General features: G+C 40.8%; 10 pseudogenes and 1 gene segment (V, D, J or C); 5 read left to right on the top strand and 6 right to left on the bottom strand.

Annotated features, from left to right (window-relative positions):
- Positions 1 to 486: 486 nt before the first annotated feature.
- Positions 487 to 4,506, bottom strand: LOC146363550 (Ig kappa-b4 chain C region pseudogene; annotated as a pseudogene). Its single transcript, XR_014799214.1, has 3 exons — positions 4,482 to 4,506; positions 1,662 to 1,769; positions 487 to 972 (listed from the first exon to the last, which is right to left on the bottom strand). The product of XR_014799214.1 is annotated as an Ig kappa-b4 chain C region pseudogene (transcript).
- A 2,372-nt stretch (positions 4,507 to 6,878) lies between these two features.
- Positions 6,879 to 7,862, top strand: LOC146363549 (Ig kappa chain V region K-25 pseudogene; annotated as a pseudogene).
- Positions 7,863 to 9,582: 1,720 nt separating this feature from the next.
- Positions 9,583 to 12,006, top strand: LOC146363548 (Ig kappa chain V region 120 pseudogene; annotated as a pseudogene).
- A 6,316-nt stretch (positions 12,007 to 18,322) lies between these two features.
- Positions 18,323 to 23,570, bottom strand: LOC146363547 (Ig kappa-b4 chain C region pseudogene; annotated as a pseudogene). The gene is made up of 3 exons (XR_014799213.1): positions 23,555 to 23,570; positions 20,408 to 20,515; positions 18,323 to 18,808 (listed from the first exon to the last, which is right to left on the bottom strand). The product of XR_014799213.1 is annotated as an Ig kappa-b4 chain C region pseudogene (transcript).
- A 3,818-nt stretch (positions 23,571 to 27,388) lies between these two features.
- LOC146363546 (Ig kappa-b4 chain C region pseudogene) lies at positions 27,389 to 28,987 on the bottom strand (annotated as a pseudogene). The gene is made up of 3 exons (XR_014799212.1): positions 28,931 to 28,987; positions 28,559 to 28,664; positions 27,389 to 27,874 (listed from the first exon to the last, which is right to left on the bottom strand). The product of XR_014799212.1 is annotated as an Ig kappa-b4 chain C region pseudogene (transcript).
- Positions 28,988 to 42,860: 13,873 nt separating this feature from the next.
- Positions 42,861 to 45,778, bottom strand: LOC146363545 (Ig kappa-b4 chain C region-like). The segment is given in 2 exon segments: positions 42,861 to 43,313; positions 44,211 to 45,778. Coding segments are annotated over 2 exon segments (462 nt in total).
- A 623-nt stretch (positions 45,779 to 46,401) lies between these two features.
- Positions 46,402 to 47,137, top strand: LOC146363544 (Ig kappa chain V region K-25 pseudogene; annotated as a pseudogene).
- Positions 47,138 to 62,695: 15,558 nt separating this feature from the next.
- On the top strand, positions 62,696 to 63,196 carry LOC146363543 (Ig kappa chain V region 2717 pseudogene; annotated as a pseudogene).
- Positions 63,197 to 67,595: 4,399 nt separating this feature from the next.
- On the bottom strand, positions 67,596 to 74,189 carry LOC146363542 (Ig kappa-b4 chain C region pseudogene; annotated as a pseudogene). Its single transcript, XR_014799210.1, has 3 exons — positions 74,161 to 74,189; positions 69,338 to 69,459; positions 67,596 to 68,068 (listed from the first exon to the last, which is right to left on the bottom strand). The product of XR_014799210.1 is annotated as an Ig kappa-b4 chain C region pseudogene (transcript).
- A 20,429-nt stretch (positions 74,190 to 94,618) lies between these two features.
- LOC146363541 (Ig kappa chain V region 3368 pseudogene) lies at positions 94,619 to 95,205 on the top strand (annotated as a pseudogene).
- A 1,687-nt stretch (positions 95,206 to 96,892) lies between these two features.
- On the bottom strand, positions 96,893 to 98,213 carry LOC146363540 (Ig kappa-b4 chain C region pseudogene; annotated as a pseudogene). Its single transcript, XR_014799250.1, has 2 exons — positions 98,130 to 98,213; positions 96,893 to 97,438 (listed from the first exon to the last, which is right to left on the bottom strand). The product of XR_014799250.1 is annotated as an Ig kappa-b4 chain C region pseudogene (transcript).
- Positions 98,214 to 118,673: the final 20,460 nt, after the last annotated feature.

Genomic DNA, 118,673 nt, shown 5'->3' with positions numbered 1-118,673 from the left:
TTCTCCTTGTTCGTCAATGAAATTAAAACTTTGTTCTTCAGATTCTTTCTAATCACTCCTTGCATTCGTTGACTCTCCTGTCTGTGAGTTCTCCTCAGAACAAACAGCTCATTAGAGACACTAAAGACTCTTTCTTCTTTAGACTTGCTTTGTAGTCTGGTGAGACTGTTTCCGTGGTAACCAGGTCCCAGCATTGCTTCATGAACCAGTCTGTCTGGTACAGGTGAGCAACACCACCAACAACCTACCACACACATTTAAATAAACATAAAAATAACCTGAACAATTTTAAAACTCCTTTTTCAGCTTTTGCCTAAATGCAGATCTCCTTAATGGTTCTTTCAGCCTGTGTTTTATTTTACCAGTGTAAAATAAAGACATCATGTTGGAGCGCAGAGTTGGTCTAAATTCTTCTAAATGAAAAATATATTCATCAAGTGCAGGTTTGTAGATTTGAATAAAATTAAATGTCTGTTTCAACCAAAATTCACTTTGCAAAACATCTTTATTACCTAAAACATGAATGTTGTCATTATGAGAAAGAAAATAACAGTTTTAGTCTTTATTTGTTCTTAAAAAAGAAAGATGGAGAGACAGTTACAGAGTTGAGAATGAGAGCATTAAACCAGTATCAGGTTGAGTCAGGTCAGGACTGGGGACACTGGTCTCTCCTCAGTGGCTCTGAGACCAGAGTCTGGCAGCCCTGGGTGGCCTCACAGGTCACAGAGCCCACCTTCATCCAGCGGTCTGCAGGGAGCCTCAGGGTGCTGCTCCAGCTGTAGTGGCCGTCATTCTGCAGCACCACGGGGCTCCTGCTCTCCTCCCAGCTGATGCTGCCACTGCCATCCACCTTCCAGGACAGCGTCCAGTCTGAGGGGAAGCCCTTGTTGGCCAGACATGTGATTGTTGCAGTCCCCTGCTGTAGCTCCTCACTGGAGGGGGGCAACACTGTCAGGACGGGACGGGTATCACCTAGGAGACACCAATCAGCTTAGAGCACAGGGAGCACACAGCTGTCAATCAAACCACAGACAGTGGGACACCTTTACTGTAAGAGCTGATTTTCTCCGTTAAGAAGTTTCTGTCAGGTGTTTTTTCTGCTCCACCAGTCATTCACTCACACATTGTTTCACTTCCCTTTAAGAAACCTCTCATGCATATCAGCACAGAGAGAATCATCACACAGTTTGACCTGAAATATGTTCAAACTACACTGGAAATAAAAGAAGCAGATGTGGAAACATTTACAAAACAAGTTTAAAATCATCAATATTGTACATGACTTACATTAATATTAACTGGAAACAAATAAATAGAATAAATTAATTAATTCAGCGAAACAAAATGCTCTTCATGTATATCTAAAGCAGTTTTTAAAGTTTACACAAACAAACTAATTTCAAACAATACTTGACAGTTCTTATTCTTTATATTATTGCTTGATTTTTTTTTTCAGTTTTAATTTGACTGAAATGTAGACATAATATTTTGACAGAGCAGATCTGAATTATCCTCCACGACATAAGAGGATAATTAAAAATTCCTTCATCAAACTTGTTGCAGAGTTACGTGCTTTTCTCTCATTCAAAAATCAGAAATCAAATTGTTAAATGAACTTTAATATAAAGACAGTATTTGATAGTAAACCAGAATAAACTTACGTCCAACATCCAGTCTGGTTCCTCCACCAAAAGTCCACCAGAGTGATACAAACTCATTGAGCCGCCGTACAAAAACCTCTGACTGTAGAGAGACACGGCTCTCTGACTCTGAAACAAACAAACTCAACAAAATAATTCACTGTTTGCACAGCAGCAATGACTCAGCTGATATGACTTCTTCAAATAACATCATACAATGTTAGTTTAAATGCAGTTACACTTGGAGTGGCTGTAGCTCAGAAGCATCAGTCTAATGTATCCATTTGAGTCTGAATGTTTGTGAATGTTATATAGAAAGCATAGAAAAAAGTTCTTGCATTTCTCTGTGGGTGAATGAGACATGTTGTGTAAAGGTTAAAGTGCTTGTGCAAAGCACACAGCTGCTTGTGTGCAGCCCAAACTCAGATAGAGATTTGAGTGCTCAGATAGGCTACAATAGAAAAGCATATAAAAGTATAAAGTATAAAAGAACCAGCCCTTTTCCCTCCCAAAGAGTCTTTTAGACTCATCAGTGGGCTCCATAGTTTGTACATCAGAAGAAGACTTAAAGATCCCGAATGAATAAAAAAATAAAAAAATAAAAATGCTTGAAATTGGGAATTGAATCATAGACCAAAAAAAAAAATAAAAAAATAAAAAATCAATTTTTCTCAAAACATGTTGGCCGGTTGAAATGACACCTGTGAATTCATTGTGATGACTGCATATGTAATCCTGTTGGTGTCAGAGTGAAAATTCAAACAAAGGGATGAACTGAAATTAATCAGAGAGAATCAGAAAGTAAAAGTGCAGGACAGACAGAAAGATAACATCTCAGGTGGTATACACTACTACAAACCAGCAACAGAAGGAGTATTTTCTGTTTGTGGTACCAGGAATACTACATATGAAGAGTTCCCAGCTGGTACAGTTGCCACATGTTTGACTCCTGTAAAGCACTTTTCATTTAGTTTAATGAGTGAACCGTTTGGTCCGTTTGGCTCAACACCACGGAACAGAGGCTACAATAACCGAGCTAACACTAATAGTTCAGTGGATCCTGCTTATGCCGTGATATTCGGTACTGAAAACCAAGGCGGCATTCACACCCTCTCTACATTTCAGCTTCTTCTGTTTGTGGATATATTACTGACTTGAATTATCCATAAAATCGTCACATTCTCTGTAAGTTTAAAGTCAACTATTGAACGGCGTATGTTTTAAAGTAAAGGCTTTAAAACCAAGTAGAACCTGAAACGTGTTAATTACTAACATCACTAATGTCACATAACTTTGCCAACATGTGGCCAACAGTAATGTTTTAATGTTCTTTGTTATTAAACATTTGTATCGCTCAAGGGCGTAGATTTGGTTTTGGCATTGGTGGGGACGGATGATTCAACCACCGAACCCTGCCCTGTTTCTTTTTTTTCCCTTTTTGTCTTTGCTTCTTGATAAAAGGAGAAATATACTTGCCTACATATTCTACATGCTTTTAAACCATTTAAAATTACAATTCATAGTTTTATATGTGAATTATATAATGTTAAATTACTATTAAACAAATGACTGACTAAGTATTTTAGACTTTAGTTTACTTGGGGGTTACAATGTTTATTTATCGGATAAAATAAGTTAAATGTCACCGTTATTATTGTCCGACCAGAAACAGGCCGGGGGTGTCCAAATTCAGAGGCTGCGTCTTCCTGAGGACTAGGTGTTGTGCCAAAAACTCATTTGCTGTATTTGCCAAAAACCGATTGCTTGTATTTACACTTCTATAAATAACTTGTTGGTCTATAATATGTGAAACATAAGTCAAATGTATCCCTCATGAATGATATCAAGTCATCTTGAGCAACAAACAACATTCCTGTAACAAGGTAGAAGCTGCATTCAGTTTTTGGCAGTGACTTTTATGTATCCTTTATTTATGCAGTTAAAAAAATTCTTGTTGACTTTAAAAATGTCTCTCTTAAGAGTAATCTGGCCAAGATACTGAAATTGCAACTAATGCAAAAATAGTTCTGTAAACATATTTTAAGTGGACAAAAGGGAGCTGATTGATTATAAGTACAATAACAGACATTTGAAGTTTACTCAGCTACATTCTCGCCTGAAAATATGTTAAAAGTTTATTTTGCGACCCAGAAAGAGTAATAAGAGTAATATTTAAACTAAGTAGCCATTGTTGGAAACTGGAATTGGCTGGGCCAATCTGGGATATGGTTTTTCAGTTTTGTTTTTCAATTCCGGGTGGAAAATTGGGAGAAAGTCGGGAAAATGGTGGCTCCGGGAGATTTTCGGGAGGGGCACTGAAATTCAGGATTCTCCCGGAAAAATCGGGAGGGTTGGCATGCATGGCCTAGCATAGCCTGTAACGTTATTATGACGGACACATTTTATGAGTGAGCTTGACTGTAAGTGACTTACAGGTTTCTTTGAAAAATACTTTCTTATATCCAGGTTCTTCCTTTTTGCTGCCGTCCTCCTCTCCTCCTCGCAGCGCAGGTTTGCCGCTGCTAAAACTAAACAGAGCTCGCTGAAAAGCACAGCCAATCACATTGGTCATATTTGTCACATGACGTAGGACTCCAGTAGATAACGTAATTTAACTCTTTCTGCACCGCTGGGTGAATGAGACGTTGACAGCTCCTTTTTTCCCCTTTCTATCGGGTTTGTTTTTCTTTACTCGAAGAGATCAAATTATTGGTGGGGACAATTCAATAATCGCTGGATATTGGTGGGGACGTGTCCCTTCCGTCCATGCCAAATCTACGCCCTTGGTATCGCTGCATAAACAAGTGACATGAAACTCTATACTTACATTTAAAAGTTTACTCTTCAGCCGCACCGCTTCAGCCATCTGCCATTTTTGCCGAAAAAATTATCCACAGCCACCGCTGTGCTATGAATCCTGGGATAGGTTGGGCCACAAAGGGTACACTGACCCATCCTTCAAATCTGGTGAAAAGGAGGCCGCATTTGGAGCAGCCTTCAAGCAGGGACAGCCTTCGCTGCCTGGCTGTGATGTAATCGGCTTTCAAATGCGGCCCCCGAAAGATGCGGCCTATGAATTGAGACACAGCTAGAGGGACCATGACAGTCTGCATGGAAAATCTACACCTGGTTTTACTTTCAAAGTAAAACAAGAACTAACCAAATATTTATTTAGAAAAGTGAGAGGAATACACTACAATCCATCTCATTGCAGGGCCAATTTAGTGTTCAAGTAGTACAAAAACCCAACCAAACAAGAAAACACCCACAAATATTTCCGAAAATGTAGTGTTTTGTTTGTTTTTTTTAACTTCAAATATTGCATAACAAGACAAAACTGTAAATGTGAACGTAAATTTGTCTTTCTCAATTTAACTAACTGAAGCCTTTCATTGAACGACCAAATAAACACATTGGTCCTCTCTTTCTGACCAGACACGTGGCAGCACTTCTGATATACCTTTGATCATATTTAACAAAATAAACATGCAGACAGAAGTGTACACATTAGTTTTTGACTCTCTCACTGAATTAACACAGCCAATCCCTCAACATGTTTGTACTCTCTGCTCATATCGCCTTCATATTAACCTCCTAGGACCTGGCGTCCACATATGTGGACATCATTATGGTGTTCCACAGGGTTCGGTGCTAGGACCAATTCTGTTTACATTATACATGCTTCCCTTAGGCAGCATCATTAGAAGACATAACATACATTTACACTGCTATGCAGATGACACCCAGCTCCCAGATGGCATTACCTTGGCCTCCAGTAACACTGTGAGGAACCTTGGAGTCATTTTTGACCAGGACATGTCCTTCAACGCACATATTAAACAAATATGTAAGACTGCTTTCTTCCATTTGCACAACATCTCTAAAGTTAGAAATATCCTGTCTCAGAGTGACGCTGAAAAACCAGTTCATGCATTTATTACTTCCAGGCTGGACGACTGTAATTCATTATTATCAGGATGTCCAAAAAACTCACTGAAAAGCCTTCAGCTAATCCAAAATGCTGCAGCAAGAGTCCTGACAGGGACTAGAAAGAGAGAGCAGATTTCTCCTGTTTTGGCTTCCCTTTATTGGCTTCCTGTTAAATCCAGAATTCAAAATCCTGCTCCTCACATACAAGGTCTTAAATAATCAGGCCCCATCTTATCTTAATGACCTTGTAGTACCATATCACCCTATTAGAGCACTTCGCTCTCGCTCTGCAGGCCTACTTGTTGTTCCTAGAGTATTTAAAAGTAGAATGGGAGGCAGAGCCTTCAGTTTTCAGGCCCCTCTTCTGTGGAACCAGCTTCCAGTTTGGATTCGGGAGACAGACACTATCTCTACTTTTAAGATTAGGCTTAAAACTTTCCTTTTTGCTAAAGCATATAGTTAGGGCTGGACCAGGTGACCCTGAATCCTCCCTTAGTTATGCTGCAATAGACGTAGGCTGCCGGGGGATTCCCATGATGCATTGAGTTTTTCCTTTCCAGTCACCTTTCTCACTCACTATGTATTAATAGACCTCCCTGCATTGAATCATATCTGTTATTAACCTCTGTCTCTCTTCCACAGCATGTCTTTATCCTGTCTTCCTTCTCTCACCCCAACCAATCACAGCAGATGGCCGCCCCTCCCTGAGCCTGGTTCTGCCGGAGGTTTCTTCCTGTTAAAAGGGAGTTTTTCCTTCCCACTGTCGCCAAAGTGCTTGCTCATAGGGGGTCATATGATTGTTGGGTTTTTCTCTGTATCTATGAAGCGCCTTGAGGCGACTTTTGTTGTGATTTGGCGTTATATAAATAAAATTGAATTGAATTGAATTGAACTGAACATCATCATTTGGGTTGTCTAGACCAAAATACAAAATTTTGCTCTACAAGGGCGTGATATCCACCCATGAGGACATTATACTGCCACTGTTGTATTGAAATTTAAATCGAATGCCCTCATATGTGGATCTCATTTTTCTCAGAAACAAAAATCAGGTTAAAAAAAAATCTGGTAATTCTTTGTTTTTACATTCATCAGGTCCCACTCAGCCCAAATAGCAAAGAGAAACAAAAAATCCATGCCATGGAAGAGTTTGGGTCTTAGGAGGTTAAATCATTTTTTGCCTTTTAAAGAACTTATTTTAACATTTCACTGAACAACAAAAAAACCCTCCCTAACAAAAAAGGCAACTTGAAGGGCCACATTGCACTTTATTTCTTAATGTCAATATACTGGCCACAAGTAGGGCTGATGTGGCCCCCAGGTTAGAGACCCCTGGTTTAAACCATCATCTGATGAAGAATTAAAGGTTATTTTGTGTTTAGTTCTACTCCACTTTTAAATGCAAAAGAATTCAAGGGTCCTTTGCAAATTCATTAAAAATGATAACAAAATCTTCTTTGTACCTGAAAAATGCATCACCGACCAAGAATTATTACGTTTTTTGATTAAATATGTTCAAGGATCTGTTTTCACAGTCATGATAGGGCTCTATTCTGTTTATTTGTACTGAAAAGCTAAACCTTTTCATTTCAGATGCTGATAATTATGAAAGCCAAACAGTGCATAAAACAAATAATTACAAGTCCTTGATTCAGAGCATTTCCATAGAGAGGCACTTTGCATCAGCAGCACCATGCTCCAGTGCTCTGGGAGAGTTTATAGTCCTGAGAGTTGAACACTGGATGACTGACAGCTGTCCTTCATCACAACAGAAGCCACAGAAATCCTCCTCATCAAAAACATGACTTTGATCTGCGTCCTCATCTGGACTCTCCTCTGCTGCTGCTTCACAGGTAAAGTCCAGAGAATCAAACTCCTCTCCTCTATCAACATCTGTCCCTCTGAAATGAAGCCCACAAAACCATGAAGCTGCTTTATGTTTTTGTCTCTGTATCCTCAGAGTCCAGAGGACAGATCACAGTGACTCAGCCTGGAGCAGTGAGCTCTGCTGTGGGAGGAACTGTGAGCATCAAGTGTAGGACCAGTCAGAATGTTTATGTTCATAGCAACTACCATATTTTAGCCTGGTACCAACAGGGTGATGGAGACGTTCCCAAACTGCTCATTAAGCGTGCCTATGAGCGAATATCAGGGATTCCAGCTCGTTTTACAGGCAGTGGATCAAACTCTGACTTCACTCTGACCATCAGTGGAGTCCAGGCTGAAGATGCAGCAGTTTATTACTGTCAGAGTTTTCACTATCCTAACAGTCAGGATGTGTTCACACAGTGAAAAACAGTCGTACAAAAACCTCCCTCAGTCAGACTGAACAGAAACTGAACTGAGTGCTGCAGCTGGAAGATACTGCAGAGACTGATACAGTTCACTGAGGACACACACACACACACACACACACAAATAAATGCTTTTTATACCTTAGTGAGGACATCTAGTTGACATAATGCTTTCCCCAGCCTCTTACCCTAACCTTAAAAATGAATCCTGAACTCTAACACCTAGCTTAAATCTTAAATTAACTGTATCCCTGACACTAAACCACATTTTGAGCCTTGTGGCTATTTAATAATAGGAGACCAAAAAAAGGTGACTTGACCATTTCTTCACCTGAGAAAGTCTTGGGTTGTCAGTGTTCTTTGGGTCATTATCTATTTGCACTGTGAAGTGCTGTCCAATGACTTTCCAACTGCTCCAATGAGTAACATTGGCTCCAACATCTTTGACAGATGATGTGATATGCTTCAGATCAGTTTTCCTTCTTCATCATTTTCTTTTCCAATTATGCTGATAAAACTTCATCTTGGAACTGTTCCTGATTTTTCTGTGTTTTTCTGGCAAAGTCTAATCCAGTCTTCCAGTTCTTGAGTGTAACCAGCAGTTTGTAACTGGCAAGAGTTTCCTTTCATGAAGATGACTCTTGATCTCTTGGTGGTAGACTTTGACTATGATACAGCCACCTGGGGCTACTGTAGCTCAGAAGCATCCATCCAATGCATCCATCTCAGTCTAAATGTGTTTGAATGTTGTATAGAAAGCATTGCAGTAGGAAAAGCATACAAAAATGTTCTTGTATTTCTTTATGGGTGAATGAGCAGTAAAGCACTATAGAAAAACCAGTCCATTTCCCCCTTAGAGAGTATTTTAGACTAATGAATATGACGTGTAAAGTACTCAAAATTAATCTGTGGTAGAGGTTTTTTCCTTAAACTATGAATTCTGTCCTCATTCGTTTCAGATTTCTTCTGTGGTCTTTTAGGCCTTATTTGTGTTGTGCTGGCCAACACAATCATTCCTTTTAAAAATGAACCAGGTTGTTGATTTTGATAGTTCATTTGACCTCATATGCAGGGATCTAATTAACAACCAATAACTGCAATCAGATAATTTGAAATCAACTCATCTGTTTAATTTGTCTTAGAAAAATGACGGGACAGGCTTTATCTGTTGATGAAATGGCTTGAAGACAATTGCTCAGTTATTTTTGAGCCTCTGAAAAAAATAATTAAAAACAGGAGTATCCTTGTGGCAAAGACGTCCACATGTTATCTGCTCCAATACAGGACCAAATTTAGAGAACTTACTTTGAATTTCAGTAAAATGTTAATTTGATTGATCCATTACGAAACAGCATTATTAGACTGATCCAAGTCTGTGCTGACTTAGAGCCACAGCAACCAAAACAAAACTAGACCAGGGGATGTTAAAATATACTTTTCTGAATAAATGTGAATCATATCATTTAGATGTTTTTACAAATGTCTCTCAAACCATGTTGACTGATCGAAATGACACCTGTGAATTCACATTGTGATGACTGCTTGTGATGTAATCCTGTTGAAGTCAGTCAGATGATTTCCATAGAGAGGCACTTTGCATCAGCAGCACCATGCTCCAGTGCTCTGGGAGAGTTTATAGTCCTGAGAGTTGAACACTGGATGACTGACAGCTGTCCTTCATCACAACAGAAGCCACAGAAATCCTCCTCATCAAAAACATGACTTTGATCTGCGTCCTCATCTGGACTCTCCTCTGCTGCTGCTTCACAGGTAAAGTCCAGAGAAGCAAACTCCTCTCCTCTATCAACATCTGTCCCTCTGAAATGAAGCCCACAAAACCATGAAGCTGCTTTATGTTTTTGTCTCTGTATCCTCAGAGTCCAGAGGACAGATCACAGTGACTCAGCCTGGAGCAGTGAGCTCTGCTGTGGGAGGATCTGTGAACATCAAGTGTAGGACCAGTCAGAATGTTGGTGTTTGGAACAACAACCATCTTTTAGCCTGGTACCAACAGAAAGATGGAGGAGTTCCTAAACTGCTCGTTTACTTTGCTAGCACTCAATATTCAGGGATTCCAGCTCGTTTTACAGGCAGTGGATCAAACTCTGACTTCACTCTGACCATCAGTGGAGTCCAGGCTGAAGATGCAGCAGTTTATTACTGTAAGAGTTTTCACTATCCTTACAGTCAGCGTGTGTTCACACAGTGAAAAACAGTCGTACAAAAACCTCCCTCAGTCAGACTGAACAGAAACTGAACTGACTGCTGCAGCTGGAAGATACTGCAGAGACTGATACAGTTCACTGAGGACACACACACACACACACGCACACACACACACACACACACACACACACAAAATAAAGTGATTCATCACAAATTTGTGTCCTACTGCTATCGCATGCATGTTGTGTTCAACTTTCAAATATATATTTAACTAAAGAACAAACGTGGGCCATTAACAGATACCAGGATAAGTCTTGTTCATGACCTTTGACCTTAGAAGTGGAACAAATCCACTGAATCTATATCAAGATAAAATAATCTGAATCCAAAAATCTGAAAATGTTCCTGATCAGTGAGGCTCAAAATAAAAACAACACACCTGTGAATTTAAGTGTAAACATATTGTTCTGTCCTCACTAGATGTGGGCGTGATTTAGCTTATCCAGTTTGACAGACAGTGAACAGAATGAGAAGAAGAGAATGCTTTGAACTGAGATTCTTCTTTACTTCGATCTGCATCTCCAGTTTACAGGCCATGTTACTGAGGCTTCTTATACATGGTATCCCTTATCCATTTTCATTTCTCTCCTTTCTCTTTTCTTTTTGTAAAACTAAATAAACACAAAACAGATAATTCCCTTCTCATTCACTGAACATACATAATGTACTAATTTAAACTTAGTTTTCATGACAACCAGCAAAAAACATAAATCTTAAGGTTGCCTAAATTAAACATAAACATCACCTTCAGTTAACTAGCATTATTGATCATAGCAAGTTAGCAAACACATGCTAATATACAGTCGCTAGCACACAAGTAGCTTTACAAATGAGTAATGACCACACAGCTGAAATAGTAACTCAGTATATGCACATTACACATGCATCACAAATCAGATAGTTAAGGTTATAGTATGTAATGAAAACTTACAGGCATGCGTGGGCAAAGGTTTCACCTCCACTGAGCACTTGTAGCAAACTAGCTGGGCATAACAACTTCCCAAGTACCAACTGTGGCCACAAGAGGGTGCCAAATCATACAAACAAAAGCATATTACCACATTAAAGTTATACCAACACACTCCCCGCCTGGTATAAATTATTTTATACCACTACTTCTTTTACTTTACTGTTTAGTTTCCTGTATACTTCAGTCTTTCTTTATAGTTTCCTTGGGGAACAGAAGGATGAGCTGAGAAACTGGACGTAGGTAAATCCGTGGAGCACCTTGTTTCACAACCCTAACCTCCACCTTTCTGATTTTATTATCTTGACTAGGGATGTTCTTAACAATGAGACCAATAGGCCATTCATTTCGCTTGGTTTGGTCATCCTTCAGTAAGACAATGTCTCCGACTTGCATGTCCCTTTTGTCATTGATCCACTTCTTTCTGGACTGCAGTGTTGTCAAATATTCTTGTCGCCATCGTTTCCAAAAGATGTCGGCTAGACATTGGACATGTCGCCACTGTTTCCTGTATAGGGTCTTTCAAGTCAAACACCCCTTTGGGAGCAGACACAACATTTGCCTTCTGAGTAAGAAGCATTGCTGGTGTCAAGACTGTCGGTGACTCTGGATCTGTACTCACCGGAACCAATGGACGAGCATTCATAATTGCCATCACTTCTGCCATCAAGGTGACAAGGACTTCATGAGAAAGACGGGTAGGCCCAGACTGCAGCAGCATGGCATCTAAGATCCGACGAGCAACACCAATCATTCTTTCCCATGAGCCTCCCATATGGGATGAGTGTGGTGCATTAAAGGTCCATGAGCAGCCTTCATTACTAAGGTAATTTTGGACCTCTGAGTCATCTGTAAAGATCCTTAACTCTCTACAGGCACCGACGAAGTTGGTTCCACGGTCAGACCTGAGAACCTCGGAAGGTCCTCGTATGGCAAAAAACCTTCTTAAGGCGTTAATAAAGCTTGAGGTGGACATGGATTCAATCACCTCTATATGCACTGCTCGTGTTCCTAGGCACGTAAACAACACTGCCCATCGCTTGTTTTCTGCTGTGCCTCCTCTTGTTCGTCATGACACTACACTCCATGGTCCAAAGACATCTAGACCAACTCTGGTGAACGGGGGTTCTATGGAAAGCCTATCCTCAGGCAAGTCAGACATCTTTTGCTCTTGAGGCTTTCCTCTGAGTTTGCGGCATATGACACATCCATAGATCAAGCTAGAAACCAACTTTCTTGCGCCAGTTATCCACAAACCGGCTGAGCGAAGTGCCCGCTCAGTTAAGTGGCGACCTTGGTGGGCAACTTCCTGGTGATGATGTCTCACTAACAAAGTTGTCACATGGTGTCTCTTTGGGAGTATGACTGGGTGTTTTTCATCATATGGAAGGTCAGCTGAAGAGAGCCGTCCACCTACTCTAAGCACTCCATCCTGATCGATAAAGGAGTTCAACCTCCACAGAGGACTTGCTTCGGAAATTTGTTTCCCTCTCTCCAATTGTCTCACTTCTTCCGTGAATACTAACTGTTGAACACTCCAGATCACTCTAAATTTTGCCTGTGTTTGTGGATTTTGAGGGACTTGTTTTGAAAGCCTGGACCTGTATCTTGCCACGCTGATGAGCTTCGCCATTCCATTTATCAGAATTTTCCATGAGGAGAACCGTTCAAATCTCTGTGGACTGAGAGGTCTATCAGTAGCCTTAGTTGTCAGGGTGCTGACTTCTGGGTGAATCTCTGCATCGTGCTGTGGTTCAACAAGGTCAAACTTACTTAATGTCACTGATGGGGATACCTGTTGTTGGGCCTGCTTTAGGAACTGAGGACCAGTGAACCAGCTTGTTTTGTGCAGGAGACTTGCTGCAATCGGCCTTGTTGCGATGTCAGCTGGGTTGTTCTCTGTTGCAACATAATTCCACTGCGTGCATGTAGTGGACTTCCTAATTCTGGAGACTCTGTTGGACACATAGATGTAAAACCTTCGCGAAGCATTATAGATGTAGCCTAGCACAATTTTGCTGTCTGTGTAATATCTTACGGCATGCAGCTCAAGGTCCATCTCCTGACAAATGAGCTCTGCCACCTCTACAGCAAGAACTGCAGCACACAGCTCCAATCGGGGGATGGTATGTGCAGGCTTGGGTGCTAGCTTGGATTTACCCATGACAAACCCGATGAAGCACTGTCCTTGTTTATCAATAGCTCGTATGTAGGCAACTGCTGCAATAGCCATTGACGAGGCATCTGAGAAGACACAAAGCTCTTGGTGCTGCATGGAGGACAGAGAAGACGGAATATAAGGCCTGGGTATGTGCAGAAGCTCTACCTCTGACAGGGAGTCTTTCCATGCATTCCATTGTCTTTCTTTGGCAGGTGGAAGAGGATCATCCCATTCACATGGTTCTGTGGTAAGTTCTCTGATGAGGGCTTTGCTTTGGACAGTGATGGGAGCAATAAAACCTAACGGGTCATACAAGCTGTTGACTGTAGAGAGTATGCCTCGCTTAGTGAAGGGTCTTTCTTCCTTGGAAACTTGGAAGGTGAAAGAATCTGATTCAAGACTCCAGCTCAGTCCAAGGCTACGCTGAACAGGAAGAGGATCTGTCCCTAGGTCTAGGTTTTTCAGGTCCTTGGCCAGATCATCAGCTGGAAATGCATCCATTACCTTGCTACTGTTTGAGGCAATTTTGTGTAGCCGTAAATTGGACTCAGCTAACATCTTCTGTGTTCCTTGAAGAAGACTGATGGCTTCTGTTTCTGTAGGGAGTGAAGTCAGACCGTCGTCGACATAAAAGTTTCTGGTAACAAACTCCCTTGCATCTTTGCCGTGCTCTGCCTCTCCTGCTTGAGCTGCTTTTCTCAGCCCATAGATCGCCACAGCTGGTGAGGGGCTATTGCCAAACACATGCACTGTCATGCGGAACTCTGTCACATCTTCTGTGAGGTCATTGTCTCGGTACCAGAGAAAACGTAGGTAGTTCCGGTGATCTTCCCTTACAGTAAAGCAGTAGAACATCTGTTCCACATCTGCAGTTATTGCTATAAGCTCTTTTCAAAACCGCAGTAGCACTCCAACCAAAGTGTTGTTCAAGTCTGGACCACTTAAAAGGACATCATTCAATGACACCCCCTCGTGTTTGGCGCTTGAGTCAAAAACTACCCATATTTGTCCAGGCTTTTGCGGATGGTATACTCCAAACAATGGAAGATACCAGCACTCTTCCTCAGGCTTCAAAGCAGGTGCTAACTCTGCTTGCTGACTGTCAAACATCTTCTGCATGAACTTAACAAAGTGATCTCTCATGTCTGCCTTCCTGTCGAGACTCCGCTTGAGAGTATGCAGTCGTTTGAGAGCCTGCTGGCGGTTGTTTGGCAGTCGCTGCCTATGTGTTACAAAGGGCAGAGGCGCGACCCAACTATTAGAGTTGTCTTGGTACATCTCGCTTTGCATGATCTTGAGGAAACGTTCATCTTCCAGTGAAGGTCCTGGTCTCTCATCGTCTTCGCTCTTGATGAACACTGTATCACCGAGGTTGTCTGTTTTGACCCCGTGATAAGTATCCATGTGGCTTTGAGTAGTGCATCTCTGCTGGACTGCTAACAGCTTTTCCTTTGCATTCATACTGTTGAAGCACGGGCTGAGATATGATGGTCTCCCATTGAGCAGCACGTTAGTTTTATAGGTTCTCACAGCAGAGCTCGGCTTATGTGTGCGCCCCAAACAGACATCTCCTATGACTACCCAGCCAAGGTCGAGCCGTTGAGCAAATGGAGCATCTGCTGGTCCATTGTGTTGTTCTCTCACTTTATGCAAATTCAACACATCCCTTCCTAGGAGCAGAAGGATTTGTGCGTCTAAATTGATGGGAGGGATTTTGTGTGCAATGTCCTTCAAGTGAGGAAAATGTTGTGCAACTTCAGGAGAGGGTATCTCAGACCAGTCCTCTGGAATCATATCACATTCCAGCAATGGAGGTAGAGGTACCTTGGTGTTGCCATCAATCGACTCTATGATGAAGTGTTTGGCTTGCTTTCCACTCATTTCCATTATGCCTGAGCACGTCTTGAGTGTGTATGTCTCTGTGTTCCCGTCCACCTCGAAGATGTCGAAAAACATGGATCGTGCGAGACAGCGGTTGCTCTGATCATCTAAGACTGCATATAGTTTGATTGCTTTCTCTCTCTTGCCAGAAGGATAAACCAGAGCTAGACAGATTTTGGCACAAGACCTAGGGCTATGCCAATCTCCACAGACTTCAGTGCACATGGCTTTAGCTGAGGTTGACACTGGCATGGCTTGAGGCTCCCCGCCATGCTTTCCTGTCTCTAGTGGCAGTCTGAAGTCGTGAGGGGGTGGGCCTGGATGCAAAGCCGAGATGTGCTTGTCGCTTTCACATTCCTTACAAGTAATTTTGGCTGTGCAGTTCTTTGCTAGATGCTTGGTGGATCCACAACATCTAAAGCATATGTTCTTCTCCTTTAGGTAAGCTTTTCTTTCTTCAAGAGACTTACTACGAAAACTGCGACATTTCCTAAGAGGGTGTGGTTTCCTATGGAGAGGACACTGCTTGTCTGGGTCATCCCACTTATCCAATTCACTTACCCCCAGTTCACATGACACATCTGTCTTTCTTACTGATATCTGTGTTCTGTTGTACCTTATAGGTCGTTCAGCTTTCCCTACGCCTGTTGAGAGAAAAAAGAAGCTGGGATCATTCCTGATTCTCGCTTGTTCTCGTACAAACTGGGAAAAGACAGCGAAAGGTGGGAAGGCAACGTTGTGGTTTGTTTTGAACTTGGATGCACATGAAATCCACTTCTCTTGCAATGTGTGTGGTAGTTTCTCTACAATAGGATTGACACCACGTGCTGTGTCGAGGAAAGCGAGCCCAGGTGAGTGCCCTTCTGCTTTGGCGAGTTCCAGTTCAAGTAAGAGGTCACCAAGTTCCCTCAGCCTGCTATTGTCTTTGGCAGATATTTTTGCAAAGTCTTCTATTTTCTTAAAGAGGGCATGTTCAATCACCTCTGGAACTCCATATGACTCCTCCAAGCGCTGCCAAACCATTTCAAGGCTTGCAGCAACATTATAAATTTGCACAGCGCTGACTCCTTGCTTGCTCAGACGACTGTGGTCCTAACCATTTTATAAGGAGGTCAAGTTCCTCTCTAGGTGACAAAGACAAGTCCTTGATTACATTTAAGAAGGAGGATTTCCATGTACGGTAGTTTTGGGGTTCATCATCAAATTTCTGTATAGTAGTTGACACAAGCTCTCGTCTCATTAAATATTTAGCCACATCTGTTATAGCAGATGAGTTATTGTGGGTAGGTGGTATTGGCGTGAGTGGTTCAAACTGATGTGCTGGACTTGTGTATGTCCCATGATCGTGGTGATCGCTGGGTGGATGTTGCTGTCTCAGCTCCTGATGTGTGAGGTCCTCCTCTTTCCACAAGGGTTCTTTGGGTAGAGCCACAGATGAGCTTGGATATCCTTTTTTAAGGTATGGTGATGACTGTGTGTTATCTTCAGCAGGAGTATTTTCTTGAATATTTTGCACATATGACTGACTGCCAATGTAATCTTGAACTCTTTGCTTACAGTCTGCAGGGGTGACTGGGAGTTGCCCACTTTTCTGGGAATTTTGTTCCTCAAGCTGAACAGCTGCCTCTAAGACCTGTGCTTCAGCTGATGCAGCAGCAGCCATTTTCTTCACCTGTAGAATATGCAGCTGTGCTTGGATTTGAGCTTGTTGTTTCATAACTTCCGCTTCTTGTTCCGCATAAGCCAACTGCGCTTGTGCAGCCTCTGCTTTGGCACGTGCCCTGAGCGCTGCAACGCTTGCTGTTGACCTGTTGGAAAGTTTTGAGCTGGAACAGTATGATCTTGTCTCCAGAGATCCAAGTGTCTCTACCTGCTGGGCTTGGTTAGCTGATGGCTCAGACATTGTGAATACAGTAGCCGCCTTGAATGGTGAAATCTGCTGAATTGTATGCCTTTTTACTGTTCTGTCCTCACTAGATGTGGGCGTGATTTAGCTTATCCAGTTTGACAGACAGTGAACAGAATGAGAAGAAGAGAATGCTTTGAACTGAGATTCTTCTTTACTTCGATCTGCATCTCCAGTTTACAGGCCATGTTACTGAGGCTTCTTATACATGGTATCCCTTATCTATTTTCATTTCTCTCCTTTCTCTTTTCTTTTTGTAAAACTAAATAAACACAAAACTGATAATTCCCTTCTCATTCACTGAACATACATAATGTACTAATTTAAACTTAGTTTTCATGACAACCAGCAAAAAACGCAAATCTTAAGGTTGCCTAAATTAAACATAAACATCACCTTCAGTTAACTAGCATTATTGATCATAGCAAGTTAGCAAACACATGCTAATATACAGTCGCTAGCACACAAGTAGCTTTACAAATGAGTAATGACCACACAGATGCAATAGTAACTCAGTATATGCACATTACACATGCATCACAAATCAGTTAGTTAAGGTTATAGTATGTAATGAAAACTTACAGGCATGCGTGGGCAAAGGTTTCACCTCCACTGAGCACTTGTAGCAAACTAGCTGGGCATAACAACTTCCCAAGTACCAACTGTGGCCACAAGAGGGTGCCAAATCATACAAACAAAAGCATATTACCACATTAAAGTTATACCAACACACATATCATCAAACATGAACGTGAGTGAAAAAACTGTTATTGAACTGAAGGTGTTTTTTTCATTTTTTGAGTATTTGTTCATGTCATCATTCATTTAATCTTCTCCTTGTTCGTCAATTAAATTAAAACTTTGTACTTCAGATTCTTTCTAATCACTCCTTGCATTCGTTGACTCTCCTGTCTGTGAGTTCTCCTCAGAACAAACAGCTCATTAGAGACACTAAAGACTCTTTCTTCTTTAGACTTGCTTTGTAGTCTGGTGAGACTGTTTCCGTGGTAACCAGGTCCCAGCATTGCTTCATGAACCAGTCTGTCTGGTACAGGTGAGCAACACCACCAACAACCTACCACACACATTTAAATAAACACAAAAATAACCTGAACAATTTTAAAACTCCTTTTTCAGCTTTTGCCAAAATGCAGATCTCCTTAATGGTTCTTTCAGCCTGTGTTTTATTTTACCAGTGTAAAATAAAGACATCATGTTGGAGCGCAGAGTTGGTCTAAATTCTTCTAAATGAAAAATATATTCATCAAGTGCAGGTTTGTAGATTTGAATAAAATTAAATGTCTGATTCAACCAAAATTCACTTTGCAAAACATCTTTATTACCTAAAACATGAATGTTGTCATTATGAGAAAGAAAATAACAGTTTTAGTCTTTATTTGTTCTTAAAAAAGAAAGATGGAGAGACAGTTACAGAGTTGAGAATGAGAGCATTAAACCAGTATCAGGTTGAGTTAGGTCAGGACTGGGAACACTGGTCTCTCCTCAGTGGCTCTGAGACCAGAGCCTGGCAGCCCTGGGTGGCCTCACAGGTCACAGAGCCCACCTTCATCCAGCGGTCTGCAGGGAGCCTCAGGGTGCTGCTCCAGCTGTAGAGGCCGTCATTCTGCAGCACCACGGGGCTCCTGCTCTCCTCCCAGCTGATGCTGCCACTGCCATCCACCTTCCAGGACAGCGTCCAGTCTGAGGGGAAGCCCTTGTTGGCCAGACATGTGATTGTTGCAGTCCCCTGCTGTAGCTCCTCACTGGAGGGGGGCAACACTGTCAGGACGGGACGGGTATCACCTAGGAGACACCAATCAGCTTAGAGCACAGGGAGCACACAGCTGTCAATCAAACCACAGACAGTGGGACACCTTTACTGTAAGAGCTGATTTTCTCCGTTAAGAAGTTTCTGTCAGGTGTTTTTTCTGCTCCACCAGTCATTCACTCACACATTGTTTCACTTCCCTTTAAGAAACCTCTCATGCATATCAGCACAGAGAGAATCATCACACAGTTTGAGCTGAAATATGTTCAAACTACACTGGAAATAAAAGAAGCAGATGTGGAAACATTTGCAAAACAAGTTTAAAATCATCAATATTGTACATGACTTACATTAATATTAACTGGAAACAAATAAATAGAATAAATTAATTAATTCAGCGAAACGAAATGCTCTTCATGTATATCTAAAACAATTTTTAAAATTCACACAAACTCAAACTAATTTCAAACAATACTTGAAAGTTCTTCTTCTTTATATTATTGTTAGATTTTTTTTTTCAGTTTAATTTGACTGAAATGTAGACATAATATTTTGACAGAGCAGATCTGAATTATCCTCCATGACACAAGAGGATAATTAAAAATTCCAGCATCAAACTTATTGTAAAGCTATGTGCTTTTCTCTTAAAATCAGAAGAGAAATTGTTAAATGCACTTTAACCCTTTAAAGCCAGTTGGAGCGGGCACGCTCCATTTTGCGTAACTATTTTTAAATCCCGGTAGCACTGCAACCACGTAAGCTAGCGCAATAATTTTTTTTGCATATGAAACCAGAGGAGTTGTACTTACATCTTATGCCATCAGCTTGTCCTAAGTCACGGTTTCCTTCCACATATAGCTTTGCAAAAACTGCATAAAAAGCACTTGCAGCAACAAAAACATAATATTCCAGAAACACGCTTTGCCGATCCGATCAGCTGTTCATAACACTTCCTACGTCCATCAGCACGAACTATCGCATGTCCGCCATGTCCTGCCCGAAACCGGAAGTGACGTCATTTTGCAGAAATGTAGTTTTTTACTATCAGGGCCTCATGAGCCTATACTGGTGTTTTTAAAAGTTATGTTTGACTTTATGACTTTCTGTGTCGTTTCTGGGATGCTTAGGACTCATATTGCACTGCTGGAAATAGTTTACTTTGATGCATATGCTGTTTTTTTTGCAAATTTGCATTATAATATGTATTTTCGTTTTTCCTGCAGTATATAAAAATTGGTGTATCTCAAAAATAAAACTATGAAGACACTCAAAATAAATTTCCTGTGGTGGGAAACTATTTTGTGCAACTTTTTTGTATTTACAGTTTTGAGGGATAACCCTCTTAAATTTCTCTAACTAGAAATATATGTTAAAAAAACAAAAACGATTTTCAATTTTTTTGTAGTTTATTGCACTTTTTCGCAATTAATGTAGTTACTATGGACTTAATGCAGACATATTATTAAGATTTGGGCTGTAACAGTTGTATTGATGTATATCAACTTGAAATGCTCCCAAAAATGGCTCTACAAAATGTAAAAATATAATATAAGCTCTGGCGGACTTGGTTCTATGGTAGGTCTTAAAGGGTTAATAAAAAGACAGTATTTGATAGTAAACCAGAATAAACTTACGTCCAACATCCAGTCTGGTTCCTCCACCAAAAGTCCACCACAGTGATACAAACTCATTGAGGCGCCGTATAAAAACCTCTGACTGTAGAGAGACACGGCTCTCTGACTCTGAAACAAACAAACTCAACAAAATAATTCACTGTTTGCACAGCAGCAATGACTCAGCTGATATGACTTCTTCAAATACCATCATACAATGTTAGTTTAAATACAGTTCAATCCATGAGCTTTTGGACGATCACATTTTTTTGTCCTGTCCCGTTCGGCACTGAAGCAATCAGAATTATTGTCTGAAGGCCAAGAAAAGTTCTCAACAGACTTATTTTCTCAAGTGTATCATTATGGCTTTGCCATACTGGTCCACTTGATTGATCTTCATTATTTTTTGATATTTATTTTTTTTTAAATGATTACAATTGGAACAGATATAACCGGGGGATCGTAAAGAGAAAGACAGATAAGAGAAGTTTAAGAAAAGGAGAGGGAAAGAAAAACAGAGGGGAAGAGGGACAGTGAGAAAAGACAATGAAAACCCATGAGATCACTTGCTGGAAGAAAAAGAAGAAAAAGAAGAAAACAAGCAGAAAGAGAACAACACAGTAGGGAGACCACAGCAACAACCTAGATAAGCATAAGTAAGAGTAAATAATAAATACTGAATGCTACTGAGCAGCACAAAAGACCGACAGCAGACGATATGCTTAGAGGCAGCATCCAAGGAAGATAGTGAGTGTCTGTGCACACCTGTGTGCGTGAGTGCGCTTGTTTTCAAAAGGTTTCTCCATGTAACCATCTAATAGTAATTGCGGGGAGCCATAGCACTGTCCCCCAGGACATGAAGCAAGCACGGAGGACATCCAGGACCCAGACATCTAGATTCCCCCCAGAGCACAAGCGCCCAAGCAGGACCACTGGAGGGACAGCCGCCTCCCTCCTAGAAACAAGCTGGGGAATAATGAGGTGGGAGGTCAATTCCTTGATCATTAACATGCAAATTCTCATGACCATTAATCAACAGACACTGATTAATGGTCATGAGTAAGACACATGGTCTGGTGCAAAGATTCAGTATAAGTTCTGACGATGTGCTGCTTATGTTTTTATGCTGTAATCTTTATAGTGTAGTACAGAGCAAGATGAAGAAATGATGATTTTTCTTCATGCAAATATTTACCATCTGTATTACCAGATTTTAAGTATGTCACAGAATAGCCTGCCCAATCCTCACAACCAAAGCTTGCTCAGCATAAGATGCACAATGTAAAACTTTAAAAAAATACTTTTAAAAATAATCAACAAAACACAAATTGCTGATTTTATGAATAACTCAATGGATTAATTAAAAAGAGAAAGAGGAAAAAAAGATGTAATTACAGCAGACAGAAATACCAAATCACTGATTCTTGAACACAGAGTAAACCTTTTATAATGGACAAGGGCATTTCCATGATTTCCATAGAGAGGCACTTTGCATCAGCAGCACCATGCTCCAGTGCTCTGGGAGAGTTTATAGTCCTGAGAGTTGAACACTGGATGACTGACAGCTGTCCTTCATCACAACAGAAGCCACAGAAATCCTCCTCATCAACAACATGACTTTGATCTGCGTCCTCATCTGGACTCTCCTCTGCTGCTGCTTCACAGGTAAAGTCCAGAGAATCAAACTCCTCTCCTCTATCAACATCTGTCCCTCTGAAATGAAGCCCACAAAACCATGAAGCTGCTTTATGTTTTTGTCTCTGTATCCTCAGAGTCCAGAGGACAGATCACAGTGACTCAGCCTGGAGCAGTGAGCTCTGCTGTGGGAGGAACTGTGAGCATCAAGTGTAGGACCAGTCAGAATGTTCATGTTCATAGCAACTCTCATTGTTTAGCCTGGTACCAACAGAAAGATGGAGGAGTTCCTAAATTGCTAATTTACTTTGCTAGCACTCGATATTCAGGGATTCCAGCTCGTTTTACAGGCAGTGGATCAAACTCTGACTTCACTCTGACCATCAGTGGAGTCCAGGCTGAAGATGCAGCAGTTTATTACTGTCAGAGTCAGCACTATCCTAACAGTCAGTGGGTGTTCACACAGTGAAAAACAGTCGTACAAAAACCTCCCTCAGTCAGACTGAACAGAAACTGAACTGACTGCTGCAGCTGGAAGATACTGCAGAGACTGATACAGTTCACTGAGGACACACACACACACACACACACACACACACACACACACACACACACACACTGAACCAATCTTGTGGCGGTTTAGTTGGGATCATTGAGAATAAATAATTAATTTTTGGTAAGACCATCATTTTTATAGCGGCAACCCTTCCCACGAGTGATATGAGTAGACATTTCCATCTAGCCAGATCACCTTCTACTTTCTTTAAAAGTGGGATATGGTTTAATTTAGTTAGATCTGCAAGCTTGGGAGAAACAATAATACCTAAATTTGTTATATTTCCCGATTGCAGTGGTGTAGAGGAAGAATTATGGAAAGAGCAATTAATCGGTAGGACTGTAGATTTTGACCAGTTAATTGAGTAATCTGATATTCTTGCAAAAGAGTTTATCAATGCAATTACCCCAGAGAGATTGCTTTGTGTGAGTTTTGGAGAAAAGTAACACATCATCCGCATAAAGGATGATTTTATGTTCCACGTTCTTGCATTTTATGCCCTTAATTACTGAATTCTGTCTAATTGCTGCTGCTAGTGGTTCAATAAAAATTGCAAACAGTGAAGGGTAGAGTGGGCATCCCTGCCTGGTGCCCCTCAGGAGACAGAAGCTGGGGGATATTTGGACATTTGTTTTGATACAAGCTGTTGGGGAATTATATAATATTTTTAACCAGTTAATGAAAGAGGATCCAAAGCCGAATTTGTGTAAAGTTGCAAATAGAAATGTCCAGTTAACTCTGTCAAACACAGGGAACACAGGTTTCAACAACAAAGGCTCGCCGCTATGAGGCTGCTGCAGTGTTCAACATATACCGTCAGAGAAAGGGTTACCTAATTTACAAGTGTCCCAAAAAAGATCATTTTGTTTCTTTGGATGGGCCACTTTTAGTTGGAGAAATGTTTTTTTACTCATCCAAGTGATGAAACTTTCTCTCACTAAAAACACTACGGACAGAATTTTGGGGGATTTCCTCACCTGGATGGTTGAGCATGCATCAAGATATTTACAACTATTTACAAAGACCTCAGCCAGCACTCATAACACCAGACACACACATTTACTCACACTCACTACTGAAGGTTTCGACTCAGGATTTCACACAGAACACAAAGCTACCATCAGAAACACAGGCTGTTTGTTGGGGGTGGAAGCCAGGAGAGAGGGGTGAGGTGGCTGTCAGTCATCAGGTGGTCAAGACTGCTGCTCAATACTATGATGAATGAATGATTCTGTCACAGTTAGCGAGGCAACCGTGTGGACAGAAGAGAGAACGGACACAAGTGTAGGCACTGACGTGAGTGAGTTTATTTAAGGAAAAGACAAAATGCAAACAAAAGGAGAACATGGTGGGACTCAAACTATCAAAACCTAAACTGGGATAAACTAACAAAAGAACATGAGGAAAGAAGAAAACGTTACAAAAACCTGAACACTGGGGAAAAGGAGCCTGAGACATAAACATGAGATGAGACACAAGATGAGAAACAGCAGATTAAACGTAGACAAACCAGCAACAAACAGAAGGAGACACATGGCTTAAATACACAGAGGGATAAAGAGGGAATGAGACACAGAAGGAGAGACTGCTGGGAGAAATCTGAAATAATGAGACACGGGGAAGTAAAACTCACTACACTGAACACAGGATACAGACTGTCAAAGTAAAACAGGACACAACACAGACGTGCACTTGACAGGGGAGACGGAGCAAATATGGAACACAGAGAGAGAAACCAAAAATGCTAAGACCTCTAAATATCAGAATCAGAATCAGAATCAGAATCAGAAAGGGTTTTATTGCCAAATGTTGAGCAGGTTTACAACATTAGGAAATTGCTGCGGTGCTTAGTGCAAACATACTGTCATAAATTACGCTTAAATAGACATGAAAATAAAAATAAGAATAAGAATTAAAAGTGCTAAGTAGATAGATATATACATGATATATACATGAGTGCAGGTGGTGATCAGTGCCAAACATGGAATGATGCAGTGAACACAGCGCAGGGTCATGTGTTAGTGGTGGGAACGGTCATACGGTTATTGTTCATGAGTCCAACAGCAGAGGGGAAGAAACTGTTCTTATGGCGAGAGGTTCTGGTGCGAATGGACCGGAGCCTCCTGCCTGAGGGGAGCAGGTCAAACAGACTGTGTCCAGGGTGAGAAGGGTCAGCTGAGATCCGAGCTGCACGCCCCAGTGTCCTGGAGGTGTACAGGTCCTGCAGAGATGGGAGTCTGCAGCCAATCACCTTCTCAGCAGAGCGCACAACACGCTGCAGTCTCTGTTTGTCCCTGATAGTGGCTCCAGCGTACCACACGGTGATGGAGGAGGTGAGGATGGACTCGATGATTGCGGTGTAGAATTGCATCATCGTCTGTGTTGGCAGGTTGAATTTCTTCAGCTGCGTCAGGAAGTACATCCTCTGCTGGGCTTTCTTAATGACGGAGGTGATGGTGGGCTCCCACTTCAGGTCCTGGGTGATGGTGGTACCCAGGAAGCGGAATGAGTCCACAGAGGTGATGGGGGTGTCAGTCAGGATGATGGGGGGGAGTGGGGCTGTGTGCTTCCTGAAGTCCACAATAATCTCCACTGTCTTCTGGGCATTCAGCACCAGGTTGTTGTGGCTGCACCAGGACACCAGACGTTCAACCTCCCTCCTGTAGGCAGACTCATCCCCGTCCGAGATGAGTCCAATAACGGTGGTTATTTTTCTTTTCAGAAGAGTGACCTTGTGTTAAGATGGACACTACAGATAATATTCATTACAGCTGATCAATTACTATTGACATTAATAAATAAATTCTCATTCTGTTAAACACTGAATGACTGACAGCTGATCATTCAGTTATCATATTTAGTCACCTATATAATTTCCTAAATTGGCCGTTGGGCCAACAAATTTATATATAAAAAAAAGCATCAAATCAAAGTAATAAAAAAAAATTATGATGCCAAACTTTCTATTTCAATCTGCGATCTTATCTGACAGGGTTCTAGGGAGGCTGGAGCTTTACCCACCTGTCATAGGGTAAAGGGCAGGTTACACATTAACTTCATCATCCATATGGAAATTGCAAATTACATTTTGAGTAATTTTAAATATTGATTAACAAAAAAATAAGCAAAAACAGAAAAGACATTAATTCAGACAAAAATTTCAGACAGAAAAAGCACGAAGGATTTCATTGTGCCAGTCAGATGATTTCCATAGAGAGGCACTTTGCATCAGCAGCACCATGCTCCAGTGCTCTGGGAGAGTTTATAGTCCTGAGAGTTGAACACTGGATGACTGACAGCTGTCCTTCATCACAACAGAAGCCACAGAAATCCTCCTCATCAAAAACATGACTTTGATCTGCGTCCTCATCTGGACTCTCCTCTGCTGCTGCTTCACAGGTAAAGTCCAGAGAATCAAACTCCTCTCCTCTATCAACATCTGTCCCTCTGAAATGAAGCCCACAAAACCATGAAGCTGCTTTATGTTTTTGTCTCTGTATCCTCAGAGTCCAGAGGACAATATACAGTGACTCAGCCTGGAGCAGTGAGCTCTGCTGTGGGAGGAACTGTGAGCATCAAGTGTAGGACCAGTCAGGATGTTCATAACAACAACCTTATGTTCTGGTTCGAAAAGAAAGATGGTGGAGTTCCTAAACCTTTAATAAAGTTTGCTAATGAGCGATTATCAGGGATTCCAGCTCGTTTTACAGGCAGTGGATCAAAGTCTGACTTCACTCTGACCATCAGTGGAGTCCAGGCTGAAGATGCAGCAGTTTATTACTGTATGTGTTGGCATTATCCTAACAGTCAGTGGGTGAGCACACAGTGAAAAACAGTCGTACAAAAACCTCCCTCAGTCAGACTGAACAGAAACTGAAGTGACTGCTGCAGCTGGAAGATACTGCAGAGACTGATACAGTTCACTGAGGACACACACACACACACACACACACACACACACACACACACACACACACACACACACACACACACAATAAAGTGATTAAAGCGATTGCTATCTCATGAATGTTGTGTTCAATTTTCAAACATATATTTAACCAAAGAACAAACGTGGGCCATTAACAGATACCAGGATAAGTCTTGTTCATGACCTTTGACCTTAGAGCAAACACTGAATCTATATCAAGATAAAATAATCTGAATCCAAAAATCTGAAAATGTTCCTGATCAGTGAGGGTCAAAATTAAAACAACACACCTGTGAATGTAAGTTTTACTGTAAACATATCATCAAACATGAACATGAGTGAAAAAGCTGTTATTGAACTGAAGGTGTTTTTTCATATTTTGTTCATGTCATCATTCATTTAATCTTCTCCTTGTTCGTCAATGAAATTAAAACTTTGTACTTCAGATTCTTTCTAATCACTCCTTGCATTCGTTGACTCTCCTGTCTGTGAGTTCTCCTCAGAACAAACAGCTCATTAGAGACACTAAAGACTCTTTCTTCTTTAGACTTGCTTTGTAGTCTGGTGAGACTGTTTCCGTGGTAACCAGGTCCCAGCATTGCTTCATGAACCAGTCTGTCTGGTGCAGGTGAGCAACACCACCAACAACCTACCACACACATTTAAATAAACATAAAAATAACCTGAACAATTTTAAAACTCCTTTTTGCTAAAATGCAGATCTCCTTAATGGTTCTTTCAGCCTGTGTTTTATTTTACCAGTGTAAAATAAAGACATCATGTTGGAGTAAAGAGTTGGTCTAAATTCTTCTAAATGAAAAATATATTCATCAAGTGCAGGTTTGTAGATTTGAATAAAATAAAATGTCTGATTCAACCAAAATTCACTTTGCAAAACATCTTTATTACCTAAAACATGAATGTTGTCATTATGAGAAAGAAAATAACAGTTTTAGTCTTTATTTGTTCTTAAAAAAGAAAGATGGAGAGACAGTTACAGAGTTGAGAATGAGAGCATTAAACCAGTATCAGGTTGAGTCAGGTCAGGACTGGGAACACTGGTCTCTCCTCAGTGGCTCTGAGACCAGAGTCTGGCAGCCCTGGGTGGCCTCACAGGTCACAGAGCCCACCTTCATCCAGCGGTCTGCAGGGAGCCTCAGGGTGCTGCTCCAGCTGTAGTGGCCGTCATTCTGCAGCACCACGGGGCTCCTGCTCTCCTCCCAGCTGATGCTGCCACTGCCATCCACCTTCCAGGACAGCGTCCAGTCTGAGGGGAAGCCCTTGTTGGCCAGACATGTGATTGTTGCAGTCCCCTGCTGTAGCTCCTCACTGGAGGGGGGCAACACTGTCAGGACGGGACGGGTATCACCTAGGAGACACCAATCAGCTTAGAGCACAGGGAGCACACAGCTGTCAATCAAACCACAGACAGTGGGACACCTTTACTGTAAGAGCTGATTTTCTCCGTTAAGAAGTTTCTGTCAGGTGTTTTTTCTGCTCCACCAGTCATTCACTCACACATTGTTTCACTTCCCTTTAAGAAACCTCTCATGCATATCAGCACAGAGAGAATCATCACACAGTTTGAGCTGAAATATGTTCAAACTACACTGGAAATAAAAGAAGCAGATGTGGAAACATTTACAAAACAAGTTTAAAATCATCAATATTGTACATGAGTTACATTAATATTAGCTGGAAACAAATAAATAGAATAAATTAATTAATTCAGCGAAACGAAATGCTCTTCATGTATATCTAAAACAATTTTTAAAATTCACACAAACTCAAAGTAATTTCAAACAATTCTTGAAAGTTCTTCTTCTTTATATTATTGTTAGATTTTTTTTTCAGTTTAATTTGACTGAAATGTAGACATAATATTTTGACAGAGCAGATCTGAATTATCCTCCATGACACAAGAGGATGATAAATAATTCCAGCATCAAAGTTATTGTAAAGCTACGTGCTTTTCTCTTAAAATCAGAAGAGAAATTGTTAAATGCACTTTAATAAAAAGACAGTATTTGATAGTAAACCAGAATAAACTTACGTCCAACATTCAGTCTGGTTCCTCCACCGAACGTGTACCACAGTGATACAAACTCATTGAGGCGCCGTACAAAAACCTCTGACTGTAGAGAGACACGGCTCTCTGACTGTCAGACTGAACTAAAACTACAAAACCTCAAAATTTAGCCATTCAAACTGTTAATTAAGAGAAATCATCCTGTGGATTATTGTAATGTTTTAAATGATTCAAATGTAAGTTTCATATACATTTATAAAGCACACTGTATTCCACTGTGACTACAGTAAATCTTCACAATTATATTTAACAAATTAAAATTTCACACCCAGACAAGTAAAACAAAATTAGGAGGAAACAGCTAGTAAAAAAAAAACAGGTTTAAATGTGACTTACGTCCAACATCCAGTCTAGTTCCTCCACCAAAAGTCCACCACAGTGATACAAACTCATTGAGGCGCCGTACAAAAACCTCTGACTGTAGAGAGACACGGCTCTCTGACTCTGAAACAAACAAACTCAACAAAATCATTCACTGTTTGCACAGCAGCAATGACTCAGCTGATATGACTTCTTCAAATACCATCATACAATGTTAGTTTAAATACAGTTCAATCCATGAGCTTTTGGACGATCACATTTTTTTGTCCTGTCCCGTTCGGCACTGAAGCAATCAGAATTATTGTCTGAAGGCCAAGAAAAATTCTCAACAGACTTATTTTCTCAAGTGTATCATTATGGCTTTGCCATACTGGTCCACTTGATTGATCTTCATTATTTTTTTATATTTATTTTTTTTAAATGATTACAATTGGAACAGATATAACCGGGGGATCGTAAAGAGAAAGACAGATAAGAGAAGTTTAAGAAAAGGAGAGGGAAAGAAAAACAGAGGGGAAGAGGGACAGTGAGAAAAGACAATGAAAACCCATGAGATCACTTGCTGGAAAAAAAAGAAGAAAACAAGCAGAAAGAGAACAACACAGTAGGGAGACCACAGCAACAACCTAGATAAGCATAAGTAAGAGTAAATAATAAATACTGAATGCTACTGAGCAGCACAAAAGACCGACAGCAGACGATATGCTTAGAGGCAGCATCCAAGGAAGATAGTGAGTGTCTGTGCACACCTGTGTGCGTGAGTGCGCTTGTTTTCAAAAGGTTTCTCCATGTAACTATCTAATAGTAATTGCGGGGAGCCATAGCACTGTCCCCCAGGACATGAAGCAAGCACGGAGGACATCCAGGACCCAGACATCTAGATTCCCCCCAGAGCACAAGTGCCCAAGCAGGACCACTGGAGGGACAGCCGCCTCCCTCCTAGAAACAAGCTGGGGAGAGCCCCAGACGGGTGTGTGTGGGGGGCGGTGAGATGGAGTCTAAGACCCAACCAGACATGTAAACATAGACAAAGCTCTTCATAAAACATGCCTCATTCACAGACATTCATATAAACACTAAATTCTATGCCTGAGTGCTTTCTATCTAGCATTGAGACAAATGTTCAGCATTTTACTCTCACCAGTCAGAGAGTCTAAAATATTTGAAACTGTAGCCTTTTGTGTTTGTCACTGATCAATATCTGAGTAATATTATTCATAATTAGGCACTAACGCACATGGTGTCTTGATGCACGCTCAATCATCCAGGTAAGTAAAACCCACAAGGTTGATTCTGTTCATCTGGACGCAGCGTTTTCAGGGGGAGAAATGTTTCGTCACTAATCCAGGTGACTTCTTCAGTCTCAGCTGACTGCAGGTTTCTCCAACCTTAGAATCAGTACATTTGTGTAATAACTGAAACCAGCCCACTGAAGGAACGATGGGCTGGGAGGTCAGTTCCTTGATCATTAATATGCAAATTCTCATGACCATTAATCAACAGACACTGATCAATGGCCATGAGTAAGACACATGGTCTGGTGCAAAGATTCAGTATAAGTTCTGACGATGTGCTGCTTATGTTTTTATGTTGTAATCTTTATAGTGTAGTACAGAGCAAGATGAAGAAATGATGACTTTTCTTCATGCAAATATTTACCATCTGTATTACCAGATTTTAAGTATGTCACAGAATAGCCTGCCCAATCCTCACAACCAAAGCTTGCTCAGCATAAGATGCACAATGTAAAACTTAAAAAAAATGCTTTTAAAAATAATCAACAAAACACAAATTGCTGATTTTATGAATAACTCAATGGATTAATTAAAAAGAGAAAGAGGAAAAAAAGATGTAATTACAGCAGACAGAAATACCAAATCACTGATTCTTGAACACAGAGTAAACCTTTTATAATGGACAAGGGCATTTCCATGATTTCCATAGAGAGGCACTTTGCATCAGCAGCACCATGCTCCAGTGCTCTGGGAGAGTTTATAGTCCTGAGAGTTGAACACTGGATGACTGACAGCTGTCCTTCATCACAACAGAAGCCACAGAAATCCTCCTCATCAAAAACATGACTTTGATCTGCGTCCTCATCTGGACTCTCCTCTGCTGCTGCTTCACAGGTAAAGTCCAGAGAATCAAACTCCTCTCCTCTATCAACATCTGTCCCTCTGAAATGAAGCCCACAAAACCATGAAGCTGCTTTATGTTTTTGTCTCTGTATCCTCAGAGTCCAGAGGACAATATACAGTGACTCAGCCTGGAGCAGTGAGCTCTGCTGTGGGAGGAACTGTGAGCATCAAGTGTAGGACCAGTCAGAATGTTCATGCTTATAGCAACTACCACTGTTTAGCCTGGTACCAACAGAGAGATGGACAACCTCCTAAACGTCTCATTCACTCTGCTAGCACTCGACAATCAGGGATTCCAGCTCGTTTTACAGGCAGTGGATCAAAGTCTGACTTCACTCTGACCATCAGTGGAGTCCAGGCTGAAGATGCAGCAGTTTATTACTGTCAGAGTCAGCACTATCCTAACAGTCAGTATGTGTTCACACAGTGAAAAACAGTCGTACAAAAACCTCCCTCAGTCAGACTGAACAGAAACTGAAGTGACTGCTGCAGCTGGAAGATACTGCAGAGACTGATACAGTTCACTGAGGACACACACACACACACACACACACACACACACACACACACACACACACACACACACACACACACACACACGCACACACACACACACACAGATTTTCTCTCAGCGACATTCAGCAGAAATTTGTGCTTAATTAACTAAAGAAAAAGAAGGTGGCCCAGTAACAGAAACCAAGGTCAATCTTAGTCATGACCTTTGACCTTAGCAGTGGAGCAAAGGCACAACATCTATAACAAGCAACAAAAATCTGAAAATGTTTATTATCAGCGAGGGTGAAAATAAAAACAATACACCTGCGAATTTAAGATTCTACTGTAAACATATCATCAAACATGAACATGAGTGAAAAAGCTGTTATTGAAACTTTGTACTTCAGATTCTTTCTAATCACTCCTTGCATTCGTTGACTCTCCTGTCTGTGAGTTCTCCTCAGAACAAACAGCTCATTAGAGACACTAAAGACTCTTTCTTCTTTAGACTTGCTTTGTAGTTTGGTGAGACTGTTTCCGTGGCAACCAGGTCCCAGCATTGCTTCATGAACCAGTCTGTCTGGTACAGGTGAGCAACACCACCAACAACCTGCCACACACATTCATGTAAATTTAAATAAACATAAAAATAACCTGTACAACTTTAAAACTCCTTTTTCAGCTTTTACCAAAATGCAGATCTCCTTAATGGTTCTTTCAGCCTGTGTTTTATTTTACCAGTGTAAAATAAAGACATCATGTTGGAGCGCAGAGTTGGTCTAAATTCTTTAAAATTTAAATTAAAAATATATTCATCGAGTGTATGCAGGTTTAGCTAAACGAACTTTACAAAACAAGTTTCCCCGACAGTCGAGTGCTCATCATAACTAGCTAAGTTTCAGGACCTAGCTAAGAACGTTAGTTATGGATTAGGTTACAAACACGTTTTACTTACCGAAAAAGAACGGCGGGGCCTCGGGTCCTTCTGTCGGGTAGTTCAGTTTACTGAAGAATACCTCAGTGTGTCAGGTTAAAACAGTCGGTTGTCGTTTTGTAATGTAAACGCTGGCCCGCCTCTCAGAGCCTACGCTCTATCTGCTATTCCCGAACAGAGATACGCAAGTTTCTCCGTGACTGCAGCTGCCAGTCAAAGCTGCTATGATGATGTTTCACCCCAGTTTAACATCACTGTGGTAGGAATTAGAATCAAACTTATGGGAAAGGAGACCCCTTGGACATAAATCAGCGTGATGAGAACTATTGATAATAAAAGAAAGAATCTTTGGAAAAAATTTATCTGAGGAGAATTAATTTATTTTAGTCTGACCCCAGTTCCATGGAGGAGGCGGGGTTTATGACCTATACTGCGGCCAGACACCAGGGGGCGATAGAGACATTTTGGCTTCATTTTAGGGGAGCTGTCGCGTCGTCCATGTTTTCTACAGTCATTGCTTCGTACATAGCAATCAAGTTGAACTGGAGTGAAACTAGAAAAAACACATAAAAAAGTCTTATTGGATAATCATTTAATCAGCAGGTAAGTATAGTTAGGCACTAACATAGGAGACTACAAAATAAGTATCCTGTAGATATAGGGCTTTGGAGTTGATGCAACGCTGCAATGCATTGTGGGAGCACTGCACCATTTTATCAGGCCATGAATCAAAACAAACACACTATGTTGGAAGGGCGATTATTAGAACCATGCTTAGAATCAGCTCAAAAGACAAAGGACTGTACTTGGAAAAAATAGCGTGCGTGGGTAATGTGGACCCGTATGAAATACAGCAGTGGAGTACAAACCCTGAAGACCTACCACCATTGTCGTACCCTGATACCTTCTCATGCCTTGTCTGTGGAGTCAGTGCATACACGGCGAATCATTTTTGGAATTATAAATCCCTGAAGGCGCACATCCAATTCACAAATGGTTGGGGACAAGATTTGGCCGTTTTTAAGCCTCCACGTTGTGAGTATGTTGTCGTTCAGACAAACATAAGTCAGCTTGAGATTATACATTCATAAATGAACTGCAGAATCTCCTTAACATACTGTGTGTCACTTAAAGTCTAACATTATGCTGACCCCGTTTTTATATCGAGTCTGGATTTGTTTCATCCATTTCATAGGCTGGTTTACCTGCGATAATGCCAAATAATAAGGTACTCCATAAACAGAACGCACTTCACACATTAGGATGTTTGTTCTATTTTTCTATGACCTCAGTGCATTGAAAATAAAACTAAAAGCCTATTAAGAGCAATATGAATTTGTTTAGAACTTACCGGAATAAAAATGTTGGGAGCACACCAACAGAAATCTGGGGATGGTAGAGAACTCAACATCATCTCGTCTCACCGCCGCCATCCAGGCCTGACGTCTTCGTTTGGTAATAGCAGATACATGAGCTCCCTCATTTTGCTTCCAGGAGGGGAAACGATAAAAAGAGAGCCAATTTTCCAGATCGTGCGATCTAACATTACAACCGACAAGTATGAACCGTGGCTGACATTATCCGTGTGCTTTCGCCCTTTGTTTGGCCTGCTAAAATGGCACCTCGACCTAAAATCCTGGCCACGCCCCTCCTGTGACATCACGCTTCAAAGCCCTGTACAATCTGATATCAATACAACAAAAAACAAGCAGTTAGTGGGTGAGTGTACAATTGTATCATTAGCTCAGAGGCTACGACCTATAACTACTACACTTCAAAGAAGGTACAAAATAATGTCACAAAAAACACCATCATTAATTGCCTAATATTAGAAAGAACTGACAGAACTTACACCATTGCTTTCTGAAGGACTCCTCTGAAAGATTGTTCTGGATTCAACACAAATGACTTCAAAGGTGTAGCCTTGCTTTTGCCACTGTTCTCTGCACTTCCTGCTTCCTGTTGTCATGTAATTAATATATTCTTAGTGCTTATTTTCTTATTATATTGTTTTATGTATGCTAGTAATAAAAGCTTGTAAAGCAAGGCCACTTTTGACTCATAAACTAAGGGCTCAGCCAGACTGTTAACAGGAAGTTAGTGTAGAGCTATACAAGCATATAAATAAAAACAGGAACCCAGACAAAAAGAGGAACTAGTAACATGAAACTATGTGTGACGTGTACAGGACCAAAATAACACCTATATGAGACACATTTTTAAATTCTAATGTTAGAGTTTCTGCAACTGGCTTTTGGGGCTGTGCAGGGCTCTCTCTTCCGGAAGATGATTGAATAAAGAAATATAAATGTTTTGACCACTCTGAGTCGGGTTTTCTCGGTTCTATCATGGGGATCAAAGAATCGGGTTTTAATACTGTCTATGCACATGTCAAAATAAAGGCTTTCCTGTCTATCCAGATGTCAAAATGAAAGCTTCACAATTTTCTGATGTATAACAATCAAAATACAATGTTCATGGCTACTTATTTGTCCCATTAGCATATAAATATATTCAAGACAGAAAAACGGTTTAATTTTGTATCAGCGGTTTAGGAATCACAGCCATATTTAGACATTTTCCCTCATTTTATGAGGTACACATGTAATTGAACAAACAAAGATATTTGTGAATATTTATTTTCAATACTTGGACCTAAATCCTTTGTAGACAATGACTGCCTAAAGGCTAGAACAGGGGTGGGCAATCTCAGTCCACGAGGGCCGGTGTCTCCTCAGGTTTTAGATCTCACCTTGGGTCAACACACTTGAATCACACGATTAGTTTGTTACCAGGCCTCTGGAGAACTTCAGGACATGTTGAGGAGCTAATTTAGCCATTTAAATCAGCTGTTTTGGTTCGAGGACACATCTAAAACCTGCAGGGACACCGGCCCTCGTGGACTGAGATTGCCCACCCCTGGGCTAGAATCAACGGAGAACCAATGGAGAAAATGGAGTTTTTCTTCCCTTGGGATGTTCTAATAGGGCTTTACTGAAGCCAGATTCAGTTTCTGCTTGCTTGTGTGTCTGTCTGCATTCACTTTAGTATTTAATAACAGGAAAGCATGCTCTGGTGAGGTGAAATAAGGTGACTTGACCATTCAAGGATATCCTATTTCTTTGCCTGAGGAAGTCTTGGGTTGTCAGTTTTCTTTGGGTCATTATCCATTTGCACGGTGAAGTGCTGTCGAATGAGTTTTGTGGCACTTGGTTAAATGTGAGCAGAGAGTATAGTGTTACGTGCCCCAGGAATGTTGCCACAAAAACAAAGATGAAAGCCCTTGAAATACAGGTAAAGTTCAAGAGCAATGAAGACACAGTGCACTTGGTTTGCCTTCCAGATTGCATCTGACTCGGGCGGAAGTCCACCCCACCAAAGCAACTGTGGTGCACCCGCCTTGAAATCAATAGTTCCACCTGGGGTGTCGCCCAATTTTTCTGTCCTTCTGTACAGTCCATGTCACAATATAATATACTACAGAAATTAGTCATGTTTCCAAAATCATTTTGAGTCACAGAAAATAACAAAAAAAATAAAAAAATAAATTAAATTAAATGATTAACACAAAAATGGACACACATTTTGGGTGTGCCACAACAGCTGTGTATACTTTGTATACACATATACAGTGTATATGTTTGCCAGAATCTTTTTCCATGGCCCTGTGAACTCCTCCCCCTTTTTGCTTCAGCCACTACTCGAGCTGCATTCTGCTTGGCCTGTTGGTACCTATCAGCTGCCTCTGGAGTCCCATGGGCTAACTAAGCCAGACAGGACTCCTTGTTCAGCCTGGTGGCTCCCTTGACCTCTCGTACTGGCAATTACTGAATTAGTGAAAACCTCCTGAGTAGTTTTTTTCAGTGCAGGTACATTTATAAAGGTTTTACGGACTTTATTCATGGTTATATTACAAGAAAGATTAGTAATATTATTCACTTTCTAAATTCGGGAGCTATATTAAAAATTAGTTTACACATATTTGCCATAAGTAGTCAAATAATCTGATTGTTTTGTCAACCATGTAACAACATAATAAACGCCTGAACTGAGTTAGTATAAATGCCAGAGGTTTTAAAACAATTTCCCTTAATACTGTAAAAATGATTGATCTACTGATAAAGACACAAATTATCCAAGTCCCAGTTGGATTCAGAGCATTTCCATAGAGAGTCTGTACATTAGTAGCACCAGAGTCCTGGTCACCACGACTCAGTCTGGAGCAGTGAGCTCTGCTCTGGGGGACACTGTCTTCATCAAACAGACCAGTCATAAGGTCTAATTATCAGACTGTTTAGCCTAGCCTCAACAGAGGGATTGAATATCCTCCTAAACTTTCCATTTATTACACTAGCACTAAAACATCAGGGATTCCAGCTCGTTTTACATCAAACTCTGACTTCACTCTGACTGTCAGTGGAGTCCGGGCTGAAGAGGAAGCAATGGTAAATGGTACATGGACTGGTTCTTATATAACACTTTTCTACTCTGCTTGAGCAATCAAATTCAGCATTTTACTCTCACCAGTCAGAGAGTCTAAAATATTTGAAACTGTAGCCTTTTGTGTTTGTCACTGATCAATATCTGAGTAATATTATTCATAATTAGGCACTAACACACATGGTGTCTTGATGCACGCTCAATCATCCAGGTAAGTAAAACCCACAAAGTAGTGTTGGACGTGATGTTTTCAGGGGGAGAAATGTTTCGTCACTAATCCAGGTGACTTCTTCAGCCTCAGCTGACTGCAGGTTTCTCCAACCTTAGAATCAGTACATTTGTGTAATAACTGAAACCAGCCCACTGAAGGAACAATGAGGTGGGAGGTCAGTTCCTTGATCATTAATATGCAAATTCTCATGACCATTAATCAACAGACACTGATTAATGGCCATGAGTAAGACACATGGTCTGGTGCAAAGATTCAGTATAAGTTCTGACGATGTGCTGCTTATGTTTTTATGCTGTAATCTTTATAGTGTAGTACAGAGCAAGATGAAGAAATGATGATTTTTCTTCATGCAAATATTTACCATCTGTATTACCAGATTTTAAGTATGTCACAGAATAGCCTGCCCAATCCTCACAACCAAAGCTTGCTCAGCATAAGATGCACAATGTAAAACTTTAAAAAAATGCTTTTAAAAATAATCAACAAAACACAAATTGCTGATTTTATGAATAACTCAATGGATTAATTAAAAAGAGAAAGAGGAAAAAAAGATGTAATTACAGCAGACAGAAATACCAAATCACTGATTCTTGAACACAGAGTAAACCTTTTATAATGGACAAGGGCATTTCCATGATTTCCATAGAGAGGCACTTTGCATCAGCAGCACCATGCTCCAGTGCTCTGGGAGAGTTTATAGTCCTGAGAGTTGAACACTGGATGACTGACAGCTGTCCTTCATCACAACAGAAGCCACAGAAATCCTCCTCATCAAAAACATGACTTTGATCTGCGTCCTCATCTGGACTCTCCTCTGCTGCTGCTTCACAGGTAAAGTCCAGAGAATCAAACTCCTCTCCTCTATCAACATCTGTCCCTCTGAAATGAAGCCCACAAAACCATGAAGCTGCTTTATGTTTTTGTCTCTGTATCCTCAGAGTCCAGAGGACAGATCACAGTGACTCAGCCTGGAGCAGTGAGCTCTGCTGTGGGAGGATCTGTGAGCATCAAGTGTACGACCAGTCAGAATGTTTATATACATGGGGGACTGCACCGTTTAGCCTGGCACCAACAGAAAGGTATAGGGGTTCCTAACCTGCTCTTTACAAGTGCTTCTCATAAAGTATCAGGGATTCCAGCTCATTTTACAGGCAGTGGATCAAACTCTGACTTCACTCTGACCATCAGTGGAGTCCAGGCTGAAGATGCAGCAGTTTATTACTGTCAGAGTGAACACTACATTAACAGTCAGTGGGTTGTCACACAGTGAAAAACAGTCGTACAAAAACCTCCCTCAGTCAGACTGAACAGAAACTGAAGTGACTGCTGCAGCTGGAAGATACTGCAGAGACTGATACAGTTCACTGAGGACACACACACACACACACACACACACACACACACACACACACACACACACACACAGTGATAGAGTGAAAATGTTATTGTTGCTAAACAAAAAAGAAGTTGGAAATCTATCTGTATTTCAGTCAATCAAATTTTGACCTTTGACCTCTGCTTCATAGCAGCTCAAATACATGTGAACCAATTCCTGAATATTGCTCATTATGAAAACATTTCTTAAAGAAAGAGAAAAAAACACAAGTAAATCACCAAAATCAGTGAGTCACAATTGTCTGCATAACTTATATAAATACTTCCAATAGAAACTTTAAGTCCAATTTTCTCAGGTTTGTAGATTTTTTTCTTTTTTGCTGTTCAATACTAGTCTGATAACTTTGTCTTTGACATTATGTTACAAATACCTATCTATATTACACCTGGCAAAATAGCACAATTAATATACAATGTGAAAACTACCACAGTACATACCAAAGTTCACTATCAGTCCATTTACTGCACTCTTCATGTAATAATGCAAATATTTATTGTGATGCTTTCAGCAATAAGGGAGAAACAAGTTAAACGTGACAGACAGTTTATGTTATGATTACAGTTGATTTGATTTATATTAGGATTACAGTTGATGATTACAGATGATTACAGTTTATAATATTTACACATCACCTTGTTTTCATTTCAGTTTGACAGAAATATTAATATAAAATTTAAAATTTATGCAAAACTGGTTTAGTAAGTTTCCACTGGGAATATTCATATTTTAAAGTTTTTTTGTTTTTTTTAAAGTTTATTTATTAAGCGCTTTTCATAGACAGGTAGTCACAAAGCGCTGCACACAGAGATTAAAATAAACAGTACGATAAATAGCAAAATGCACGATATACACAATATAGAGTTTAAATGTAAATTAAAAATATAAAAATGTAAAATGCATTGGTCAACAGAAAGCTTGTTTAAACAGTAAAGTTTTTAACTGTTTTTTAAAGGATTCCACAGAGTCAACCAAACGTAGTTGTAGAGGTAGACTGTTCCACAGCCTTGGTGCCACAGACTGAAAGGCTCCGCCCCCTTTCGTCTTCAGACGTGTTCTGGGAGCAACCAACAAACTCTGAGTCTGTGAGCGGAGACGGCGAGCAGTAGTGTATTTTGTGAGAAGCTTGGATAAATAATCTGGGGCCATTTAGTGCTCTGTACGTTAAAACAATAATTTTAAAACGAATTCTAAAATCTATTGGGAGCCGATGTAAAGAACATAAAATAGGAGTGATGTGAGCTCGCTTGCTAGAGCGAGTTAGTAGTCTGGCTTCTGCGTTTTGTATAGCTTGGAGGCGAGAAAGAGATGATTTATCCAAGCTGGTAAACAGAGAATTACAATAATCTAAACGCGATGACACAAATGCATGGACAATTTTTTCCAGTTCAGCTGAGGAGACCATATGTCGCAGTTTAGAAATATTGCTTAAATGAAAGAAACAGGAACGAGACAGAGATTTTACGGGTGAGTCAAGGCCCAGAGAAGAGTAAAATATTACTCCAAGATTTCGAATATTTGGCTTAGCAGAAGAACAGAAAGGGGCAAGAACCCGACTGATTTTAGAATATAGATCAGGAGGAGCTATGATCATGGTCTCTGTCTTGTTCATGTTTAAAACAAGGTAATTGTTAGAAAGCCAATCAGAGATTTGAGTTAAAGCCTGGACTAGGGTGGACAGCCTATCCAGCTGATGGGGCTTAAAGGACATATACAGCTGAATGTCATCGGCATAGAAATGATAAGACAGGTCACTAAAAGACTGAATAATGCCAGCAAAAGGAAGCATATAAAAAGAAAATAATAATGGACCCAAAACTGAACCCTGTGGAACCCCGCAGGTTAGGGCAGCAGTGTTAGAGGAGAACCTGTCAGTCCTAACAGAAAAAGTCCTGTCTGATAAGTAGGAAGAAAACCAGTCTAAGGCGGTGCCAGATACACCAGCCAGAACCTTCAGCCTGTTGAGTAGGATTTTGTGGTCGATGGTATGGAAGGCTGCGCTAAGATCTAGCAAAATGATCACGGAACAATTTCCTGCATCAGATGCCATTAGTAGATCATTATAGACCCTTAAGAGAGCGGTCTCCGTAGAGTGCTGCTTTTGAAAGCCAGACTGAAAAGGGTCAAAAATCTGCAATCAGCATAGTAAGGACCTGAACTGATTTTCTACAATCTTTTCTAGTAATTTACTTATAAATGGCAATCTTGAAATAGGACGATAACTACTAGGGGAGGTAGGATCTAGATTCTGTGTTTTTTAACAGAGGGGTTACCTCAGCATGTTTAAAATAGGACGGGACACAGCCTTGCCTCAGTGAATTGTTGATGATGGATAGTAATGTGGGACCAATGCTGGTGAGAGTCCCAGACAGGACAGAGGGAGGTAATATATCTAAGGAGCATGATGAGGATTTCATTTTACCTATTACTGCAATTAAGCCATTGAGTGTGATTGGAGGAAAAGAAGTAAATGACCCGGGACAACAAGGGGCATCTTCATAAGGGGAGGCACTTGAGGAGATTTTGGATCTCAAGTCCATCACCTTATTTACAAAGTAATTGAGGAAAGTGCTACAGTATTACTATATGAATACAACATCTTTGTGATGTTAACATTCACCCTTATACATATTTAATTTTTACAATCAGTGTAAATGTAATTTCAAATTCCAGTCTGTTTCCTCCACCAATTATGTTGGTTACAGTGCTCCAGTACAAACAGTAACAAAATCAGAAAACACAAAAAGTAAGAAATAGCACAATACATATAATCTATACATATATATAAGTCACCTACTATATATGTAAGTCATGATCACTATTTACTCACTATTGTTTTGAACAAATAGTTCCATTATTTAACTGTAACACTGCAGCATATATTAAGAGGTACTTATTAAAGCACAAAGTAACTAAACATTATGCCGGTAACACGATTTCGATTGCTTGCAAGGTTCTGCACAGACAGCATGCTAATGCTAAGCTAATCAAGAATCCAGGGGGATGTTAAGCTAAGTGAATGCTGGCTCCAGCCCAGCAGCCAGACCCTGAACTTCAACAGGTAACAAATGCATGAGCAGTCAGGCTGCAGCCTCTGTTTCTACCTGTTTGTGGTTTAACAGCAGAATCACTGTGATGATCACTTTGAATTCTCTTTGTGCTGGTTTTAATCTTTACTTTGTGTTTTTGGCTTTGCATTCATATACCTAAATGCCAAGAGAAAGAAGACACAGTTGCTTGCAAAAGTATTCGGCCCCTTGAACTTTTCCACATTTTGTCACATTACAGCCACAAACATGAATCAATTTCATTGGAATTCCAGGTGAAAGACCAACACAAAGTGGTGCACACGTGAGAAGTGGAACGAAAATCATACATGAATCCAAACATTTTTTACAAATAAATAACTGCAAAGTGGGGTGTGTGTAATTATTCAGCGAGTCAATACTTTGTAGAAGCACCTTTTGCTGCAATTCCAGCTGCCAGTCTTTTAGGGTCTGTCTCTACCAGCTTTGCACATCTACAGACTGAAATCTTTGCCCATTCTTCTTTGCAAAACAGCTCCAGCTCAGTCAGATTAGATGGACAGCGTTTGTGAACAGCAGTTTGTGTGCACCACTTTGTTTTGGTCTTTCACGTGGAATTCCAATAAAATTGATTCATGTTTGTGGCTGTAATGTGACAAAATGTGGGAAAGTTCAAGGGGGCCGAATTCTTTTGCAAGCCACTGTATGTGTGTCCTCATTAGGATAGGGATTTATATTGGCGTGAGGGACTGTAGCCTATAAGTTCTTATTGTTAAATGATAGTTATGAGATGGTGTGTTTCAGGTGATTTTACAGAAAAACACCAAAATAATGTACTGCATTACTTTAAAAAAGTACTCTGCATAATAGAATACTTTAAGATACCTACCTCAACACTGATCATTTGACTCATTCTTATATTGCGCTTTTCTACTCCACCTGAGAACTCAAATTGCTTCATATAACAAGCTACAACATGCTGAAACATTCATTAAACAGCATGCAATGACTTTGCATGAATAACGGCGGTGTCGCTCAATATTCTCAGTAATAAAATCATAATCTCTAAGTTCTTATCAATTCCCCTTCGCACTTATTCTTTAACATAAACTTCGCTTAACTTCATGTATTCAAAGTGACTTAATTCTACTGACTCATATTGACTTTCTACAGATAGCACACTGGTTTCCAATAAGAATCCTGGAAATCATTATTTAGAGTTTAATATTGACATCACCACAAAAGTAAGACAAACACTCGATTCTTATTTAATGTAGATTTTTTTTATTCTTTAAAACTTTAAACAAACTTTAAACTTTAAACAAAGCAATGAAAAATGAGAGAAGAAATTAGAAAAAAAAAAAGCTCCAGAATGCAGTGTGAAAGTAAGACCAGCATAAAAGTCACATATAGTTCAGGACTGGGGACACTGGTCTCTCATCAGTGGCTCTGAGACCAGAGTGTGGGAGCCCTGGGTGGCCTCACAGGTCACAGAGCCCACCTTCATCCAGTGGTCTGCAGGGAGCCTCAGGGTGCTGCTCCAGCTGTAGAGGCCGTCGTTCTCCTGCACCACGGGGCTCCTGCTCTCCTCCCAGCTGATGCTGCCACTGCCATCCACCTTCCAGGACAGACTCCAGTCTGAGGGGAAGCCCTTGTTGGCCAGACACATGAGCGTGGCCTTCCCCTGTTTCAGCTCCTCACTGGAGGGACCCAGCACCTTCAGGGCGGGGCGGGTATCACCTAGGAAACACCAATCAGCTTAGAGCACAGGGAGCACAATTTGAATTTCTCTGTTAAGAAGTTTCTGTCAGGTGTTTTTTCTGCTCCACCAGTCATTAACTCACACATTGTTTCACTTCCCTTTAAGAAACCTCTCATGCATATCAGCACAGAGAGAATCATCACACAGTTTGAGCTGAAATATGTTCAAACTACACTGGAAATAAAAGAAGCAGATGTGGAAACATTTACAAAAACAATTTTAGCTTCAAAATCATCAGTTATCTATAACACATCACTTGTTGGAGATAAGAAACTTAATAGCACTACTTGAATGATGTGGATTTTTTTTTTTTACTGCTTACATGATTTTAATGACATTTGAAATGATATCTGCTACAACAGAAACACCAGACGTGCTGCACACTGTCAAATGCCCATCTTTAACTTCTGGAAATAAAATAAGCAGATATGGCAACAATTATACAAGATGTTAAGCTTCAAAAACCTCCGTTCTGTATAATACACAAGTTTTCTACTTACCTCATGTGAATTTCAGTCATTTATTGTAGTGCTTTTATGATTTCTAAGTGAATTCTACATTTTTACTGATTAAGTAAAACACCAGAAATCTTTATCTTCACTCTGTTTAACTTGAGGACAGTTACCTTTAATTCATCTTAGAAACAGTGACTGTGATTTAAAACGAGAAAATAATCACAGGCTGATGACAGTTTATATTATTTACACAATGCATTGTCTTTATGTCAGAAATGTCGACATAAAATCGAATTAAAGCTGATGGAGTCAGCCTCCAGTGTATAATGGTTATAATATTACCTCTACATGAATACTTCATTGTTATAAAGCTAACATTTAAACCTCGATATAGTTTCTTTAAAAACATTATAATCTTACTTCCAACATCCAGTCTGGTTCCTCCACCAAAAGTCCACCACAGTGATACAAACTCACTGAGCCGCCGTACAAAAACCTCTGACTGTAGAGAGACACGGCTCTCTGACTCTGAAACAAACAAACTCAACAAAATCATTCACTGTTTGCACAGCAGCAATGACTCAGCTGATATGACTTCTTCAAATACCATCATAATAACATCGTACAACACTAGTTTAAATATAGTTTGATCCATAAGTTTTTGGACAATGACACATTTTCACAATTTTACTGTGTACACCAACACAGTGGAATCTGACTCAAAGAACTAGGATGTGACTGAAGTGCAGACCTTCAAGGCCCTCAAAATGCTCTGCTCTGGTTTAGATTTTGCCTTTCATTGTTAATAAACTTGCTCACAGCTACGCTGTCGTCCGTGCTTGCGTTTGGGTCCAAATCCTCCTCCAGACGATCTGCCTCCCAGATTGTGACATGCTACCTCTATCAGCAGTAACATTATCAATAAATACTAGTGGCCCAGCTACACTTACAGCCAAAACCATCAGTGCCATAACTTTGTCTCCACCATCTTTGACAGATGTTGTGATTTGCGTCAGATCAGTTTTTCTCCTTTGTAATTTTCTCTTCCAGTCATGCTGAAAAAACTTCATCTTTTAACTGTTTTTGACCTTTTAAATGTTTTACTGGCAAAGTCTAATCCAGTCTTCCAGTTCTTGAGTGTAACTTGACAGTAATAAAGTTTTTTTTCTCTATGTTTGATTTAGTTTTTCAGCTGATTGATGATTTTATTCTATTTTATTTCCTTACTTTGAGTACATTTCAGAGACTGTACTTTTTTACTTCTGCTTGAGTAAAGAAGTTGAATGAGTACGTCAGCTTCTATTGAAGTATTTTTTAACAGTAGTATCTGTACTTTTGCCACCTCTGGTTACATCTGAGCTTCAAACTCAGGGAGGCCTTGGATGTCGTTTCTGTTCTCCAGGGAGTGCTTTCTCCTGCCAGTGAAAAACAAATAAGAACTAAAAAAAAAATCATCTTTATCCTTAATGTCGCTTCAATGGCTTTAAATTTTACAAATAAATTTGAAGTCCCAGTGGTAGACTGTGTGTTGCAATACAGTATGATTAGCTCCAGGTGACGTGATGACAGCTCCGCCCCGGGAGAGGAACAGGAGAACATGGACTCAGTGGAATTTTCCAGTAGCCAACCCGGACTGTGACAGTATCCAATGTACACCATAAGCTGTTTAAATATTATAGAAACAGAAAGAAAAAAAGACTGAGATACAATTTCCAGCAAAGTTGATCTCATCCTCTGTGATATAAAAGCAGAAAGACCAACAGAGAACAAAAAGGAATCTATGCACATCCTCCTCATCCTGTGGGGAAGGTTTAGGTTTAGAGCCAGAAACATGAGACAAAGAAAAACGAATACAGGATTCCCACACTGCAGAACTCCAAATTCATTATTTATCACACCTATTGATGTTTCAAGCACACCTGCTCTTTATCACACAATGAAACACCAAGCAGGGCCTTCTTAAATGACCTGTGAATGGTCACATGACCAGTAACATTTTTCAGTAACATGACCAGAAAAACGGTGCATGTTTCCTGGAAACAAATGACTGTAGATAAAGAAGAAATAAATAAACAAATAAATAAAAAAATAGAAAAAATGCACACAAGCCACAAGAAAAATAGAAATGAAAAACAAACCACACAGAAAAATAAAAACAAGACAGTTCACCAACCCACTCACCTAGTCAACCACAACACATCCTATATACTGTCTGTAGTGTACAAAGTATTAAAACGTACATATACAATGTACAGTATCAAAAAACCTTTAATAGATCTTACACTGCCATCAGGTATTTCCACCATAAAGTGTAAAACAATCCCCCCTAATCATAAATACAATATACCCTCAAGTTAAAACGCAGGAGTCTATATTAAAGGTAAGGAAAAACTCAAAATTATACACGGAGTTATGAAAAGGATGAGTGCCCATTTCTAGTTGTAAAGAGGTAAAGATTAAGATAAAATTTCCAGCAAAGCTGATCTCATCCTGCCTGATATGAGAAAGAGAAACCATAAATATTAAACGTTTACAATACGAGATATTCATTTGTATTTAAATTAGTAAAAAAAAATGCAATAGATTTTACAATATTGTTTTTAGTTTTTGAAAACTACAAAAATTAAATAAATAATGCTGCTTATAGTCATTGTACACAGCATAAATTCCAAACATACCATTTGATCCATTGATAAACAGCTAAAGTCTGATCATTTCCATAGAGAGGCACTTTGCATCAGCAGCACCATGCTCCAGTGCTCTGGGAGAGTTTATAGTCCTGAGAGTTGAACACTGGATGACTGACAGCTGTCCTTCATCACAACAGAAGCCACAGAAATCCTCCTCATCAAAAACATGACTTTGATCTGCGTCCTCATCTGGACTCTCCTCTGCTGCTGCTTCACAGGTAAAGTCCAGAGAATCAAACTCCTCTCCTCTATCAACATCTGTCCCTCTGAAATGAAGCCCACAAAACCATGAAGCTGCTTTATGTTTTTGTCTCTGTATCCTCAGAGTCCAGAGGACAGATCACAGTGACTCAGCCTGGAGCAGTGAGCTCTGCTGTGGGAGGAACTGTGAGCATCAAGTGTACGACCAGTCAGAATGTTCATGTTTATAACAACTACCATCTTTTAGCCTGGTACCAACAGAAAGATGGAGGAGTTCCTAAACTGCTCATCTATGTTGCTAGCAGTCGACAATCAGGGATTCCAGCTCGTTTTACAGGCAGTGGATCAAACTCTGACTTCACTCTGACCATCAGTGGAGTCCAGGCTGAAGATGCAGCAGTTTATTACTGTCAGAGTTATCACTATATCAACAGTCAAGGTTTGTTCACACAGTGAAAAACAGTCGTACAAAAACCTCCCTCAGTCAGACTGAACAGAAACTGAAGTGACTGCTGCAGCTGGAAGATACTGCAGAGACTGATACAGTTCACTGAGGACACACACACACACACACACACACACACACGAAAATAAATTTTCTCTCAAAGACATTTAGCACAAATTTGTGCTTAATTAACTAAAGAACAAAAGTGGTCCAGTAACAGAAACCAAGATCAGTCTCAGTAATGACCTTTTCCCTTCAAAGTGGAAAAAAGACACTAAATCTATATCAAGCCATAAGAATCTGAAGACAAGAATCTGGAAATGTTTTCTGTTTTGCTTCTTTTTCTTTTTTCTTTCTTTCGTTCTTTTTTCTTCTTTCATTCCTTTTGTGTGGATATTTTAGTTAAATGGTAAATGGCCTGTATTTGTATAGCGCTTTATAGTCCCTAAGGACCCCAAAGCGCTTTACACAACCAGTCATCCACCCATTCACACACAGGTGATGGCAGCTACATTGTAGCCACAGCCACCCTGGGGCGCACTGACAGAGGGGAGGCTGCCGGACACTGGCGCCACCGGGCCCTCTGACCAATGACCAATTGTTTAAATACAGAAAAAAGGAAAAATACAAGTTGTTGAAGTTGATGGTATTGTACAGTGATTCCCAAATGTCAATTAAAAACAAAAAAATAAATAAATAAAAAGAAATGTTCCTGATCAGCGAGGATCAAAATAAAACACCTGTGAATTTAAGATTTTACTGTAAACATATCATCAAACATGAACATGAGAAGGTGTTTTCATTTTTTGACTATTTGTTCATGTCATCATTCATTTAATCTTCTCCTTGTTCGTCAATGAAATTAAAACTTTGTTCTTCAGATTCTTTCTAATCACTCCTTGCATTCGTTGACTCTCCTGTCTGTGAGTTCTCCTCAGAACAAACAGCTCATTAGAGACACTAAAGACTCTTTCTTCTTTAGACTTGCTTTGTAGTCTGGTGAGACTGTTTCCGTGGTAACCAGGTCCCAGCATTGATTCATGAACCAGTCTGTCTGGTGCAGGTGAGCAACACCACCAACAACCTACCAAACTTTAAACAAAAAATAACCTGAACAATTTTAAAACTTTTTTCAGCTTTTGCCAAAATGCAGATCTCCTTAATGGTTCTTTCAGCCTGTGTTTTATTTTACCAGTGTAAAATAAAGACATCATGTTGGAGCGCAGAGTTGGTCTAAATTCTTCTAAATGAAAAATATATTCACCAAGTTCATGAAGGTTTGTAGATTTGAATAAAATAAAATGTCTGATTTCAACTAAAATTCACTTTGCAAAACATCTTTATTACCTAAAACATGAATGTTGTCATTATGAGAAAGAAAATAACAGTTTTAGTCTTTATTTGTTCTTAAAAAAAAAAAAAAAAAAGACAGATGGAGAGACAGTTACAGAGTTGAGAATGAAATCATTGAACCAGTATCAGGTTGAGTCAGGTCAGGACTGGGAACACTGTCTGCTTGATGTTTATTCAGCGGTGTAAAAACTATAACTTTAATCTCAGCCAAACCGATTTACCTAGGAACAAATAAATGCTGCAAAAAGCCAAACAATAACAGTTATCTAAGTGACTTATATATCATGTTTAACCTGAGTAGTGAAGGACGGCGGTGGGTTTCAAAACGATTTGCCGGGAGTCCGGTGTTCTCACGGCTCTAGTGAGCCTTGAACCCCGGCTAGCTATCGAGCTGGTGGGTAACAGATGTCTCCGAAAACGTCGGAGTGCTTTTGAAAATATGTGGTGTTCTGATAAACTGAGCAGATATTTAAAGTTTACACAGCTACATTCTTGCCTGAAAATATGTTTATTTGTGACCCAGAAAGAATAATAAGAGTAATATTAAAACTAACTAGCTGCCGCCATTGTTGGAAACTGAGCAGGGCCGCGCTGTGAATTCTGGGATAGGTTGGGCCACGAAGTATACACCCGACCCATCATTCAAGTCTGGGGAAATGAAAGCCACATTTTTCGGAGTCTTCGAATTTGGACAGTCTTCGTCGTGTCGCTGTAACGCAATCGGCCTACAAATGCGGGCAAAGGAGGATGCGGTTCCTGAATTTGGACACAGTTATGATACTGGACACTGCTGCTTCTTCTTCGGGTTTAACGGCAGCTGGCATCCTTGTACATGCAGTGCTGCCATCTTCTGTTTCAGTCTGTTATTACACTATTAAATCCTACTACTTATTCCTGCGTCTTTTGGGATCTTACAAGGCTTCCAACGACGTGTTGACTATTAAATTAGTCGTCGACGATTTTGATAGTCGGCGTAATTGTGACTAGTTGACTAATCGTGGCAGCCCTAATTGGTATGGCGAGAAACCTTCAGTAATAGTAATAAATCACACAGCAATAGTATTCAGAATATGTTACTGCAATAGTAACGGAACACGTTACAAAACACATTTTGGGGCATGTAATCTGTAATGGAATACATTTTAAAAGTAACCTTCCCAACACTGCGCACACACACACACACACACACACAGGGACAAGCAGAGAGGCGCAAGAGAAAGGCAGCTTTTATGGAAATGCTTTGTTTTTGGGGAGATAAGGAGCTGAAGTAGAGACAGGCCCTGTTGAATCCTGCTCCACTGCACACATGCATGCAAGCCTACTAACACACAAATGCAATGAAGATCAGCTTACACTCATGAACATGCCCATAGCTCACATCAATGTTAAAATAGTGTAAATTTAGCAGACGCTTGTTATCAAATGCTGAGTTTATCCACTGCTGACAATTACCTCTCCAGGTTGCAGGACAATAGGTTAACTTTTGTGAAAGAAAAAAAGAGAGATTCTGGTTTTGTTTTATTTTGAAGAAAAAAGGGAGAAAAGCCAAATGAAATGATTGGGTCTGGATCAAAATGAGTGCAACAGTACAGACCTGGAGAAGAAACTCACATTCCAGTGATGAAACATTGCCATGAAGCGTTAATGCTGAACATTAGTGTTGTGTGAACTGTGCACCTGGTAATAAAAAAGGGGAAAAATTCTCTGTGTATTTAGCAGGTGGAACTAGGTCAGAGGACCCCAGACTTTCCAGAATTGTGTAATATTCTGGAGCACTTGTGGGCAACCAGTAAATATGATGTGGGGAAAATGAACAGAGGTAGTGACTCTTAAATCTGACTTCAGACCATCAGTACGTCATTAAAGCCAGAAGAATGTCACGGCACCTGAAGCTCTAATCCCTACAACATATTGTTCTACCAGGAAGCAAAACCTTCTCTGTGATTTATCTTGCAAATTTTTTGTTTTTTAGTGCTAGGCTGATCATGCCAGTTAGTTTTGGGTTTGTTTGTTTTTCCTTTCTAAGAGAAAGACAGTTTTAATGTTTGGAGTTCTTGAAATTGGCCTGATATTTTTTGTAACAGTGCACTTAGAAAAAAACTGCCAGGTATCATCCCTCTGGGAGTGATATTTTGTGTGTTGATGATTTAATAATCAGCTCTTTTAAGCAGGCCTGCAAGACTGAAAGTTAGAAGTACTATAAATATGTCTGTTGCGGCTCCTCCAACCAACGGCCGCGGCAGGCTAAACATGAGGACACAGATGACGCGCAGCAATGAACACATAACATACACTTCTGTACCATTTGCTCCTTTTATTCCACATGCAACTGTCCAATATACAAATCAGTGCGTGGGATTAACTATTAAACAAATGCACAGACTGCACAAACAAATAACTGCAACTCACCAATAACTGCACTAACTACTATGCCAAATTACAACTTGGTCTATGGCATCAATTAGTGCACAAATATACAAAAACCATCAAGTTACAGTCAAAATACATCAAAATCATTCAAGCTGCGGTCAACAGAAAGTTTTGCCTCATGCTCACCCTACCTTTCTGCTCATCAACATCAGGTGCAGTGAACAGGTGAGTGCAACCACATTTATCATCTACCACACCCATGAGACACGCCCCACACCCGTGCACCAATACCGTGAGTCCATTTAAACCAACCCACTTAGTCAAAAAAGGAACAACTCATATGGCTCCTACAATGTCATTGAGAGCAAATACAAGGTGAGCTTCTCCAGAGTGCAATGGGCTTGAGGGGAAATTCACCTACCTGAGACACTGACCATATTAGACTGTAAGTCCTGTGTCTAAAAGGATTCAATCCATTTCAAAATCAGAATTGCTTTTTATTTGTTTTGAAATGACATCAGAATCAGAATCAGAATACTTTATTAATCCCGAAGGAAATTAGGGTTACAGCAGGCAGCACACTAATGGCGCATGCGCACTTACAAAGGAACCTTCTGACCAAACTTACACAAACAACACATTGGGAAGACATGTCAGAGAGGTAGGGTGATAGGAAAAAAAACAACGAAAATACATAACATGAGGTGAGAGGAGGAGAAAAAAAAACTCCACTCAGACTGAGCTCCTAATGGGAGAACAGTTTGATAACAGAAAAAAACACCTCAGCACAAAAAGTACATGACCATCAATACACCATAGAAACGCAAGACAAGCAACAGGGGCGGGTAAAGGGTGAGAGAGAGCCGGTGTAGACAGCGCATCTGGTCCTGCAGCATGTCTGCGCTGGTCCAGTCGACCACCATCTTCCCCGAGAGGGGACAAGCATCGAAGGCATTTGGAAAGGGAGGGGGGGTGAGTGTGTATCAGTGTATGTGTGTATGTGTGTGTGTCCAGAGTTCAGCTGAGACAGTGTCCTTCGCCCTGCTAGGCTAAGTAAACAGTCTTCCAGCCAACCCAGGTGGCCTTGCGTAGGATAGGGAAGAACAGTCTAAGCACAGTCTGTTATCAGGGTGTTTTTGATCACAGCTGGCGCCGAAGTGGTATCCGCATGAAGTGATGGTGGTTTTTACTTTAGTACGAACAACTCATGTGAATTTCAAAGCTGTTCTAACAGTCCGACACTGGTCTCTCAATCTCCCGTTGGAGAGCCGTGAGCTTCTCCATGATGTTATCAAACTTACGCTCCGTGATGTTGTCCTTCTTGTGCTCAAAGAGCAGATTCTGAACTCAGTATGAACTCACGACCACAGTGAGCTTCTCCAAGATGTAATCAATTTTCGCTCAGAGGTCTTATTCTGAGTGTTCACGGCAGCCGCAAGCTTCTCCAAGATCTTATCCGTGCTGCACTCAATGAGCCCATATTGAGAACTCACGCCTCGTCCCATCGTTTCAATCCCAGCGGGCAGCCTTGTGGGGGTTTTGAACAGCCGATTCCGCTTTCTTTAATCTCCGATACGCCAGGGCCAAGCCAGCTCCGATCAGCAAGAACCCTGTTATCACGGTTCCGAATAGTTAGATATCTTCAACACTCAGGCTCACCCGAGCCCAGACTTCTCGTTGAGAAAAGGGTGTCAATTGCATTCAAGGACCAGTTGATCAAATCCATAATTCCTCTTTTAGGTTTTAGAGAACAGACTGTGGGAGAGTGTTCCAGGGAAAAGTAATACAAAAATACACGAGACTAGACAAGGACACAAGAGGCTCAAGATGATCAAGGAGAAAGCCAGGACGTGTCTGATCTGTGGGAGGCACAATCCAAAACCAGTAATTAAGCCAGAGGCAGGAAAATTTCCCATCCCAGAGAGACCAGGAGAAGAGATTGTGATCGACTTCACTGACATGATTGATCCAGGGCCAGGAGGAGTTCGATATCTACTGGTAAGTGTAGATGCTCTGACGGGATGGCCCGAAGCGTGGCCAACAAAGAGGGAGGATGCAAAAAGTGTGATTAAGTGTTTAATCAATCATTACATCCCCCGGCATGGTTTTCCTAAGAGAATTAGGTCAGACAATGGGACTCATTTCAAAAACAAAGATTTGGCAGAGGTAGAACAGAAGCTGGGGTTGCAACACAGATTTGGCACTGTATATCATCCCCAGTCGCAGGGGAAAGTAGAAAGAATGAATCTAAACCTGAAAAATAAAATCGCTAAAATTTCTGCTCAGACGGGGCTAAATTGGGTGGCAGCCCTGCCAATTGCATTGATGATAATAAGATGTTGTGTTAATCAATCCACAGGTTTCACACCATATGAGCTGTTGACAGGACGACAGTTTCCAGGTCCTTGGACAACAGTCCCGGCGGAAGAAAGTATAAAAAGTAACAGAAACCATACTGAATGTTGGAAAGAATTAAAAGCTCTTGTGTCTAGTTTCACACAACAGGTTGGAGAGGGGGTGAATGCGGAGGACAGGTCCGTACCCGACGCCAAGGCGGTGTGGCTGAAGGTCATTAAGCGAAAGTGGAGAGATCCAAGGTGGACGGGGCCATTTGAGGTGACGGCTCGCACTACCAGTGCGGTTCGGCTGAAGGGAAAGGGTGAGACCTGGTTCCATTGGTCTCAATGTGCCGTGGCCGATGAGAGCTTACTCGAGATAAGCTCCACCCCAAGTAACACAGGGGGGAACATAGAGGCAGAATAATCCTCTCCCCCTGTGCCGCGGTTCTCCCCAGCAGTCTACCTGGGGAGACGAAGAAAGAAGAGGAGCGTCACATGCCAAGCATTAATTCGTTCCAGGCTCCTAATAGGCTAGGGCTCTAGTCTAAAGTATTTGATAGTTTAAAGGAATCGTAATAGTTTTGTACGATAATCGCATACTTTTATACTCATAACGTTATACTCTTATCACGAAGTTTAAAGTAAAAGTAAAAAGAGCCTGGGAACAGTGATCATGAAATTGTGGGAAAATTGGAAAATAACGGGGATGTTGGGGTTAATAAGTGTTATAATGTGTTTGTTTGTTTATTGGCAGACAGGTGAATTGCCCAGACGCAGAGGTCTATCCGCTCCAGAGTCCAAACCGATCGAGTCGTCGAGGAAATTCAAGCGCGAGGTTGGCTCAGGTGGGAACAATTAGGTCCGACGTCTTTAATGGGAGTCCAAAATCGAATGGCTCTGGACATGTTGTTGGCTGAGAAAGGTGGGGTATGTGCAATGTTTGGTGACATGTGCTGCACCTTTATTCCCAACAATACTGCTCCGGACGGAACGGTCACTCGGGCGCTTGAGAATCTGAAAACGTTATCTAGAACCATGCATGAGCAATCAGGCGTGAACACGGGGCTGGGAGACTGGATCACGTCTGTCTTTGGGCAATGGAAGGGTGTGTTTATGTCTGCCATGTTTTCTCTTATAGTTTTTCTAGGTATATTGATGATCGGGTGTTGTCTCATTCCTCTGGTAAGGCGAGTGTTGGTAAAACTGGTAAGCAGGGCCCTAGACTCTGGTTCAGCTGGTTCAGCTGGTCCGGGGTATATGATGCCGTTGCGAGAAGCCGCCTGGACGGAGGAGTGAAACAAATTCGGGTAAAGGTTGGCCGATGGCCAAAGAGGAGGAGTGTGGACAAGAGATATTTTATTTTGTATTCTTATGGTGACAATTTATAATCAGAACTATCATTGATCAATCATTCATCATTGTCGAATCTGCTGACAGAATAATCTCTGAATTATATCTATGGTAATCTGATCACTTTAATTAGTCTATTTTTGTTCTCTATCATTCTTTCTATCTGCTTAAGCTATTGCAAATGGTATCCATATCATTGTATTCACACCTCTCGAAGCTGTGGGTCCAGTAGGGCCTTCTACATTCACTTACACACATATTCAGGCCTACACCAACATGCACATAGAGAGTCATGGAAAACACGCACGTTCACACCCGCACGTATTAAGAACAGGGAGGTCGTCTCAGGACAGTCTCTCGGATGGACACACAGTCTCACAAAATTGCACAACATATCACACACTTGTTTGTCTCTAAAGTAGCCTCGGATGTCTATATAAGGAGAACTTTTTGAACTGTTATCATTTCCAGTAAGATCTAACTGTGATGTCATCAGGGTAATATAAGGATGGGGAGCGGTCTGCTCGTTGAAGATTGTAAGATTGTTGTTGCAAGTTTCTTCCCACACTCTGCGCAAGTGTGTAAATAAAGATCACTATTTTTGGCCACCTACCTGGATTCAGTCTGCTTACTTCTCTTACCCAAATCGAACAAGTTTCAACAAGGCTAAGCAGGGAAGATAAGGGGGAGAGGAGAGGAGAAAAAGTGCGACCGCCTTCGCCAAGAGCCAAAGAGAGAAAAAATCACATTGCTGTTAATGGATATTTAAATTAGTGCGCAGGTTTCCACTATCAGCAATGATTGGTATGAATGCATGTGACTGGACTGTGATGGACTGATGATGTGGACTAAGTGTGACTGACTTGAAATTGAGATTAAAGACTGTAACTATTTTAGGATTAGTCACTTCTAATGCCTAATCCACCCAAACAGTAAAAAAAAGGTGGTGTGTTTTTTTGTTTGTTTGTTTGTTTGCTTGTTTTTGCAGGAGCAGGAGGATGACAGAGTCCAGAGGAGGGGGAGACTGTAGGTTCACACGAGTGTGTGTTGGCCCTGCAGACTTAACCCTTTAGCTGCCACTTTTCTGTGTTACTACTTTTTGTGTGAAGGAAACTGTGGTTTTACTGGCTGCTTGTTGGTTATAGTATCACACTGTATTGTTGGAAAATGTTAAACGCTACAGTGGGAAAGTGTGCATACAATGTGGACAATATACTGCATTGAAACCAGTGTTCACAGCATCAGATTGTTAACTACATGATTTACAGCAGCACCTCTGGAATCTGTTGATCCAGACCTGACCTCCAGGACGCTCCACTGCTAATGTTTTTTTTTTCTCTCTGAGGGTCTTTGTGCAGGATTTGGCATCACACAGACCGACATGAGTGAAATGAAGCAGGATGTGCTGTGATTACAGAACATCTTAGTGCTGGGCTCATTATCATATCACTATTTATCTCAAGCTACTGAGCTCATAGTGTTAAAACAAGTGAGTGACATTACTTAAGAACAGTCACTGATTACAGTAGTTTTGCATAAACACATGAGATGATCCATGATTTGGGCGAATTATGGCAACAGTAGTGTTTTTAATGATATGAAAAAATAAACTGCACATGGCACACTTGTGTCTGTGGGGCTGGATGCCTTGTTACTCTTTTGACCTACAGTTGTTTGCAAATGTGAAGTTTATATTAACTCACAAAGTTTGTTTTCTAGGCAATAATAGCGTGGATGCAGGCTCCAGGCAGAGCCAGGAGTTCAACAGGCTTAACAACCACATCTTTTAACACAGGTTTACATGGCTGGAGTGAAGCTACTCCGGAGGACAAGCCCTGATATTGCCTGAGAAATGATCTAATTAACCTTTTCCTTTTGTTATTCTCCTAGTTCTGATGAGTTGACTCATGGGAGGGACCATGTGTCAAAAGGAGAGATTCCAGATTTAACATGAAACAGTTTAACATGAAACAATGTTTTCTATGTTTTCCATGATTTTTACTGGGATTTGTGGGATTAACAGTTCATGTACAGGTATTAAACCTCTACGGGGGTACATCCATGTTGAGATAAGGTTTTGATGACCTATAAGTAAAGTTCATTCAACTGAAAGGAAAATGTGGTTTGATGATGGTTGATCTGTTTTCCAAATGGTTAAAAGTTTTTCCTTCTCGTAAGGAGATACAAGTGCAGTAGCCAGGTTATTACTGGAAGAAATCATCCCAAGGGGGGGGAATCTCCACACTGAGACTGGGTCAAAAATCGTCAGAGAACTAACGAGAAGCAGGGACCAGTCCTGGCATAGCTGACAGCCCAGGCAGTGGTTGAGGTCAAGGGTCGTGCCTTTTAGGGTCCTGCTAGTCCTCATTAGAAGATTCCAGAAGCACAGCAATAACCATAAAGGTTAAGAGAGATCTCTGCGTTAGATGCTGAGGGAAGACAACAAGGGTTTACGACGTACTTTCCCTTTAAACCTACAGCTACGTTGGAATGAGAGAGTGAGGGGTGAAAAGAGCGCCCTCCTCCAACAAGAGCGTGCCAAACTCCAACAAGGGCGTGCAGAGCAGGCTCTGTGTCATCCACGAGGGATCAGCGAATGAACGCAGTCAACACCTGATTAAAAAGTCAGGCAGTTTTGCCTGAAAAAGTTCTGTGGGTTTTTAAGTTAAGGTGGTCGTTGGTGTGACGTTTCTAATCATTTTACAAATAATATATATTTACATGACTCCAAACATAAAGTCTTCTGACTTTATTGAAGCCATCTTCAATTTCTGCGTGTTTGTGGGTCTCTCTGTATCCAGTTTAGTATGTAATAACAAGAAAGCATGCTCTTTTGAGTTGAAATAAGGTGACTTGACTATTGAGGAATATAATGTTTCTTTGCTTGAGAAAGTCTTGGGTGGTTTTTAAATTTTTGGGGGGTCATTATCCATTTGCACTGTGAAGGGTTGTCCAGTGAGTGTTGCAGCACTTGGTTGAATCTGAGCAGAGAGTATTGCTGTGTACACTTCACATTTCTCACTGATACCTCTATCAGCAGTAACATTATCAATAAACACTAGTGGCCCAGCTACACTGGCAGCCAAAAACATCAGTGCCATAACTTTGGTTTGCTTCAGATCAGTTTTGAATAATTCACTAATTTTGTGATTAAAAAATACATCATGAACAAATAGTGAACATTTTTATACTTGGTCTGCCCCACAGTCATTCTATAAATAAATGACTGTGATCATAAAGCTACTGAAAGAGGTTTTATAGGTAGTGCTATCAGCATGAACAGGTCTGATAACAGCCCCGTTCAAAATATATTTAAAATAGATCAAAAATGAATCATAAAACAAAACATTTAATTACACAATTTGAAATATCATATATGGTGAAGAAAAAGCTTAGATTCTTCCTAAAACTTTAAAATGTCTCAGTTCAATGTCATGATGAATTCGCTGATTCACTAATAAACAGCACCATGAGCCTGATGCAGGTCTTTGGTGGAGTCAACAAATTTCCATAGAGAGGCACTTTGCATCAGCAGCACCATGCTCCAGTGCTCTGGGAGAGTTTATAGTCCTGAGAGTTGAACACTGGATGACTGACAGCTGTCCTTCATCACAACAGAAGCCACAGAAATCCTCCTCATCAAAAACATGACTTTGATCTGCGTCCTCATCTGGACTCTCCTCTGCTGCTGCTTCACAGGTAAAGTCCAGAGAATCAAACTCCTCTCCTCTATCAACATCTGTCCCTCTGAAATGAAGCCCACAAAACCATGAAGCTGCTTTATGTTTTTGTCTCTGTCTCCTCAGAGTCCAGAGGACAGATCACAGTGACTCAGCCTGGAGCAGTGAGCTCTGCTGTGGGAGGAACTGTGAACATCAAGTGTAAGACCAGTCCTAATGTTAATTTTTGGAACAACAACCATCTTTTAGCCTGGTACCAACAGAAAGATGGCGGAGTTCCTAAACTGCTCATTTATCATGCTACCACTCGAGTATCAGGGATTCCAGCTCGTTTTACAGGCAGTGGATCAAACTCTGACTTCACTCTGACCATCAGTGGAGTCCAGGCTGAAGATGCAGCAGTTTATTACTGTCAGAGTGAACACTGGCTGAACAGTCAAGCTGTGTTCACACAGTGAAAAACAGTCGTACAAAAACCTCCCCCAGTCAGACTGAACAGAAACTGAAGTGACTGCTGCAGCTGGAAGATACTGCAGAGACTGATACAGTTCACTGAGGACACACACACAAAATAAAGCCCTTCAACACAAATATGTGCTATCTCATGCATGTTGTTTTCAACTTGCAAATATATAATTAACTAAAGAACAAACGTGGGCCAGTAACAGATACCAAGATGAATCTTAGTCATGACCTTTGATAACCGCAGTGGAACAAAGCCATAACATCTAATCAAGTGTCAGGGCTGTCGCCAGAGTGTGGAGTGAACCCAAGACAGCCTCCGAGCTGTGGTGTGGACAATGACTTTATTTACAATGATGTAGAAACACAACAGTAGTGAATAAAATGTGATTTGGAGCAAAAGAAGTGTAACATAAACTATTACCCACACAGTAAAATTGTTATGGCCCTGATCTGGCCCACACAATGTGCTTACACATGGCCCACATACCGCAAAGAATGACGGCCCTTTGGTGGCCCAGATCAGGTTTGCCAGAGGTGGCCCACACATGGGCCAGCACAAGGCCAGCTGCAGATACAATGGTGGTCCTGTGCTGGCCCAGAACAGTTTCAGCTCTGGCCCCAGATGTCAGCCTAATGTTTACCTTAATCAACCCATGTAATAACAACATGTGCCGGAACATAATAGTGCAAAAATAACATGATGAAACTCTGTTCAGACCCTTACAAGTACGCATATTGAGACAGGCCCCATGTGAAGCAGCAAATGCTATACAGGGCTTCACAGTTCTTGCATGGCCTTCAGAATTCACTAATACTCTCCAAGTACTTTCACCAAAAAGGCTTTTACTATCCAGATAGCTTCTTTCTCCTTCCATCTGTATCTCTAGCGTAGCTGATTGGTACATGAAGGCACACACAGGTGTCCGAGCAGCGCACACAGATTGGGGGAGGGTCAGTCCTGCCTCCACACCATTTATCCACATATTGATTAAACTTATGTTTACATGCTTTTTATCAGCATTCATTATATTTAATTGCTTTTTATCAATATTTATTCCCATTGTGAAATGAGTATTTTAATCAAAAGAGTATCAATATTTATGCTTTTAATCCCGTTTTTAACACTGGGTTACAATTTCATTAGCAATAAATTTAATAACCCTCTATATTAACAGTTACACACTATATAGAACAACTTTATAGAATTATATTTGTTTGCAGATGTTAGCAGCTATCAGTGAATAGTTATCAGCTATTTTGAAACAAAACTGTAGAGAGACACGGCTCTCTAACTCTGAAACAAACAAACTCAACAACATAATTCTCCACTAGGCCTTTACTGAATCCAAATTCAGTTTCTGCTCGTTTGTGGGCCTTTCTTCATTCAGTTTAGTATTTAATAACAGGAATGCATGCTCTGTTGAGGTGAAAGAAGGTGACTTAAAAATGGAAGAATATCCTATTTCTTTGCCTCTGAAAGTCTTGGGTGGTTTTTAAAGTTTAGTATATTAGCTGATTGACGATTTCCTGAACCTTATGCTAACTTTGAACTGAAAATACTTCATCTTTTTAATTTATCTTTGAATAATGAGGAAACAAGTCTTATATCTCCATGAAATGGGTTGTAGTAGACAGTTGTTCAATTACTTTTGAGTGTCTGGCGAAAAAATCCTTGTGGGAAAAATCTACACACCTTTTCAATTCAAATACAATCAGAAAGTTAGACAACCGACTTTGTGATCTTGATTATATTCATGTGATTGATCTATTACTAAACAGCTGTCAGGGGTTGCTGTGTGGATGTGAAGAAGAGGGGACCCAAACACAGGACTCGTGGTGAGGATTAAGGGTGTTTAATGCAATGGCAGGATGAACGGATGAACAGCACATGGAAGAAGACTGGCTGACTGACTGAACTGAAGTGAAAGGCAAACAAGCAGAGTAGACAGCAGTGACAACATCAATGACAAGACAGTGAGCGAGTGGAAACTGAGGACTTAAATTTCCAAAAAGAAACTGTTGTGGTGGGCGACCACGTGGCCAGCGGCTGAGCCAAAACAGGTCCGGTGGGAAGACAGCGGCGGCCACTGAGCAGGTCCGAAGGCCGGCGGCGAGGAAGTCCAGTCAGTGGGTGGAAGGTGGCTGCTGACACCAAACTTGACATGGATGAGCCGCCGGTGGCGGAGCAGCTGCAGGTGACGGCGTGGGAGCCTCTAGAGAGGTCAGGTGGAATCCTGGCCGCCCTCACCCTGGGCGCTGGGACAGGCACGGGAGCTAGCTGGACACCAGTCACCCCCACCCGAGGAACCGGAACAGGTGCAGGAGTGGACTGTGTCTTAGCTGCCCTCGCCCTAGGAGCTGGCACAGGAGTGGGTGCTGGCTGGACGTCAGTTGCATCATCCCAAGGGGCTGGTGCAGGTGCGGGTACGTGCTGAGCCCTAGCCACCCGAGTAGGTGCTACAGAGACAGGCTGAGCCTTAGCTGCCTTCACCTGAGAAGGTGAAACAGGTGAAGGGGAAGGCCGAATCTTAGCTGCCCTGCTGGCAGGAAGAGGCTGAACAATGGGTGAAGAAATAATGATTGACTGGGAGAAATTATCGGGTTTAGTGGTGTAATTAATAATGGCCTGGGATGGAGGAACTGGGACAGGCTGACAGGTAGGTGAAGAAATAGCAAAATGAGGAAAATTATCAGCCTGAGCAGCATTGATGTCTTTAATGGGAGCCTCTGAGGGCAAGACAGTTCTTTTGGAGGCAGAATGGTAATGAGTAGTAATTGGATAGTCCAGAATGTAATCACAGTAAACAGTCTTTGGTTTAGATGGAGTCCCGGCGCCCCGGCGAGGTGGAAGGTCTGGTGAATGAGGCGGGCAGTGTGAGTGCGAGGAGCGGCGATAGAGGGAGAGGCCGAAGCGCGGTGAGAGACGCCCACTCTCCGCGGCGAATGCTCCGGTGCAGGTGAGGCAGCAGGTGGGAGAACGCAGCGTCCCCGAGGGCCGCTGAGAGCCAGGCAAGTCCCCTCGAAGACGTTCCGCGAAGAGCCGCTGTTTCTCCCTGAGCTCCTCCGCCCAGCGGGAGAGCGCTGCCTCCTGCCGCTCGAACCGGCCCGAGTCCGCTGAGTCCCAAGCATGTCTTCGTGGCACGGGTCTTGTCATTCTGTCAGGGTTTGCTGTGTGGATGTGAAGAAGAGGGGATCCAAACGCAGCACTCGAGGTGAGGATTAAGGGAGTTTATTGCAATGGCAGGATGAACGGACGAACAGAACAGGGAAGAAGACTGGCTGACTGGACTGGACTGAACTGAAAGGCCAACATGCAGAGTAGACAGCAGTGACAACATCAATGAAAAGACAGTAAGTGAGTGGAAACTGAGGACTTAAATACACTGGCTGAATAATGACTGACTGGAGACTGGTGAGTGAACAGCTGAACATAATTGAAGTAACACACAGGGAAAGGCTGGCATAAAGAACAGGGAGTGAAAACAGAGAATAAACCAGACATGAAACAAACTGAAAATGCTGGGTCAACGACCCAGGAACCCTGACAACAGCATGTTGGAGTCAGTCCAGGAGAAAGTCACACCAAAAGTTTCAATGCCCCGAAGATATCATTCATCATGACTTTTATAGCAGTAGCTGAATGAATGTTTAATTCTGTTTTTAATCTGCTGCAGCAGTTTGTAGTTAAGGAGAACACTTAGAGATCCTGAATGAATAAATAAAAGACTAAAAACAAAAATACTTGGACCTTGAAAGTGCATCCCAGATCAAAAAATTATAATTATACCATTTTACATTTTTCTTGAAACATGTTGGCCGATTGAAATGACACCTGTGAATTCACAATGTGATGACTGCTTATGAAGTCATGCTGGAGTCACTGTGAATATTTCCATAGAGAGGCACTTTGCATCAGCAGCACCATGCTCCAGTGCTCTGGGAGAGTTTATAGTCCTGAGAGTTGAACACTGGATGACTGACAGCTGTCCTTCATCACAACAGAAGCCACAGAAATCCTCCTCATCAACAACATGACTTTGATCTGCGTCCTCATCTGGACTCTCCTCTGCTGCTGCTTCACAGGTAAAGTCCAGAGAATCAAACTCCTCTCCTCTATCAACATCTGTCCCTCTGAAATGAAGCCCACAAAACCATGAAGCTGCTTTATGTTTTTGTCTCTGTATCCTCAGAGTCCAGAGGACAGATCACAGTGACTCAGCCTGGAGCAGTGAGCTCTGCTGTGGGAGGATCTGTGAGCATCAAGTGTAGGACCAGTCAGAATGTTCATGGCAACAACCATTTAGCCTGGTACCAACAGAAAGATGGAGGAGTTCCTAAACTGCTCATTTACTATGCTAGCACTCGACAATCAGGGATTCCAGATCGTTTTACAGGCAGTGGATCAAACTCTGACTTCACTCTGACCATCAGTGGAGTCCAGGCTGAAGATGCAGCAGTTTATTACTGTGTAGGTCAGCACTATCCTAACAGTCAGTGGGTGTTCACACAGTGAAAAACAGTCGTACAAAAACCTCCCTCAGTCAGACTGAACAGAAACTGAAGTGACTGCTGCAGCTGGAAGATACTGCAGAGACTGATACAGTTCACTGAGGACACACACACACACACACACACACACACACACACACACACACACACACACACACACACACACACGCAGAGTTGTGATAGAGTGAAAATGTCAATAATGCTTCTTTAATTAAATGAAGATATGTCCAAAAAAGAGGAAATTTCCTAATGCATCGTTACAAAAATATCATGTTTTTAAAGATTGAACCCTTGAAAAAAAAACAAAAAGTGGGCACATCTTTTTTTTTTTTCTTATTTTCCTGAATTCTGAGAAAAAAGTCAGAATTCTGATTTTTTCTCAGAATTCTGGAAAAGAAGAAGAAGAAAAAAAAAAAGATGTGCCCACTTTTTGTTTGGCAAGGCAATGAGGAAAGACACACTTATTGTGGATATGGTCCATCAGAATAATGCAATTCGACTGCATGAAATACAGCAGTGGATTATAGAAGACAACATACATGTTGAATCTAGCAAAAAGGAAAAAAAAAGGTTGCAATGTCATAGGTCAGCGTGCCATTATTGAACTGCCTGGTCAGTGTGGTGGAAACGTACCTATCTGTGCTGCCATCAGCAGCTATGGGGTTCTCCACAGCCTGTTACTGTTGGGCCGTACAACACCGAACTTCTAGTAACATCCCTGGAGGGTCTACGGGATGCTTTGCTCGAGTAGAGAGATCGCAAACGTGTCCTTGCCCAGTTCTGAAATTGGGCAAGGATGCCCAATTGTAGAAAGCTTTTACAGTGTTTGTCTTAACTCAACACGATAGAGTAGTGAGGAAAAGAAAAGTAATAATAAGTAACTTGACTCGGAGCGCTCCGCGACGTCGCCCTCTGGGGAGGGCCATCTTCTGTGATTATAGTGGTCGTCTCCTTTTCGTCCCTGCTGACCTAAACTTAATTAAATCTGTGCATAGAAAGTACAACAATTTTAAATAATGATTTTTAAGCTTTATATGTTCACATTCAAAGTTCTGCAAAATAGGAGATATTAAAAAAAATATTAAAGATCAATGACAAACAACACCATGCACTGGACTAAATGGACACATTTCCACTAAAAAAATAGTTGTGACTGAAGTGACCCTTAAGGCCCACATAACTCCTTATCTTTGAAGGGCATAAGATATAGTGATGGTTCAATTATGTATCAGCTATTTACAAAACACAGCCACATTTAGAGATTGTCCCCCATTTTCAGATTCCCACATTTATTTGGAAAAGCCAAAATAACTTTAAATGTAGTAATTTTAAAAAAAATATTTGGATGGAAACCCTCTGTAGACCATCACTACCTAATGCCTTGAAGACATGGAGATCACCAAATTCGCTGTGTCTTCCCTTGAGATGCTCCACTAGGCCTTTACTGAGTCCAAATTCAGTTTCTGCTTGTTTGTGTGTCTCTCTGCATTCAGTTTAGTATTTAATAACAGGAGAGCATGCTCTGTTGAGATGAAATAAGGTGACTTGACCATTGAAGAAGATTCTACTTCTTTGCATGAGAAAGTCTTGGGTGGTTTTTAGAGTTTTCTTTGGGCCATTATCCATTTGAACTGTGAAGTGCAGTCTAATGAGTGTTGCAGCACTTGGTTGAATGTGAGCAGAGAGTAAAGCTGTGCACATTTCATATTTCATCATACTGATAAAGCTTCATCAGAACTGTGCCTTTTAAGTCTTTTTCTGGTAAAGTGTTATCCAGTCTTCCAGTCCTTGAGTGTAACCAGTCGTTTGCAACTAGCAAGAGTTTTCTTTCATGAAGGTGTCTCTTAATAGTCGACTTTGTCTATAGTACAACTCCCTCCAAGACAGTGTTTTTTAGATTCATCCATTTGTATTGTTTAATTTGTGGTAAAGTTTTTGTTTTTTTCTTAACTTTCAATTCTAAAGTCCTAAAGTTTTTCCAATCTCTGTTATATGTTTGTTTTAGTTTTTAAGTTGAATGATGATTTTCAAGACGTCATGAACTCAGAATACTCTATCTTTTTAATTTATCTTGGAATAATGAGGAAACAAGTCCTGTCTGTCCATGGAATGGGTTGTAGTAGAGAGTCGTTCAATTACTTTTGAGCATCGGGCAAAAAAAAATAAAAAAATAAAAATCATTGTGGGAAAAATGTGCACACCTTATCTGTTCAATTACAATCAGAACAATAGAAAACTGACTTTGAGATCTTGATTACATTAATTTGATTGATCTATTACTAAACAGCATCATGAAACTGATCCAAGTCAGTGTTGGGGTCAGTCCAGTCGAAAAGTCACACCAAAAGTTTCATCGCCTTAAAGATGTTATTCATGACTTTTATAGCGGTAGCTGAATGGATGTTTAAATCAGTTTTTAATCTGCTGCAGCAGTTTGTAGATCAGGAGAAGACTTAGAGTTCCTGAATGAAGGAATAAATAAAGACTAAAAACAAAAAAACAAAAATACTTGAACCTCGAAAGTGCATCCAAGATCCAAGACCAAAAATATTAAATTGCAGCATTTTACCTCTTCCTCAAAACATGTTGGTCGATTGACGTGACACCCGTGAATTCACACTGTGATGACTGCTTATGTAATCATGCTGGAGTCAGTCAGATGATTTCCATAGAGAGGCACTTTGCATCAGCAGCACCATGCTCCAGTGCTCTGGGAGAGTTTATAGTCCTGAGAGTTGAACACTGGATGACTGACAGCTGTCCTTCATCACAACAGAAGCCACAGAAATCCTCCTCATCAAAAACATGACTTTGATCTGCGTCCTCATCTGGACTCTCCTCTGCTGCTGCTTCACAGGTAAAGTCCAGAGAATCAAACTCCTCTCCTCTATCAACATCTGTCCCTCTGAAATGAAGCCCACAAAACCATGAAGCTGCTTTATGTTTTTGTCTCTGTATCCTCAGAGTCCAGAGGACAGATCACAGTGACTCAGCCTGGAGCAGTGAGCTCTGCTGTGGGAGGAACTGTGAGCATCAAGTGTAGGACCAGTCAGAATATTTATAGCAATCATTTATCCTGGTACCAACAGAAAGATGGAGAAACTAAACTGCTCATTTACTACACTAGCAGTCGATATTCAGGGATTCCAGCTCGTTTTACAGGCAGTGGATCAAACTCTGACTTCACTCTGACCATCAGTGGAGTCCAGGCTGAAGATGCAGCAGTTTATTACTGTGTAGGTCAGCATTATATCAACAGTCAGCATCTGTTCACACAGTGAAAAACAGTCGTACAAAAACCTCCCTCAGTCAGACTGAACAGAAACTGAAGTGACTGCTGCAGCTGGAAGATACTGGACACACACACACACACACACACACACACACACACACACACACACACACACACACACACACACACACACACACAGTGATAGAGTGAAAATGTTATTGTTGCTAAACAAAAAAGAAGTTGGAAATCTATCTGTATCTCAGTCAATCAAATTTTGACCTTTGACCTCTGCTTCATAGCAGCTCAAATACATGTGAACCAATTCCTGAATATTGCTCATTATGAAAACATTTCTTAAAGAAAGAGAAAAAAACACAAGTAAATCACCAAAATCAGTGAGTCACAATTGTCTGCATAACTTAGCAAATACTTCAAATAGAAACTTTAAGTCCAATTTTCTCAGGTTTGTAGTTTTTTTCTTTTTTGCTGTTCAATACTAGTCTGATAACTTTGTCTTGGAATTCCAATAAAATTGATTCATGTTTGTGGCTGTAATGTGACAAAATGTGGGAAAGTTCAAGGGGGCCGAATACTTTTGCAAGCCACTGTATGTGTGTCCTCATTAGGATAGGGATTTATATTGGCGTGAGGGACTGTAGTGTATAAGTTCTTATTGTTAAATGATAGTTATGAGATGGTGTGTTTCAGGTGATTTTACAGAAAAACACCAAAATAATGTACTGCATTACTTTAAAAAAGTACTCTGCATAATAGAATACTTTAAGATACCTACCTCAACACTGATCATTTGACTCATTCTTATATTGCGCTTTTCTACTCCACCTGAGAACTCAAATTGCTTCATATAACAAGCTACAACATGCTGAAACATTCATTAAACAGCATGCAATGACTTTGCATGAATAACGGCGGTGTCGCTCAATATTCTCAGTAATAAAATCATAATCTCTAAGTTCTTATCAATTCCCCTTCGCACTTATTCTTTAACATAAACTTGGCTTAACTTCATGTATTCAAAGTGACTTAATTCTACTGACTCATATTGACTTTCTACAGATAGCACACTGGTTTCCAATAAGAATCCTGGAAATCATTATTTAGAGTTTAATATTGACATCACCACAAAAGTAAGACAAACACTCGATTCTTATTTAATGTAGATTTTTTTTATTCTTTAAAACTTTAAACAAACTTTAAACTTTAAACAAAGCAATGAAACATGAGAGAAGAAATTGGAAAAAAAAAAAGCTCCAGAATGCAGTGTGAAAGTAAGACCAGCATAAAAGTCACATATAGTTCAGGACTGGAAACACTGGTCTCTCCTCAGTGGCTCTGAGACTAGAGTGTGGGAGCCCTGGGTGGCCTCACAGGTCACAGAGCCCACCTTCATCCAGTGGTCTGCAGGGAGCCTCAGGGTGCTGCTCCAGCTGTAGAGGCCGTCGTTCTCCTGCACCACGGGGCTCCTGCTCTCCTCCCAGCTGATGCTGCCACTGCCATCCACCTTCCAGGACAGACTCCAGTCTGAGGGGAAGCCCTTGTTGGCCAGACACATGAGCGTGGCCTTCCCCTGTTTCAGCTCCTCACTGGAGGGACCCAGCACCTTCAGTGCGGGGCGGGTATCACCTAGGAGACACCAATCAGGTTAGAGCACAGGGAGCACAATTTGAATTTCTCTGTTAAGAAGTTTCTGTCAGGTGTTTTTTCTGCTCCACCAGTCATTAACTCACACATTGTTTCACTTCCCTTTAAGAAACCTCTCATGCATATCAGCACAGAGAGAATCATCACACAGTTTGAGCTGAAATATGTTCAAACTACACTGGAAATAAAAGAAGCAGATGTGGAAACATTTACAAAAACAATGTTAGCTTCAAAATCATCAGTTATCTATAACACATCACTTTTTAGAGATAAGAAACTTAATAGCACTACTTGAATGATGTGGATTATTTTTTTTTACTGCTTACATGATTTTAATGACATTTGAAATGATATCTGCTACAACAGAAACACCAGACGTGCTGCACACTGTCAAATGCCCATCTTTAACTTCTGGAAATAAAATAAGCAGATATGGCAACAATTATACAAGATGTTAAGCTTCAAAAACCTCCGTTCTGTATAATACACAAGTTTTCTACTTACCTCATGTGAATTTCAGTCATTTATTGTAGTGCTTTTAGGATTTCTAAGTGAATTCTACATTTTTACTGATTAAGTAAAACACCAGAAATCTTTATCTTCACTCTGTTTAACTTGAGGACAGTTACCTTTAATTCATCTTAGAAACAGTGACTGTGATTTAAAACGAGAAAATAATCACAGGCTGATGACAGTTTATATTATTTACACAATGCATTGTCTTTATGTCAGAAATGTCGACATAAAATCGAATTAAAGCTGATGGAGTCAGCCTCCAGTGTATAATGGTTATAATATTACCTCTACATGAACACTTCATTGTTATAAAGCTAACATTTAAACCTCGATGTAGTTTCTTTATAAACATTATAATCTTACTTCCAACATCCAGTCTGGTTCCTCCTCCAAAAGTCCACCACAGTGATACAAACTCACTGAGCCGCTGTACAAAAACCTCTGACTGTAGAGAGACACGGCTCTCTGACTCTAACAGACTAAATTAAAACCAAAAGCTCTCAAGAGTTAACCAGACATATATATATATCAATAATCCTCAAGTCAACTCTGATGTTTTATATTATTTGTTAATATTGATTTTAACATTTATTCTGAAGCTAACTTTGTGTCTTCATGAAAATTGATCTAAAAACTATTTTAATGATTTTTGTTTTCTGGCACACTGAACAGAAAAGTCAAGATAACCACAAGAAAGAAATCTGATAAAGTAAAAGAGGTTTAAGTTCGTCTTACTTCCAACATCCAGTCTGGTTCCTCCACCAAAAGTCCACCACAGTGATACAAACTCATTGAGCCGCCGTACAAAAACCTCTGACTGTAGAGAGACACGGCTCTCTGACTCTGAAACAAACAAACTCAACAATATGAATTGTTTTCATCATAGCTTTATAACATATTAATAGTATAATTTTAAAATTAAAATAAAATAAACACAATAAAATAAAGTTCCAAAAATATAATTTGAGAATTTACATTTTATAGTTGTTAAGATACATCACTACAAAAGCTCCCTGTCACAGCTGCGGGTTTTATTGGAAGGACCCAAACGCGGACTCAGATTCAGGGAGTGAGTTTTATTTAGCGTAAGTGAAGCACATAACAGGAACGGGTATGGCGTGAACAAAACTTGGGGAAAACTACAAACCAAACCTGAAACGTGAGGAGACTGAGACAACACAGGGGATGGCCAGCAGGAAACGAGATGCGGATGAAACACCAGTGAGACGCAGATGCTCCAACAAAGAGCAGAGGCAAACACACACTAATATACACACACAAGGAAACAAGGAAATGGCAGACAGGAGGAAGACACAGTTGATTCTAATTAGACGAGACTGGGAGGATGTAACCTGAAAACATTACCATAGAACCAAAAATACTAAGCAAAACACAAGGGAGGAACAGAGAACATTAAACTCTGAACAATCACAAATAACCCAAAATAAACAAAACCACAGAATATTAATTAACCTAAAACATAAACATGGAGTCCACAGACTCCGGACCACGACACTTCCACCTTCTTTCTCAAAACTCTAAACATTAAAGTGAATTTTCAATCTACATTCACAAAACGTCAAACTGCACAAATACATCAAAACAGTTTTACGTGTTCTCACAAACACTCAGTGTCTTTAGATCAGTGGTTCTCAAACTTTTCACAGTGAGTGCCACCTCATAAAATATGTCTCTTGAAGTACCACCCTTATGACCGACATTAAAGTACAGTAGTATAGGCCTATTTACAGTGGCTTGCAAAAGTATTCGGCCCCTTGAACTTTTCCACATTTTGTCACATTACAGCCACAAACATGAATCAATTTTATTGGAATTCCAGGTGAAAGACCAACACAAAGTGGTGCACACGTGAGAAGTGGAACGAAAATCATACATGAATCCAAACATTTTTTACAAATAAATAACTGCAAAGTGGGGTGTGCGTAATTATTCAGCGAGTCAATACTTTGTAGAACCACCTTTGCTGCAATTCCAGCTGCCAGTCTTTTAGGGTCTGTCTCTACCAGCTTTGCACATCTACAGACTGAAATCTTTGCCCATTCTTCTTTGCAAAACAGCTCCAGCTCAGTCAGATTAGATGGACAGTGTTTGTGAACAGCAGTTTTCAGATCTTGCCACAGATTCTGGATTGGATTTAGATCTGGACTTTGACTGGGCCGTTCTAACACATGGATATGTCTTGTTTCAAACCATTCCATTGTTGCCCTGGCTTTATGTTTAGGGTGGTTGTCGTGCTGGAAGGTGAACCTCCGCCCCAGTCTCAAGTTTTTTGCAGACTCCAAGAGGTTTTCTTCCAAGGTTGCCCTCTATTTGGCTCCATCCATCTTCCCATCAACTCTGACCAGCTTCCCTGTCCCTGCTGAAGAGAAGCACCCCAGAGCATGATGCTGCCACCACCATATTTGACAGTGGGGATGGTGTGTTCAGAGTGATGTGCAGTGTTAGTTTTCCACCACACATAGTGTTTTGCATTTTGGCCAAAAAGTTCCATGTTGGTCTCATCTGACCAGAGCAGCTTCTTCCACATGTTTGCTGTGTCCCCCACATGGCTTTTGGCAAACTGCAAACGGGACTTCTTATGGTTTTCTGTTAACAATGGCTTTCTTCTTGCCACTCTTCCATAAAGGCCAACTTTGTGCAGTGCACCACTAATAGCTGTCCTATGGACAGATTCCCCCACCCGAGCTGTCGATCTCTGCAGCTCGTCCAGAGTCACCATGGGCCTCTTGGCTGATCAGCGCTCTCCTTGTTCAGCCTGAGAGTTTAGGTGGACGGCCTTGTCTTGGTAGGTTTACAGTTGTGCCGTACTCCTTCCATTTCTGAATGATGGCTTGAACAGTGCTCCGTGGGATGTTCAAGGCTTGGGAAATCTTTTTGTAGCCTAAGCCTGCTTTGAATTTCTCAGTAACTTTATCCCTGACCTGTCTGGTGTGTTCTTTGGACTTCATGGTGTTGTTGCTCCCAATATTCTCTTAGACAACCTCTGAGGGCGTCACAGAGCAGCTGTATTTGTACTGACATTAGATTACACACAGGTGCCCTCTATTTAGTCATTAGCACTCATCAGGCAACGTCTATGGGCAACTGACTGCACTCAGACCAAAGGGGGCTGAATAATTACGCACACCCCACTTTGCAGTTATTTATTTGTAAAAAATGTTTGGAGTCATGTATGATTTTCGTTCCACTTCTCACGTGTGCAGCACTTTGTGTTGGTCTTTCACCTGGAATTCCAATAAAATTGATCCATGTTTGTGGCTGTAATGTGAAAAAATGTGGAAAAGCCACTGTAACACCACACAGTTTACACGAGACAATTTTATTTCTTATATGAATGTTATTTATTTTAACTGTCACAAACAGGATGTGACAAATGATAATAACAACAACTGTACTGCATTAAAACATTCACAGCAGGTGGGATATCCAATCTTTAAGTGATGACGTATGAACCCTGCTTCTGGATCCAAACTATTCTGCATTTTTTAAGGCTGTTGTGTTTTTAACATGTCTGTTCTCTAAAACCTAAAAGAGGAATTATGGATTTGATCAATCTGGTCCCTGAATGCAATTGACACCCTTTTCTCAACGAGAAGTCTGGGCTCAGGTGAGCCTGAGTGCTGAAGATATCTACCTATTCAGAACCGTGATAACAGGGTCCTTACTGATCGGAGCTGGCTTGGCCCTGACTTATCGAAGAATTAAGAAAGCGGAACCGGCTGTTCAAACCCCCACAAGGCTGCCCGCTGGGATTGAAATGATGGGACGAGGCGTGACATCTCAAAATGGGCTCATTGAGTGCAGCATGGATAAGATCTTGGAGAAGCTCACGGCTGCCGTGAACACTCAGAATAAGATCTCTGAGCACAAACTGGATCACATCTTGGAGAAGCTCACTGCGGTCGTGAGTACTCAGAATCTGCTCTTTGAGCACAAGAATGACAACATCACGGAGCGTAAGGTTGATAACATCATGGAGAAGCTCGCGGCTCTCCAACGGGAGATTGAGAGACCAGTGTCGGACTGTTAGAACAGCTTTGAAATTCATATGAGCTGTTCGCACTAAAGTATAAACCACCATCACTTCATGCGGATACCACTTCGGCGCCAGCTGCGGTCTCAAGGCTGGAGCTGAACAACAACACCCTGATAACGACTGTGTTTAGTCTGTTCTTCCCATTCCATGCAAGGCCACCTGGGTTTGCTGGAAGACTGTTTACTTAGCCTGGCAGGGCGAAGGACACTGTCTCAGCTGAACTCCGGACACACACACATACACACACACACAGACATATATATACATGCAGATGTACACTCATCCCCCCTCCCCCTCCAAAAGCCTTTGACGCTTATTCCCCTCCGATGCTGACGGTGGATCAAGGAGACCAGCGTTTATGCTGCAGGCCCGGATGCACTGTCTACACTGGCTGTCTCTCACCCTTTACCCACCCCTGTTGCTTGTCATGTGTTTCTTTGGTGTATTAAGAGTTTTTTCATGTGCAGAGGTGTTTTTTTCTGTTCTCAAACTGATCTCCCTGTTGGAGCTCAGTCTGGGGGGAGTTATCTTTTTCTCCTTATCTTTCCTCATGTGGTGCATTTTCCATTGTTATACCTCTCTGACCTGTAACATGAAATTTCCCCTTGTGGGACTAATAAAGGTATCTTATCTTATCTTATCTTATCTTACGTTTTAACTGTCATGATCCGGGTGAGTGCGGGGTTTTTCCACTCTGCTGGGCTCCACCTTAAGGCGGAGACTCCCATCAGCCTTCAAACCTGACTGCAATCAAGTCACCAGCATTTAAGACCAGCACTCACAACAGACCTCTGCCAGATCTTCAGCTAACCCACGTTAGTGCTAGGCCGCCAAGCTCTTGAGAGTTTCCCTAACATCTGCATTTCTACTCAGTGTTTTCTCTCTGTCTTAGTCCCTGCCTGGCTGTCACGCTTTACAAACAGGAGAGATGCATCTCTGTCTGGACACTGGGTTTCTGCTATCAGGTTGCACTCCCTTCATCGTGGCCCTTCATCTGCCTCCCTGCCAGGGCCGTTGCTCCAAGTATATTCCGGACTCTCTCCCCACCACTCCTCACCCGGACCCCCTAGACACCCTCCTTGCGCGACACCTGCCCCTGCAATGCATAAGCCATAACCATCATAGTTTAATCAAATGGCTGTGATTCACTAGACTGCCACTGACTGGCTGTCTCTTCTCATTATAGTGACTCTGTGCAACTCCATCCAGGCCGCTGCCCCTTTTCCCTCCCCAGGATCTGTACTTAAACTCTTGCATCTAGTCATAGCACACTGTCTGAGTTTCATGCTTCATAGTTCACAGTTCATAGCCATTATAGTTCCTGCATTGTAATTAAACTAGGCACTGTAAATAAAGCACTGTATTCACGTCAGTTTTGCCTACTGTTTTGTGATGACCCTCCTCCGAGATCACCCCCCCTATCAAAGGGAAATACACCGCTCTGAAGGCGCTGCTGCTGCGGCGCTACTCCCCCCTCCGATGCAGGAGGAAATGAGCCCACCATTTCCCTGGGCCGCCTGTAGCGGCCATGACCGCTGGCGATAAGGAAAGGCTGCACTTCATAGAGGACTCATGCTCGGGGAGACGTTTTCTGGTTGACTCCGGCTCCCAGAAGAGCCTCGGGAAGGCTCGTGTTGTCTTTGCATACCTCCACAATGGTATATATAATTTAATCTTAAAAAAAAAATATGGAGATTTCCCGCGTACCACCAGAGAGAGCCCAAGTACCACTTGTGGTATGTGTACCACAGTTTGAGAAAGACTGCTTTAGATCATGCACAGAACCAGTTAAAATGATACTGCTGAGCATTACACACTACATCACAAAACAGAAAATAACATGTTCAGGACATGAAAGTCGAGTCTTTCCAGTCTCACAGGTTGTCCTGTTGTTCTACAAAACATTTTAACAAGTGATATCTGCGCTGTGGTCATGTTTAACTTTTCCAACCTGTGGTCAGCATCATGCATCAATGTCAATCACTGCAAGCTTTTTTGTACTGAGTGAGTTTTTCAAAACTCTAAAATAACTTTTACAAATTTTTCCTTTTCTTTCTATTTTTTTTAAATGTCTTTCACTTTTGAGGCCATGTTTACACGCACAGGTGTAGTTTGAAAAACATTGACTTTTCTATTTATTCTGGCCTATTTTTTACATGTGAACAGCACTTTAATTTGTTGACAGGTCAATTTCTAACTTCTTTCAGGGTGAAGATTCTCAGAAACTCTGTTCATGTGTTTGTGAGTAGATAAGTACAGTATTTCTTTTCTTTTTTTTATGTGAACAAAATCAGATTGTGTCTTACAAGGACAAATGTGTGTGCTTTTATCTTCAGACAACACTGTCTTATAGTTAGCATGTTTTTATGGCATTTTCAGCATTTTTCCCATCATTGGATAGTAAAACAGTGAAGACAGACAGGAAAGTGGGAAAGACACACATTAAAGGGCCACAGGTTAGACTCAAATCCAGGCTGCTGTCCCCTCCCATGACCCACTGAGCTAAACTGGCACCCTGCACAGTCCTGATTGGCCAACACTTGGATTGGGGTGAGGAAATCTCCTTTCCAAAAAAAATCGTTATTTTGAAATAAATTACAGTGGACATTGTGAAAAACTGATTAACTGATAAACAGCATCAACTATTTGAGCCAAGTAGCTGTTGTATTCAGTCAGAGCATTTCCATAGAGAGGCACTTTGCATCAGCAGCACCATGCTCCAGTGCTCTGGGAGAGTTTATAGTCCTGAGAGTTGAACACTGGATGACTGACAGCTGTCCTTCATCACAACAGAAGCCACAGAAATCCTCCTCATCAAAAACATGACTTTGATCTGCGTCCTCATCTGGACTCTCCTCTGCTGCTGCTTCACAGGTAAAGTCCAGAGAATCAAACTCCTCTCCTCTATCAACATCTGTCCCTCTGAAATGAAGCCCACAAAACCATGAAGCTGCTTTATGTTTTTGTCTCTGTATCCTCAGAGTCCAGAGGACAGATCACAGTGACTCAGCCTGGAGCAGTGAGCTCTGCTGTGGGAGGAACTGTGAGCATCAAGTGTAGGACCAGTCAGGATGTTTATAGCTCCAACTATTTAACTTGGTACCAACAGAAAGATGGAGGAGTTCCTAAACTGCTCATTTACTATGCTAGCACTCGAGTATCAGGGATTCCAGATCGTTTTACAGGCAGTGGATCAAACTCTGACTTCACTCTGACCATCAGTGGAGTCCAGGCTGAAGATGCAGCAGTTTATTACTGTCAGAGTCGGCACTATCCTAACAGTCAGTGGGTGTTCACACAGTGAAAAACAGTCGTACAAAAACCTCCCTCAGTCAGACTGAACAGAAACTGAAGTGACTGCTGCAGCTGGAAGATACTGCAGAGACTGATACAGTTCACTGAGGACACACACACACACACACACACACACAGCATTGTCAGTGACTCAGTACAATAAATCCCTATGACAGTAGCTGTCTCAGCTTCCAACTAAAATATTGTGTTCAAACCAGTAAATTAATTAAATTTTCACTTTTCTAGTCTTGTTTCAGTGATACTATAATTGTGTTTTGACTTTAAAAAAACCTAGTGTTGATTACGGCCAACCTGGACTGGAGACAGAATCAGAATCAATCAACTGAACATCCCATCACGTCACTTGTGAACATGATAAAATGTCCACTTAATCATAAACTTAATTCAATTATGGACTAAGTAAGTTTTCTCTCAGGATGTTAGGCTGCCCGTAAACATGTTCTCTTGTCTCTTTCTTTTGAATCTGTGTTTTGTTGAATGTTCTTAATTAAGGTAAGGCACATTGTAGTCAAAGGAGCTTGCAAAGAAAAGCGTCTGGACTTCTTTAAGTTACTTGAAGACGTTTCACCTCTCTTCAAGTAACTTAAAGAAGTCCAGACGCTTTTCTTTGCAAGCTCCTTTGACTACGATGACCTGGATGACTGAGAACCTTCACAGACGTAAGGCACATTGTCCTACTGTTACCAACTTCCACCACAAGGTGGCAGCATCATAAAGAATAGCAGTTACTACTTCCAGATTTCAGCAAGTGCATCTTGGTCTATGGCAGGGGTCTCCAACTCCAGACCTCGAGGGCCGGTGTTCTGCAGGTTTTAGATGTGTACTTGATCCAACGCAGCTTATTTAAATTACATCCTCAACATGTCTTGAAGTTCTCCAGAGGCCTGTAATGAACTAATCATTTGATTCACGTGTGCTGACCCAGGGTGAGATCTAAAACCTGCAGGACACCGCCCCTCGAGGACTGGAGTTGGACATCACTGGTATATGGTTCTGTGTGTTTGTTGTTGTGTTTTGTCACTTCTTGGTGGCTGCTTGTCGGGGCCTGGAGCCTGGGGCTCGCTCAGGCCCCTTCGGGGGTGGGGTGCCCCCGGCCTCTCGGCCTGGGGCTCGGTCACTCTGGCACAGCTGGCTGCCGGCGGAGCTCACGGGCACGTCACTGCAACCCCCCCTGGCTTCTGCTCCACGGCTGCTGAGTGACCCCTCATCTGGGACTCTTGTCAGCTCTTTCTGGGACAGTGGCGCGGCTGCCCCTCTGTTGGTCTTCCTTGGTCTCTTGTGTTCTGAGGGCTGTCTGGAGTTTTGATCTCCTCCATACCTGCTTCATGCCCTGGAGGACGGGGCTGTGGCCCCCCCACACCCTCTAGCAGATCATTACATGAAGGAACCTTTTAAAAACAAGCGCGCTCATGCTCACAGGTGTACACACGGGTGCTCACACACACAAACTACACCCTTTTTGGCTCCTACCTCAAAGCACACTGTGCGCTGTCGATCTTACGTGCTGCATAATAATGTTCAATATTTAGTATTTACTGTTATATTCCCATAGATCATCGTGATGATGTTTATTATGTTGCTCTTTTTTCTTCTTCTGCTTGTTTTCTCAAATGAAAACATTCACCCAATTACTTTTACAGCTGACCTGGTTATTTTGGTGCATGAAATATTTTGAATTATAAATGATGATGACTTCTGATGTTTTTACTTTCATCATGAATAATCATCCTGATGAAGATGGACAAACTGTTTCTATCAGATGTTAAATCAGATGATCCATTAGCAAAAATATTCACTGGTATCTTCAGAAACCCGGAGAAGCTTCTAAACCGTTTATTCATAAAGCTAATCTCCATCACTCTGGTGTTTCTGATCATTTTACTGGTAGCTGGTCTGGGACTGACGTCACTCTGATCATCAGTTCAGAGTTCAGAATTAAGATGCAGTGGTTTGTTACTGTTAGCAGTGTTTAAGTTTGCTGTTCATATAAAACCCTCACACAGCTGGAGAGGAACTGATCTGAGAGCTGCAGTAAAATTGAAGACCAACAAGATATAAGCAATAGTTTTATTGGAAATGTAAATAAATTCTGCAACACAGAAAGAGCTGTGGTCAAGCTATTTATTACTTCGCGCAGGAGAGCCAACACACACATCGAACATAACAGTTCACAGTCATGTCAGCCCTGCCCTTGGGACGTCTCAGCTCCTCTTTTATACTCCCCTCCCCCCCCCCCCCCCCCCCCCCCCCACACACACACACACACACACACACACACACACACACACACAACTCTCTGTTTTATGTATGCTCACAAACCTGCAGTGCATTCAGATCATGCACAGAACCAGTTAAAATCATAATACTGCTGAGCAGTTATTGCACACTCAGTGTTGGGGAGTAACAGAATTCATGTACCAGCATTATGTATTTAAAATACAAAATATAAGTAACTGTATTCTGTTATAGTTACGGTTTAAAAAGGTGGTATTCAGAATACAATTACACGTCGGTCTTTTCCTGTTTCATATGTTAGGCTGTGCCCTCTCTATGGTAATTCCACGCTGGCTGAAACCCAAAGAAAACACGCATTAAGAGGCTCTAATGTCTGTGTCTCAATCTTGCGGCCCATGTCATCTCTGCTTGCTGCCAGCATTATGACGTGAAGAAATATTTAAAAATATTTTAAAATTATTATTCAAAAAATTATTTAATATGAAGGCAACAGGCAGAGTGTTACAGGCATCGCCCTAAAGAATGTAGCCTCATGGGCAGTGTAGTCTGTGCTGCAGGGAGAATGGACCGTCATACCCGTTATGTGTCTGTGAGCGAGGGAGGGAGAAAAAGGAAAAGTACGAGCTGTCATCGAGCAGAAACGGGAGCTGGAAGCATGTAAATATAATAATAACCACTGCAGCCAAGAAGAGAGCCTGACGAGCCCAGTTGTAAGTAAGCTATTAAGACTCGACTGTACGCTGTGTTTGTGTTTTCCTCCGAAACAATAAGTTCTGCTGGAGCAGCCTTTCAACGCCTCTCTCTGTCTCTTACAAAGTTGACCCAGACAACAAAGTAAAGCTGGTTTTTGGCTACGAGCCCGACACGAACCCGACGTATTAGCCAGAGGTCCCTTTACTACAGTTCGGAGCCGCGGACCTGTTTTATATACGCGTTTGCAGATCACTGCAAAAAGTGCAGCCTTACCTAATGTCCACCTACTGTTACTCATTTATATTAAGATGTAAAAATCGAGTTGTTATTGGTACGGCGAGTAGCCTTCAGTAACAGTAATAAATCACATTCACGTAGTTGTAAAAAGCATGATCATATATTAAGTAATCCAAAGTATTCAGAATACGTTACAAAATACATTTTGGGGCATGTAATCTGTAATCTGTAGTGGAATAAATTTTAAAAGTAACCTTCCCAACACTGCAGACACTACATCACAAAACAGAAAGTGACCTGTTCAGGGCATGAAACCGAAGTCTTTCCAGTCTCACAGGTTGTCCTGTTATAAAAATATCAAATTAAAACAGAGATGAATGATTCTGAGCTGTGGTCATGTTTAACTTTTGCATCCTGTGGTCAGCATCATGCATCAATGTGAATCACTGCAAGATTTTTGTACTGAGTTTTACAAAACTCTAAAATAGGTTTTGCAAATTGTAACTTTCCTCTGATTTTTTTTTAATGTCTTTCATTTTTGATGCCATGTTCAAATGTGCAGGTTCATTTTTGGGGGAAGCTTTTCTGTCCTGTTGCTTACATGTAAGCGGTTCTTTGATTTGCTGACAGGTAAGTTTCTAAAACTTCTTTCAGGGTGAAGATTCTCTGAAACTCTGTTCATGTGTTTGAGTAGACAAGTACAACATTTCTTTTCTTCTTCTTTTTTAAGTGAACAAGAGGAAATCAGATTTTGTCTTACAAGGACGAGTGTCTGTGCCTTTATCTTCAGACATTGTTTGCATGTTTTGTTGGCATTTGGCAACACTTGGGGTTATATCACAAAGTACTGCTCTGGTTTGATCATGAAACATTTTCTTGCCTTTCTCAGTCAATGGACATGTTTTTGTAAAAGATTTCAGAAATTACCCAAATTTAAAAATCCCACACATCCATCAATGTGTGGATGTGTCCTAAAACACAAGAAAGAAAACATTTTCATACACTCAAAAGTATTTTTATACAAAATATAAACAACATTTCAAACCAATTATTTTTTTAATTGATTCATGACCTGATCAAGATAAAGACAACTTAACTATTCAAAGAAGAAAAAGGAAATATCATTTCCAAATAATCAGTCTTTTTGAAATAATTTACAGTGAACATTGTGAAAAACTGACTGATTAATTGATAAACAGCATCGACTATTTGATCCAACTACTTGTTGTTTTCAGTCAGTTCATTTCCATAGAGAGGCACTTTGCATCAGCAGCACCATGCTCCAGTGCTCTGGGAGAGTTTATAGTCCTGAGAGTTGAACACTGGATGACTGACAGCTGTCCTTCATCACAACAGAAGCCACAGAAATCCTCCTCATCAAAAACATGACTTTGATCTGCGTCCTCATCTGGACTCTCCTCTGCTGCTGCTTCACAGGTAAAGTCCAGAGAATCAAACTCCTCTCCTCTATCAACATCTGTCCCTCTGAAATGAAGCCCACAAAACCATGAAGCTGCTTTATGTTTTTGTCTCTGTCTCCTCAGAGTCCAGAGGACAGATCACAGTGACTCAGCCTGGAGCAGTGAGCTCTGCTGTGGGAGGAACTGTGAGCATCAAGTGTAGGACCAGTCAGGATGTTTATAGCAATTATTTACACTGGTACCAACAGAAAGATGGAGGAGTTCCTAAACTGCTCATTAAGTATGCTAGCACTCAAGTATCAGGGATTCCAGCTCATTTTGCAGGCAGTGGATCAAACTCTGACTTCACTCTGACCATCAGTGGAGTCCAGGCTGAAGATGCAGCAGTTTATTACTGTAAAAGCTGGCACTATCCTAACAGTCAGTGGGTTGTCACACAGTGAAAAACAGTCGTACAAAAACCTCCCTCAGTCAGACTGAACAGAAACTGAAGTGACTGCTGCAGCTGGAAGATACTGCAGAGACTGATACAGTTCACTGAAGATAAAGGCAGAGGTGGAAGAAGAACAGCACATAAGCAGCAGTATCTACAGAACAGTGTGGAATATTCCAAGGGAGACAGGATAGATGTATCTTCTTCCATGAAATAACCTTCTTCTGTCATTTCTTAGTATTTGAACAAAAAGATAACAAAATGAACAAAAAACAAGACTGGATGTGCCTATAACTGAAGAAGAGGTCAGAGCTGCGATCTCATCAATGAAAAATGGGAAATCGCCAGGCTCGGATGGCTTCCCGATTGAGTACTATAAGAAATATATTGATATTTTAGCTCCAGTCTTGCATAAAGTTGACCTTGAGGCACTAGAAATAAGCTCCTTACCGAGTACATTTAATGATGCACTAATCTCCCTTATTCCTAAAAAGGATAGGGATATATCAGACCAAGGGCGGAGCTTTGGTTTTGGCATTGGTGGGGACGAATGATTCAACCACCGAACTCTGCCCCGTTTCTTTTTTTTCTCCTTTTCGTCTTTGCTTCTTCATAAAAAAAGGAGAAATATACTTGCCTACATATGCTATTCTACATGCTTTTAAACCATTTAAAATTACAATTCATAGTTTTATATGTGAATTATATAATGTTAAATTGCTATTAAACAAACAACTAAGTATTTTAGACTTTAGTTTACTTCAGCCATATTCCATATAAATCAGCTATCATACAACAATAAAAATAGCTTCAAATACAGTCATGACAATAAAAGAATATGACTTTAAGGACTTAACAACGTCTCTTATACATTAGCACTGTATAGGAATTTCTTTTACTTATGTATTAATCACATTATTTTATTGTATGATGCCTTGGTGCCACTGGATTTAACATGTCTCACACTCATACAGTAAGACAAATGGTGGGGGTCTAGTAACGAAGGTGGGGGAAGCAGACAGCTCCACAGGAAGAGTCTTTTGTCTCTTTGAGGACTCTGGGAGGTAACAAGGGAGTGTGAACCTTAAGGTGTGAAACAGCTGTGTACTGCCTTTTGTTCCTGAAGAAGGTATTTAACTGAGAGCCATGTTAGTCTCAGAGGGACTCTGCTGACCGTCTGCCCTGCGGTCATGTAGGCTCTCCACAAGCTTGGTTGTCTGTTGTTTGTGTGTTTGGATTAAAGAATGTTAGCTACCGCTCACCGCTCGTCTGCAGGCTTTATTTAATGGGAAACTTCCACAACAGCACTAAGGGAACACTGATGACCTGGTGGTTTTTGTCCATAAAACTACTCATCTAAGATTACCACAAAGTAAAAGATCTCTCAGCAAAATAATGCAACGTTTTAGGCACTATTGCCCCGATCAAATCAGTGAGCTGGGATTTTTTATTCTAAACATGAACTACTGTTACAGCAACAGACATGGCCTACTGGTGCCCCACACAACAACTCAATGTCCACTATGTGAAGGAGCCAAACACATGCCTGCTCCTCTCGTTAAAGTTAAATGTCACTATTATTATTGTCTGTCCGGAAACAGGCCGGGGGTGTCCAAATTCAAAGACTGCGTCCACCTGAGGACCCGGTGTTGTGTCTAGAAGTAACTGTCTGCCAAAAACTGACTTCTGGTATTTGCCAAAAACTGATTGCTTGTATTTAAACTGCTATAAATAACTTGTTGGTCTATAATATGTGAAACATATGTCAAATGTATCCCACATGAATGATATCAAGTCATCTTTAGCAACAAACAACATTCCTGTAACAAGGTAGAAGCTGCATTCAGTTTTTGGCAGTGACTTTTATGTATCCTTTATTTATGCAGTTCAAAAAATGTCTCTTTTAAGAGTAATCTGGCCAAGATGCTGAAATTGCAGTAAATGCAAAAATAGTTCTGTAAACATAATTTAAGTGGACAAAAGGAAGCTGATTGATTATAATGTAAGTACAATAACACGGTTACAAATATACTTGAGAAACAAGTAATTTTTTCATTTTATATATAAAATTGCAAAATGTTGACAAAAGTTTTGGCCTTCCACGTAGATCAAATATTACCAGATATCATCAATGGTGATCAGGTTGGTTTTATTAAGAATAGGTCTTCAGGTGATAACATTAGAAGACTTCTATTATTATTTCAAGCTAGCCCCGGTTGCGGCCTTCTCGCTCGATGTCGAGAAGGCTTTTGATCGGGTAGAATGGGGCTTCCTTATGACAACCCTTGCAAGGTTTAGGTTTGGGCCTGGATTTTGTAACTGGGTCAAAACTGTATATTCAAGTCCAAGGGCAGCAGTTTTGACAAATGGATTGGTGTCAGAGTTTTTCCATCTCACTCGCAGGACCCGGCAGAGGTGTTCTTTGTCCCTGCTGCTCTTCATGATATTTCTGGAACCACTGGCCTTAGCTATTCGAGCTAACAGGGATATCAGAGGTATTCACGCAGGGGGTATGGAGCACAAGTTATTTCTATATGCTGACGACATCTTAGCAGTATTAACGGATCCCATCCAGTCTCTACCGGCGCTACTCGCATGCGTTGAGTCATTTTCAGGGTTGTCAGGTTACAAGATAAATTGGTACAAATTGGAAGGCACGCCACTATCAGCATCATGTCACTCTAGATCCATTACTCCATTCAATTTTAAGTATTTACCTTCAGGTATGAAGTATTTAGGAATATTATTAAACCCAAAATTAGAGGATATTATGCTTATGTGTTTATGTTTAACAATCTAAAAAAAGAGATATGTGAAAACTTGAGGACTACATGGCAGAGATATTTTTTTTATTTTTTATTTTCCCGCCTGTCCCGTTTGATTCTTTTGCCATCAGAATTACTGTCTAAAGGCAAAGAAAGATGCCCAACGGATTTACTTTACCAAATGGACCATCCCAGCCTTGCCGTATTGGTCCATTTGATTGACCTTTGTTTTTATTATTTATTTTATGTTATTTTCACTTGCTGCACACGGGACAGACATGACTGGGGGAAAGAAAAGGGAGAAAGAGAGAGGTAGGGAAAGAAAAACAGCGGGGAAGAGGAACGGTGATAAAGGGCAGAAAACAAAAACAAACAAAACAGACAAAATACATCTATCAATCACCTGGATCACCTGTTGAGAAAGAAAAAAGAGAAAACAAGCAAAGAAAGAGAGAGCTATATAATAAACAACATCATCGCGATGATCTATGGGAATATAACAGTAAATACTAAATATTGAACATTATTGTGCAGCACGTAAGATCGACAGCGCACAGTGTGCTTTGAGGTAGGACCCAAAAAGGGTGTAGTTTGTGTGTGTGAGCACCTGTGTGTACACCTGTGTGCGTGAGCGCGGCAGAGATATTTCAGTCGTGTAATTTGTAAAGAAGATTGGTGTAAAATTTTGTCATTCTCTGATAAATATATAAGAGAGGCCAGGGGTAAGTTTACTCAGTACAAATTAATAGATGCATGGTACTTCACTCCTTCTAAACTTTATAGAATGGGAATCAGTCCCAATAATATATGCTGGAAATGTAGCTCAGATCCAGGGACATTTATGCATGCTATTTGGGAATGTGGGAAAGTTGAGAGCTGAGTGTGGGAGCCCCTCGTGGCCTCACAGGTCACAGAGCCCACCTTCTCCCACTGGTCTGCAGGCAGCATCAGGGTGCTGCTCCAGCTGTAGAGCCTGTCTGTCTGCTGCACCCCGGGGCTCCTGCTCACTTCCCAATCAATGCCGCTGCATCTGCGGCCGTCAACGATCCAGGACAGACTCCAGTCTGAGGGGAAGCCCTTGTTGGCCAGACATGTGAGCGTGGCTTTCCCCTGCTCCAGCTCCTTACTCGAGCACTGTCAGGGTGGGACGGACATCACCTAGGAGACACCAATCAGCTTAGAGAATGGGTAACAGGTAGTTTCTGTCAGATGTTTTTCTGCTCCAACAGTCACTCAACACATTGTTTCACTTCCCTTTAAAAAACCTCTCAGCACAGAAATATGTCCAAACCACATACAGAAGGAATAAGTGCAACATTTTACAAACCAGTGTCAAAGTCACAAAAGTGCAACTCACACATGATTTTAAGTGTTACATGAGTTTAGACAAATAATTAATCACTAAAACTATTTACTTGATAAACAGAGATATTTACTATACATTTAACTTCTGAATATGTCTTTAAGTTTAGTCTGTTTAATTTTATTTGAAGAATTTTTATTCAAGTAAAATTGTGTTTATCCACAACTTACTGTGAAGAACATAGAGAAAAAATCATTGAAGGAACTGTTTTATTGACAGGAAGAAGGTAAAAATTTCAAACATAAATTTAGACGGAAATTTCTGTCAGCCTCCTTGATATATCAGGAAAAACAACAAAATAAAGTTTTGATGTTTTTCTCTCACCCAACAGTCAACAATTGAAGCAAACAAAGGGTATAAACTTACATCCAAATTCCAGTCTGGTTCCTCCTCCAAAAGTCCACCACAGTGATACAAACTCACTGAGGCGCTGTACAAAAACCTCTGACTGTAGAGAGACACGGCTCTCTGACTCTGAAACAAACAAACTCAACAAATCATTTACTGCGGAAGCGGATTTATCAGTTAACTTAGACCAAAACTTCTGGTCTCAGACTTGCTTAAAAACCTTTCATCTAATCAGAAATCCCAGTCTTCAATTAATTCAATACAAAATATTACATAGAGTGCACTATACAGGTCATCGGATGTTCAAGATGGGCTTTACGTCTACCAACAACTGCTCACACTGTCAAACCAATTCACCGGACAATTATATCCGCGCTCTTTGGTTCTGTCCACCAGTTCAGAAGTTTTGGCGCGAGATATGTGAAGACTTATCAAAATGTCTGAAATGTAACATTCCAACTTCCCCCTTAGTGTGTTTGTTGGGCAGCTTAGATAATGTCACTTCAGAAAAGAATATAGCCCATATGGTTTTCACTGCCCTATGCATAGCCAAGAAAACAGTCCTCATGAACTGGAAAAATAAAAATAATCTTAATTCTAACCAATATAGAAATTATCTATTAGATTACATTAGTCTTGATACAGCCTCTGCCACCACATCAGATCAATTGCTCTGGGCTCCTTTGATCAGCTCCATCACCTAGTGGGGGTGGGGGTCATAGTTTGGTCCCGCCTTCACTGCTGTGATTGGTGTTGGGGTAGGGACAGGCTTAGGGCGTCGGGGGGTTCCCCGGAGGCATCTTTCTTGGGGGGCTCAACCCGGGGTAGCGGTCATATTCAATTAGGGGCTCTGTTGGCTCTCGGGTGACGGTTTCCTCGTGGCTGCGTGCAGCGGGGCTAGGGGAGGGTCTGTGCTGACGGACGTGGGTTACTGACCTGGTAGCCTGGCTGCCCCTGGGTGGGTCCGGGATGGGCGTGAGGTTCTGGGGGCGCTCCGTCTCTGGGCTGGGGCCCTGGCCGGGCCTCGGGGGCTTGGTCCTGGTTGGTGTGTTGCCGGGGTTGTGGGCGGGTGGGTGCATGGGGGCCCGGCCCTGGCGCAGGGTGCCGCCGGTGCGTCGAGCCACCTGGGGGGCTCTTCAACTGGTGAGGGAGGTTGTCACATCTTGCAGGAGCTTTCCTCTCTTCGAGAACTCTCTCTGCAGGAGGGGGAGATACAGGAGAGGTGGAGGAAGATCTCAGCCTGGGCGTCTATTGTCTTATGTAGGGAGGATGTATGGGAGGAACTGTGAACATCAAGTGTAGGACCAGTCAGGATGTTTATAACAACAACTATTTAGCTTGGTACCAACAAAAAGATGGGGAATCTCCCAAACGTCTCATTTACTATGCTAGCACTCGAGATTCGGGGATTCCAGCTCGTTTTACAGGCAGTGGATCAAACTCTGACTTCACTCTGACCATCAGTGGAGTCCAGGCTGAAGATGCAGCAGTTTATTACTGTCAGAGTTTTCATGTCATCAACAGTCAAGCTGTGTTCACACAGTGAAAAACAGTCGTACAAAAACCTCCCTCAGTCAGACTGAACAGAAACTGAAGTGACTGCTGCAGCTGGAAGATACTGCAGAGACTGATACAGTTCACTGAGGACACACACACACACACACACACACACACACACACACACACACACACACACACAAATAAATGCTTTTTATACCTTAGTGAGGACATCTAGTTGACATAATGCTTTCCCCAGCCTCTTACCCTAACCTTAAAAATGAATCCTGAACTCTAACACCTAGCTTAAATCTTAAATTAACTGTATCCCTGACACTAAACCCACATTTTGAGCCTTGTGGCTATTTAATAATAGGAGACCAAAAAAAAAAGGTGACTTGACCATTTCTTCACCTGAGAAAGTCTTGGGTTGTCAGTGTTCTTTGGGTCATTATCTATTTGCACTGTGAAGTGCTGTCCAATGACTTTCCAACTGCTCCAATGAGTAACATTGGCTCCAACATCTTTGACAGATGATGTGATATGCTTCAGATCAGTTTTCCTTCTTCATCATTTTCTTTTCCAATTATGCTGATAAAACTTCATCTTGGAACTGTTCCTGATTTTTCTGTGTTTTTCTGGCAAAGTCTAATCCAGTCTTCCAGTTCTTGAGCGTAACCAGCAGTTTGTAACTGGCAAGAGTTTCCTTTCATGAAGATGACTCTTGATCTCTTGGTGGTAGACTTTGACTATGATACAGCCACCTGGGGCTACTGTAGCTCAGAAGCATCCATCCAATGTATCCATCCATTTTTGAGCCTCTGAAAAAAATAAATAAAGACAGGAGTATCCTTGTGGCAAAGACGTCCACATGTTATCTGCTCCAATACAGGACCAAATTTAGAGAACTTACTTTGAATTTCAGTAAAATGTTAATTTGATTGATCCATTACGAAACAGCATTATTAGACTGATCCAAGTCTGTGCTGACTTAGAGCCACAGCAACCAAAACAAAACTAGACCAGGGGATGTTAAAATATACTTTTCTGAATAAATGTGAATCATATCATTTAGATGTTTTTACAAATGTCCCTCAAACCATGTTGACTGATCGAAATGACACCTGTGAATTCACAATGTGATGACTGCTTGTGATGTAATCCTGTTGAAGTCAGTCAGATGATTTCCATAGAGAGGCACTTTGCATCAGCAGCACCATGCTCCAGTGCTCTGGGAGAGTTTATAGTCCTGAGAGTTGAACACTGGATGACTGACAGCTGTCCTTCATCACAACAGAAGCCACAGAAATCCTCCTCATCAAAAACATGACTTTGATCTGCGTCCTCATCTGGACTCTCCTCTGCTGCTGCTTCACAGGTAAAGTCCAGAGAATCAAACTCCTCTCCTCTATCAACATCTGTCCCTCTGAAATGAAGCCCACAAAACCATGAAGCTGCTTTATGTTTTTGTCTCTGTATCCTCAGAGTCCAGAGGACAGATCACAGTGACTCAGCCTGGAGCAGTGAGCTCTGCTGTGGGAGGAACTGTGAACATCAAGTGTAGGACCAGTCAGAATGTTCATGGCAATAACCATATGTTTTGGTACCAACAGAAGGATGGAGGAGTTCCTAAACCTTTAATAAAATATGTCAATCAGCTATTATCAGGGATTCCAGCTCGTTTTACAGGCAGTGGATCAAACTCTGACTTCACTCTGACCATCAGTGGAGTCCAGGCTGAAGATGCAGCAGTTTATTACTGTCAGAGTGCTCATGTTAGCAACAGTCAGTGGGTTGTCACACAGTGAAAAACAGTCGTACAAAAACCTCCCTCAGTCAGACTGAACAGAAACTGAAGTGACTGCTGCAGCTGGAAGATACTGCAGAGACTGATACAGTTCACTGAGGACACACACACACACACACACACACACACACACACGCTTTACCATATTCTCCATGTTCTTTAAAGCGACCATGAAATGATTTCAATATTTTAAACTCTGTTACAATATCCATGAATGAATCTCGACAAAATGAAAGACAGTCTTTCTAATGGAAAGTCCAAAGACAGCAAGACAAAACAGGTTAGTGACCAACTAACCCTACTATACCAACATGAACATGCAGTATATAAAAGACAAAACCTATAAAATTTGATTAATGTACATTTTAAAGATGCAACACTCCATCTTCATTTCCAAGTTAAGTACTTATGGTGTGAGAGGAATTGTAATGAAATGGTTAAGCAGTTACTTAGATAATAGGTTTCAGTATGTGCAGTGTTTAGTTAATTCATCTGAAAGAATGAAAATAGAATGTGGGGTCCCTCGAGGTTCTGTTTTAGGACCAAAACCTTTTAATTTATATATAAACAACATTTGTGATGTGTCGAAAATGTTAAATTTTGTTTTGTTTGCAGACGACACAAATTTTTTGTGCTCCAGAGAAAACTTGAAAGAATTGGCTAAAATTATGGTTATTGAAATGAAAAAAACTAAAAAAATGGTTTGATGTAAATAAGTTATCGCCGAATTTGGAAAAAAGTTTATGATATTCGGAAACCGTGTAAAGGAAGAAGAGATAGTATTATCCATAGATGGAGTATTCACTGAAAGAGTTACAGAATTGCGTTTTCTGGGTGTAATAGTGGATGACAAGTTAACATGGAAATTTCATGTTGAACATATTAAAAAAAATATGGCCAAAAATATTTATATCCTGGGTAATGTTAGATATATATTAGATTACAAGACAATACGAATATTATATTTTTCATATTTTTTACCCTATTTGAGTTATTGTGTTGAAGTATGGGGGGATACATATGTGACTAATTTAACAGCACTATACTTATTACAGAAGAGAACGCTTCGAATTATGCATAACGTTAAATATAGAGAACAAACTAATAGTTTGTTTATAAAATCGAAATTATTAAAACTTGAATTTATAGTGATATTACAGACATTAATTATTATGTTTAGAGGAAAAAATAAAACATTATCTCTTAAGTTACAAAGATTATTTGTATTGTGTTCAAAAAATGGGGATAGCAGAAGGAAGTTTTATTTTAAGCATCAGTTTGCTCGGACCACACAAAGGCAAATATGTCCAACAGTCAAAGATATAAGAATGTGGAATTCTCTCCATGATCATCTTAAGGGTTGCACAAATGTTTTTCAATTTAAAATGTGCTACAAGAATAAAATGATAAACGAATATGAAAAAGCTGAAAATAACAGAAGGTAACTGTAGAAAGAATTATCCTTTTAGTTTGATATTTAGTGGTATTGCACATTGTTGAGTATATTGTTTTGTTTTGCTATGTACACAATAATTCCAGAGTGTATTGTGGTTGTAAGTGCCTACTTGTACTATTATAGATAGGGGGCAGGTGTTCATAAGAATTTATTCTTCTTCCTGCTCCTTTTCATGCATGGAAACAGTGTGACTTTTGAGAGGAAGGTTTCAATTTCAATTCAATTCAATTTTATTTATATAGCGCCAAATCACAACAAAAGTCGCCTCAAGGCGCTTCATAGATACAGAGAAAAACCCAACAATCATATGACCCCCTATGAGCAAGCACTTTGGCGACAGTGGGAAGGAAAAACTCCCTTTTAACAGGAAGAAACCTCCGGCAGAACCAGGCTCAGGGAGGGGCGGGGCCATCTGCTGTGATTGGTTGGGGTGAGAGAAGGAAGACAGGATAAAAGACATGCTGTGGAAGAGAGACAGGGGTTAATAACAGATATGATTCAATGCAGAGAGGTCTATTAATACATGTGTATAGGAATTGAATTACTACTATTACTACTATACTACATTTGAAACAAAATTAAAAATGAAATGAAATGAAAGACGGATTTATCTCATTAATTGTTCTTTTTTGTATTTCCAGCTTCATCAGCAGAAATCATCCTGACTCAGACTCCTAAAGCTCAGTCTGTTGTTCCAGGACAGACTGTCTCTATCAGATGTAAAGCCAGTTCAAGTGTTAGTGATGACATTGCTGGTATCTACAGAAATCTGGAGATACCAAAGCTGTTTTGAGTTCATGTTTTTGCCTCTGTGTATCTGCACATTGGGTCCACCAATCCTGCCTGCACACAGCTCATGAAATACTTAAGTGGAGATGACATATAAGATGTCATGTCATCTGTGTGAGTGTGTGTAATAAAAAACAGGTGAAATAACTGTATCAAGACTAGAAATTATGAAGAGGAAATATATACCATCAACTTGGCTCCTATTTCTTTAAAAGTATATTAAATGTGGAAATAACAATATAGTCAATCTTTTCAAATCATATAACTCTTGTTTTTTATTTTGGTTGGGCTTATTAAATGTTTCTATTTTAAGGTGTATTTGTTAAACTCGAGTGCTCAAAGACCATGTTTACTAATTTTATTCTTTTTAGAACAGATCATACACACAAAGGGATGAATGTAGAGGCATTTGTTATGATTTTGGTATTTATGAGATGGAACAATTTTTATTGTTTTGTTTTTTTAATATGAGAAGTAGAAGTAACAAGGAAACAAAGGATGTTACAGCACATAAGCAAAGAGCTGTACCACAAGAAAAACAGCAACAACGACTCAGTAAATGACATCAGGACTGGGAACACTGGTCTCTCCTCAGTATCTCTGAGACCAGAGTCTGGGAGCCCTGGGTGGCCTCACAGGTCACAGAGCCCACCTTCATCCAGTGGTCTGCAGGGAGCCTCAGGGTGCTGCTCCAGCTGTAGAGGCCGTCGTTCTGCAGCACCACGGGGCTCCTGCTCTCTTCCCAGCTGATGCTGCCACTGCCATCCACCTTCCAGGACAGACTCCAGTCTGAGGGGAAGCCCTTGTTGGCCAGACATGTGAGTGTGGCCATTCCCTGCATCAGCTCCTCACTAGAAGGACCCAGCACCTTCAGGGCGGGGCGGGTATCACCTAGGAAACACCAATCAGCTTAGAGGGCACGAACCACAATTTGATTTTCTCCGTTAAGAAGTTTCTGTCAGGTGTTTTTTCTGCTCCACCAGTCATTCACTCACACATTGTTTCACTTCCCTTTAAGAAACCTCTCATGCATATCAGCACAGAGAGAATCATCACACAGTTTGAGCTGAAATATGTTCAAACTACACTGGAAATAAAAGAAGCAGAAGTGGAAACATTTACAGTAGCTTTAAAATGACTACAAGTCTGAGTTATGGATGATATATACATACATACATACATATATATATAAAAAAAAAAAAACTAAACACCCATCTCGCCCCTGCGGGCGGTTTATCCTTCAAGCTCGTGTCCTGGTACCAGAGGCCTGGGAGCTTGAGGGTCCTGCACAGTATCTTAGCTGTTCCCAGGACTGCGCTCTTCTGGACAGAGATCTCCGATGTTGTTCCCGGGATCTGCTGGAGCCACTCGCCTAGTTCGGAAGTCACCACACCTAGTGCTCCGATTACCATGGGGACCACCGTTACCTTCACCCTCCACAACTTCCCAAACTCTTCTCTGAGCCCTTGTCTCAAGCTTCTCATATTTCTTCTTTTTGATGTTGCTGGTGGTGGTTGCAGCTTTTCTAGCGGCCTCTTCATGGTTCCCATTCGCCTGCGGGATCCCCAGGTACTTGTAACTGTCCTCTATGTCTGCAATGTTGCCTTCTGGTAGTTCAATCCCCTCAGTTCTGGCTACCTTCCCTCTCTTTGTTACCATCCGACTACACTTCTCCAGTCCGAACGACATTCCAATGTCATTGCTGTATAGCCTGGTGGTGTGGATCAGTGAATCCATGTCTCGTTCACTCTTGGCATACAGCTTGATGTCATCCATGTACAGGAGGTGGCTGACAACTGCTCCGTTCCGTAGTCGGTATCCGTAGCCACTCTTGTCAATGATCTCACTGAGGGGGTTCAGGCCTATGCAGAACAGCACTGCTGTCCCCACTGCAGAACAGCTGTGGGGACAGAGCATCTCCTTGGTAGATCCCGCACTTGATGGCGACTTGTGCTATGGGCTTGGAGTTGGCCTCTAGTGTCATAGGCCTTCTTGTAATCAATCCAGGCAGTGCACAGGTTGGTCGGTAATTTAGTAATTTAATGTTAGTGTCGGTAATCGTGGTTGTAGGTATTGTCCGTAGTGCTGCATTAACATCATCTAGCAGACCTTCTGAGGGTACTTCACGTAATCTTGGTAACCGGCTATGGGGGGTCCAGGTTTCAAGCTTGGCCATGATCCTATCTTTCAGGTCAGTTCCTCTCGCACTCAACGATTCTCACCACCCTTGGGGGCGTCTCCCATTTTGACCTCAGGACTTCCAGGCCATACTTGGGACAGGTGTTTCTGTATACTATGCCGGCCACTTGGTTATGGCGTTCCATGTATGCCCTGCCTGCTAGCATCTTGCACCCTGCTGTTATGTGCTGGATTGTCTCTGGGGCATCTTTACACAGCCTCCACCTGGGGTCTTGCCTGGTGTGATAGACCCCAGCCTCTACGGATCTTATGCTCAGAGCTTGTTCCTGTGCTGCCATGATTAGTGCCTCTGTGCTGTCTTTCAGTCCAGCTTTGTCCAGCCACTGGTAGGATTTCTGGATATCAGCCACTTCCTCTCTCTGCTGGTGGTACATACTGTGCAGGGGCCTGTCCTTACACGATGGTGCCTCCTCTTCCTCTTCTTTCTTGGGTTTCTGCTGCCTGAGGTATTCACTGCTGAGCACGGGGTCAGTTGGGGCCATCTTACTGATGTATCCGTGGATGTTTGTTGCCATATATATATATATGTATAGAGAGAGAGAGAGAGAGAGAGAGAGAGAGATCTTTTTTTTAAAGTACAAAGTGTTTAAAAATAGGAAAATTTAATGGTCTTAAAGCATGAAACAAACAAAAAGCAAGAGTGGAGCTGAATAATGAGGTGTGGGAGCCCTGGGTGGCCTCACAGGTCACACTGTGAAATGGCAATAAATGAATCTTCTATGTGCTGTGACAGAACATGAACAGTAAACAGATCACTCCCATTTTTCACTTTAATATCACGTTTGGAGTCCAGCCGAAAGTGGTAAAAGTGGTAAGCCCCGTTGAAGAACTGAAAAGCATAGTATTTATTTTGGCACACAGGCCTCCGCTCATTGGAGGATATGATTTATATATATGACTGTTAAACAGAAGAAGTTGCAATCATTGATAGAAAATAGCAATAGGGGGAAAAGGATTCAACCTGAAGAGACATAAACATGGCAAAGAAATGTGGTAGGATCTAAATCTCAAACACAAGCAAACTGCCTTTTTGTTGCAGAAATTTAAACCAGCAAAAACAGGATGTTCAAGGCAAAATGTTCAGAAATCTGAGTCTGTCTCAAAAGATTGCCCCTGACTCCATGAACTCTTCCAGTCCATCTTACAGCTTTTGATTTAACATTGTTGAGTCTCTGTCTTTGTTCAAACTTAAGGCCCGTCTTAAATCCATGCATGTCTATATTTATTTGTATTACAATTCATATTTGAATTATTTCACATTTTCCATTTTTTTTTTAATTCAAATTTATCTCTCCACTAGATGTCATGAATGATTTAATTATTCAGCAGAGGACAGCTGCAGCTGACTGACTCTGTGTGTTTGCATATGTGTCAGTGGCTGTCCAGGCCTTTCAGAGCCACTCACACACCAGCAGCACAATGATGATGTCACTGACTCTACTGCTGGCCACCCTGGGGCTCCTTGTTCAGGGTGAGACTCTCTGTGAAAACTTCAGCATGCAGCCAGGTTCACCACAATGATGTTCTGCTATGATGGAGAAACTCTGAAACCAGCAGCACTGACCTTCTTCCATTTGTTCTCCATGTTAGAGAAATGATCCTCTAATGTTTGGATGTTCATCATCTTTCTTTAAACTGGGTTTTTCTCAATAACTCTTCTTCTCATTTTCATGTTTTCAGGTTCATTTGGAGATGTCATCCTGACTCAGACTCCCAAAGTTCAGTCTGCTGTTCTAGGACAGACTGTCTCTATCAGATGTAAAGCCAGTTCAAGTATGAGTAACTACCTCTACTGGTATCTTCAGAAACCCCCTGAAGCTCCTAAACTGCTTGTTTATTATGCAACAAGCCGTCAGTCTGGAGTTTCTGATCGTTTCAGTGGAAGTGGATCTGGGACTGACTTCACTTTGACCATCAGTGGAGTTCAGGCTGAAGATGCAGGAGTTTATTATGGTCAGCAGGGTTACAGCTTCCCGTTCACACAGTGAAAATCTGTTGTACAAAAACCTCTCAGCTGAAGAGGAACTGATCTGAAGCAACAGCTGCAGAACAAACTAAAAGACTGAGAAGAACGATTACTTTAATATTTACTGTGGAATTTCATTTGTGTGCACTCACAGTTTAACGTTCATAAATTTATTGAATACGTTGTTAGTAACATGAAAAAAAAAGTGATGTCCCCGAATAAAAACATAAATGTTTAATGAGTCACAGAATACGGACACAACACTGGCTCCAGATTTTTAACATGTGAACATTATTTTTAGATGACTATTGTTCTCTGTAGTCCACCAGTCTGACTCATTCTTAGTTTCTACATTTATAACAATGGACAGTCTGTCCAGAGAGAGGCTCGACCTACTACAGAGAGAGAAAATAGACTTTAGAGAAACTGAGAGTTCAGATAAAAAGACGTAACTGGAAGGTAAAATATAACAAGCTGTTATTAACAATACAAATGCTGTTGTCAGTGTTTCTGCACTGATGAGCAGCTCTTTTCTATTTGTAAGCTGTTAAATATTTAACTGATCCTTCTGTGGAGCTCAGCTGCAGTCCTTCATCACACAAATCCAAAAAATCATTGTAGTCACATCACAACTAGTGTCTATAATATTCTAATATTCTGCTGATTAACAAATCAAGCAGGCTGTTATAACAGTGTTTGTAGGGAATGTGTTCAGTGAAGATTTAGCCTCATTTGGACATTTCCAGCACAAACGAATCACTGTTACTGTTGTAAAAACCTAAAGTTATTTAGTCAATTTCCAAAGTATTAATGTAGACAGAACAAATAATTTTAAGGTTTCTCTTTAAAATAATATCTTACTAATGCTTAAAAGTGTGACATTAATATAAAGTCCCACCAAAATCTGAAACCAATGAAAATAAGATGTGATCATCCTGACAGACTGTGGACTTTGTCTTTTTTTAAGAGGTTTAGTGAAGTGAGTTTCTCTCATTTTGCTGTAAAGACTAGAAGAGATTAACTTCTATATAAGTTGATTAAAGCAGACCTGTAGTCTCTCATCTGCCTGCATTCCTGTGTTTGCTCTGTTAGTCTGTTCTTAACATCATGTCCACTGTCGAGCTCAATTCTGTCCTCATTATTTGAGTCCAGTTATTGTCTCGCTGCCTTCTGTGAGTTACTCAGCCTCTGTTTTGTGTGCTTTAAATCTCAGACTCCTGATCTCCACCTCATCCTGACAATTAGGGATCCTCAACTAAGTCTCCACCTGCTTCATCTCTGCCACCACCAGCTTCTAGACTCTTCTCTGCTTTGGTGCTTCATCACAGTTTCACTGCCAAATAGTTCATTAATCAAACTTCAGTAAATCTTCACTTAAACTTGATTTAAATGATTTCTGTTTAAACATACAGATGACACCCTGCTCTTTAATTTTACTTATTAGGTTTTAGATCAGATTAAAATGTAGATCATAAAACAGCTTTGAGACTAGAAATTATGAAGAGCACACAGATAATCTATGGTTGACATGACCTCAACATCTTATAGAGAAATATTTAATATGTGGATTAAAAAATATATTTAACCATTTTCACTGCACATTACACTCGATGTGTCTGTTTACATTTTTATTTTGGTCTGGTTTTACAAATATTACAAAATCTTAATTTTTTAATGTGCATTTATTAAACTCACAGAGTCAAAGAACATGTTTTCTCGTTACATTTTTATTCTTTTAAGAGTTTGAAATATCAGCTTTACAACAGACACAAAAGGATGAAACTAGAGGAGATTGTTGCTATGATTGTTGTCATTATGAGATGAAAATATGACTATTTAATGAGTTTATTTTTTAAATCTGCAAACACAAAGAAACAAAGAGACAGAAGAAAAACAGCATGAAAGACTCAGTGATTGACATCAGGACTGGGAACACTGGTCTCTCCTCAGTATCTCTGAGACCAGAGTCTGGGAGCCCTGGGTGGCCTCACAGGTCACAGAGTCCACCTTCCCCCACTGGTCTGCAGTGAGCGTCAGGGTGCTGCTCCAGCTGTAGAGGCCGTCATTCTGCAGCACTCCAGGAGTCCTGCTCTCCTCCCCTCTGATGCTGCTGCTGCCACTGCTGTCGCTCGTCTTCCAGGACAGACTCCAGTCTGAGGGGAAGCCCTTGTTGGCCACACACATGAGCGTGGCCTTCCCCTGCTCCAGCTCTGCACTGGAGGGACCCAGCACCTTCAGGGCGGGGCGGGTATCACCTAGGAAACACCAATCAGCTTAGAGGACAGGAACCACAATTTGAATTTCTCCGTTAAGAAGTTTCTGTCAGGTGTTTTTTCTGCTCCACCAGTCATTCACTCACACATTGTTTCACTTCCCTTTAAGAAACCTCTCATGCATATCAGCACAGAGAGAATCATCACACAGTTTGAGCTGAAATATGTTCAAACTACACTGGAAATAAAAGAAGCAGATGTGGAAACATTTACAGCAGAAGTTTGGCTTTAAAATGATTAGAAGTCTAAATCATGGACGACTGAAGAAATGAGTGGACACAAGCACAGAGCAGCTACTCATTCATATAGATTTGAAATGTTATTGAACAGCTCACATGATTTCAAACTAAATCTGAAACATCTGACACGATAAAAACATCAGAAAGCAAACTTTAACTCATCCAAACAGCAGCTGATGTGGTGGAAATTTACAAACTAATCATAAGATGATGAAGTTTACTCTTGTCTACATATATTTTACTGTGACAGAAATGTAGATTAAACAAGAGAAACTCGCAGAGCTCATCTGAATTAGTCCAGTAAAAAGGACAAACATCAAACACTAAATTATTTTAAATAAAAAAAATCTTTTGTCTCATCTAAGCAGTCTAACAAATAATTATTAAATAAAATGATAAAATATTTAATAACAAACACAGTTTAATTAACTTACTTCCAACATCCAGTCTGGTTCCTCCACCGAACGTGTACCACAGTGATACAAACTCATTGAGCCGCCGTACAAAAACCTCTGACTGTAGAGAGACACGGCTCTCTGACTCTGAAACAAACAAACTCAACAAAATAATTCACTGTTTGCATAATTTAATAATATTATAATAGTGTAATTAAAACAAATAAAGCCCATTACAACAATATTTAAAGAATATGATTTCAAAATGTAGATTTTACAGCTTTCCACATGTGAAAACATCTCTTGAAACCTGGCACTTATTTTTTCACAACTCTAAACACTGAAACTAATTCTCAGCCTAAAACGCTTCAAAAACACTTCAGATTCATGTAGTTATGTTTTGAATTTCACAAAAATATTAAGTTCTGGAAAGTGTACCAGCATTTTTTTCTATAATTTTTTTTTTTTTTTAATTTCCGAAGGAATATGTCCATTGTTAAGACCCTGCCTACACATACAGGGTTTTTTTTAAATGAGTTTTTATTTCTATTTTGGACTTCTGTCTACAAATAATGGTGTTTTAGGAAGTTTTGAAAATTCCTTCCAGGTAGAGAAGACTGTGCTCTGTGCTGTTCTAACTGTGAAGGCTTCTAACTGGTAAACATTACGATTCAATTCGGGTTTTATCACCATGTGTTGCTTTGGTTTACTTTTGACATGTTTCTCACACACACACGTTTTCAAACAACTTCACTTACATTTATTCGTGAACAGTTAAATGAACTTCAGTAAATGTTTCCCCATCACTGCTTTTCTCAGTTGCTTTGGTGAAAGTCTTACATCAGGAACGTCATTCTCACCACTCTTAATGCAGCTCTCAAAATATGTAAGGCCTTTTTCACCACACAGACTCATCTATGCAAAAGACACTTCATAAAACACTTTCACCGTCGTTTTAAGACATCAAAACAGGTTTTTTTGTTTTGTTATTTTTCTCAAAACCTTACCTACTTTGGAAAGAGTACTGCAAAAAATGTAGGCCTAATGTCACAAGGGGCCAAAGGCCTGTACGAAACTGGACTCAAGTGCTGCACCACCTGTGGAGACGGTTGAGTTTGCTTTACACAAATCTGTATTTGGCACAAAAACACAGAGTTATACTTGACGTGGGATTCCTGACAAGAAAACGTAGCGTGGTGGCCTAAGGTGGCGTGGTGATCAAGAGGGAGAGGAAAAGGGGGTTAGTGGGTTCACAGACTTCTCCAGGTGTGACTGAATTTTAAAGAGGAGTATGGCTTATGTTGCAGGTGGAGTTGGTGGTACTTTGAGGAGAGTAGGTGAAGGTCCAGGTGAGCTGAATAGATTTAAGATGGGCTGACCTGAGCTCCAAGGGATCCTGTGAGAAGCAGTGGCAAGAGGGCAGCAGGTGTGATATTGAAATCCTTCCCAGGAGACGGAGCATGAAACTGCAGTGAGTATGGCCGAGTGCATAGACTTGGGCAAGGAGCATGAAGCATGGTAGCCTGTTACCACCGAGGGTAAGTTGGCAAAGTAGCAGTGAAGAGACGGCAACGCTGGTCTTAAATATCTTGAGCAGATTGGCTCCATGTGAGGAGATGACGGCTCTGCCCAGGGGCAGACACAGGAGAACATGGACTTAGTGGAAATTTACCAGCAGCTCACCCGGACTGTGACAGCTAATGAGAAGTTTAAAACTGTTTTCAGAAACAAAAATCAAATCTGATGTTTTTTTGTATTTGTTTAACCTTACAAAACTGGTGAAATGGAGAAAAGCAAAATAATACTCATTAAACTATATGTGTGTTCTGTTCACATTATCGACACATCCTCAGCCTGGCTGGGGGGCTTCTTTGCCTCCCTCCTGCTGTGTGCCCAGCCTGGAGGCTGCGGTCTGTGACCGGCTCCCGGTGCAGACGGCTCCCTGTGATAGTGTTTCCTCACCTGGCTCATGCGTACCCAGCCCAATTTTACGCTTTAAGTGTGCGTGTGTGTGTGTGGGGGGGGGTATGTATGTATCCATGATCGTTTATGTTAATGAGAGTGTGGGGAGTGAGTTGGAGGGTGGGGTGTGCTGCTTTTAACCATGTAAAGCACTTTGTGCTACATTTCTGTATGAAAAGTGCTTTATAAATAAAGATTGATTGATTGATTGATTGATTGATTGATTGATTGATTGATTACTACAGTGCCGTGATCTTCCTCGTGCTGTGTGTGTTTTGTTAGATTCTTCCCAGTTTAGGTTTTGTGGAGTTTTCTGTTCAGCAATAAAAGCTGCCATTTTGAGTTCAGTCCTGTTTCCAGTGAGTTTGCGTTTGGGTCCAATTCCTGCCTGGACACAGCCGATCATGACAGTTGTGAGCTGTGAGTTGTGGATCAACAAAGTAACAAATCCCTTTATTAGTGTAGAAACAACAGCAGTGTGTATGTGTGTATAAAAACAATGAGAAAGGCTAATTTGATTGGGGAAAAGCATCACTGATTTGAAACTGCACCAAAGCGACTGAGAGAAACTGTAATATATGTTGGAGGTGGATGGTACTGGAGGAAATCATGTTGTATCATGCTGTTCGAACCATATTTAATTTAGGATCACACCCATCTGAATGGTGTCCTACAGCAAAATCTTAACATTGACATTGAACTTATTTTAAATATAATCAATTAGTAGTTCTTCAAACCCATCAGGATCTGCATGGGGTACAGAATGTTGTAAAAACAAATGGTGAAGTCCAGACCTTTACTTTTTCACATTGTGCCTCTAAACTTGGTCAGATGATTTCCATAGAGAGGCACTTTGCATCAGCAGCACCATGCTCCAGTGCTCTGGGAGAGTTTATAGTCCTGAGAGTTGAACACTGGATGACTGACAGCTGTCCTTCATCACAACAGAAGCCACAGAAATCCTCCTCATCAAAAACATGACTTTGATCTGCGTCCTCATCTGGACTCTCCTCTGCTGCTGCTTCACAGGTAAAGTCCAGAGAATCAAACTCCTCTCCTCTATCAACATCTGTCCCTCTGAAATGAAGCCCACAAAACCATGAAGCTGCTTTATGTTTTTGTCTCTGTATCCTCAGAGTCCAGAGGACAGATCACAGTGACTCAGCCTGGAGCAGTGAGCTCTGCTGTGGGAGGAACTGTGAGCATCAAGTGTACGACCAGTCAGAATGTTCATGGCAACGACCGTTTAGCCTGGTACCAACAGAAAGATGGAGGAGTTCCTAAACGTCTCATTTACTATGCTAGTACTCTAGAATCAGGGATTCCAGATCGTTTTACAGGCAGTGGATCAAACTCTGACTTCACTCTGACCATCAGTGGAGTCCAGGCTGAAGATGCAGCAGTTTATTACTGTCAGAGTTTTCACTGGCCTGGCAGTCAGCTTGTGTTCACACAGTGAAAAACAGTCGTACAAAAACCTCCCTCAGTCAGACTGAACAGAAACTGAACTGACTGCTGCAGCTGGAAGATACTGCAGAGACTGATACAGTTCACTGAGGACACACACACACACACACACACACACACACACACACACACACACACAAACACACACACATACACCTGGACAGATTCAACTTGCACCGTGAAATTTAAATTTTAAATTTATTTAGTTTAACCACCAATTAGTAAATGCAACAGCCTAAAAATAAAAATAATAATAAAAAATAAAAATATACAAATTGATTTGCTGCTATAAAAGCTCACTTTTTATTTTATTTTAACTGTCATGTCATGACTTTAAAGTGAATTGTCGCACAAAAGAAGCTAAATGTCATTTTTATTTGACATACAATGGCTTGCAAAAGTATTCAAACTTTTCCACATTTTGTCACATTACAGCCACAAACATGAATCAATTTTATTGGAATTCCACATGAAAGACCAACACAAAGTGGTGTAAACATGAGAAGTGGAACGAAAATCATACATGATTCCAAATATTTGTTACAAATAAATAACTGAAAAGTGGGGTGTGCGTAATTATTCAGCCCATGTTATCCTGTCAACTTAGTGGGTCAACAATTGACATGTAAATAAGTTGGTTGTCATTATATGAGGGAAAGATGACTTGATTATAACAGAAGTGAACAGAATGTTGCAGAGGGTTAAATGAGTCTAGACTGAGTTTCCTGTTTCTGATGTACGGGTGAAATTTGCTCCTAGACACGCACACACAGCTGATTACATGTGAACAAACTCACTTTGTAAAATGCATGACAGCATTTCATATGTTTTTTCATTTTGGAATAAAAAGCTAAATAAAATAATTGGGCATGTAACAAAAATTAGTGCAACAGTGCAAACCTTGGAGAGAAATTTACATTCAGGGATAAAACGTTGCAATGGGGACTTTAAGAAATGTCTAACGGCAAACATGAGTGTTGTGTGAACTGTGTGGCTGCTAAAAAGAAGCTGTCTGTGGATTCAGCGGGTGGAACCATGCCAGTTGACCCCAGACTCTCCAGAATTGTGTGATATCTCAGAGCACTTGTGGACAACCAGTAATTATGATTTGGGGGAAATGAACGAGCGTAGTGACTCCTTAGTCTGATTTCAAAAAAAGTAAGGTCAGAAGCAGTAAATGCAGCACTGCATGTCATGGCACCTGAGTTTCTCAATCCCTGCACCACATAGTTCCACCAGAATGCAAAAACTTTTCTGTGATTTATCTGTCTGATGTATTTTTCAGTACCAGGTTGATCCTGCCATTTAGTTTTGGTTTGTTTTCTCTTTCTACCCTGTCTGGTGTCATCCCTCCAGGGTTGTGATATAATAATCAGCATTAATTTAAGCAGGCCTGCAAGATTTAAACTAAAAACATTATAAAATATCTAATACAAGGCGCGCTTCTCCAAATTACAATGGGTTTCGGACAAATTCATCTATCTAGGACACGTAATCACATCGGATGATAAGTCCCTGTGTCTAAAAGGACTGCAGCCATTCAATCCATTTCAAAATCATAAAAATCTCTTTTTTCTTTCTTTTTGTTTTGAGACATAAGTATGTTGCGCGACAGGCTCCACTATCAGCAATGATACATGTGAGGGGACTGACTGGACAGTGACAGACTAATGATGTAGACAAGTTTTGACTGACTTGAAACTGAGATTAAAGAAAATTATTTTATGATTTTTCCATGATTTGTGTGACTAACAATTCATGTACAGGAATTAAAAACTCTACAGGCGGTACCTTCATGCTCAGATAAGTTTTTTGATAACCTATAAAGTTCACTGAACTTGGTGTGACTTTTCTAATCATTTTACAAATGATATATATTTACAGTGATCTGTATTGCAGTTTCAATTATTTAGTGTAAGAATGAATAAGATTACAGACTTTGTTTTACAGACTCTTCACTTCATGGTGACTTGACTATATTATGACTCTTGTTATTTTACAGGAGATGAAAAAGTGTGTCTGTGTTTTGTCAGGCTTGTCAGTGATCATTGCTCATCTGCCTTCACACACATATGACCTTGAGTGAAATCCCCTTCTTAATCCAGAGGGTGATGTCAGCCCACCCTTTGCAACTATAACAGCTTCAACTCTCCTGGGAAGCCTTGCCACCAGGTTTAGGAGCAGGGCCGGCTGTACGCTGGGGCAAGAGGGGGCCACACCCCTTTAAGCCAAGCTTTTAGAAGTTGAGAAAGAAAATAATAAATTGCCCACAAATTGAATATCGACAAGAGTTACTACAGTAAATTTCCCAGAAAAAGGCACAAATGAGATGATAGGTTTCACGTCTCGTTCGCTCTTTCACTCTGTGTCCTGTTTGTGCGCAGGCTCACACAGCACTCGGCAGAGAACACCCACTCACCCTCCCCCCAGCTAAACATCTAATCACTGTTAGTATGTAAATAACCTGTGTCAGGTTTTTCAGTAGGCAGGGCAGAGCAAATGTGACCAGCTAATTTCTGTTGTCAAAATTATAATGACTGTAACTGATAGTCAATTATTTTAATGTTCTTCATTGTATTTGTTAGAAATATATATATATTTAATTTTCCTTTAATTGAAGGACTTTTTTATGAAACTTGGTGGAGCGGAAGTAATGTTGAGAATAGACTCGTTTTTTAGTGACACAAAGCAAGTAAAGCACAGGTGCACCGCGGGTTTTGCTGTGATGTTTCTACATGTAACTGCCTTTATTTAAATTAGCTCTCATGAGGACGATGCTGAGCGATCCTGTTGGGAAACTTGGAATAAATCATCTAAACAAACAACTTGTCCACGTGGTGGCTGATGGGAGTGACAGTGACTCCTGAGATTATTAACAACTGAAAAATATCTATATTTGTACAGTGAGTGGGGGACTAGGCCATTGTTCTTCTTACAGTTTCAGTCTGGTAGAGACGTGTTTCTTTCTCAATCCCACAAGCACCACTGTGAGCCTGTCTGCTGCTCAGAGCCGACTCGAGGACCTGTGTCAGTAAGACCCAACACAAAGCCCCGCCCAGTTTTCATCTCTGCACTCAACAGTTTCCTCGTTTCATACAAAGATGTAATCAGAGCGATTTTAGTAAAGATTATTTACTTTTGTTACATAATAGAAAGAGGAATTTGCTGATCTTGGCCCACGAGAAATCCATAACAAATAACTTGGATATGGATAAATCTGTAAGAGTTTTTGGAAAGGGAAACAGGAGACTGTTGAATTAAGGAGAAAGGAGAGTTGAGCTGTACAGCTGCAAACGGAGTTGAGTTCCTTACAAAACAAATAAGCTTAAAACAAGACGAAATCTGTTGAGTTCTACAAATTAATTTGAGAATTGTAGGAAAAGACATGGTGAACTGTTTTTTTTAATAACTTGGCCTACCCTTTTTAGTTTTGGTAATATTGGCAGTAGTGAGAAGTGCTATTGTTGGGTTTGAGTATTTTTAAAATAGGCCATCCAACTCAGGTAAATGTCATGTTTTTAGTTGTTAGAATCTGATTAGAAATATTTTATTTTACTTTTTGCTGCTTTAATTTTCAGTTTTTAAGGCACGCAAACCCCCTGATGACGTTAAGGTGGCAATTCCTCAGGGGGGGAACTAAAAGTGCAATCAATTACATGACAAACACAGTTATCCAGAGCAGAAGACTCATCACTCTAGAGAACACGTCTACACTGCTCTAGAGTCTGAGCTGCAGAGACTGATGCAGTTCACTGAGGACACACACACACACACACACACACACACACACACACACACACACACACACACACACACACACACACACACACACACACACTATAAGATAAACATGTAAGAGTGTAACACAATCTGAACTTGCAAAGTTGAGAAAATCTAAAGTGCTGTACAATAATAATAACTCACTTTCACATATTTTTCCCAATAGAAGGAAATATCTAAGGAATAATGATCAGTCAATTATTTGTCAATAATGGAATTTGAATCACTAAATCAATAATTTCCCCCAGGGATCAATAAAGTATTCTGATTCTGATAAATTCTTATCAGTTTGCATCTTTAATTTTGAATCAACTTTTCAGGCAGTTTTTAGGATATCCTGATAATAACGAACTCCAGTAGTCCAGAGTCAGTCAGATCATTTCCATAGAGAGGCACTTTGCATCAGCAGCACCATGCTCCAGTGCTCTGGGAGAGTTTATAGTCCTGAGAGTTGAACACTGGATGACTGACAGCTGTCCTTCATCACAACAGAAGCCACAGAAATCCTCCTCATCAAAAACATGACTTTGATCTGCGTCCTCATCTGGACTCTCCTCTGCTGCTGCTTCACAGGTAAAGTCCAGAGAATCAAACTCCTCTCCTCTATCAACATCTGTCCCTCTGAAATGAAGCCCACAAAACCATGAAGCTGCTTTATGTTTTTGTCTCTGTCTCCTCAGAGTCCAGAGGACAGATCACAGTGACTCAGCCTGGAGCAGTGAGCTCTGCTGTGGGAGGAACTGTGAGCATCAAGTGTAGGACCAGTCAGAATGTTTATGTTTCTGGCAGCTCTCACTATTTACACTGGTACCAACAGAAAGATGGAGGAGTTCCTAAACTGCTCATTACCTATGCTAGCACTCGACAATCAGGGATTCCAGATCGTTTTACAGGCAGTGGATCAAACTCTGACTTCACTCTGACCATCAGTGGAGTCCAGGCTGAAGATGCAGCAGTTTATTACTGTCAGAGTTATCACTGGCTGAACAGTCAGAATGTGTTCACACAGTGAAAAACAGTCGTACAAAAACCTCCCTCAGTCAGACTGAACAGAAACTGAACTGACTGCTGCAGCTGGAAGATACTGCAGAGACTGATACAGTTCACTGAGGACACACACACACACACACACACACACACACACACACTGACAGATACTCGCTGTTATCTCTTAAACAACTACCATCATTTTTCGCGCAGTAAGGAAAAGTTGAAGAAAGTCTAGAGAATCTCCTCTTGCTTGCAAAATGATGATAAAGAAAGCTGGGCCGTGTATTGAAAAAAGCTTAGCTATGACCTTTGAACTCAGCTTGAAAATATTGAAATATAGAGAACTGAAATATCTCATCAACTTGGCTTAAAAGAGTCAAATACAGTGTAAATATCACTGTTGATAAAAAAATAATAATTTTAAGAGTAAATGTAGCAACTCCTTTCATTTTATTTTTATTAATCTTTGTTTTATAATGTCAAAAAAAAGCTTATATTATAAAACAATTACATTATAAAAGAAAAGTTTATATTTAAAAAGCTTATATTTTATGATTTCAAAATGTTTGTATGCAGTGCCACTAATACTCTTGATAAATAAACATTTGAATATCTTGTAAGTTATTAAACATTCCCAGAAAACAACTGAATACAGCACAATTCAGTATAGATACAAGTATGGTATTGTCTTGATTATTATTTGCTCAGTGCTGTGATGAACAAGTTAATCCATTAACAGGTATACAGAACAAAGTTACGGTGCACAGACTCTCTGCTTCCATAAAATGACCTTCTGTTGTGATTTCATAGCAGCTCTGATCTCCTTTAAAACACACGAGTTAAACATGGACACTTGCACATTACACTGACTGAGTTATCAGACTGCAAAATGTTACAGAATCTGACATTTTGTTATTGAACTCATTAACACCAATGGAAAAAAAGCATTTGATTTAAACAAGCGAAACCACATACGGCATCTATTAAACAGCATGGCTTCATAGTAAAAGTGTACAGATGGTGCACTGGCCTACCTGCAGTCCAGCCCTTTCTTTCTCAACAGTTCTTAGACTTTCATAGACTGTTGTTAAAGGAACAGGTTATACTACACAGTGCTGAACATGGCCCAGTCCCAATTGTTGTTTAGATGAGGTTTCAAGTGGGTAACTGCTTTGGCCAACAATGAAGGCAACACCTGCTTTAAACTGTCAAAAGACAGACTGCAGACAATCCTGTCAACAAAATATTCAATAAATTCTCACACATTCCTTAAGACTCTACAAGAGGAGCAGCACAAGGAGGATTAACAACAGCGTTAAAACTGCTGAATAAGATATGGGGTCTGTTACACAACATCAGGAAAATGCTTCATGATGACAGCCTCCTGAGAGTTTAAGAATCTCCTAGTACAACATATGACACCTGTTTCTCTTTCATCCATCTTCACTCAGCTCTCCTATACATCTGTCTGACTGGTTGGGGAGCTGCATTATTTAGTCGGAGCTCAGCTTTACAGTTAAGACTCTCGATTATTTTTGAGAAAAGCAAGTTCAGCCATCACAGGCATGTGATTAGAAAAACAAAGATCAGAAATGTCAGTGCCACTGACGATATGAGAAATGCTAACGTCATACAGAAAGCTATTACTTCAAATTATTCTGGGTTTTTAGTTGATTATGAGTGTAGTTTTCACACAATGTGTCTCCATTACAGCTCAATTCTTCTTTAATAAAAGGTGATATAGTTTAATATGTTGAGGTGTTGTTCATCAGAGATTGTATTTAAATAATTTTCTAACAATGTGAAAATCGTTTTTGTGTGTGTGTCCTACCATGTAAAGAATTAGAACTGAAGGCGAAAGTACTTTCTTTGATATCATCACCTAATTTTATTTTCTGAAATGACAGCTGTGAACTACAAAAAACTGAAAATGTTACATTTGGTGAGTTTTAGCATTAACTGTATGTTACATATAAACATTTCAAGTTCTTGTTTTCAGTCAGATGATTTCCATAGAGAGGCACTTTGCATCAGCAGCACCATGCTCCAGTGCTCTGGGAGAGTTTATAGTCCTGAGAGTTGAACACTGGATGACTGACAGCTGTCCTTCATCACAACAGAAGCCACAGAAATCCTCCTCATCAAAAACATGACTTTGATCTGCGTCCTCATCTGGACTCTCCTCTGCTGCTGCTTCACAGGTAAAGTCCAGAGAATCAAACTCCTCTCCTCTATCAACATCTGTCCCTCTGAAATGAAGCCCACAAAACCATGAAGCTGCTTTATGTTTTTGTCTCTGTATCCTCAGAGTCCAGAGGACAGATCACAGTGACTCAGCCTGGAGCAGTGAGCTCTGCTGTGGGAGGAACTGTGAGCATCAAGTGTAGGACCAGTCAGAATATTAATAGTAATAATTTAGCCTGGTACCAACAGAAAGATGGAGGAGTTCCTAAACTGCTCATTTACTACACTAGCAGTCGATATTCAGGGATTCCAGCTCGTTTTACAGGCAGTGGATCAAAGTCTGACTTCACTCTGACCATCAGTGGAGTCCAGGCTGAAGATGCAGCAGTTTATTACTGCCAGGGGGAATTCTATATTAACAGTCAGTGGGTGTTCACACAGTGAAAAACAGCCGTACAAAAACCTCCCTCAGTCAGACTGAACAGAAACTGCAGTAACTTCCAGCTGCAGCAGAGACTGACACAGTTCAATGAGCCAAACACAATTTCATGAAGGGACTGAATTTTTTATCATATCACTCAAAAATCTAAAGTTCACTGTTAAATGATCATTATGGTGGAAACTTCTTTCTACCCACTCAAAACTCAGGAAATCTCAAACTGACACAGTTGTTGCTGTGAATCTTTGAGTAGTTAGAAGATGCTTGATCATGAACTTTGACCTCAGCTTCATAATGGATCACAGACACACTGTCTTTAAACAAAAGAAACAAATCTCAACACTCAGTCACCCTGAAGCTCAACGATTTCTAAAGATTATTAAAGTGATTCTTTTTAAGAAAACAAACACTGCTCTCAGTCAGTTCAGTGTCAGTGTGGTTCCCCAGGTGTCCTTTTAATAAATAAATCCAACTTTAAATGGAAAAATAAATAATTTCAAACCAGAAATCGAATCAGTTTAAAGTCAAATATGTACAGTTTTACATTCAGCTCTTATGAGACCAGAGTTTTTCAGTTTTTTCTCGTCTTCATGTTCAGACAACAAACATTTGAAAGTGAGGCCTTTAGCCTGCATGTTAGCAGCTTTCAGCCAATCAGAGCAGAGTTCAGGATGAATAAAGTCACTTAGTGCATTAGTGTGAACTCATCTGCCTTCTGCAAAGAGGACCTTCTGTTCATTTAGATCAGCCACAGAAGAACTCAGGCACACATTTCATAAACAGCTTCACTATCATTAGCTCACACACTGATGCTAAATCAGTAGCATTTCAAGCCAAGCAGCACCCATCAACAAGGATTCCTGTCACTCTGTTGACGTCAGAATGAGTCTCATGTCATGTTTTCTTTAGGCTTCCAAATTTCTATTGATGAGCTTATAAATTTACACAATTCCACCTTTGAGTTTAAACTGTCTTCAGCAGGCTTGACTGTAGAAAAATAATCCTTATCTTTTCACATAGATTGTGGCCGGAAAAAAAGAAGCGCTGTGAAGTGTGTGGACCCAATATAAATGCACCAGATACATGCAAGAAGTACATTTGCAATATACACACACAGTGAAACTCTGCCCCTCATGTGTGGTGTAGTCTGGCATGAAAATAGCCATGTTCAATCGGACTAATGTGTTGTTCAGACAGATGTTGTGTAAACTAACCAGAGTAGGTTACATTTCTATTGAAGGTCAAACAAATAAATCACTACAGTTTTGGAAAAACTTGCTTTATTTGTACATTTGTTCATTATTTTTCAGTCTCACTGAGGGAAGCTTCATAAGCTCAGGACAGCTGCAGCTGACTGACTCTGTGTGTTTGCATATGTGTCCTGCCTCTCTGCTCACAGCTGTTAAGAGGCCAGTGTTGATCAGTGGCTGTCCAGGCCTTTCAGAGCCACTCACACACCAGCAGCACAATGATGATGTCACTGACTCTACTGCTGGCCACCCTGGGGCTCCTTGTTCAGGGTGAGACTCTGTGTGAAAACTTTGCTTCAGCATGCAGCCAGGTTCACCACAATGATGTTCTGCTATGATGGAGAAACTCTGAAACAAGCAGCACTGACCTTCTTCCATCTGTTCTCCATGTTAGAGAAATGATCCTCGAATGTTTGGATGTTGATCATCTTTCTCTGAGTTCGATTTGTCTCAATAACTCTTCTCCTCTTTTCATGTTTTCAGGTTCATCAGCAGAAATCATCCTGACTCAGACTCCTACAGCTCAGTCTGCTGTTCTAGGACAGACTGTCTCTGTCAGATGTAAAGCCAGTTCAAGTGTTGGCTCATGCCTCCACTGGTACCTTCAAAAGGACGGAGAATCTCCCAAACTCTTAATTTATTCTGCTAGCAGCCGTCAGTCTGGAGTTTCTGATCGTTTCAGTGGAAGTGGATCTAGGACTGACTTCACTCTGACTATCAGCAGAGTTCATGCTGAAGATGCAGGAGTTTATTACTGTCAGCAGTGTAACACGTGGCCGTTCACACAGTGATACAACGCTGTACAAAAACCTCACACAGCTGGAGAGGAACTGAGAAAAAGAAAATCTGAACTGACAGCTGCTCAGAAACACACATTATTTATTTTTATAAAATATTTTGATAATTTTAAAAATAGGTTTATATGTTGTTCTAATACCATTTTATAACTGTTAATATCATCAGTTCTTTATGGCCAAATACATATTTATTGCTAAAATTAATTATCTTCAAATCAGAGAATATCGATGCGAGCAATGAGTAAAAGCAATCATTTAAATATTTTATCTTTGTATTATGAAAGCTAGAAACAATGTTCTCAAACTGAAAAGACTAATGCCTAATTCAGCCTGCTTCTTTTTCTGCTTCTTCTTCTTTTTTTTTAAGAAAATCACTTAAAAACCTTGAGCCCTTTTCAAACAGATCAAACATTAAATTATTTTCAGGGTTTTAACTCTTGAAATATGAAGTATTCATTAAAGAAAATCACAAATGAAAAATAATGCATCTACAACAATCTTTGAAAGTAGTTCCAGTAGGGAGCAGCTGATGGATGTGATTTTATTTATTCATTTATTGCCTTTTTCTCCAAAATTTGATTCTGTTCATCTGGATGTAGCGTTTTCAGTGGGAGAAACGTTTTGTCACTCATCCAAGTGGCTTCTTCAGTCTCAGCTGACTGCAGGTTTCCCCAATCTTATAAACAGGACATTTGCATAATGAATGAAACCAGCCCAATGAAGGAACAATGGGCTGGGAGGTCACCTTCATCATAATTATGCAAATTTGCATGACCATTGATCAACAACTACTAATCAAGGCCCACTGATTAATGGCCATGAGTACCATTCACAGTTTCACAATTTCTGCAATCCCAGCATTGTTAGATTTATTGCTTTTTCTTTTGTTTTGTGTTTCCCTTTGTTTTAGGTTTGCACTCTGATGTGTAGTGATACAGTAAAAATTAGCACTGGTCTGTCATCAGAGTCTCTGAGAGTGGAGTGTGGGAGCCCTGGGTGGCCTCACAGGTCACTTTGATAATGTGTCATGTGCAAAAGCATCAGCTCTAGGAGCCGTGATTAGAGAGTGCTTAGCAGTGAATCAGAAGAGTCGACTCCCATTGAGCGAGAGCCGGCTCCTCACTTAATTTCCTTTCGCTGCTCAGCTCTCACACAGTGGCTCAGCTATGCTCCAGTCCCTCCATGTTGTGGCCAATCACATGCGAGGATATAGGATAAAATCATTATGTGAAAAACAGAGACGGTGAGAGATGAGACATTCAAGTGGAGCATACGTCTGTCCTGTCAGTAAGTGAGTGAGACAGTAGACAGCGATGAGGAGACCTGTGCAAGTGCATTACAAAAACACATAAATATGGCCGACACCCGTAAACGAAGCAGCATCTGGCTGCAGTTTAAAGACTTTTTTGTCTCGGTCTTGGTCTTGACTCGGTCTGTCTTGGTCTTGGTCTTGTTTTGGTCTCGATACACTTTGGTCTTGGTATTGTCCTGGTCTTGGTTTAGGCGGTCAGGAATGCAAGTCTAATGTTTATTCATTTCTAATGAAATTATTGTGAGATCAAAATGAGCATTTCTCCTCTAAAATCAGGTCAGATTTAAACCTTCTTAATTATGCTCCAAGAAAAAGTGTTTTGATGTATTTCTCATTATTATCATGAAATTATTAATTCATTGATAAACAGCATCATCAGATTGATCCAAGTCCCTGTGTGAGTCAGTCAGATGATTTCCATAGAGAGGCACTTTGCATCAGCAGCACCATGCTCCAGTGCTCTGGGAGAGTTTATAGTCCTGAGAGTTGAACACTGGATGACTGACAGCTGTCCTTCATCACAACAGAAGCCACAGAAATCCTCCTCATCAAAAACATGACTTTGATCTGCGTCCTCATCTGGACTCTCCTCTGCTGCTGCTTCACAGGTAAAGTCCAGAGAATCAAACTCCTCTCCTCTATCAACAGCTGTCCCTCTGAAATGAAGCCCACAAAACCATGAAGCTGCTTTATGTTTTTGTCTCTGTATCCTCAGAGTCTAAACCTCAGGTCCCAGTGACTCAGCCTGGAGCAGTGAGCTCTGCTGTGGGAGGATCTGTGAGCATCAAGTGTAGGACCAGTCAGGATGTTTATGTTTATAGCAACAATCACTGTTTATCCTGGTACCAACAGAAAGATGGAGGAGTTCCGAAACTGCTCATTTACTATGCTAGCAGTCGAGCATCAGGGATTCCAGTTCGTTTTACAGGCAGTGGATCAAACAAAGACTTCACCCTGACCATCAGTCGGATTCAAGCTGAAGATGCAGCAGTTTATTACTGTATGGGTGCATTTGATAGCAGCTACTGGGAACCGCGCACACAGTGAAAAACAGTCGTACAAAAACCTCCCTCAGTCAGACTGAACAGAAACTGCAGTAACTTCCAGCTGCAGCAGAGACTGACACAGTTCAATGAGCACAAACACAATTCTTGAAGGGACTGAATTTTTCATCATATCACTCAGAAATCTAAAGTTCACTGTTAAATGATCATTATGGTGGAAACTTCTTTCTACCCACTCAAAACACAGGAAAACTCAAACTGTCACAGTTGTTACTGTGAATCTTTGAGTAGTTAGAAGATGCTTGATCATGAACTTTGACCTCAGCTTCATAATGGATCACAGACACACTGTCTTTAAACAAAAGAAACAAATCTCAACACTCAGTCACCCTGAAGCTCAACGATTTCTGAAGATTATATCGAATCAGTGTAAAGTAAAATATGTACAGTTTTACATTCAGCTCTCATAACACCAGAGTTTTTCAGTTTTTATGCTTTATGTTTTTGTCTCTGTGTCCTCAGAGTCCAGAGGACAGATCACAGTGACTCAGCCTGGAGCAGTGAGCTCTGCTGTGGGAGCAACTGTGAGCATCAAGTGTAGGACCAGTCAGGATGTTTATTATGTTAATGTGCATGAGTTACACTGGTACCAACAGAAAGATGGAGAAACCTTTAAACTGCTCATTACCTATGCTAGCACTCGACAATCAGGGATTCCAGCTCGTTTTACAGGCAGTGGATCATATTCTGACTTCACTCTGACCATCAGTGGAGTCCAGGCTGAAGACGCAGCAGTTTATTACTGTCAGGGTACTCATATGATCAACAGTCAACGGGTGTTCACACAGTGAAAAACTGCTGTACAAAAACCTCCCTTACTAAGGGACACTCAACTGACTGCTGCAGCTGACAGCTGTGTTTGTGTGTGTGCGCCACACACTTAGACACACGAGAGCGATGGTATTCTTTAAACACGTTATCACTCTACAGCAATGTCTTAAAAACTGGTAAGATTTACATAACTGATTCTTCTGTTTAGTTTTCATCATAAATCCATCATGACATCTGATTTTTAAGTAAAAAGGGAACTCATGAGAAAAGACTTGGCCTTGTTAAATTTCCCAATTCTTTCATCCTTGGGCTGAAGGAAGAACAACACTCGGTGTATAAATGCTCAATCAACAATCTCTTTATTCCATATTACATACAACACTTTGAGCTTTAAAAACGTCCTGATGGGAGATGTGGACCGGAGGGTGTCCGCCAGACCTCAAAGTGTCTGACCGTTTCTCACATTCGTATAGCTTTGGCCCCCCTTCCACAGTCATAAAACCTAATCATCCACATTCTTTCTCTCTCTCGGTGAGCCTAAGTTATGACCTTGGCTTCCTGTGCAGTATGTTCTGTTCTTCCCAATCAGACAAGTAAGGCCATGATTCTCTGAAAACAGTATTTCTTATAAATCAGCAGTATAATGCATCATAAAACAATGTAATTCATTCACAATAAATGAGCAGTCTAATGTAATACAAATCAGTCTAATAAATGTAATAGTTATCACCTTCTTCTAAGTCAGGAGACTAATGCAAACTAAAACTACATAATGATTTCACAATCTTTAATTAAAGGTATAACGTGGCATAAGATAGTATAATAATCTCACAGCCTTCACTTTTAACATCACTTTAGCGTAACAACTGATGTGCTTCGAATCACAAAAAAACTCCTGTCTCCTTTTCTTAACCAATTTTCCTTAACCTCAGTGGAAAACGTGATAAGGTCAGGGAAAGGTGTGTAGTTACGAGAGTTGATAGTGAAAAGAGCAGCTCTGTGCTTAGAAAATGCAACCACACTTAGACTAGACTCCTTAGCAACAGATATTTGCAATGTTGAAACTACATTAACCAGAATGGACTACAAAATGGTCATCTTACTTCACCCCACTTTGTCCTTACCATGTTTTTTTTTTATATGTTGGTAAATAATGTTTTGTGTGTTTCTGGACATCACACAGGTCAGTTGTTATATATAGATTTCAGGTTCATCTGGTGGAATAGTTCATAATGCAGAACTGCATATTTGTATGTACAGCAAAGTAGTGCATGATAAGTAGATCACGCTACCATTGCATCACCATGTAAATCTGCCTCATAGCCAAATGCGGCCCACAAATGCGTCCTCCTTTCACCCGGATTTGAAGGACAGGTCGGGTGTGTCCTTTGTGGCCCATCCCCTATCCCAGGATTCATAGCGCATCCTAGTCGATTGTCTTTCCAACATTTGTGTCAGCTACAGATGCAGTAGAGATGGTGTTGGAGGATACATGCAAGTTTTACATACAAGTTCAAGTTCAAGATAGCAATAAAAATTTCAAGATGTTAAAATGTTAATATACTTTTATTTTTAAATTTTAAGGTGAACATTACTGTAGATGCATGTACTTTACAAAGGTCAACCAGTAAATCACTGGATTCTTGCTGATTAACCAAGGTGTGTTAGATGGTAGTAAAATAAATGTACTCCAATGTCCTGTTATATTTTAGGAACCAAGGAGCAGATGGTGGGATTTATTAAACTCCACCGAGACTTTTCACTGGAGCCAAAAACTCAGCCACTGTAGCTTTGAGGTACAGCAACAGTATGCAGAAGGTGGAGCGCGTTTCTTTCTAGTAGTCCTAAGTCACAGAAGTACATTATGCTGTGCTGTTATGTTGACATGTTCTATTATTTTCTGTCTCTTAGGGCAATTCTCAAGATGGGCTGCAGGGGATTGTCACCCCTTCCCTTTGCAGGCAAAACAAGGGACAATTAAAAAAAGAATACGTGTGTTGAGTAATATTCAAATTCAAACTTTGGATTTTCTCTGCCTTCCAAGGCAATTTCAGGCGAGGGAGTGAGTAGGAAGCCCACTGCTGCCACATGGCCCTTGTTTGCTCTCATGGATGAGGTGTTAGGACTAGTGATGTGTCGGCCGTGAACGAAACGGCTCTTAGAGCCGACTCTTTGAAGTGAACGACGCGAGCCGGCTCCTCTCTCGCACTTTTTTCCGCTTCACTCCGCACGCGAGCCTTGTGCTTTGCGCTGGGCAGAGGGGGGAGGGGCGGTAGTTACACTCGCAGTAGCACAGGAACAGAGCGGGAGGGAGAGAGAGAGAGAAAGAGAGCCAGGAACAACAACGTCACATTAGAAAGGTATAGTAATCATCCACCACTATTTTCAGTTGCAGATGATAAAGGACTCAGAAAGTTTATTCATGCAGGCCCATATGACAGAGAATGTGCGTCTTCTTTTTGTTTTCATATTTTAATTTATATTTAATTGTGTTGTGGTTTGCAGTGTTTTGTGTTGTTTAAAAGGAAAAGTAGTTTAAAATGGAAAAAGCTGAAAATTCCGACCCACGTACAAACTCCAAAACACAACAGAAGTGCTCCAGGATGCAGTGTTGAGCTTTTGTTACCTAGTGGCTACACAAGCCAGGAAGTACCAACGACCGGATTTGGTGTGTGGTAGTAACAGGTAAATGAACTTTTTTTAAATTATTTGAATATATATGAGTGCTTGTGTATAAATACACAAACAATACACATATGATTTCAATTGTGTAATTTAAGTGATCTAGGTAGCTCTGTTTTGGAAGTTCAGTTCATGCTAGAAATGTGTTTTGGAGTTTGTACGTGTTTTGTCTCTAGAGGCCACCGCATATACTTATACATAAAAACATATAAATAAAACCACTTTTTTTACATTAGTAATTCCTTTTGTGCATAATTTTATATTATTGTTAATAATAAATTAATTAAAGCAACAAAACAACCTGAAGAGCCGGTTGGGAGCCGAAAGAGCCGGCTCTTTTTACTGAGCCGAACCGAAAGAGCCAAAAGAGCCGGAAATCCCATCACTAAAAGAAAGGTAGTGGATTGGCCAATGTGTCATGATTGACTCTGGGCTGGACCAATTACAGCTGAGGAGGTTGGATGCACCCGCCCCTTTGCTTGGGCAATGGCTCTGAAAGCAATCTTATCACAGACAAACAGAAGAAAATGGTATTGAGGTGAAAAGGAATGCAGTTTGTCCCGTACTTCAGCTAGAATGAAAAAAAGAGATGAAGCTGGAGTTATTCTGTGTCTTTGCTGCACAGCTGCCTCTTCTTCTCTCATCCCCCCCCCACCCCTGTTTCTACTTCAATCATGAAACTGGTCAATGATCAGCTGATCGGCTTTTCTCGGTTGTTTGTTTATCGCCCACTTTGCACCAGAAAAAGGAAACAACAGCAGCACGTTTAAGCTTGATCAGCTGTTGTTAGAATGTATTTAATATTACTTTCTAGTATCAGCTGATGTTTGCTGGAGCCACAGCCATAAAGCTGCTGGTCATGATATCGGTTTGGATACGTGGTGAGAGGGAAACATGAAGGTGAAACCAGGAGATGTCCTTACTGAATCATCAGAGCTGTGATGGAGAAACAGGTTTACCTTTTAGGTGACATGAATGAGTTGAAGGGAAGTTATGAACTGTTTCTGAGAGACAAATAACACCAGGATCCTTTTCTACGTATCTGACAGCTGGTAACTGTGAACACTAGTAACTATAAACACCAAAACAAGGCAAAGAAAGTGAAATTAAATAAATTCAACAAAAGAAACCTAAAAAGTTGGTATAGTAGCAATTATAGCATCATTCCCAAAGCTTGACTGTTTCACACTATGATAAACGCTGGAAACATTGATGTTTTTTACTAACCACATTCCAAAAACAATCTGTAGGTCAGTTGGCCCTCAAAACAGATGAACTTGATGAACCTGTTGTTCTCTGCATTTCACACGCACAGCTTGCAACATTCAGGATATGAAAAGGATATTTTTAAATAATCAGATTTACTACAAATACTTACAAAATTGAACAAAACACACAAATATATTCCACTTGTGTCTTTCAATCTTGTAATGTTTTATCCTGACAATGTGAATGTGTGTGGTTAAAAAAATAATAACAATAATAGTAAGGGCAAACTCTACGTTGCAGTAATCGGAAATTTGTATAATGCTAATCTAACACACTAGGGGCTTAAGAAACGTCTAAAAATGCACACTTGTGGAGACTGCAACCATGCACACTATTCAATTAGAGTAAAACACATGCAAGCCGGCCAGAACCGCCGACGTAACAGCTGAAATTTGGAGAAAAACACATCAGGGATGCAGAGGTCAAGTACAGAAGAGAAGAAAGAAGGAGACAGTGAGACAGCGGAGGCTCGAAGCGAGGAGGAGGTACAGACCGTGACTGCCGTCTATTGTAATGGGAAATGTGCAGTCATTAATAATTAAAATTGATGAGCTCTCAGCACTGGTACGGAGTCAGAGGGAATACCGGGAGTGTTTCACTGAATCATGGATGCACC

Source organism: Perissodus microlepis, chromosome 22 (genome assembly GCF_051167445.1).
Source record: "Perissodus microlepis isolate ML-2025 ecotype Zambia chromosome 22, ASM5116744v1, whole genome shotgun sequence".
Taxonomy (NCBI): domain Eukaryota; kingdom Metazoa; phylum Chordata; class Actinopteri; order Cichliformes; family Cichlidae; genus Perissodus; species Perissodus microlepis.
This window is presented reverse-complemented; position numbering and strand designations above follow the sequence as displayed.